The following is a 119496-nucleotide window of genomic DNA, read 5'->3' as shown; positions in this document are numbered from 1 at the left end:
GGGATGGATTGGCTTTATTCATGTTTTTCCAAACTTGATTGCCGAACTAGAACTGTTAGGTTCGAATTTCCAAATAAGCTAGTTATTGAGTGGAAGGGTGATGATGTAGTGCCAAAGGGTAGGTTTATTTATTACCTTAAGGCCACGAAAATGATCAACAATGGGTGTATTTACCATTTGGTCCGAGTTACGGACACCGATGTTGAGGCACCTACGCTTGAGTCCGTGCCCGTTGTGAATGAATTTCCGGGAGTCTTTCCGAAAGATCTCCCTGGGATCCCACCAGACAGGGAGATTGATTTTGGGATTGATGTGATGCCAGACACGCATCCTATATCTATTCCACCCTACAGAATGGCACTGGCAGAATTGAAGGAGCTAAAGGAACAATTGAGAGATTTGTTAGAAAAGGGTTTTATCTGGCCAAGTGTGTCGCCTTGGGGAGCACCTGTACTCTTTCTAAGAAAGAAAGATGGGTCACTACGTATGTGTATTGACTACCGGCAACTCAACAATGTCACAATCAAAAATAAATACCCACTACCAAGGATAGACGACTTGTTTGACCAATTTCAAGGTGCCAGATACTTATCCAAGATTGATTTAAGATCCGAGTATCACCAATTGAAGATCAGGAAGCGGGATATTTCGAAAATAGCTTTTAGGACCCGATATGGGCACTTTGAATTTTTGGTGATGTCTTTTGGGCTAACAAACACCCCAGCAGCTTTCGTGGATCTTATGAACTGAGTTTTTAAGTCGTTCCTCGATTCTTTTGTGATAGTATTCATTGACGATATTCTTGTATATTCAAAAAGTCGAGAAGAACATGCTGATCATCTCAGGGTAGTTCTACAAACCCTACATCAACACCAGTTATATGAAAAGTTTTCAAAGTGTGAATTTTGGCTTGTATCGGTCATATTCTTGGGTCATGTAGTCTCTAGTGAGGGAATTAAGGTTGATCCTCAGAAAATTTCAGTTGTGAAGAATTGGTCGGGGCCTACAACTCCAACAGAGATTTGCAGTTTCTTAGGATTAACTGGATATTATATAAAGTTTGTGGAGGGGTTTTCTACTCTTGCCTCTCCATTGACCAAATTAACGCAGATGGCAATTAAGTTCTAATGGTCAGATGCTTGTGAAAAGAGTTTCCAGGAATTGAAAGCAAGATTGACTACGACACCAGTGTTGACTCTAACAGAGGGTATAGATGGATTTGTGGTATATTATGATATTTCAAGAATCGGGCTTGGATGTGTATTAATGCAATATGGAAAGGTTATAGCTTATGCTTCTAGGCAACCCAACAATCATGAAAAGAACTATCCAACACATGATTTAGAACTTGCGGCAGTGGTATTTGCATTAAAACTTTGGCGTCATTATTTATATGGGGTCCATGTGGATATATTCACGGACCATAAGAGCCTTCAATATACTTTCAAGCAGAAGGAGTTGAATCTGAGGTAGAGAAGATGGCTTGAGTTACTCAAGGATTACGACATCGATATTCTTTATCACCCGGGGAAAGCCAATGTTGTGGCGGATGCTCTTAGCCGGAAATCTATGGGTAGTTTGGCCCACTTGGAGGCATGCCAAAGGCCGTTGGCCAGGGAAGTCCATCGATTGGCTAGTTTGGGAGTTCGTCTTACGGACTCTAGTGAAGGAAGGGTAATTGTGCCAAATAGGGCTGAATCATCGCTTGTTGTGGAAGTCAAAGAGAAGCAATACAACGATCCATTGTTGGTGCAATTGAAAAAGGGTATTCAAAAACATAGGACCATGGCCTTTTCTCTTGGCATGGATGATGGTACACTAAGGTACCAAGGACGACTATGTGTTCCAAACGTGGATGGTCTCCGTGAAAGAATTATGACTGAAGCTCACACTTCTAGTTATTCCATACACCTAGGTTCTACAAAAATGTATCATGATCTTAAGGAAGTCTATTGTTGGAATGATATGAATAGGAATGTGGCGGACTTTGTGGCAAGATGTCCGAATTATCAGCAAGTGAAGGCCGAACACCAAAGGCCCGGTGGGTTGGCACAGAACATAGAAATTCTAATGTGGAAGTGGGAAATGATTAATATGGTCTTTGTGGTAGGATTACCGCGCACTGCGCCCAAGTTTGACTCAATTTGGGTGATTGTGGATCGACGCACGAAATCAGCACACTTTTTTCCAGTTAAGGCTACTGATACGACTGAATAGTATGCTCAATTGTATATCAAAGAAATAGTCAGGTTGCATCGCACTCCAGTTTCTATCATTTCTGATCGGGGGCACAATTCACTGCTAATTTTTGAAAGAAATTTCAGCAAGGCTTGGGTACTCAGGTGAATCTTACTTCAGCCTTTCACCCGCAGACTGACGGGCAGGCAGAGCGGACTATTTAGACGCGTGAGGATATATTGCGCGCTTGTGTTCTAGACTTCAAAGGTAGCTGGGATGATCATTTACCACACATAGAATTTTCATACAACAATAGCTATCAGGCTAGCATTAAGATGGTACCGTTCGAGGCTTTATATGGTAGGAGATGTAGATTTCCCATTGGGTGGTTCGAAATTGGGAAGCAGAGTTGATAGGGCCAGATCTCGTGCAACAGGCTATGGAAAAAGTTAAAATCATTAAGGAGCGGTTGAAGATTGCCCAGAGTCATCAGAAATCCTATTCGAATATTCGTCGTAGGGATTTGGAGTTCAAAGAAGATGATTGGATATTCTTGAAAGTTTCCCACATGAAGGGTGTAATGAGATTTGGTAAGAAAGGGAAATTGAGTCCGAGGTATGTCGGACCGTACAAAATCATTCAGAGGATCTGTTAGGTGGCATACAAGCTTGAGCTACCACCTGAGATGTCATTAGTACACCCGGTGTTTCATATGTCTATGTTGAAGAAAGTAGTTGGAGATCTGGCACTCATTGTTCAGGTTGAGACTATTGAGGTTAATGAAGAATTGACTTATGAAGAGATTCCAGTTTCTATTATTGATCGGCAAGTCCGAAAGTTGAGAAATAAAGAAATTACATCTATAAAAGTGTTATGGCGAAACCAACAAGTTGAAGAGGCTACTTGGGAGGCCGAGGAAGAAATGAAGAAAAAGTATCCTTATTTGTTTGAATAACCATGTATTTATGAGTTGTGCCTTATGAAAATGCTAGAAAGATACTTTCTATGAATTATGTATGATTTGTACATTTGATGTTAAGGGTGTTCCGTTCTGGTAATATAACTGATTGTGAGGCCACAGTTGGTGTTGTTTTGTATTATGTTAGTTGTTGGATTATGTATATGTTATTAGGATGTGTTTCTGGGGCTCTCTGACAGGTGGATAGGCCCAGTTACAGGGGAAACTCTGGAAATATTTTTGAAAATTTAGGGAGTTAGTCAAATTTGGGGCTGCTGGTGCGTGGTATGAAAACTGAGTTGCATAAGATGCTAATAAAAGACTTTTACCCTCATTCGAGGACGAATGATCCTAAGTGGGGGAGAATATAAGGCCCCATAAAATTTTGCATAAGAAAAATAATGTTTCATGGTGTCGGACTAGGCTTACGTGTTTGCAAAAGAAAAACAAACACTTTTGCAAAAGAAAGATAATTTTGCAAAAGGGACGTTAGTACCGTCGAATAGTACTAGTATGAAAACCAAACACCAATTTAAGAATTTAGAAATACAATATAAATATGATGAGTCAGGGCGACAATAGAATGATATAGCTAACCGTTTAGGGTGTAGAATCTTACCTCTAGGATGAAAACCTGGTGAGTTTCCCTTCTTAATCTTCCAAAGAGCAAGAATTGAAGAACAATTATTGAAGAACACATTCTCACTATATGGCATTCTCTCTTACTCTAAAGTGTCAGATTATAGCTCAAAAATCGCCCAAAGAGTGTATTTAACAAAGTAGGGACGGGTTTTAAAAACCTAAAAATGGAGCTCTGGAACAAGGTCTGCGATCGCATAATTGATATGCGGACCGCATATCAGTCGCATAATCAGTGACCAAAACAGCCAAAAATTTGTCCGTGTCTACGGTCACTATGCAGCCCGTAGACTTGTTCTGCAGTCGTATAATAACTGCAGGACAGTTATGCGGTCGCATAGTCGACCGCAAAATTTCATCCAAACTGGCCCTCTCCTGCCTCACTTCAACGGCCATTATGCGGCCTACAGAGTGATTCTGCGGTTGCATAATGGACCGCAAAAATGCATTTTTCTGCCAAAAATTTTTCTTTACTTTTCGGTGCATTGTTCAACACAAAAAGTCTGAGCCGTGAAGAATTTCTACAATCCTCAAACACGTAAGCCTAGTCCGGCACCATGAAATATTATTTTTCTTTTGCAAAATTTTACGGGGCCTTTCTGTTGTAAATTTTATAGAGATTTCTATTTAAAAAATTGTTAGATATTATTTAATTATTGTTGTTATTCAGTAAATATTAGGCTTACCTAGTCCCTAAGACTAGGTGCCATCACGATACCCAATGGAGGAAAAATTGGGTCGTGACAAGTTGGTATCATAGCTCTAGGTTCCTAGGTGCTACAAGTCATAAGTGAGTTTAGTAGAGTCTTACGGATCGGTACGGAGACGTCTGTACTTATCTTCGAGAGGCTACGAAACTATTATGATAGTTTTACTTCATTCATATCATGCGAGTTCATTGATCTCGAAGTTTGAACTTTTATCATTCCATTCTCTCACAGATAGTGAGGACACGAGGTGCCGTTACTGATGATGTTACCCCTGGAGCAGATGTCACTAGGGGCAGAGGCCGACGAAGCAGAGGCTGATGAGGAGCACGTGTCATAGCTAGGTCACCTACCAGAGCAGCAGTTGAGGAGCCGCCAGTAGTTCCAGTTGGGGGGCAGGTACCAGAGGCGCCTGCTGTTACCCCCGGACTTTAAGAGACATTAGCACAGTTCCTGAGCATGTTTGGTACATTGGCTAAGGCGGGGTTCATTCCGGCTACACCAGCTACTTCATAGACCGGGGGAGGAGCTCATACTCCCTCCTCCTACACTCCAAAGCAGCGAGTTCATGTTGGTTAGGTTTCAGGTGTCATGGAGACACAACCTGTGGTTCTAGTTCAGCCTGTGGTTAGGGCAGCAACATCTGAGGAAGAACAGCTTAGACTTGAGAGGTGGAAGAAGTACCACCCTCCTACCTTCAGTGGATTGGCGACAGACAATGCCCAGGGTTTTCTGGAGGAGTGTCACTGCATTCTTCGTACTATGGGTATTGTGGAGACGAGCGGGGTTACTTTTGCTATGTTCCAGCTCAGGGGAGTGGCTTATCAGTGGTGGCGGGCGTATGAGTTGGGTTTCCCGGCCAAGGCAGCTTCACTTTCATGGGTTCAGTTTTCACAGATGTTCCTGAGAGAGTTTGTACCTTAGCCCCTTCGGGATGCATGGTGTACGGAGTTTGAGTAGCTGCGCCAGGGCACAATGTCAGTATCAGAGTATGTCGTTAGATTCAGTGATTTGGCCAGACATGCACCTCCTTTGGTCGCTAAACTTAGAGAGCGTGTCCGTAGATTCATTGAGGGGCTCTGGCATGATATTCGGTTCATCATGGCTGGGGAGTTGGAGTCGGATGTTTCATTTCAGCAGGTGGTAGGGATCGCTCACTGAGTGGAGGGCATGTGGGACCAGGAGAGAGAGGATAGGCGGGGCTAGGAGAGAGAGGGTAGGTGAGGTCAGGAGAGAGAGGACAGGGAGGCGATGAGGCCTCGTAGACCGGAGAGATCTACTGATCCTTATTTTGGGGGCAGGGTACAGCATGGTAGAGGTTTTGTGGTTCAGCTAGTTCAGTTTGCACTTCAGGCTTAGCGTAGTATTTCAGGTGCTCATGGGTCTCATAGTACCCGTACCGCACAGTTCCCACAGCCATGTCAGCAGAGAGGTTGCTTCGAATGTGGAGATACCAGCCACATGGTGAGAGATTGTCCTAGACTCTGGACAGATGTGTCAAAGCGGGGTATTCAGGATGGTAGAGGGTGCCCAAAAAGGGGAGGCCCGGCCCGTTGATGTGTTTCATATAGTAGGCTTGAGACCGCTGTGCCATATGATGTCATACAGGTATTCTTTTAATTTGTTACAGAGGGGCACCATTCGTATTTTGTTTCGGTTCTGCTTATCGGGGCGAGTTCCCCTATTTGTTGCTCTACCTATGGGTGAGTTCATGACTTAGTATTCTGTTTATGTGTTTACCCCTATTGGGAGATTCTATGAGTGGTAGCCGTGTCTATCATTATTTTTATTCATTATTGAGAGTTATGAGACTAGAAGTGGATTCTTGTCATACATTATGGTAGGTTTTGATGTGATTCCTAAGTGATTTGGTTACTATTTGTGATTTAGAAACTCTACCGGGGTGAGAGTTCAGTAAGTATTGTGATTTTATTGGCAGAATTGGGTTAGTGAAAGGTTTCAATTGGTATGATATGTATTCGACTTATGATTCAGAGTTGAAGGTGTGACCCTCGTGATTCCATGTGATTTGATATGTTTAAGTCGGGCTGCGTGCCGCAGTGGAAGCTATATCAGGATGAGATCCTTGTGATTTGTTCATGAACTTTGATTTTTCCTTGTAAATTGATTCGTAGAATGGTATTGATAGAGAGTTATGCATGTCGGGCTTGTTTGATACTTCCCTTATGTGTTTCTCTTTGCATATTCAGTCATTTTTGTCTTGTGCTTATTTAAGTTTTAGTTTACGGGGTGTGTGCCCAGTGGCATTAGATGTGACTTGTTGATACGGGTGTATAGTTATGAGTTCTTCGTGTTTCTTGCATCGTTGTTAGCTTTGTGGAGGTTTGAAACGGGTTTCTAACAGATATGAGGTTAATTGCCGGTGTTGGTTTTGATTACCGGCAGCTATTATGATCAGAAATGTTATTATGAGCCTATGGGTGGTGTGTCATGTTGGGTGGTCGTACCTTGTGGGTGTAGGCATGAGTTGTTACAGCTGGTTGAGACTGATACCGGGTGCGGATTTAGAATCGGGTCTTTTGGAGATGAACGGAAGGTGAGAATTTTGCCTCTAAGGCTTATTGGTGTTGGTATAAGGGATAGATTATAGTTGATATGGTGTCGTCGGGCTTATGTGGATTGGGGTGACATGGGGTCACCCACGGGTGAATGTTGGATATTTGCATTCAGTGATTTGAAGACTTCGAGACGATTCTTGGCACGTTCGAGGATGAACGTTTGTTTAAGAAGCGGAGGATGTAACGACCCGGCCGGCCGTTTTGAGAATTTAAGTCTCGTTCAGTGGCATAAGGTCTTGAGTAGCTTCGTATTATGTGTATTAACTTACGTGCGTGGTCGAGTTCAGTTACTAGATGATTCGGAGTCAAATAGGAAGAAGGATTCTAGTTTTGGAAGATTAAGCGGTAAGAGTTGACCGGAATTTGATTTTTGTGTAAATAGCTCTGGAATAGGTTTTGGATGATTTCAACAACTTTGTATGGTTATTTCGGACTTTAGAGTGCGTCCGGATTTGGATTTGGAGGTCCGTAGGGTGATTTGAAGCATTTCGGCGAAAGTTGGAAAAGTTGAAGTTTGGAAGGTGGAGAGGCTTGACCAATATTTGACTTTGGTGATATCAGGATCAGAATGTGATTCCGAGAGTTGGAATAGCTCCGTTATGTCATTTGGGACTTGCCTGCAAAATTTGACGTCATTCCGGGCTAATTTGATAGGTTTCGGTGCGAGTTTTAGAAGTTGGAAGATTTGAAAGTTCATAAGCTCGATTCATGGTGCGATTTGAAGTTTCGATATTGTTTAATATGATTAGAGACCTCGAGAGAGTCCGTGTTAGGTTATGGAACTTGTTGGTGTGTTTAAACGGGGTCCCGGGGGCCTCGGGAGTGTTTCGAATGGGCTACGGGCCATTTTCTTATATTATTTAACTGCTGAATTTGTAATCTAGTTTTCTCCTTTGCGTTAGCGTCTGTTCCTCCGCGTTCGCGAAGAGTAATTTTGGAGGAAGGAATATTTGTTCTTCACGTTCGCATACCTCCTTTCGCGATCGTGGAAGCCAACCCTTCCCTTCTTCGTGTTCGCGTTCATCCTCTCGCATTCGCGTAGTTATGCAGTTCCACTCTTCCGTTCGCGAACTATTTCACGTGTTCGCGAAGAGCAGTCATTGGGCCATCAGACTTTTTCTTCTCCGCGTTCGCGAGCATGTTATCGCATTCGCGAGCGTGTTGTCGCGTTTGCGAAGCACAAACTGGACAGCACTCATTTTTCTTCTACGCGAACGCAACTGTTCTTCCGCGTTCGCGATGCATAAACACCTGGGCTGCAGAATATATCTTCCAAATCGAGGGTTAGGCTATTCTTATCATATCGTGACTTGTAGAGCTCGGTTTTGAGCGATTCTTTGTGGGTTTTTCGAACAAATCGATTGGGTAAGTGTTCTTCACCTAGAATTTGTTATATTTCATGATTTTATCTTTATTTTTATTATTTAATTTGTGTGTTTGAGTTGAGAAAAATGGGGATTTATGAAGAAAACTTTCAAAATGAAAAATCATGATTTGAGGGACGAATTGGTATCGGAATTTGATAATTTTAGTATGGTTGAACTCGTATGGGAATGAGTCTTTGGGTTTTGTGAAATTTATTAGGTTTCTAGGTGCGGGTCCGAGGGTCGACTTTTGGGTCAATTTTTTAAATTTTGATAAAGATTGAAGCTTTATGATCTGGAATAGTTTCTTATGAGTTTTATTTGTGCTTTGAAGTTATTTTGGTTAGATTTGAGCCGTACGGATGTCATTTAACCCGAGAAGTTCATTTTTGAGTATCGGTCGGTCTTTTTTGAGGTAAGTATCTTGCCTAACTTCGTGTGGGGGAACTACCCCTTAGGATTTGGGTCTTCTATGCTAATTGTAGTCCGTGTACGCGAGGTGACGAGTACGTGTTCGGACTTATTTGTGCAAAATTGTCCTTTTAGGGTTCTTAGGCCCTTGTATTCACTGAATATGCAGTTGTTCTTATTATGATTACGCTTCTTAATTACTAGTTTCACCTCTACCTGCTTAATTAGAATTAATTGCTTCATTATTCACTCTTATTGCTTATTTGATTCATATGTGCCTTAACTGAAATTGTTACCTTTCTATTGCCATGTTATTTCCCTAACTCCTTATCTTTATTTGAAATTATTACTATCTCTTCTGTAATTATTTAGCCTTAATTGAGGTTATGGTTATCTTTTCGCTGCTTCTTCTTAGCTGAATTTGTTGTATCTCTTTCCTAATTGCCAAACCTTAAAAGAAGTTAGATATCCTATATTTTAGTTGACTTGTCCTTACTTGGAATTATTCGACTTGTGTTAGCTCCCTCATTGTCGAACTGTATATTGTGGACCGTTGTTACATAGTATTTCCTTTTTTGTTGAGTTGTTCTTATTATGACTAGCATTCTCGATTGTGGATACTCCTTGTGAATTAGTTCCTTTGTTTCTTTGAGTTCTGGAATCTCTGAGTTGACTTATTTGTCTTACCCTTGTATTATTGTCATTGTTGTTGTTGTACTTATTGTTGTGATGCACGAGGTTTCTGCCATGCGGTTGTTGTTATTGTGATGCATGAGGTTTCTGCCGTGCGGTTGTTGTTATTGTGATGTACGAGGTTTCTGTCATGCGGTTGTTGTTATTGTGATGCACGAGGTTTCTACCGTGCGAGTGTTATTGGGTTGCACGAGGTTTCTACCGTGCTATTATTAATATTGATATTTGCACATGCGGCGTGACAAGGGGGCTATATATATATGGGTTGCGCATGTGGAGAGACAAGGTGGGAATATTATTATGCACGTGTGGCAAGACAAGGCGGGCATTTACTTTATTATTTCACATGTAGCGAGACAAGGTGGGTTGTGTCAGGGATTGATTTGTAATGACTTGTGATGGCCTGGGGGCATTCTTGTTGTTAATATTTATGTAGCGGTACACTTACCTGTGTGAGCTTTATCTTGTGGAAAGTTGTGGGAAAACATTCTACGTGATGTCCATTTCTTTTTTCTATACTTACTAGCTGGCATGAACTATGTTAGAACACTTGCACAAGCATAAACGTAGTTAAGCACTCTTATCGGTTAAGAGGTTTCTTGATATTGTTTGAGTATAGATGCACACCCTTGTTTATTTGACTTCTATGTGAAAATGGCTCTATTTGGCACGTGAGTCGTCAGTACGGTTATAAATTATAATGAGAGCACAGGATGCTAAGTGTTAGTGTTTAGGAATTTGGGACCCATAAGTTGTGAATATTCTGAGGTTCGGTACCTCGTGGAAGTTATTGGCTAAAACCTGGTGTGAAAGCAATCGTTTTGTTAAATTGTTATTTGCCTTTCATTTATTTGTGATCACCGAATTTAGATTGTGTTTCTGTACGTCTACTGTGTCATTATTATGGTGTTTCGCTGTTAGTCGTTGTTTTCCCTTCTTACTACAATTACCGTGTTATTTGTCAGTATGCGCAGTCATTTCATAGATATCGTACTCTGTTGTCTCTACCCTTATACTTGTTCAGGTTATTTAGTCCAGTAGGTGTCTTCACTGTTCCTCGTCACTACTCCACTGAGGTTAGTCTTGATACATACTGGGTACTACCGTGGTGTACTCATACTGAACTTCTGCACATTTTTGTGCAGAACCAGGTATTTCAAAGTCAGTTGATCATTAGCTAACTGTGCGGATTGTTGCTGTGGAGACTCAAAGGTAAACATGTTGTTGCGTTCGTGGGCTTCGGAGTCACCTTCTGATTTGTATTCACACTGTTTACTTTATTTCAAACAGTTGCATTTAGAAAATTGTAGCAAACTCTGTAGATCTTATGACTTGTATTACCGATTTTGGGAATTGTAAATTTTATAGAGACTTCTATTTCAAAAATTGTTAGATGTTATTTAATTATTATTGTTATTCAGTAAATGTTAGGCTTACCTAGTCCCTAAGACTAGGTTTCATCACTATACCCAACGGAGGAAAAATTGGTTCGTGACACGAGGAGACTTAATGCTCCGATAGTTGCAGAACGATACACAACCCGGCTAACAATCGAGTCAAATTCAAGTGTCCCGTCATCTCAATCCCAAATAACGGCTAGTCGGCATCTAGACATCATCATTTATGCCTCATTTACATCACATCTTAACATATTCTGCATATCAATATATGGGTATATGTGTATTTTGTTTTTGTAGGAACAAACATCGCAACATCGAACTATTTCTAAGCAGCAAACCAAGCTACAACGCTATGAGGGACAACAAACTCATAAGCGGGCCAAGGATCCAAGCTCAAACTCAAAACGATTAGTGAAACTTTAATTCTTCAAATCTCTCAAATCAAGCCGCAATTCAAAAACTATCATGGGTACCAAATCTTTCGTCTCGCAGTATCGTCATAATACGATACTGGGGAAATTCCTACGAGCATCACCCTCCCCAAATTTTCACTCCAGAACTACATGAGGCATGATCCCCGTTAAGCCAGAGGTATGTAAGCAATTCAAAGCCAGAATTCGGTCCCAACTCCCAAAAAATTCCTCCCACCATCTTCCTAAACTCCTAATTCTACAACTCATAATCTTCCTTAATCCACATGTCATTCCTGCAATGAATGCCTAAAGTCGGGACAAAATTGGCCTTGGTTCAATTTCTTTTCCCGAAACTCTTTTATCGTCTCCGGTCAAAGAGAGGCAGCTGTTGACGGCCAATTTTGACCCTCCCTTTTAAAACTAATTTATTTATACTTAATAATTTGCAGAATATTTTGAAAATATTTTAATCAATAATACCTATATTACAAAATGAATTAAGTATTAATAGTGTTCAAATTAGTGATTAAGTATTATAATTACAAAATATATCATACTTACTATTTTAAGATTATTAAAATAACCTTTCTATACGTTACAACAATTTTATAATGAATTATTCCTTGATTTCTAGTTAATTAGATTACTATGTTAAATATTCAAAATTAGTGTTATAATTTAGAAGACAAAGTATTTTAAAAATAATTAATTCAATAATTAGTAGTGTATTTGATAATTATAATTTTTATTACATTTTATTGAAAATAATTAAGTTTATTTAAATTAATTTAAAAAAGATTAAAAGCTAAAGGGCTACAATTGCAATTCCTTATTTAAACATAAAGTGGTTGTTATCTAAATCAATATTAGCCCAATAACCAAGCCCAATCCAGAATTGACCCAGTCCAAACACCTTATTCCCTTCCAACTTGGCAATCCATCACTTCCTCTCCGAACCAATTAGATCATGTCACGTCACTCATCTCTAGCACACACTAAACAAACACAAATCATCTCAGCTGTTGATCCAAACCATCAATGGTCTACGTTTATTCCCGTTTTTTTTTAATTTTAAACCTCCTACCAAACATTATCATAGCCGTTGGATCACACATATCCAACGGTTCTCGTTTTTCTCACTAAAACTCTTTAATGCCCAATTTATAACCTTATCCCTAGAGACGGCCACCCAAACCCCTAACCCTAAAATCATTTCCCCCTTGACTCTGCCGCCCCTCTTTCCCTAAACCTCTCTTTTCTCTCATCCGTCTATAGCCCATCAATCCCAAATCCTTGCACAAATTGGTGCAAGGTCACACAAATCAAACCCCAAACACTCAATATGCCTCCCTATCCATGAATCCCGCTGCTCTCTTTCCTCTTTCATCTTTAGATTTAAAATGCCTAAATTTGAAACCCTAAGCTAAAAATGCCATTGATCTAATTTCTTCCTTGTTCTTTCAAATCGAACATGTACAACCACTCATATTGCCCCTAGACTGTGAATTCTATCGTTTTCTTTCTATTTCACTGATGAAAATTCAAAAGCCCTAATCATGGAGTCACGGACCGAAATATGAAACTTGAACTCATCTGATTCTCTCTATGACCATTCAAATCGGGGCATGCATGGAGCTTTGCAGAGATTTTATCATGAGAATTCATTACCTAGAGGTCAAACGCAGTGACCTCTAGGTTATAGAGTTTTCCCGATGGGTCTTCATCTTCAGCAGCCAACCTTTCATCACTCAGGTAAAATTCATTTATGTTTTCACCTCTGTTTCTTTGATTTTTACTTGATTTGCTTGCATCATCAATCTTACGTCAATTTCCATTCACCGGTTTAAATTTTCCGGAACCCTAGACCTTGAGGTACTATAAATACGAGCCTTAATGGCTCTCACCTAATTAATAGTGTTAATAGTGTTCAAATTAGTGCTAAACTAAGTATTTGTTTAGTTTGTTGCCCTAAAGGAGGTTAGTAAAATCTCAACTCTACTCCTTTTTTTGATCATTTGAATTTGTAAGCATCATTTGTTCGGTTATCTTTTATTAAATGATATTGTTGATAATGTGTTATTGCTAACTTTTTTGAATGTGTTTGTAATTGATATATGGCTGATTAATGGAATCATAAGTTCCTTAAGGTGTTAAAACTAGAACCATGTATCGATTAGTTAATCCTAATGAACATATGATAACTTATATCCACTATTAAGCTTTTGAGAACAACCAAAGAACTCTCAAACAATCCTAATAGTTGGCTTCAGACCTCCTGATGTTCTATTAGAACTTCATAATTTCTATACTATCCTGCCTTGACTAATTAAATTAAAGGTTGTTGAGAAGGTGTAGCCATGATGAGGTACTTCTATAAGTTTGAACTATATGATTTCTCTACTCTTAAGACCTGTGATTTAGATGTCTAGGTTTCTAAAGCCATTTGTTGATGTTATTTTCCTGTGTGTGCTTGAAGCTGACTTCTTTGAGAATGCCTAACATGTTATAATATTCACAGTGAATCATATACTTATGTTTGAATTGTGGTTACAACAATGTGAATTGGCTGTCTTATGATCCTGGTAGTATCTTGTATAGAAATTATGATAAATGTATATATTCATGTGGTTTGGTATCACTGTGGTATTGGAATTTATATTGAGTGCCTCATTATCACTTAAACCTATAGAGAAGAGTAAGTGTGAGTAGTTAGGGGTATTTGGGAGTGGATTTTAGTTCTTACTTGAGCTACTCTCCCTGACACAAGCATTGCCCAGGGCATTGAGACCCTTGGGAACTTTGAAGTGTTAGGGATCCAAAGGGTACCTTGGCCATGAATATAATTCTGCCCTTAGCTTCTAATCCATTGACACTTATTTATCCCTTAAGGTTTAGTGTTCAATGAAAACAAAGGCTTTCATTGTAAATTACTTCACCATTTGTGATTCCTCATTAATTTTCATATTCCGGAATACTATTGATTGTTATAATTTGACTTGGGCCCCCGTTAGTTTTATTCATGCGTAATTATGTATATTGAGTAGTATATCTAATGACCTTCTTTTTCTTTCTTGGACATGTGTTAAAATTGGGCCTGCCAAGTTCTCAAAGAACTCATATAACGACCCGACCGGTCGTTTTGAGCTCTAGTGCATCGTTCGGCAGTTTGAGGCCTTGAGTAGCTTCACTTCATGTATTATTACATGTACGCGTAGTCGGAATTGAATTTCGGGAAGTTCAGACTTGGGCGTATATTCGGGTCGAGTATTGGGTGGGCCGAGAGCGTTTCGGCGCCTATTGTGGAACGTTGGCATTTTGAATGTTTAAGAATTTCTTAAGTTTGACTTGAAGTGAATTTTGGTGCTACCGATGTCTGTTCGGGGTTCCGAGCCTTTGGGATAGGTTCGTATTGTGATTTATGACTTGTGCGCAAAGTTTGACGTCATTTCAGAATGATTTGCTATGATTCGGATGCATTTGTCGAAGTTTAAAAGTTTAAAGAAGAGTTTCGATCGTCAATTTTCACTTTTGATAGTGTTTGGTGAGATTTGAGACCCCGAGTAGGTTCGCATTATGTTTTGGGACTGATTGGTACGTTTGGATGGGGTCCCGGGGGCCTCGGGTTTGAAACGGATTGAAAATGGATTGAAACTTGGAATTTAGGACATGCTGGTTTTGGCCAAGTTCTGGTGAAACTACACCTGCGGAAATTTGGGCGCAAGCGCGGAGACGCTGAAGCAGTAGATGAAGCGCAGGAGCGCAACAGGAGCTAGGAGCAGAGGATCACAGGCACGGAGTTTTTGGTCGCATCTACGCAAGCGCAGAAGCGGCACCTTGGTCGCAGGGGAGAAATTGGACTGGAAGGAGGGGGATCCGCATGAGCGGAATGTTGGTCGCATCTGAGCGTCCATAGAAGAGGAATCCTCGATCGTAGAAGCAAAATGCGGCACAGAAGCAAAATATATGGATCGCACCTATGTTTGTGCGGAAGCGGGATTTTTCCGCAGGTGCGGGAGATGGCCTCCAGTGCTTCTCCACAGAAGTGAGGTTTTTGTCGCAAAAATGCGACGCTGCAGGTGCGGCTGGATGTCCGCTTGGGCGAAAGTCGCTGGGCATAAAGTTTCTTTTAAATCGAAACTTAGCTCTCATTTCTCACTTGGATGGCTGAATTTGGGAAGCTATTTTGAGGGGGGGTTCAAGTAACTCGAGGTAAGTGATTTCCCCTATTACAAGCTAAATACTTGGAGTTTATAAAGATTTTTAACACGGAAATTAGGGGAAATTTAAGGAGAAAACTAGAATTGATAATTTTGGATTTTTAGCAAGATTTTGGATATAGAATTGGTAATGAATTATATATTTGAGTTTGTAATGTTATGGGTGAAGTTTATCTTCAAAACAATTTCAGATCCGGGCACGTGGGCCAGAGAGTTGACTTTATTGCCTTTTCAAGCGAAGTTGGGAATTATTATAAATTGATTAATCATGAGCTTTGGAGTATATTTTGATTGAATTGCACCTTGTTTGACTAGTTTCGGATCGTTTGGTCTTGAGTCGATAAGTTAAAGAGGCATTGGAGCCGGTTATGGAACTTCAGAGCGAGGTAAGTCTCCTATCTAACCTTGTGAGGGAGAAACTATCCCCTAGGTGATATAATTTTTATTTTCTACTAGTTTTGGGTGCTACGTATGGACGAGGTGACGAGAGTCCGTACGTAGTTAAAGCATGTTTATGTCCGGATAGACTTAGGACTTTATCATTTAATATGTGAATTACTTGAACTCACTCTGCTGGCTTAATTAATTGAAGTTATAATTCAAATTGATTTGGAGATATATATATATATGTGTGTGTGTGTGTGTGTGTGTGTGTGTGTTAGGTCGAGCCTTATCACCTTGAGTTGTTGGCAAGTTATTTGAAAAACGGCAAAGGTTATATTCACTTTGTGCTCATGTAGTGTATTGTAAGCATGTGTCTCGTAATTCGATAAGTTCCTTCCTTTCTTGTGGAGCAGGCTGAACGCCTCAACAGTATAATATATGCATTTATTGTTCATGCCGCTCGACCCTCGGTAGTGTACACATTATTGTGGATCGGGCCAAACGATATCAGCATAATCGTGTGTTATATCGCTGGCAACCCGAACGAGATTATCCTTCCACTGATGCCTCGCATTTTATATGGTATATTCCTTATCCGTTGGATTCTGGAACTTGATATATCTGAGTCGTTGAGGTAGAAAACAAGATTGAGAAATTCATACCCTTTAAAGAAATTCCTGAAATATTATGTAACTTACAGATTTACCCCATTATTGTTGTGTTCTTCATATCATCTTATAATTTATTATATTACTTTATTGGATTTCTAGTAAGTGTCGATGTCGACCCCTCGTCACTACTTCTCCGGAGTTAGGCTAGATACTTATTGGGTATGCATTGATTTACGTACTCATGCTACACTTCTGCACTAAATGTGCAGTATCTGACAGGTTCAATTGGTGGTTATCTTGGCGCGAAGGCGCAGCTGCTGAGGAGACTTTATGGTGAGCTGTATTCCAGGCTATGTATCGCAACCCACAGAGTATCCATCGTACTATTTACTTTATCATGTCTTAGTTACATTCCGGACAGATGTTGTATTATTATTGTACTCCTTAATAAATACTCATGCACTTGGGACACCGGGTTTTGGGATGTTCTAGATGTTGGATGTGATTCTGCTTAGCATTTACCCACTTTTATTTTCTATTCTACTTAAATAGTAAGTTTCCATGGTTTTTATGTGTTGATTTCTTTATCTAATAAAATTCACAATTTCAAAAATAATAAAAATGCACAATTAAGTTGGTAGTTCACCGTTGGCTTGCCTAACGGCGACATTGGGTGCTATCACAGCCCATAGTAAATTTTGGATCGTGACAATTTAGGCCCAAGTTCTGTACCTGCACATATTGGCATCTGAAGTTGCTGGTCTCCGTCCCCGTTACTTGCTGGGCCTACTTTCCTTTAGGCCCAAACCAGAGTCCATTCCTCTCCTCTACTACTTTATTTAAATTCACTATTATTTTCTAGATATATATAACGCTTACAATATTTGACTGAATACTTTACTTTATATCTTTGAATTATGTGAAAAATATAGGCAAGCCCTAAAAACATAGGAGTAAAAGAAGTATTAAACTTAGTAGTAGATAATTCTAATTCACTAATCATTTATACTATTCATCTCTTAACCTTTACTAATAATTTTTTATGAAGTCTTTTGAAACCAAAATAGCCTTAGTAAAGGATGACAGTCCTCTCCTTACAAAAACCAGAAGAAACGGAATCTGAAATTGGTCTTCTAAAATAGAGCTATTCTACAAAAATCAAACAAATGTTGTTGCCCATTCAAAAGGCTTCTAACGATTTCTACAAGCTAAAACATGAGATTTGAAAACCAAGGTATATCTAAGCCCCACTTCTTTACAACACCCTTTACTTTACTAGGATCATATAAATGGCCACATTATTTTAAAGACAAAGTATTTTATTACTTAGCCACATCTCACAAGGTTTTTCTTGCAAATACAAACATTATATACATACTTCAAAACTCTTTCAATCATATGGGTGCAAGCATTTCCTTAAAGGATTTTATAAACCTATATCTCTTTTAAAATTACATATCCTATTTTCAAGTGACAATCTTTGAATCCATATATACGATAAGCCATGTCTTTTAGCACTAATTAAGCAGAGTATGGACAACTAATCTTTTAAACCTAGTCTAAATCCTATGGAGCTACCTCAGATAGATTTTAAGGGGTGTCTAACACCTTCCCCTTAGAAGAACAAGAACCCTTACCCAAATATCACAAGTTAGCAGACTAATAAAAAAATAATCTTAGTAATTAAATAGGTACCCTAGTATACCTTTAAATATTAGGTGGCGACTCTCTTTTATCATCAACAGGGAAACCACTAGTTGAATCTTGCTTTGACTCGTGCAAAATAGGGTGCAACAAGGATGATGAAGACTTTGACTATGATTAATACTACAACTAACCAACTAAAATTAAAGCAAACAACTAACAATTGATCGCGAAAAACTAGAGAGTAGCAGAATTGAGTTGTTATCAGTGTGAGAAATAAGGGTCATGACATGATATTTGCAAGAATGTTATCCTGGAATTGAAATTGTTAAATTTCACCTTTAATGTTCTATTGATTCTCACAAATTTAACAGGTTATTATCCTATTATTTTGATTCAAGTTCCTCTCTCGATTAAACCTAAACCGTTCAAATAAGCTAATATGAAGTGCAGTGAAACTTGCAAGAATCTATTGGTAGGAGTGATCTAAGAGAAACTTCTCGTGAATTTTTCTCAATCTTAGTTCAAACGGTAGATCACAAAGCTCTTTCTATTACTTTAAAGAAGTGCAAAAATAAATTAAGGCATGTGTTGCAACAATATTCAATATTATGCTCCTCTTATGGTTAAACACGATAATGAATAAAATCAAAACTAGAGTTAAATCTCCTCTAATAAATTCAAGAAATCAAACAATAATCAAATCCATAGATAACAATCAAGTCACCAAACCATGTCAAACCCAAGGTAAACTACTCCATAATCATGAAGAAAGTCATCACTAATAAGTTTAAGAATATAGAAAACATTAATCAGATGTTACAATCCAAACATGCGTATTGAATTGATGGAGGAATGATGCATTCTTGTGTCTTGAAGCCTAAAATTCTCTCCAATAACTCCCTAAGTCAAAAATCCTCTCAAAATCGCATTTTCGGTGTATTTATACCATATAAAAGCGGGTACGGACGGAACTACCCTTTTCAAGCCGAAGTGAAAAACTGGTCAGCGACATTGCATAGGCGTGGCGTGCCCTGCGGCGAACCATGCACCGTGCCAATGGAGAAGTTCAGAGAGGTGATTCTTGTCAGACAGGCTCCATTGCACTACCGCGTCGTGCCCCATGCGGCGCGGTAGTGCAAATTTCTCATAGTGGAACTTTTTCTCACTTTTTGATATTCAGACTTGGTCCTCGACTCCCAAATGTGATTTTGGGTTAATTCCTTGTGCTTTCATTCACACATCAAAGCTCCAAAATTTTCAATTGAACTCCAGAATATCTTCTTAACCAGAAATCATCTCCTGCAAGGCATAAAACACGTAATAGGTGCAAATCATCATCATTTAAGCTCAAACACAAATAAAGTGTGGTGATTAGGGTACAAAATACAACTACAATATGGGTTCCTAACCTACTATCAACAACGGGTACCGGAGAGGCAGCAACATCGGCCATAGCAGGGAAAAGTTGGCGTGGGGTAGGGTCAAGGCTCCCGCTAGGGGCCGCATTGTCACAGCTAGAGGTGGAGCATCCACTGGAGCCCATGGACATGACAGGTTAGTTATAGTAGACCCACCTACAGATTAGGTGGAAGATAAGATTATAGATAAGTATGTTGAGGCTCTAGTACACACCTACATCCAGAAGGTTTTATCGTTGCACCAGTATTTTAGGAGGCCATGGCTAAGATGGTCAACTTTATTGATGTATTAACGTAGGCTAGATTGATTCCAGTGGCCCCATCCGCATATCAGGCTAGAAGGGGAGATCAAACCCCTATCGCTCATACTCCAGAGCAGCCTATTATAGCAGTTAGGCTTGAAGTTATGCCTACTATGTCTACTGAGGAGCAGAAGATGCTAGAGAGGTTTCAGAGGTTACATCCTCCTCACATTGATGGAGATGCTTCACAAGATGCCCAGAATTTTGTAGATCGATGCCACCAGATGCTTCACAACTTTAGCCTAGTAGAGTCTAATGGAGTGGATTTCACTACATTTCAGCTAAGGGGAGCTGCCAAGAGATGGTGGTAGACCTATGAGCTGGGCAGGCTAGCTAGTTCATCTCCTCTTACATGGACTCGGTTTTCGCATTTATTTCTTGAGAGGTACATCCCACTCACCAAGAGGGATTAGTCAAAAGTCTAATTCTTGCACATTCAGTAGGATCGTATAGTTTTGACTGAGTATGAGACGAGATTCACAGAGTTGTCTCACCATGCAGCTTTCTTGATCCCCAATGAAGCAGAGAAGGTAAGGCAATTTATTAATTGTTTGACATATAGAATCAGGGTTTTTATGGCTTGAGTGTCAGATATTAGGACTACTTTCCATTAGGACGTAGATATAGCTCAAAGGATTGAGCGTATCCGCAGCCAGGGAAGAGAGGCCATGATGAGAGACAAGAGGCCTCATCACTCTGGTGGTTTCAGTGGTACTTCATCTGGAGGTAGAGCCTAGTTTGGTAGAGGCCATCATGGTAGATAGCTCATTTCACATAGCATGGAGCCCGTGGTGCAGTGGCTCGGCCTTCTTTCAGCACTCTAGTTCCATTATCTTTTAGTGTACTCCTAGTGAGCTCGTACCATGCTCTGGTCATTCATGGTTCCTCCAGTAAGTATTCGGGTCTTCAGGGGCATTATCAGTCTCAACAACCTTATAGCTAGGGATTGCTATGAATGGGGAGAGTTCATCTATGTGAGGAAGTATTGCCCCAGGCTTGGTAGAGGCGCATCTCATCAGAGTTCCTAGCCAGTGGTTCTCGTGCCGGTTGCATCACCCCCTGCCTAGTCAACTAGAGGGGGGGTCAAGTTAGGGATAGACCAACAGCAGTCAGGCCCGTTGCTTTTCTTTTTTGGGTAGACCGGAGGTAATTGCTTCAGATGATATGATCACAACTATGGTTTTGATCTGTCATAGAGATGTTTCTATGTTGTTTGATCTGGGGTCTACTTACTCATATGTGTTATCGCATTTTGCTCCTTATTTGCATATGCCTCATAGTTCTCTTCATATTCTTGTTCATGTATCCACACCTGTTGGTAATTCTATTGCGGTGGATCGTGTACATTAGTCTTCTGTGATTTTACTATTGGGGGTTATGAGACTAGGGTTGATCTTATGTTGCTTAATATGGTTGATTTTGAGGTGATTTTTGTCTGGATTGGTTATCTGCGTACCATGTTATTCTTGATTTTCACGCTAAGACCGTGACATTGGGTATGTTAGGTTGTGAAGGTTGGAATGGAGTGGTTCTTTGAGTCACGCTCCCAGAAGAGTAATTTCATTTATAAAGGCTAAACAGATGGTTGAGAAGGGGTGTTTGGCATATCTGGCTGTTAGAGATGTTAGTATTGTTACTTCTACTGTTGATTCAGGCCTAGTAGTGAGGTAATTTCTAGATGTATTTACTGTGGACCTACTAGGCATGCCACCTAATAGGAATATTGATTTTGGTATTAATTTAGTGCCAGGAACCCAGCCCATATTTATTCTACTGTATCGCATGGATCCAACTGAGTTGAAGGAGCAGTAGCAGGTGTAGTTAGTTAAGGGGTTCATTAGGCAAGTATTTCACCTTGGGGTGCGCCGATGTTGTTTGTGAAGAAGAAGGATAGTTCCATGAGGATATGTATTGACTATAGGCAGTTGAACAAGGTCACTATCAAGAACAAGTATCCCTTGCCTCGCATTGATGATTTGTTTGATCAACTTCAGGGCGATATGCTGTTTTTGAAGCTTGACTTGAGATTGGGTTATCACCAGTTTAAGATTAGGGCTTCGGACATCCCTAAGATGGCTTTCAGTTTTCATTGTGGGCATTTTGAGTTTTTGGTTATGTCTTTTGATTTGACCAATGCTCCAACATCTTTTATGCATTTGATGAACAGTGTGTTCCATCCTTATTTGAATCGTATGTCATTATATAAATTTATTATATATTGGTGTATTCTCGTAGTACTTAGGACCATGAGCAACATTTAAGGATTGTGCTTCAGATTTTGAGGGAGAAGAAGTTGTATGCTAAGTTCTCCAAGTGTGAGTTTTGGTTGGATTTAGTGGCATTCTTGGGTCGCGTAGTGTCTAGTGATGGGATCAAGGTGGATCTAAAGAAGATTAAGGTAGTTCAAGGTTGACCCAGACCTTCTACCACTATAGATATTAGGAGCTTCTTGGGTTTAGCTAGTTACTATTGTCATTTTTGGAAGGTTTTCATCTATTGCTGCTCCATGGACCAAGTTGACTCAGAAGGATGCTCCCTTCAGATGGTCTGAAGAGAATGAGGAGAGTTTTCAGAAACTCGAGACTGCTATACATGATGGTAGGGTAATTATCTACGAGTTGCACCAATTAAAGCCCCATAAGAAGAACTATTTGGTGCATGATTTGTAGTTGGTAGTTATTGTGTCACATTCAAGATTTGGAGGCATTACTTGTATAACATGTCTTTTGAGATTTACACTGATCATCGGAGTCCTCAGCATCTATTCAACTAAAAGGATTTGAATTTGAGGCAGAAGAGCGGTTGGAGTTGTTGAAGGATTTTGATATCACTATTTTGTATTATCTGAGGAAGGCTAATATGGTAGCTAATTCCTTGAGTAGAAAGGCGAAAAGCATGGGTAGTTTGGCATTTATTCCAACAGTAGAGAGGCTTTTGTCTATGAATGTTCAGGCTTTGGCCAAAATGACTTGTGAGATTAGATAAACCCGAGCCTAGCAGAGTTATTTCAGATGTTGTTGTGAAATTGTGTCTATTTGAGAGCATTAAGGCTTGCCAGTATGATAATCCCCATTTTTTTTATCCTTAAGGACGCGCTGTTGCAAGGTGGTGCTAAGGAGTGTTTATTAGTGATGATGGAGTATTGCAACTTCAGGGTCGGGTTTGTGTCCTTAATGTGGATGGTTTGAGGGAGTTGATTCTTGAGAAGGCTCATAGTTCACGGTATTCAATTCATCCAAGTGTTACAAAGATGTATTGTGATTTGAAGTAGCATTACTGGTGGCAAAGGATGAAGAAGGACATTGTTGGGCATGTTTCGTGGTATTTGAATTGTCAGCAGGTCAAGTATGAGAATTAGAAACCAAGTGGTTTGACTTAGAGATTGGTTATACTGGAGTAGAAATGGGAGTACATTATTGGTTATACTGGAGTAGAATTGGGAGCACATTACTATGGACTTTGTGGTAGGATTGTCATGGATTTTGAGGAGATTTAACACTATTTAGGTTATTCTAAACAGATTGACTAATTCTGCACATTTCATTCCGGTGATGACTTCTTACACATCAGAGAAGTTGGCTCAGATCTACATAAGAGGAATTTTCCATTTACATGGTGTGTCCATTTCTATCATATCGGATAGGGGCATTCAGTTTACATCGCACTTTTGGAGAGCTGTTAAGCGTGAGTTAGGCACGTACGTAGAGCTGAGTACTGCATTTCACCATCACATAGATGGACAGTCCGAGCGGACTATTGAGATCATTAACGATATGTTGAGGGAATGTATTATTGATTTTGGAGGCCATTAGGATCAGTTTCTATAATTAGCAGAGTTTGCTTACAACAACAGCTACCAGGCTAGTATCCAGATGGCTCCGTAAGAGGCATTATATGGGAGACAGTGTCATTCTCTGGTTGGTTGGTTTGAGCCTGGTGAGGCTCGGGCACATATTTGGTTCGTGATGATTTGGAGAAGGTGAAGTTGATTCAGGAGAGGTTTTGTACAACACAGTCTAGGCAGAAAAGTTATGTTGATAGGAAGACTCGTGATGTAGTTTCCATGGAGGGTGAGAAGGTTTTTCTTAGAGTTTTGCCTATGAAGGGAATGATGAGATTTGGAAAGAAGGGCAATTGAGACCTCGGTATATTGTCCATTCGAGGTCTTAAAAAGCGTTGGTGAGGTGGTTTAGAGGCTTGCTTTGCCACCCAGCTTGTCGGATGTTCATCTGGTGTTTCATGTTTCCATGATTCGGAAGCATTGTGAAGAAAAGTTGTATGTGTTGGATTTCAGTTTAATGTAGTTGGATGGGAATTTGGCTTATCAAGAAGAGTCAGTTGCCATTTTGGATAGGTAGGTTCGGAAGTTGAGATCGAAAGAGATTACATCAGTGAAGGTTCAGTGGAGAGGTCAATCGATCGAAGAAGCAACTTGGGAGACCGATCATGATATGTGGAGCAGATATACTCGTCTTTTTGGCATTCCATGTATTATTCTAAATCAGTTCGAGGACGAACATTTGTCTAAGAAGGGAAAAATATAATGACTCGGCCAATTATTTTGTGTATTTAAGTCTCGTTTCCCCATTTGATACTTTCCATATGCTTGTTTGTTATTTTTGGACTTGTGAGAATGGTTTGTTTGGTTTCGAGAAGGTTTAGGTGTGATTTGGGATATTTAGTCCAATTTTGGAAGCTTAAGTTACTAGAGTTAATTGAGGTTTGACTTTTGAGTAAATGACCTCATATTGGTGATTTTATAGTTTCAATAGGCTCGTATGTTGATTTTGGACTTAGGAGTATATTCGAATTTAAATTTGAAGGTCCCTAGAAGGTTTTGTCTTTATTTGTCGAAAGTTAGAAATTTTAAAGTTTGGAGGATTTATAAGTTTGATTGAGAGTTTACTTTGATGATATCGGGTTCCGATTAGTGTTCTGGGATTTTGGGCAGGTTAATTTAGTGGATTGGAACTTGTGTGAAAAGTTTGGTTGTGATCTGAAATGTCTAAGTGTGACTCGGACACGTTTGGTGAAGTTGGAATATTTGAAACTTAAGAGAAGGATTTTGATCTTTGATAATTGATTTTGATTATATTTATAGTGTTTTGATCCCTTGGATAAGTTTGAATTGAGTATATGGACTTGTTGGTAGGATTGGATGGGGGATCTAGGGGAACGAGTGTATTTCGAAATAGTCTCAGACCGTTTTGGTGAGGATTGGCAGTTCTGGTTCTAGAGCATCGCACCTGTGGAGGTTGAGCTCAGGTGTGAAGCCGCACCTGCGAAATGGAGGTTGCTTTTGCAATGTTTATTTGATCCTATGGATGGTCGCTTCTATGGAGATGGGGCATAGAAGTCAAGGCGCAGCTGCAGAGACTATGTGTGCACCTGTGAGATGGGGCAGGCCTAAGGATTTGCTCACCTGCGATAGTGTGGTTGCGCCTGCAGAGTCGTAGATGCGGCAGGTGCACCGTAGATGCGAAGGATGACTGTATAAGTGGAAGCTCGCAGATGTAAGCCTTGGACCGCAAAAGCGTTATTGCAAATGTGACGATTTGGACCGCAGATGCGAAATCTTTAGCAGCAATATTATAATCGAGGGTTTTGCTCATATTTCACTATTTGTATTTTGGAGCTCGGTAAGAGGTGATTTTGGAATAGATTTTTACTATAATTTTGAAGGTAAGTAATTTCTACTTGATTTTGATTATATATCTTATTTTCCCATGGATTTATACACCTAGATTATAGAATTTGAAAGAAAATTTTATGGTTCTTATCTACAATTTAAGAGAGTGTTAATTGGGGATTTGATGGTCGATTTAGTTTTGGAATCTAAATACATATTTGGACTCGGGGGTTATGGGTAGTCGGGATCTACCTCTTGACTCGAGTTTTGACTTTTGGAAATTTAATTAAAGATTGAAGCTTGAATGTTTGGAATTGATTTCTGTGGCTTTTGTTTTTACGTTATTAAGTTGTATTTGACTAGATTCTAGTCGTTTGAAGGTTGGTTTGAGAGGGAAGGATATTTTGAAGGTTGAAGCTTATCGGATAGAAGTAAATCTCTTGTCTATCCTTGTAAGAGGGAATACTCCCCATATGTGATCCAGCTGCTACTTGTTACTCGAATTAGGAGCTACGTATTTTCTAGGTGACGAGCGTACTAGCTTATGACTGTATCCGGCAGTGTTGACTTGAGTTATGCCTTGTTTGGTTTATGTGAAGTTATTATCCACGTTTTAATTGATACTATGACTACGTGATAATTCATAATTATGATTTAGGAGCATGCTTAAGGTTATGACTTGTGGAATTGGGCATAAAGGATTATTTTCCATGTTGAGATTTATTATAAATCCGTAATTATATACTTGTATTAATTGCTCCGTGATTTGATGATTATATGTCTTAAATGACTCATGTTAAATAATATGATTAAACTTGTGCATGCTTAAATAGCTTATTGAGCCGTTATGATAAATTAATTTATATCATTAGTCATAGCCATCTTTTACTCATATGAGATTTTATCTGCATTCTTATCGGTATGTCGGGTGCTTATTTATTATATTATTTCATACACATATGCATGAGCGGAGAGTTGGTTATTGTGGAAAGTTGAGGATGTTGGTACTACGAAAACTATGAGCGGATATTGATTATTGGTTATTAATCATTAATTATAAGACGATCAATGCTTGGATATGGATCTGTCCCTCCGGATTGAGCATAGGCACCCGGGATTTCTAGTGCTTGGTTGGTGTCAGGCACATGGATTTGTGCTATGAGATTTTGTACTCATTTGATGATACCATGCTTTATTACATATATTATTTATGCTTTTAACTTATTATTGGAATGTTAGAAAGTGTTGATGTCGATCCATTACTACAACTTCTTCGAGGCTATACTTGATACTTACTGAGTTTCATGGTTCTGTACTTATACTACACTTCTGCACATTTTTGTGCAGGTTTTGAGGCTGGTATTAGTAGTGTTCATCCAGCATAATAGGAGATCTAGTGGAGACTTCATGATGAGCTGCTTTACTTGTCCGATTCGCACCTCATGGAGTTCCCCTCCCTACTTATCTATTCTGTCTATTTATTTTCTATTTCGAACAGATATTTGGTTCAGTTGACTCCCTTTACTCTTCTTAGATGTTTGTGATAGTTGTGACACTGGGTTTGGGCTTTGTAGACAGTTGTGATCGTATTTAGACCCTGTCTTAGATATTTATATTTATGATATTGGTTTTGAGACTATTTCTGTTTTCATATTATATCAAGATTTTGTTAAAGATTTATCTTATCTGCTTAAACTATGATTGATTGAGTGTTGGCTTGCTTAGGGAGTGGGTTAGGCGCCATCACAGCCTTTGGTGGGATTTTGGGTCATGATAGTAAATTTTAATCAACCTACTTCACTTTCATTTTAATACTATTCATAAGCTCCCAATCCTCTTTCGATGTGCAACCGATGTTTTCTTAGATATTGTACACCTTTAGCTTTTTGTAATAGCTCCAAATTAAATGTCACGACCCAAAATTATCACCTTCGGGACCGTGATGGCACCTAACATTTCACTTGCTAGGCAAGCTAACGTTAGAATATAATTAGCCATTTTTAAAAAAAAAATTAAATTAATTAATAACAAGAAAACAAATGCGGAAATAAAATTTGAAATAAAGTGAGTATTCCATAATAATAGTGATATCTAAATACCATCCCATAACTGGAGTCACAAGTGCACAAGTTTCTAGAATAATACAAATAAAGTTCTGAATAAAGTTCAAGCTGTTTGAAATATAATACACAGCTGAGATAAGATAGAAGGGGACTTCAGAACTGCGAACATTGTGCAGATATACCTCAAGTCTCCACTGGTAGTTGTATCCGGGTAAATCTATAGTACGCTGCTGGGACCAACTCCGAAATCTTTACAAGAAGTGCATAGTGTAGTATCAGTACAACCGACCCCATGTACTGGTAAGCGTTGAGCCTAACCTCGACGAAGTAGTGACAAGGCTAAGGCATGTCACTTACATTAACCTGTACATAATAACAATAATAACAACAATAATAGAAATAAAATAGGTATCTCTTTTCAACAATTGAATCCAACTCGGCAATCATAAACAATTATTATTTCAATCAGTTTTCGTTGCGGCGTGCAACCCGATCCCACAATATATTCACATTTAATTCTGTTGCGGCGTGCAACTCGTTCCTCCAATAAATTCATTCCAATCAATTCCGTTGCGGCGTGCAAGCCGTTCCTCCAATATATTCATTTCAATCAATTTTGTTGCGGCGTGCAACCCATTCCTCCAATATATTCATTTTAATCAATTCTGTTGCGGCGTGCAACCCGTTCCTCAAATATATTCATTTAAATCAATTATGTTGCGACGTGCAACCCGTTCCTCCAATATATTCATTTCAATCAATTATGTAGCGGCGTGCAACCCGTTCCTCCAATATATTCATTTCAATCAATTATGTTGCGGCGTACAACCCGTTCCTTTAATATATTCATTTCAATAATTGTGTTGCGGCGTGCAACCCATTCCTCCAATATATTCATTTCGATCAATTCTGTAGCGGCGTGGAAGCCGTTCCTACAATATATTCATTTCAATCAATTATCTTGCGGCGTGCAACTCGTTCCTCCAATATATTCATTTCAATCAATTCTGTTGCGGCGTGCAACCCCTTCCTCCAATATATTCATTTCAATCAATTCTGTTGCGGCGTGCAACCCGTTCCTCTAATATATTCATTTCAATCAATTTTGTCGCGGCGTGCAACCCGTTCCTCCAATATATTTATTTCAATCAATTCTGTTGCGGCATGCAACCCGTTCCTCCAATATCTTCATTTCAATCAATTATGTTGCGGCGTGCAACCAGTTCCTCCAATATATTCATTTCAATCAATTGTGTTGCGGCGTGTAACTCGTTCCTCCAGTATATTCATTTCAATCAATTGTGTTGCGGCGTGCAACCCGTTCCTCCAGTATATTCATACAACTCTTAAATGTAATAAAAATACTCCAATAATTACCACGTTTAATGAGAAACTATTAAGCATCAAGTCATACAGTGATTATATTTTATTTGTGAAATAAATAATGACAAGTAGCAATTAATTGTGGAAATCAGGGAGAAAATAGATAGTTTAATATTTAATATGCTAAATGTCAAGTAGCAATTAAGATACATAAATCAAATAATCATGTAACAATTATTGTAGGAATTCAAGAATTAATATATGACAGGGAATATGAGAGAAACAATTATTATAACAATTAATTTGTGTCTTAAAATAATTTAAGATGTTTAAACAATTAAGCAAATAATTAATTTGACGATGTACAGACACTCGTCACCTCGCCTATACGTCGTTCACATGAATTTCACATAACAAATAATTCAAGAGTTCTATTCCCTCAAGTCAAGGTTAACCACGACACTTACCTTGCTTTGCAACCAAATTCAAGAATCCAATAAACCTTTGCCTCGCGAATTCGTGTCTGAAATCCTCAAATCTAGTCATAAACAATTCAATATACTCAATACATATTGCAGGAATTAATTCCATATAAATTTACTAATTTTTCGGATTAAAATCCGAAATTCATCTCAAAAATAACAGTGGGGCTCACATCTCGAATCTCAGAAAAACTTACGAAATCCGAACACACGTTCCGATACGAGTTCAACCATAAAAAAATTATCAAATTCCGATGTCAAATGAACCTTTAAATTTTCGTTTTTGGAAAGTTTTACAAAAAAACCAATTTCTTCCATCTAATCCTAAATAAACGATGAATATAATCATAGATTCATGAAATATAAACACTTTAGGATATAGAATATTTACCCCAATCCATATGGTGTAAATCGCCTCAAAAATCAATTCAATCCGAGCTTCATAGCTCCAAATATGTTAAAAATGGTTGAAACCTCGAAATATAGCTACTGCCCAGGTATTTACTCTTCGCGATCGCGGAAAATGCTTCGCGATTGTGAAGCACAACTTTTCTCAGCCCAAAATTTGCCTTTCGCGATCACGGAAAATGCTTTGCGATCGCGAAGAACAAGTGCTCAGCTCTTCCAGACAGCCTCTAGTATAATGGTTATAACGTTTTGTATAAAACTCCAAATTATAAATGATTTAACTTTCTGAATACTAGACACCAAGGTCTATAATTTTCATTTGTTGTTCATCTCCCAATTCCTTATAGATTACGAGATATAAACTTCCAAAGTCAGCCATGTGCAACAGAGATTTCCAAACTCTTCTCAGACAGCCTATAGTGTATCCACCATTGATTTTTGTACACAACGCCAAATGACAAATGGTTTACCTTTATGAAAACTAGACACCAAGGGATACAACTTTTATTTTTGAATCATCTCCAAATTCTTTATAGATTGCGATATATAAGCTTCCAAAGTCGGGTCAGTGCAGCAGGACTTTCCTCTACGTGATCGCGAAAAGGCGTTCGCGATCGCGATGCATACCTCTGTGGCCAAAAACCAGCAACTAAAAATGGCCTAGAAATGGTCTGAAACTCACCCGAGCCACTCGGGACCCCATTCAAGCATACCAACAAGTCTCAAAATATATTACGGACTTAGTCAAAACCTCAAATCACATCAAACAACGCTAAAATCACGAATCATACCCCAATTTAAATTCTGGGCGTACGCCCAAGTCCCAAATTATGATACAGGCCTACCGGAACTGTCAAAATACTGATCCGGGTTCGTTTGCTCAAAATGTTTACCAAAGTCAACTCAGTTGAGTTTTAAGGCTGTATTTTACATTTTAATCAATTTTTCATATAAAAACTTTTCGTAAAATTATACAGATTGCGTACGCAAGTCGAGGAATGATAAATAGTGTTTTCTGAATTCTTAGATTACAGAAATAATTATTAAATTTAAAGATGACCTTTAGGGTCATCACATTCTCCACCTCTAAAACAAACGTTCGTCCTCGAACGGAATTAGAAAAAGTACCTTAGCTGGTGAAAAGGTGTGGATATTTACTCCTCATGTACGACTCGGACTCCCAGGTAGATGCTTCTACCGGCTGATCTCTCCATTGTACCCGAACTGAAGGATAACTCTTAGACCTCAACTGTCGTACATGACGGGCTAGAATAGCTACCGGCTCCTCTTCATAAGTCAAATCCTTGTCCAATTGGACTGAGCTGAAATCTAACACATGGGACGGATCACCATGATATTTTCGGAGCATAGACATATGGAACACCGGATGAACCACTGATAAACTAGGTGGTAATGCAAGCGTGTAGGTTACTTTGCCCACCCTTTCAAGAATTTCGAAGGGTCCTATATACCTAGGGCTCAACTTGCCCTTCTTTCTGAACCTCATTACACCTTTCATAGGTGAAACCCGGAGCAATACTCTTTCTCCAACCATGAATGCAAAATCACGAATCTTACGGTCGGCATAACTCTTTTTCGTAGACTGAGTTGTGCGACGTCGATCCTGAATAATTTTGACCTTATCCAAGGTATCCTGTACCAAATGGGTACCCAACAACAGTGCCTCTCCCGGTTCAAACCAGCCAACTGGCGATCGGCATCGCCTTCCATACAATGCCTCATATGGAGCCATTTGAATGCTCGACTGGTAGCTATTATTATAAGCAAACTCCGCAAGTGGCAAGAATTGATCCCAAGAACCGCGAAGCATATCTTCCAATATCTGAATAGTGTGCTCTGACTGTCCGTCTGTCTCTGGATGAAATGTTGTAGTTAACTTAACCCGCGTGCCTAACTCACGTTGTACGGCCCTCCAAAAGTGTGAGGTAAACTGTGTACCTCGATCTAAAATAATAGACACAGGCACACCGTGAAGGCGGGCAATCTCACGAATATAAATTTCAGCTAACCGCTCTACTTGTATGGGTAACTGCCACTGGAATGAAATGTGCTGACTTGGTCAATATGTCCACAATGACCCAAACTGCGTCGAATTTTCTCTGAGTCCATGGAAGACCAACAACAAAATCCATAGTGATACGCTCCTACTTCCACTCAGGAATTTCTAACTTCTGAAGCAAACCACCAGGTCTCTGATGCTCATACTTAACTTGCTAACAATTCAGACACCGAGCTACATATGCAACTATATCCTTCTTCATTCTCCTCCACCAATAATGTTGCCGCAAATCTTGATACATTTTGGTGGTACCTGAATGAATAGAATACCTGGAACTGTGTGCCTCTTCAAGAATTAATTCACGAAGCTCCTCCACATTAGGAACACATATACGACCTTGCATCCGCAAAACACCATCATCTCCCACAGAAACCTTCTTGGCACCATCGTGCCGCACCGTGTTCTTGAGGACAAGCAAATGAGGATCATTATATTGTCGCTCTCTGACGCACTCATATAAAGAAGACCGAGCGACTGTACAAGCTAGAACCCGACTGGGCTTAGAAACATCTAACCTCACAAACTGATTAGCCAAAGTCCGAACATCTGCAGCTAACGGCCTCTCACCAACCGAAATATACGCAAGACTGCCCAAACTCACAGCCTTTCTACTCAAAGCATCGGCCACCACATTGGCCTTTCCGGGGTGATACAAAATAGTGATAGCATAGTCCTTCAATAGCTCCAACATCTTCTCTGCCTCAAATTGAGATCCTTTTGTTTGAAAAAATATTGTAAGCTACGATGATCAGTAAATACCTCACACGAGACACCGTAAAGGTAGTGCCTCCAAATCTTCAGCGTATGAATAATGACTGCCAATTCTAAGTCATGAACAGGATAATTCTTCTCGTGAACTTTCAACTGTCGTGATGCATATGCAATCACCCTTCCATCTTGCATCAATATTGCACCAGGCCCAACACGAGATGCATCACAATACACCGTATAAGATCTTGAACATGTGGGTAATACCAACACTGTCGTTGTAGTCAAAGCGGTCTTGAGCTTATGAAAGCTCAACTCACACTCGTCTGGCTATCTAAATTCGTCAATTAACTTCATGTAAACGAAAATCTCGTTTCAAACCTTCACAATACTGATAACGAGATGCGAGGCATGAAGACCTCATAATTATTTACCCAAATTAACGAGTCACATTTAATGCCACTTGGGCGGGCACCTACCTCGTAGGTTAAAACTCAATAATTACAACACGAATTTGTCAAGTATGCACAGAGAATTTCATACAAGAATTGTCAAATAAGCCTAACATGCATGACTCCCTATTATTACTGTAGTACAAATTTAATTTCACAAGGGAGAACTTAAACAAAAGAATTTTCCTCACAAGGATCTCGTCCTTATATAACTTTCACCGCAACTCATAGCCCGATTTAAACATATCAATTTATATTAAAGTGTGATGATCTTGTCCTCGGTTCTGAATCACAAGTAATATGCACATCGTGCCAATCAAAAAAAATTATTTTCTCCTTTTAAATAATTTCGGTTACACAAAATCACAACACATAATGAACCGCACACCGGTAGGGCATATAATTCACAATTTGTAATTAATTATCCGAAAATTACATCAAAACTTATCGAAATGAGTAACAGAAAGCCACTTTTAGCCTCGCAGCTCTTATTAGTGACCAACATGGAATGATAGGCATAGTTATCTTCATAGAATCTCCCAACAGGAGTAAACACATAAGTAGATTATAGAATTATGAAGCTCTCTCATAAGTGGAGCTCAATAGGAGGACTCGTCTCGATACTTCGAACTGAATCAAGTTAAGGAAATTATTCCTTTATTTTAAATCGCGGTCGTACCTGTAATGACACTATCTGATGTAGCGACCTCAGCCATACCATAAAAAAAATATATCAACGGGTTGGGCCTCCACCTCTAGGACGCCTTCTACTCATCTGTCCTCCACCCCTAACTGGTCATGTGGGTGGTGTAGTAACTGCAATGGGGCACGTAGCCTGAGTGCTTTGATGAAATATGTCTCTCCCAAGTCTGGGACAATTTTCTCATGATGTTCCTAGTATTACCGTATTCATAACAACCCCTTTGCGGGTTTGGCTGTCTGTGCCAGAGAGCTGGAATAACCATTGTAGGAAACTCATGTCAATGGTGCATTAAAAGAACTTACTGGAGCACCCCGAATAATCTGATGTGTGGACTGGGCTGGCCGACTACCCGAGCCCCCGCCATAATGATTTATACGCGTAGAGTAGAATCCACTGAATCCCCCAAAACCTAGAGACATTTTGGTCTCCTTAGTTTCCTTTTCCCTCACCCTGAACACGTTCTAATATCTTGGCAATTTCTACCACTAGTGGAAATGAAGTATCAGCCTGTAACTCCCAAGTCGTACAAACTTTTACGATCATAATTGAGTCATTTAATGAGTCTGTGGACTCGCTCCCTAGCTATAGAAAGCAAAGTAAGAATATGACAGGCTAACTTATTGAACCTAATGGCATATTTTGACACCGTCATGGTGACCTGACGCAACCGTTCAAACCCTATGCGCCATGCATTACGGAGATTCTGGGAAACAAACTCTTTCAAAAGCATTTCTAAGAACTGAGCCAAGTGGGCGGTATTGCATTGGCTGGTCTGCCCTCTTCATAGGGTTTCCAAGAACACCTATGGAGAATTATCTCTCCCAAGGCCAATTTCTTCTTTTGTTATGCTGACTCAACACTGCTGAGTTGACCCATTTCTTAACATACTCTTCGATTCTTCTTTGGGGTAACCTTTACCACTATTTATGTACAACGATCACAAAAGTAGAGCTCCATACAGAAAATTCTTAGAACGAACCACATAGTCCAGAATCTCGTCAACCACTGTACTTCCTCCGAAGCACCCCAAAATTCGCAACCATGACGTCCACGCTGAGTAGACCTTCTGTAAATTTAAAGTTGTTTCTCTAACTCCTTTGGTACTGAAGTATAGGATTATTAAGTAGGCAGACATACCGCAAGTCCCAACCTTATCCTCTATAAAATCTCAGGCCTTAAACATGTGTAAATTTTTGGGGAACCTTTTAGTACCACATATATACATTTCAGGCCAAAACTAATATAACACATGACCCCACAATCCATTCATTGATATTGGACTCCCCCCACTCGGCACGAAGTCATAGTTTACCATGTCCGATGATCCATAATATTGAGCTTCACAGCTTGTATAAATCAACCAGATGCCGAGGTCTGTTGCCCCCCCCCCCCCACACACACACACATGATTCACTAGGTGGTCTCTCAATGCGTCAGGATCTTCAGTTGGAACCACACATTTAGGCAATGTTTGAGCATCTCTGGCTCCCTCGTAGTCCATCTGCGGCATCACAAACCGTCGACGCACAATTGATACCGAGTGCATAATGTCATACACGAGTGGATACAAAGTAATACGAGATATATGTTTCAAGCTAAATCAATGCCGCACAATAAGGAATGAAAGAAGTGATATTGTTCCTAAACTTCATAGCCTCTGAAAGATAAGTACAGACGTCTCCGTACCGATCCTTCACACTCTACTAAGTTAGTTCGTGACTCATGAGACCTATGTAACATAGTGCTCTGATACCAACTGTCACGACCCAAACTTTCCACCTGCGGGACCGTGATGGCGCCTAACATTTTATTTGCTAGGCAAGCCAACGTTATAATATAATTAGCCATTTTTAACAAAACTTTAAATTAATTAATAACAAGAAAATAAATGCGGAAATAAAGTTTGAAATAAAGTGAGTATTCCATAATAATTGTGATATCTAAATACCATCCCATAACTGGAGTCACAAGTGCATAAGCTTCTAGAATAATACAAATAAAGGTCTGAATAAAATTCAAGTTGTTTGAAATATAATACACAATTGAGATAAGATAGAAGGGGACTTCAGAACTACGAACGATGTGCAGTTATACCTCAAGTCTCCACTGGTAACTGTATCCGGGAAAATCTACAGTACACTGCTGGGACCAACTCTGAAATCTGCACAAGAAGTACAGAGTGTAGTATCAGTACAACCGACCCCATGTACTGGTAAGTGCCGAGCCCAACCTCGACGAAGTAGTGAGGAGGCTAAGGAAGGTTACTTACATTAACATGTATGCAATAACAATAATAATAACAATAATAGAAATAAAACAGGTATCTCTTTTTAACAATTGAAACCAACTCGGCAGTCATAACCAATTATTATTTCAATCATTTTCCGTTGCGGCGTGCAGCCCGATCTCACAATATATTCATACTCAATTCTGTTGCGGCGTGCAACCCGTTCCTCCAATATATTCATTTCAATCAATTTTGTTGCGGAGTGCAACCTGTTCCTCCAATATATTCATTTCAATCAATTATGTTGCGGCGTGCAAGTCGTTCCTCCAATATATTCATTTCAATCAATTTTGTTGCGACGTGCAACCCGTTCCTCCAATATATTCATTTCAATCAATTCTATTGCTGCGTGCAACTCGTTCCTCTAATATATTCATTTCAATCAATTATGACCCGTTCCTCCAATATATTCATTTGAATCAATTTTGTTGCAGCGTGCAACCTGTTCCTCTAATATATTCATTTCAATCAATTCTGTTGCGGCGTGCAAGTCGTTCCTCCAATATATTCATTTCAATCAATTCTGTTGCGGCATGCAACCCATTCCTCCAATATATTCATTTCAATCAATTCTGTTGTGGCGTGCAACCCGTTCCTCTAATATATTCATTTCAATCAATTCTGTTGCGGCGTGCAACCCGTTCCTCCAATATATTCATTTCAATCAATTCTATTGGGGCGTGCAACCCGTTCCTCCAATATATTTATTTCAATCAATTTTGTTGCGGTGTGCAACCCGTTCCTCCAATATATTTATTTCAATCAATTCTGTTGCGGCGTGCAACCCGTTCCTCCAATATATTCATTTCAATCAATTACGTTGCGGCGTGCAACTCGTTCCTCCAATATATTCATACAACGCTTAAATGTAATAAAAATACTCCAATAATTGCCACGCTCAATGAGAAACTATTAAGCATCAAGTCATACAGTAATTATAATTTATTTATGAAACAAATAATGACAAGTAGCAATTAATTGTGGAAATTAGGGAGAAAATAGACAGTTTAATATTTAATATGCTAAATGTCAAGTAGCAATTAAGACACATAAATCAAATAATCATGTAACAATTATTGCAGGAATTCAAGAATTAATATTTGACAGGAAATATGAGAGAAACAATTATTATAACAATTAATTTGTGTCTTAAAATAATTTAAGTTGTTTAAACAATTAAGCAAACAATTAATTTGACGATGTATAGACACTCGTCACCTCGCCTATACGTCGTTCACGTGAATTTCACATAACAAATAATTCAAGGGTTCTATTCCCTCAAGTCAAGGTTAACCACGACACTTACCTCGCTTTGCAACCAAATTCAAGAATCCAATAAATATTTGCCTCGCGAATTCATGTCTGAAGTCCTCAAATCTAGTCATAAACAATTCAATATACTCAATACATATCGCATGAATTAATTCCAAATGAATTTACTAATTTTCCGGATTAAAATCCGAAATTAATCTCAAAAATTAAAAGTGGAGCCCACGTCTTGAATCTCGAAAAAACTTACGAAATCCGAACACATGTTCCGATACGAGTTCAACCATACAAAAATTATCAAATTCCGATGTCAAATGGACCTTCAAATCTTTAATTTTCGTTTTTGAAAAGTTTTACAAAAACTCCAATTTCTTTCATCTAAATCTGAAATAAACGATGAATATAATCATAGATTCATGAAATATAAAAACTTTAGGATATAGAACACTTACCCTAATCCATATGGTAAAAATCGCTTCAATCCGAGCTCCATAGCTCCAAATATGTTAAAAATGGCTGAAACCTCGGAATATAGCTACTGCCCAGGTATTTACTCTTCACGATCGCGGAAAATGCTTCGTGATCACTAAGCACAACTTTTCTCAGCCCAAAATTTGCCTTTCGCGATCGCGAAGAACAAGTGTCCAGCTCTTCCAGACAACCTCTAGTATAATGGTCATAACATTTTGTACAAAACTCCAAATTGCAAATGGTTTAACTTTGTGAAACCTAGACACCAAGGGCTATAACTTTTATTTGTTGTTCATCTCCCAATTCCTTATAGATTGCGAGATATAATCTTCCAAACTCAGCCTTGTACAACAGAGATTTCCAAACTCTTCCCAGACAGCCTATAGTATATCTACCATAACTTTTTGTACACAACTTCAAATGATAAATGGTTTACCTTTCTGAAAACTAGACACAAAGGGATACAACTTTTATTTTTTGATCATCTCCAAATTCTGTATAGGTTGCGAGATATAAGCTTCCAAAATTGGGTCAGTGCAGCAGGATTTTCCTCTACGCGATCGCGAAAAGGCGTTCGCGATCGCGATGCATACCTCTGTGGCCAAAAACCAATAACTAAAAATGGCCTTGAAATGGTCCGAAACTCACCCGAGCTACTCGGGACCCCGTCCGAACATAACAACAAGTCTCAAAACATATTACGGACTTAGTCGAAACCTCAAATCACATCAAACAATGCTAAAACCACGAATCATACCCCAATTTAAATTTCGAGCATACGCCCAAGTCCCAAATTACGATACGGACCTACCGGAACTGTCAAAACATTGATCCGGGTTCGTTTGCTTAAAATGTTGACCGAAGTCAACTCAGTTGAGTTTTAAGGCTCTATTTCACATTTTAATCAATTTTTCATATAAAAACTTTCCAAAAACTTATACGGACTATGCACGCAAGTCGAGGAATGATAAATAGTACTTTCGAGTTTTTAGATCACAGAAATAATTATTAAATTTAAAGATGACCTTTTGGGTCATCACATAAATATTATATCAACGTAATGTCTCTTCATTTGCTCTAACATTTAGGCTATTTGAACTTTATTTGTAACTGTTCATTGTATGTATTTTTAGAAGAATATGATAATAGCAAGAAGTGAAAGATATGCAACTTTCTTTCTATAAACCTTTCAGTTTTAGTTCATCCAAAGCTCTTTTTAAATCAATATTGGGAATACTGCTTCATTTAGAAATAGCATATTAATTTTGAAAGTTTGGATTCATTAATACAGCTTTTAAGAAACATGGGTGCTCCCTAGTAGATTAGTACTCATGACATAGAGGGAGGATCTTCAATGAAAATTTATTAAGTTTATAACTGAAACAAAGATTGAAAGGATAAAATCAAAGAACTATGTCATGTCCTTAGTCTTTGACTAAGTACACGTGCGGCACTTAACAACTCGCTCACATTTTTGCACAACTTGCTCATGTTCTTGCTATGCCAAGTCAGTCTTACTACACTAAAGATCACTAAGGGAATGTTAGAATACATAAGAATTGCCAAAAGAAGCTTTTGTATTAGAGAGAACTTGATTGTTTTTCTTGTTAAGTTACAAATGAATGTCCCCTATTTATACTAATCACCTAGGGGCTAGTGTGTAAATAATAATTGTTCCACAAGTCCTTCCATATTTACAAATAAGTACACCCTATAGAATTTTCTACATGACTAGAACATTCTAAAGCTTTCCAAAAGAGTCTTCCAACTAAGTCCATAAATATCTAGAGCTTTCCCAAGAAAATTCTCCATAGTTCTAGAATATTCCACCAAGAGCTAGTCCCCAACTTATGTAACCCTTTCATATGTCAAAAATATATTCCAAGTGGAACGTACGTGACATGATGATGTGGAAGGCCATGACACTCTCCCCCACCCAATTTTGTGTCGCCCTCGGCACAAAGCATCGACACGTACGCGCGTGTCTCACCTTGGCGTCACTGGAGATCTTTGTCTATTAGCCATGATGCCTTATGGAACGGTTCGCCTTCCCATGTCACAAGGTACTGGTCACCTTTCTTCTTGCCCCGTTTGTACTTTGGACGGATAGAAATGATGGCCTCGATCCTTCGCTCATCGGATGCCTCTCCTTTCTCTTGGCCTGAATCTCCCCATGACTCGACCAAGTCTAGCAGCTTCTCAAGCATCAGGTTCATGCTTTCACTTCCTATTTGGCTACCCTCCGTGGTCCCATCCTTACTGGAAAATTTGACCCCTCTACTTAGTGCATTGTCTAAATCTGTTAACGTGCCATCACTTTGTAACTCGCCACCCATTTCAACTATGTCTGCGCAACGTTTCTTGTTGCCACCATGCTCCATTTGCATGGCGCCAAGATAGGCTTTGTAATCCCCTTCTTTCGGCTTAGATTCCAAGTGCATTACCTCAATGCAGGCGGTTTCTCCTGTATAACCCTTATGTGCCTGAGCAAAGTTCCCGATCATTGCTGCAAGCTTTCCCAACTCTGGGCATTCACTTGTCCGATATAATTCTTTACAGAAGTAGCACCCTCCTTTAGGCACGTACTCGCTACTGCTTTTCGGCTCCTTGCTATTTCTCTTAGACCCGTGTCCATTATGGAATGGCCCCTTGCCATTGCCCTTGTATACTTCGGCTAAGCCTTTCCCATTGTCTTTGTCATGATTTCCCCCACCCCTCTCGGCGTTGCCTTCTTTGGACTTGGCAGGCTCCATCTTGAAGTCAACGAGCGACTCGTCTACCACTATGGCCTCGTCCACGTTGGCTACTTGATATCTTCTTAACTCCTGATTTGCCCAATTTTGCAACCCATCCATGAAGTAGAAGTGGGAATCTTCCTCGGACAACGACGAGATTTGCAACATTAAGGAAGTGAACTCTCGCATATACTCCCGAATTGTGGTCATCTGTCAAAGCTCCCTTAGCTTCCGCCTAGCCTCGTACACCACATTTATCGAGTAGAATTGCTTCTTCAACTCCTTCTTGAACTGCTCCCACGTCTCAATCTTGCATAGCCCCTTCTCCATGCCAGCACACTTTCGACGCCACCATAGGCAACCTCGGTCAAGTACATTGAGGCGTTGCATACCTTAACAACTTCGTCATCCTCCTTGACTACCTCAAAGTACTTGTCCACCCAAAGTAAGTCACCCACCTCGCGTGCGCCCCGTGCACCTCCATACTCTTTTTGCTTAGGGACCTTCACATTTGTCCCTTTTGCAAGTACCACGCCTTTGGTAATCCCGACCATGGTTCCCTACAAAGCTTCCTTCTAGCAATCTGATGTATTCTTTCTAACATTCCTTTAGTTATAACCTTTGCTATGATACCACGTTGTCATGTCCTTAGTCTTTGACTAAGTACACGTGCGGCACTTGACAACTCGCTCACGTTTTTGCACAACTTGCTCATGTTCTTACTATGCCAAGTCAGCCTTACTACACTAAAGATCGCTAAGGGAACGTTAGAACACAGGAGAATTACCAAAAGAACCTTTTGTATTAGAGAGAACTTGATTGTTTTTCTTGTTAAGTTACAAATGAATGTCCCCTATTTATACTAATCACCTAGGGGCTAGTGTCTAAATAATAATTGTTCTACAAGTCCTTCCATATTTACAAATAAGTATACCCTCTAGAATTTTCTACATGACTAGAACATTCCAAGGCTTTCCAAAAGAGTCTTCCTACCAAGTCCATAAATATCTAGAGCTTTCCTAAGGAAATTCTTCATAGTTCTAGAATATTCCACCAAGAGCTAGTCCCTAACTTATGTAACCCTTTCATATGTCAAAAATATATGCCAAGTGGCACGTACGTAGCATGATGATGTGGCGGACCATCGACACGTATGCGCGCACCTCACCTTGGCGTCACTGAAGATCTTTGTCCATCAGCCATGATGTCTTATGAAGCGGTTCGCCTTCCCATGTCACAAGGTACTAGTCACCTTTCAGTTTTAGTTCATCCAAAGCTTTCTTTTTAAATCAATATTGGGAATACTGCTTCATTTAGAAATAGCATATTAATTTTGAAAGTTTGGATTCATTAATACAGCGTTTAAGCAACATGGGTGCTCCCTAGTAGATTTGTACTCCTGGCATAGAGGGAGGATCTTCGATGAAAATTTATTAAGTTTATAACTGAAACAAAGATTGAAAGGATAAAATCAAAGAACTGTCTAAAATAAGAAGCAAATAAAACTATTAACTCTCACCATGAATTCACGTAAGAAAAATGTAAAATATTTTAGCAGTGATAATTGTACAACAAATCTACCATGAGAAACACCTACCAACCCTAAAATTGACAAACGTAGTTATAGATATTAGACATAAACTACAACCCAATGGTATGATATAATACAAATGTTGAGTGTTATCCACATGAATATAAAACACATACCAAATGATGCAAGATGTAGCGAATCTTACTTCTTCCAAAACAAATAGATAGGCAAAGAAGGAATAATCTTAAGGTTTTCATCTGTATGAAAATGATGCAACTATAACATACCTAAAGAATAGAAAGACAAGCTACAAAGAGACATTGCCTAACATTAAATCGCTCGCTTCCCTCAACATAACCCCTATTTTGAGATATTTATATTTTTATGTACTATTGAATAACAATTAAGAGTGTGACCATACATATAAACTTTTTCAGTTTGTAAATGGATCTGGCCTATACTCTATATTAGATTCGTTGCATCGCTCCAAATCCTTTTCTTCAAGTTTTATGAGTAACAAATAGAAATTCTTTTTTTCTAATTTAGCTTTTTATCTTCATTTGAATGTATAATTACATCTTTGTACAAAAATATCACAGGAATAGTTTTTTGCTGACGGGCATAGATGTCGTTCACTTTTATTTAGACATTTTGATCTTTTAACTTCACGCCGAATGCTTTACCCTTATAATATAGTATGATATATGATAAACATCCAAATAAAGTATTCATATTAAATTGCGTTAATTGTTTCTCATTCTCGTCGCAATCAACCAAATAAAGTATTCACGCAAGTAATGAAACCATTATCAACGAAATGAAACAAAGACATAAATAAGACCAATGAAATTAATAATAGTAAAATCATGTCTGAGTAGAAAGTATTCTATCAGTGATGTAGTAATTAGTATTGAGCATGTGAGAGGTGATGTTTAATGTGTAGGGTATTGGACTTATTAGTATTGAGCATATGAATAATAGACTATTGAGGTATAAAATTTCAGATTTTCGGATATCCAAAAATCTGAAGTAGCAAATTCAATATTCAATCAGGGGCAGCTCGACATAATATGGGGCCTAAGGCGAAAATAAAAAATGAAGCTTTAATTATCCCGAGATTACTTATCCTGGGATTAGTTATTCCATCTTTCCATAGGGATAAAAAAATATTATAATCCCGGGATAATTAATCACGGGATTAATTATACTGTAATTTTATCCCAACCAAACATGGAATAAACTCTTCTTAAATTTAATTTCGGGATTAATTATCCCTATCCCTCTTACCAAACGAGCCCTTATAATTTATCGAAATCTAAAGAAGTTATAATAAGTTTTAATTATTGCCAATATCTAACCAATTTGTTTAATCTCTCTTGTGTTATCATGTTGAACTTTATTGATTTAGTTTTGAAAAACTTTTCAGCTGAGGCAACTGATATAGAAATTATTAACGGTAATTGAATTAATATTTTTTATCTGATTGAGTTTGCGAATAAGAGTATTCTTCTACATATATATAGTTTCTCTTAGCACACTTAATTCTAAATATAAGTTGAAACAAATAATACTGTAGTTATAACTACTATATTTCAAGAGTCATTCAATGTTAAGGACGAATTTTAATAGTTATTTAATAAAATAGCTTGAAAAATATCCACAAAGACACTCAAAGAATAAAGAAAATTTGTTCCAAACTAATACGGTAAGAAGATGGATTTAAGTTGGGACGAATTAAAGAAACGAAATAACTAGTAACTACTTTTAGCTATAACTATTTTAACCAAATAATTTAAAAATTCTATCAATAGTGCATAATTATTAAATATATTATTTACAGATTTTGGGGCCCTAAGTATTTTGGGGGCCTAAGGCCATTGCCTTAGAGGCCTTAGGCTCTAGCCGACCCTATATGCAATTCGTATTTTAAAAATTAAATTCGAAATCTAATCCATAATCCAAATTTTCAAAACAAAAAAAGGATTTCTATTTGGATTTCAAATTCGTTCAAACTATGCCCACCCCTAATGCCAAGCTCTATGGAACAGGACTAATGTGATTAATTTGCGGTCTCATTTGGGACAAGCACTCATCTGATGCTGGAGTTCGTCATTCCAGTGTTAGTTTTCTGTCACGGGTACGATCGAAGAGGAAGTACACGGTTAACCACTAATTTGAATTGTATTTACTCTTAAGTCACTGTTTAAAATGTATTTATTCTTAAGTCAGTGTTTTAATAAATTTTTACCCTTCTAAACGAAAATACTCATGTGCTAGACATGGGTCCTTAACTTTATAAGTACTGTATAAATATTAAGGATAAAGTGTCCTCAATTAGCACCTTCTGTTTTAAACTTTAGGACATCTTGTCCTTAACTTCATATTTGCAATGTAAATGTTAAGGACATGATGTCCTTAACTTCATGAGTGTTGTCTAAATACTAAGGACATGGTGTCCTTAATTTCATGAGTGTTGTATAAATATTAAGGACAATGTGTCATGTATTTGCACCTTGCGTTGTTAAACTTTTGGACACCATGTCCTTAACATCAAATATGCAGTGTAAATATTAAGGTTATTATGTCCTTAACTTCATGTGTGCAGTATAAATGTTAAGGACATAGTGTCTTTAACTTCATGAGTATTGTGTAAATATTAAGGACATGGTGTTCTTAATTTCATGAGTGATGTGTAAATATTAAGGACAAAGTGTCATGTATTTGCACTTGTGTTGTTAAACTTTAGGATATCATGTCCTTAACTTCATGAATGTTATATAAATATTAAGAACACCATGCCCTTAATATTTACACGGCACTCATGAAGAAAAGGTAAAAATATTTTTTCGTATTAATTTTAATAAAGTAGTGATTATTTTTGCTCAATATTAAAAATACTGGATAAAAACTAAATATCATATTAAAAATATTTGAAGCAAAAATTTTTGAAAGTAAGAATTCTATTCAGTTCGCTTTCGGAAACCTTGTTGGTCGCGGATTAGTTCGTTCTGCGTCGCCAGCGGCCTCAACTCAAAGGCGCGTTCTGATTCTGATAGGTGCGTCTGACATGGCATTTCCACGATTAAATAATATTTCATTCACCCTTTTTTTTATTTGGAAGACGATCATTGCGTTCGGTTCGAAAGGCATGGTTTTCAGTATGTCTCCAGATAGGCCCCCACTAGTCCGGCTTCTTCTTGGCATCAAGCCAGCCCTTATTCCTTGCATCAACAGGCAATTCCGCATAAAAAAAAGGCTACTGACTTGGCTGATTCAACAAGAAAAAAAGGCATCCATTCAAACTGCTCCCATTCCTATGTTGACACTAAGAGAAACAAACCCTGGAGCCTTCCTCTCTATCCATTCCTTTTTCATAATTATAAAGGATGGAAATGCTTAGCTTACTAAACCAGCAACAGCGGAGTAAGCTCCCATATCCGTGAAGGACTGCTTTCCAGCAGAGGAAAACTTCTCTTTAACAGCAAGGGGGCGAAGGATATTAATGATATTCGGAAAGATTTATATTCATTCGCTCTGCTAGCAGAGCGGTTCCTTTTAGGATGGCTCTGTCCTAGCTAGACCGAGTCACAACTACTTATTATAGAAGACTCAGGCACACTTCCCTATACTTCTCCTAAGTGACATCAAAATACTCTTTCAGCCGATTCGAAAGCAGCAATAAATGAGATTGAATCAGATAGAAGGTTCACCCCTTACCCGGGGGATTGGGGAGTTGAGACTTCCTTGCTCTTAGGCCCGCTGTAAGGCCAATAAGATCAGAAAGAAGAAGATTGGATTCTTCCTTTTATCCGGACCGACTATAATCGTGGTTACCACGCCATTTCCACTGCTGTCGAATTGTCACAACTCGATTATCTACCATTTCGCTATTGGACATCTTGCAGGCCCATGTACTAATATATTTTTTTCCTTGTAACTTCATTTCTTTTGAAAAGTACACGAGCAAAGCCAATTTTCCTCGTGCGTTGTACGTGTCATTCCACGTAAATCATATAAAAATTATATGTCAAAAGAATGAATTTATATGTATCTAACGTTAACAAAAATAGAAAATATGAGATATAATTAATTTAAGTTATATCAAACTTATGTAACTAATGTCATGAAGGTGTATTTTTTATAATTTTTACGGATGTGCTCTTTTAACTATATTAATATTGGCAAATTTTATAATTAACTTCAAAGAGTTCAATCAAAGTTTAAGTGGAAGTTTAAATTTTATCTTCATCGAATATTAATATTGCTAATCAACAGTTCACTTAGGTTTCATACTTTATAATAGTATACATGTGCTTTAATAATTCATTATATGCGACCAACATAATAAGCTACTATATAACAACTGAACTAAAAAATAGTAAAACATTTTGCTTTGTAGCTTGGAGTATTAATTTTAAGATGCAAAATTCATATGAGCTTTACTATGGTAACTGGAGACACATATGAAAACAAAATGTGATTGATCAAAATTTGAATTATTGTGTAATTGCAGCAGATTTTTCATAAGAAGAAGGTGATCAACTTATAAAATATTGGTGAATTCGGTTTCAGAAATATACTTTTCCACCATTATATCAAACCGTTAGTTGAGCGAGTGTAATTGAGATTTGAAAAGTTTTTGGTGTAATATGTTTATTAAAAAATGTCTATCAACATCTCATTTCGGGGCTTCATAATTTTAAAATAAAATGCAAAAAAAGATTTAAAGGTTTAGAAAAGCAAGAAAATGTGTATTTTGTAATATTTCTTGTTTTCATTATGAACATAAAAATTGAGAGTAAAACTTAGAAATTCCGAAAAAAGGCTTACTACTTTTCTGATGTCACCATACAAGAAAACAATTAAGTTATTCGTTAACTAAAATCTATTGCAAGGAAAATAATAAAGTTCTTTAATTAATTAAAAGGTCAAATGATGAGTAAGGAATTAATGAGTTTATAGAAAAATATATTCTACTATGAATGTTTGCTCCTTTGTTTCCTGACATTCTTTTTTGAGACAAAGATGTGATTATTAAAAAATGTGCCATGCATACCAATTGTAGCTATATTGCACGGGTGAACAAGGTACTCCCTCTCAGTGAGAATAATACTGATGATAAAAATCAAATTAAGCATAAAAACTGTTAAAACACATGATGATCCTTAAGAAAAGCTCATATGCTAAGTAGGAAACTTGAAAAATAAACACAAACAACTCAACATCAGTGAAAGAGATATGAATGGGTAGCATACCTCATAGGCCATTTAAATTAGCGTCAATGTCATCCAAAGTACTGAAAATTACAAATGAAAGGAGGAATTAGCATATCCCAAAGTAATACTCTCACAGTCTCAATTTTTGTGATGGTGTTTAATTGAGCAGGAATTTTAAAAAAAAATTAAAATTGTGTTCCTAAATAGTAATATTGTCGGAGGACTCTAGTTTTCTAGAGGCAATCGATTGATATAAAAATTTACAAAACCTAAGTAGATTGGTGCATATCCAAAGTTACTTTCCTTCCAAAACTCGAAGGCAGACCTTGGCCCTATATGTATGTCACTAATGGCTACTATCTCCATGCATCGCAATCCCTGAGCTTGCGTAATCTAAGAAAATAGTGGAGCACATAACGTCAATTTCACAAAGCCATGAAACAAAAACGACACATAATATACCATGGGAGGTATCAAGAAAATAGAAACAAAATCTAAGAATGATATATTTGCCAAAACGATATATGAGATAATACCAACATATAACATATAAATCATAGTGTAGGCATATAAATTTTATTAAGATTAAATTCATAAAATAATTTAGATTATATTTTAAATTCAAGATATATTAGTCCAAATAAATACTACGGGCTAATATAATTGAGTTAATTATATAAGTTCAATATATATGGATTAAATAAATAAGTCTTAATCCATTGGGCTACAGTGATGAGCCCACTTCATTAAGCCCAAGATGTCATCTTCCTAGAAGCCTAGTTTGGTGCCACGTGTCAAATGATGTGGCACGCCACGTCAAATGGAAGAGCCAATAGGACCATGCCACGTGTCAAAATGACAAGACATGCCAAGTCAAATTACAGGGCCAATGAAATCGCGTCACGTGTGCGAGTGACATGTTCTGGCCAATCGAATGCGGTCGTGTCACATTTCAATTTGATTGGTCGGAAAGAGTTTGTTCTTATCACAACTCCTCCATCTACAACTATAAATAGGGGTCTTCATAACTCAGAAGAGATACCAGAAGTTATAACAAGAAGCAAGAGAGAGCTCGTGGATCAAACGCCGCAAATTTCTCTACAAGTTTTAAGCTTCAAGCAATCAAGTTCAAGCTCAAGAACGATGAATAAATCAAGGTCAAGTTCAAGCAATCAAGCTCAAGCTCAAGAACAAGATCATCATTCGTGGAAACAAATATAGATTCAAGATCAAGCTCAAAGGCCCTTGAATTTATTTACTATTAAAAAGAAGAATCAGAGGATTCCTAGAGATTGTACATTCAAATATTTGAAATCAAATACTACGATTGTTGCGATATTTTTCGGTCTTAATTTTATTTTCTCGACGCAATTTATTGTCTACAAATTCTGGCACGCCCAGTGGGACAATATCTACCTATCATCTCAACTTTTCAATCACCAAATTTCAAGAACAACGAAATGGCTTCCAAGAAAATCAACTCCAGTTCAACTTCCGCCAAGGCTGCTAATTCCAAGTTCTATGCTGATGTGGAAAGCATCCTCGATGTTACTTTTGGAAGCTTTGGACCAGTATCAAGGAGCAAAGTAAGCTAGTTAGGACAATAAAAACCCCAAGTGTCGTCCGCATCAACCCCTGTTTTCGGATCTTCATCCTCAAAAGGAGCGAGACCTCCCACAAACACACCCGAAAGAGGGAGCGATGTTGCTGAAAAGATCAAGAAAACTCTTTCTCTGCTTGACCTCTCCGGATCCAAGAACTCTGTTGTGAAGGAATATGATGATGCTTCAAGTGACGGATCCTCCCTACTTACACTGCATAGCGTGAGCCATTCGAGAATCAATCTATGTGACAATCCATGCTACTCCCCAGCATCTACAAAAATCATACAAGCCATGGTGACAAACACTTTATCTATGGAGGAGCAGTTAGCAAACTTGACGAAAGCAATCGCTGACTTGACCAAGTGCATGCAAAATCAAGATGCTAGAATTTACAAGCTAACAGATAGGGTGGGAATCTTGATGGAAGAAGAATCCACCCATGCACCTGGCAAGCTCCCAGAGGTTCCAGAGAGTAATTCTCCCCCAAGACAAGTTGCATCCGATAAGGCTATCCCTATCTCATCTGAAGGGATGATTCCAATTGATCAACATAAGGAGTTCATTGAAGGAACTATTAAAAGCAAGTACGAAGTTGCTACCAAGTCTTCCCTTACATACGCAAAGTCATACACTGCAAGGATCGATATGTTGAAGATGCCTGCTGGCTATCAACCTTCAAAGTTTCAACAGTTTGATGGTAAAGGTAATCCAAAGCAACATGTGGCGCACTTTGTTGAGACATGCAACAATGCTGGGACTTATGGAGATTACCTCGTCAAACATTTTGTCCGCTCACTAAAAGGAAATGCTTTTGATTGGTATACAGACCTCGAGGCGGGATCTATTGATAGTTGGGATCAACTAGAGCAAACGTTCCTCAATTGCTTTTATAGCATAAGGCGCACTGTGAGCATGGTGTAACTCACAAATACTCATCAACGGAAGGGTGAACCAGTTATCGACTTTATCAATCGTTGAAGGAATGCAAGCCTCAACTGTAAAGACAGGCTTAGCGAAGCTTCTGGCATAGAGATGTGCATCCAAGGTATGCATTGGGTATTGCGCTACATCTTTCAAGGTATCAAGCCTAGCACATTTGAAGGACTTGCAACTCGTTCCCATGACATGGAATTGAGCATGGCCTCCGTTGAAAATGAAAGGCTGCCCATCTATGAACCTCGCAAAGGGAACGACAAGCAAGAAGTCAGAAAATGGAGCAAGTTTGTACCAAGACCTGAAAATAAAGAAGCTATGAATGTCAACACATCACCTATGAAGTTCACGACGAAGGTGAGCAAGAAGCAGAGTATGAAATCCACTTCGTTTCAAGATAAGCCAAGTGGAAAGCTGACTCTAAAAGAAATGCAAAAGAAAGAGTGCCCATTTTTGGATTCTGATATGCCAGCTATTTTTGAAGAACTCCTCGAGTTAAATCTCATGGAGCTTCTATATATGAAGTGACCAAATGAAGCTGGGAAAACAAACGACCCAAATTACTACAAATACCATCGACTTGTGAGCCACCCTCTGGAGAAGTGCTTTGTCTTCAAGGACAAAGTTATGGACTTGGATCGCGAAAATAATATCGTGCTTGAAGATGAGAAATCAAGCGCAAACCAAGTCTCTATCACCTTTGGCTCGTTTAGTCCGGATGAATTATGTGGTTTTAAAGAAAGTAAAGATGAAGAATTACTGGAGAACGACAAAGCTGAAGTCAATCAACCTGAGGATGATGAAGGTTGGACGTTGGTGACTCGTCGTACGCCTAGGTCTTTTCACCGGCGCTCAACCGAGTGAATCCGACCGAGCAAGCCTGTTAGATTTTATCTACCCAAACTCATTCATGAATGAAGAGAATATATGTTTTCCTTAATTAAACAATAAAATGATCGTTTCTGCAGTTACTAATTTCTTACCATAAGTTTCACCATTTTTAAAGTCTCAAATGGACAAGTAATACAACCACAACATAGCATAGTTTGTCTTTCCCAGTACCAATACACAACCCACACTATCGACGGAGCCTCTATAGATAAAGAAGATTACAATGATAATGTCGGTAACAAGGCCCCGGCTATACCTCAACCATAATACATAAAGATCACACCTCGGGATGAAGTGGGGCTCACATAGTCAGTTGGGATGAAAGTGCACTGCTATCACTGATCAATGTCTCCTGCTATGGAACCACCTGAATCCATTTAAAGATATCGCGCCCCCGACAAAAGGGATGTTAGTACCGTCAAATAGTACTAGTATGAAAACTAAACACCAATTTAAGAATTTAGAAATACAAGATAATTATAATGAACCAATGCGGCAATAGAATAATATAGATAACTGTTTCAACCATATCAAGCTTATTAAAACTATCAACAACATTTATAGGATTTAAGATGAGATCCTATATAACTATCTTCACACAAAGCGGCCTCGTCGCCTCACCCGATGTATGCAGGTGGAGGTGTACGTACAATACCACAACTTTAATCAAGCGGCCCTGCCGCCTCACCTCAATGTATGCGAGTGAATGTATAACCACAGTACCAAGAACCTACACAAGGCGGCTATGCCGCCTCCCCCCAACATATGCGGGTGAAAATGCATCAACGATACCAATACCAACACAAAGCGGCTATGCTGCCTCACCCCAATATATGTGGGTGATGGTGCCACAATAATACCAAAACCATACACAAAGCGGTCGTACCGCCTCACCCCAATGTAAGCGGGTGGAGGTGCAATCCCACAATATCATAATACTTACACAAAGACGTCATGCCGCCTCACCCCAATATATATACGGGTGGAGGTGTATCACAATCACAATCTCTATACCATAATCCCCAAACAAAGCGGTCATGTTGCCTCACCCCATTGTATGCGGGTGGAGGTGTATCACAATCACAATCTCTACACAACTTGGCATAATACCTTTCACATAAATCACGACTAGAAATTATAACATGTGGATACGTAATCCATAGTTTGGGACACATCCTTAATATATAATGCAATATGATAAGAGCATTTGAAATATGAATTGAACATATATCTTCATCACAAAACTTATCGGAATACTCGATTTATAATCAACATCTCAGACCTTACAAGGATAATGCGAATTCCAACTCTTAAAGAAGAGTTTAGCCAACATACCTCAATTGAGCTTCCTTAAACTCTAAAACATTCCGTAATTCTTAGCAACTTCAATCTATTTTAGAAATATAACAAATTGAACCACAATTAAGTACATCCTCCCACACTTAGGGCATGGAAGCCTCCGCTGCTGAAACCTTCTGTCGGGCCGACCCTGCTGGTGGGGTCCCCTGTTGACCTGACTGGGTCCAGATGACTCTGCACCCATCGAAGACTGGGCGAATGATTGGGATGGTCCTGATGACCCTCCCCTAAATGCCGACCTACCACCACCACTACCAGAAGAACCACCTAAGTTGCTTGCGGACCGGGCCATGCTGCTACTCTGACGCTCCATTCTGTTCTTCAATTTGCGGGTCTCTGTGGCTTGAGCAAATGCCACCATCTTACCATAGTTTATATCGGAATTTAAGGCAGCTGTAGAGGCCTCATTTATAACAAAGGGGATAAGGCCCTGTACAAACCGGTGCACTCTATCTTCCATAGTGGGCAACATGTGAATAACATACTTGGACAGGCGCGCAAACTCCATATGGTACTCCCACACATTCATACTACCCTGCTTCAGACTTTCAAACTCAGCGGCACGAGTTGCCTTAGTTTCGGCATGCAAGAAATGATCCATAAAGGTATCTGTGAACTCACCCAACCTTGCCGGAGGGCTTCCCTCCTCACGGGATTCCTCCCATAACTCAAACCAAGAATAGGCCACCCTTTTTAGGTGGTAAGAGACCAACTCTACTCCCTCTGTCTCTGTAGCATGCATAACCCGGAGAGTTTTGTGCATCTTATCAATGAAGTCCTGGGGGTCCTCCTCGGGATCAATACCCGTAAACACTGGAGGATCTAACTGAAGAAACTTGTTCACCCTGGAACTAGCGGATTCTCCTGGAAGAAGTAGGCCCAACACTTGATCTTTGGGCCTGAGAAGCCACTAACTGTGTCAACATTTGTATGGATCCCCTAATATCACTATCAAACATACCAGAATCAGAAGCTGGAGCTGGAGGTGGAACTAGAATATCAGTTGAAGGAACCGTTGCACCTTCTGTAGGGGTAGGGACAGGTGCGGCCTGATCAGTTGTAGTAGAGCCATGCAGTGTAGTAGCTGGAGGAGTATTCTCACTCCTCGGGTGCTCACCCGCATCATCAATTATAGGATTAACTGTCACTCCTAGGGTGACATTAGCTCTTTGGCCAATTCTTGCCTTCTTCTTAGGTGCCATGTACTGAAAATTAGAGCAACGTAGGAATTAAAGGAGGAACAATCTTACAACCAGCTTTATCGCACTATCAAGAACATGAAAGAAGGGTATTATTCCTAAATGCCCAAGTAGCATCCTAATTATAGATATGGTCGACAACACACCAATAATAAGGACTCTACTAGACACGGCTCCGAGACATCCTACGACACTTTAAAACCTTAGGCTCTGATGCCAAGTTTGTCACGCCCCAAAAACGTGGAGCGCGCCCGGCGCTCAACCGAGTGAACCCGACCGAGCAAGCCTGTTGGATTTATTCTACCAAAACTCATTCATGAATGAAGAGAATATATGTTTTCCTTAATTAAAAAATAAAGTGATCGTGTCTGCAGTTACCAATTTCTTACCATAAGTTTCACCATTTTTAAAGTCTCAAATGGACAAGTAATACAACTACAACATAGCATAGTCTGTCTTTCTCAGTACTAATACACAACCCACACTATGTCTACGGAGCCTCTATAGATAAAGAAGAGTACAATGATAATGCCGGCAATAAGGCCCCAGCTATACCTCAACCATAATACATAAATATCAAAAGCTACTTGACCCCGAGATGAAGTGGGGCTCACCAAGTTAGCTAGGAAGAAGGTATACTTCTATCGCTGATCAATGTCTCCTATTGTGGAATCACCTGCATCCATTTAAAGATGTCGCGCCCCCCAACAAAAGGGACGTTAGTACCGTCGAATAGTACTAGCATGAAAACTAAACACCAATTTAAGAATTTAGAAATACAAGATAATTATGATGAACCAGTGCGGCAATAGAATAATATAGATAACTGTTTCAACCATATCAAGCTTACTAAAACTATCAACAACATTTATAGGATTTAAGATGAGATCCTATATAACTATATTCACACAAAGCGGCCCCACCGCCTCACCCGATGTATACGGGTAGAGGTGTATGTACAATACCACAACTCTAATCAAGCGGCCCTGCCGCCTCACCTCAATGTAAGCGGGTAGATGTATAACCACAGTACCAAGAACCTACACAAGGCGGCTATGCCGCCTCACCCTAATGTATGCGGGTGGAAATGCATCGACGATACCAATACCTACACAAAGCGGCTATGCCGCCTCACCCCAATGTATGCGGGTGGTGGTGCCACAACAATACCAAAACCATACATAAAGCGGTCGTACCGCCTCACCCCAATGTAAGCGGGTGGAGGTGTAGTCCCACAATATCATAATCCTTACACAAAGCGGTTATACCGCCTCATCCCAATATATATGTGGGTGGAGGTGTATCACAATCATAATCTCTATACCATAATCCCCACACAATGCGGTCATGCTGCCTCACCCCAATGTATGCGGGTGGACGTGTATCACAATCACAATCTCTACACAACTTGGCATAATACCTTTCATATAAATCACGACTAGAAATTATAACATGTGGATACGTAATCCATAGTTTGGGACACATCCTCAATTTATAAGGCAATATGATAAGAGCATTTGAAATATGAATTGAACATATATCTTTATCACAAAACTTATTGGAATACTCGATTTATAATCAACATCTCAGAACTTACAAGGATAATGAGAATTCCACCTCTTAAAGAAGAGTTTAGCCAACATACCTCAATTGAGCTTCCTTAAACTCTAAAATGTTCCGTAATTCTTAGCAACTTCAATATATTTTAGAAATATAACAAATTGAACCACAATTAGGAAGATGATTATGTTTCTAGCTCATTTGAGCATTTTATCAAACACAATGTGAGCATAAGGTTTCAAGGTCCCTTTTATGGAGGATTCCATCATCCCACAATCCAATATTTACCATGCTTAGTTCAACAATCTTCCTACACCCCTTGATATCACATGCATGTAAAATAATCAACTCTCATGCCCAAACATTATCTTGCTAATTACCCATGTTAAGATGATTTCAAAATTGGGGTTTAGGGTATAGAATCTTACCTCTAGGATGAAGACCTAGTGAGCTTGCCTTCTTAATCTTCCAAAACTTGAGCAAGAATTGAAGAATAAATATTGGAGAACACCTTCTCACTCTAGGGCACCCTCTCTCACTCTAAAATGTCAGATAATAGCTCAAAAATGACCCAAAGAGTGTATCTAACGAAATAGGGTCGGGTTTTAAAAACCCAAAAATGGAGCTCCAAAACAAGGTATGCGATCGCATATGCGATCTCATAACCGATATGCGGACCGCATATCAGTCGCATAGTTGCTTACAAAATAGACAAAAGAACTGTCTGAGTATGCGGTCACTATGCGGTCGCATAGTCGACCGCATAATTGCTTCCAATTGGCCCAATTAACTGCCTCACTCTGCGGCCATTATGCGGTCCGCAGAGTGATTCTGCGGTCGCATAATGGACCACAGAAATGCACTTTTCCGCCAAAAAAATTTCTTTACTTTTCAGTGCATTGTTCAACCCAAAAGGTCCGAGCCGCGAAGAATTTATACAATCCTCAAACACGTAAACCTAGTCCGACACCATGAAACATTATTTTTTTTTGCAAAATTTACCGGGCTTACCACTTAAGTACTTCGAAATTTTTCGTGATGTTACATTCTCCCCCGCTTAGGATCATTCGTCCTCGAATGAGGGTAAAAATCCATCATTAGCCTCTTATGTAACTTAGTTTGTTTTATACCACAAACTAGCAGCCCCAAATTTGACTAACTCCCTAAATTTCCAAAAAGTTCGCTAGAGTTTCCCTTATAATTAGACCTATCCACCTATCAGAGAGCCCCAGAAACACATCCTAACATCATATACATAATCCAACAACGTAACATAATTCAAAACAACACCAACGGTGGCCTCACAAGCAATTATATTACCAGAACGGAACACCCTTAACACCAAATGTACAAGTCATACATATTTCATAGGAATATCCCTTAGCATTTTCATAAGGCACAACTCATAATTACATGGTTATTCAAATAAATAATGACATTTTTTCTTCATTTCTTCTTCGGCCTCCCAAGTAGCCTCTTCAACCTGTTGGTTTTGCCATAGCACTTTCACGGATGCAATTTCTTTGTTTCTCAACTTTCAGACTTACCGATCAATAATAGAAACTGGAATCTCTTCATAAGTCAATTCTTCATTTACCTTAATAGTCTCAACCGGAACAATGACTATCGGGTCTCCAACTACTTTCTTCAACATAGACACATGAAACACTGAGTGTACTAATGTCATCTCAAGTGGTAGCTCAAGCTTGTATGCTACCTCACCGATCCTTTAAATGATTTTGTACGATCCGACATACCTCAGACTCAATTTCCCTTTCTTACCAATCGCATTACACCCTTTATGGGGGGAACTTTCAAAAATACCCAATAATCTTCTTTGAATTCCAAATTTCTACGACGAACATCCGAATAGGATTTCTGATGACTCTGAGCAGTATTCAATCGCACCTTAATGATTTTAACTTTTTCCATAGCCTGATGCACGAGGTCTGGCCCTATCAACTCTGCTTCCCAAATTTCAAACCATCCAATGGGAGATCTACATCTCCTACCATATAAAGCCTCGAACGGTGCCATTTGAATGCTAGCATGATAACTATTGTTATATGTAAATTCTATGAGTGGTAAATGATCATCCCAGCTACCTTTCAAGTCTATAACACAAGCGCGCAACATATCCTCAAGCGTCTGAATAGTCCGCACTGCCTGCCCGTCAGTCTGCGGGTGAAAGGTTGTACTAAGATTCACTTGAGTACCCAAACCTTGCTAAAATTTCTTCCAAAAATTAGCAGTGAATTGTGCCCCCTGACTGGGGTGCCATGCAACCTGACTATTTCTTTGATATACAATTGAGCATACTGCTCCACTGTTTCGGTAGACTTCACCGGCAAAAAGTGTTTTGATTTCGTGAATCGATCCACAATCACCCAAATTGAGTCAAACTTGCGTGGAGTTCTCGGTAATCCTACCAAAAAGTCCATATTAATCATTTCCCACTTTCACATTGGAATTTCTATGTTCTATGCCAACTCACCGGGCCTTTGGTGTTCAGCCTTCGCTTGCTGACAGTTCGGACATCTTGCTACAAAGTCCGCCACATTCCTCTTCATATCATTCCACCAATAGACTTCCTTAAGATCATGATACATTTTTGTAGAACCTAGGTGCACAGAATACCTAGAAGTGTGAGCTTCAGTCAAAATTCTTTCACGGAGACCATCCACATTTGGAACACAGAGTCGCCCTTGGTACCTTAGTGTACCATCATCCATGCCAAGAAAAAAGGCCATGGTCTTATGTTTATGAACCCCTTCTTTCAACTGCACCAACAATGGATCATTGTATTGCTTCTCTTTGACTTCCACAACAAGCGATGATTCAGCCTTATCTTGCACAATTACCCCTTCTTCACTAGAGTCCGCAAGACAAACTCCCAAACTAGCCAATCGGTGAACTTCCTTGGCTAATGGCCTCTGATATGCCTCCAAGTGAGCCAAACTACCTATATATTTCCGGCTAAGAGCATCCGCCACAACATTAGCCTTCCCCGGATGGTATAAAATATCAATGTCATAATCCTTGAGTAATTCAAGTTCATCTTCTCTTCCTCAGATTCAATTCCTTCTGTTTGAAAATATATTGAAGGCTCTTATGGTCCGTGAATATATCCACATGGACCCCATATAAATAATGACGCCAAATTTTCAATGCAAATACCACCACCGCAAGTTCTAAATCATGTGTTGGATAGTTCTTTTCATGATTCTTTAGTTGCCTAGAAGCATAAGGGATCACCTTCCTATGTTGCATTAATAAACATCCAAGCCCGATTCTTGAAGCATCACAATATACCACAAATTCATCTATACCCTCTGGTAGAGTCAACACCGGCGCCGTAGTCAGTCTTGCTTTCAATTCCTAGAAATTCTTTTCACAAGCATCTGACCATTGGAACTTAATTGCCTTCTGCGTCAATTTAGTAAATGGAGAGGCAAGAGTAGAAAATCCCTCCACAAATTTTCTGTAATATACAGCTAAGCCTAAGAAACTGTGAATCTCTATTGGAGTTGTAGGCCTCAGCCAATTCTTCACCGCTGAAATTTTCCGAGGATCAACCTTAATTCCCTCACTAGAAACTACATGACACAAGAATATGACTGATTCAAGCCAAAATTCCTACTGTGAAAACTTTGCATATAATCGGTGCTGATGCAGGGTTTGTAGAATTACCCTGAGATGATCGGCATGGTCTTCTCGACTTCGTGAATATACAAGAATATCGTCAATAAACACTATCACAAAAGAGTCGAGGAATGGCTTGAAAATGCTATTCATAAGATCCATAAAGCTGCTAGGGCATTTGCTAGCCCAAAAGACATCACCAGAAATTCAAAATGCCCATACCGGGTTCTAAAAGCTATTTTTGTAATATCCCGCTCCCTGATCTTCAATTGGTGATACCAGGATCTTAAATCAATCTTGGAGAAGTACCCGGCACCTTGCAATTGATCAAACAAGCCATCTATCCTTGGCAGTGGGTACTTATTCTTGATTGTGACCTTATTAAGTTGCCAATAGTCAATACACATTCTCAGTGACCCATCTTTCTTTCTTACAAAAAGGACTGGTGCACCCCAAGGCGACACACTCGGCCAGATAAAATCCTTTTCTAACAAATCTCTCAATTATTCCTTTAGCTCCTTCAATTCTGTCAGTGCCATTCTGTATGGTGGAATAGATATAGGATGTGTGTCTGGCAACACATCAATCCCAAAATCAATCTCCCTGTCTGGTGGGATCCCAGGGAGTTCATTCGGAAAGACTCCTGGAAATTCATTCACAACAGGCACGGACTCAAGTGTAGGTGCCTCAGCATCGGTGTCCGTAACCCGGACCAAATGGTAAATACATCCCTTGTTTATCATCTTTGTGTTCTTAAGGTAGGAAATAAACCTACCCTTTGGCACTACATCATCACCCTTTCACTCAATAACTGGCTCATTTGGAAATTTGAACCTAACAGTCCTGATTCGGCAATCAAGCTTGGCAAAACAAGAATAAAGCCAATCCATCCCCATTATCACATCAAAATCGACCATTCTCAATTCAATAAGATCGGCCACGGTGTCTCGACCACGCAATATGACAACACAATCCCTATAAACCCGCACGGCCAAAATAGACTCACCAACCGGAGTAGATACAGAGAACGACTCATAAAGTTGTTCTGGTTCTATCCCAAATTCCATAGCAACATAAGGAGTGACATATGACAAAGTGGAATCGGGATCAATAAGAGCATATACATCATGAGATTGGACAGTCAATATACCTATGACAACATCTGGAGAAGCCTCTGATTCCCGACGTCTCCGCATAGCATAAAATATGTCGGGTCCTCCCGAATTTTGTGCACCACCTCTAGCTGCACTACGCCCTGCGGGTGCTGGGGTGCCTCGAACTGGAGGTGTTGTAGATGTAGTAGCTTTAGCATTAGCTAGTTGTGCCGCACCTCTGCCCATATTTCGGCGGGATAAGTGGCAATATCTCTGAATGTGACCCCGCAAACCACACCCATAGCATACTTGTAGGTCCATGAAACAGGACCTAAAGTGCATCCTCCCACACTTAGGGCATGGAAGCCTCCGCTGCTGAAACCTTATGTCGGGCCGACCCTGCTGGTGGGGTCCCATGTTGCCTTGACTGGGTCCAGATGACTGTGCACCCATCGAAGACTGGGCGAATGATTGGGATAGTCCTGATGACCATCCTCTAAATGCCGACCTACCACCACCACTACCGGAAGAACCACCAAAGTTGCCTGCAGACCGGGCCTTGCTGCTACTCTGACGCTTCATTTTGTTCTTCAATTTGCGGGTCTATGTGGCTTGAGCAAATGCCACCATCTTACCATAGTTCATATCGGAATTTAAGGCAGTTGTAGAGGCCTCATTTATAACCAAGGGGATAAGGCCCTGTACAAACCGGTGCACTCTATCTTCCATAGTGGGCAACATGTGAATAACATACTTGGACAGGCGCGCAAACTCCATATGGTACTCCCACACATTCATACTACCCTGCTTCAGACTTTCAAACTCAGCGGCACGAGTTGCCTTAGTTTCGGCATGCAAGAAATGATCCATAAAGGTATCTGTGAACTCACCCCACCTTGCCGGAGGGCTTCCCTCCTCATGGGATTCCTCCCATAACTCAAACCAAGAATAGGCCACCCCTTTTAGGTGGTAAGAGACCAACTCTACTCCCTCTGTCTCTGTAGCATGCATAACCCGGAGAGTTTTGTGCATCTTATCAATGAAGTCCTGGGGGTCCTCCTCGGGATCAATACCCGTAAACACTGGAGGATCTAACTGAAGAAACTTGTTCACCCTGGAACTAGCGGATTCTCCTGGAAGAAGTAGGCCCAACACTTGATCTTTGGGCCTGAGAAGCCACTAACTGTGTCAACATTTGTATGGATCCCCTAATATCACTATCAAACATACCAGAATCAGAAGCTGGAGCTGGAGGTAGAACTAGAATATCAGTTGAAGGAACCGTTGCACCTTCTGTAGGGGTAGGGACAGGTGCGGCCTGATCAGTTGTAGTAGAGCCATGCAGTGTAGTAGCTGGAGGAGTATTCTCACTCCTCGGGTGCTCACCCGCATCATCAATTATAGGATTAACTGTCACTCCTAGGGTGACATTAGCTCTTTGGCCAATTCTTGCCTTCTTCTTAGGTGCCATGTACTGAAAATTAGAGCAACGTAGGAATTAAAGGAGGAACAATCTTACAACCAGCTTTATCGCACGATCAAGAACATGAAAGAAGGGTATTATTCCTAAATGCCCAAGTAGCATCCTAATTATAGATATGGTCGACAACACACCAATAATAAGGACTCTACTAGACACGGCTCCGAGACATCCTACGACACTTTAAAACCTTAGGCTCTGATGCCAAGTTTGTCACGCCCCAAAAACGTGGAGCGCGCCCGGCGCTCAACCGAGTGAACCCGACCGAGCAAGCCTGTTGGATTTATTCTACCAAAACTCATTCATGAATGAAGAGAATATATGTTTTCCTTAATTAAAAAATAAAGTGATCGTGTCTGCAGTTACCAATTTCTTACCATAAGTTTCACCATTTTTAAAGTCTCAAATGGACAAGTAATACAACTACAACATAGCATAGTCTGTCTTTCTCAGTACTAATACACAACCCACACTATGTCTACGGAGCCTCTATAGATAAAGAAGAGTACAATGATAATGCCGGCAATAAGGCCCCAGCTATACCTCAACCATAATACATAAATATCAAAAGCTACTTGACCCCGAGATGAAGTGGGGCTCACCAAGTTAGCTAGGAAGAAGGTATACTTCTATCGCTGATCAATGTCTCCTATTGTGGAATCACCTGCATCCATTTAAAGATGTCGCGCCCCCCAACAAAAGGGACGTTAGTACCGTCGAATAGTACTAGCATGAAAACTAAACACCAATTTAAGAATTTAGAAATACAAGATAATTATGATGAACCAGTGCGGCAATAGAATAATATAGATAACTGTTTCAACCATATCAAGCTTACTAAAACTATCAACAACATTTATAGGATTTAAGATGAGATCCTATATAACTATATTCACACAAAGCGGCCCCACCGCCTCACCCGATGTATACGGGTGGAGGTGTACGTACAATACCACAACTCTAATCAAGCGGCCCTGTCGCCTCACCTCAATGTATGCGGGTGTATGTATAACCACAATACCAAGAACCTACACAAGGTGGCTATGCCGCCTCACCCTAATGTATGCGGGTGGAAATGCATCAATGATACCAATACCTACACAAAGCGGCTATGCCGCCTCACCCCAATGTATGCGGGTGGTGGTGCCACAACAATACCAAAACCATACACAAAGCGGTCATTCCGCCTCACCCCAATATAAGCGGGTGGAGGTGCAGTCCCACAATATCATAATCCTTACACAAAGCGGTCATGCCGCCTCACCCCAATATATATGTGGGTGGAGGTATATCACAATCACAATCTTTATACCTAATCCCCACATAAAGCAGTCATGCTGCCTCACCCTAATGTATGCGGGTGGAGGTGTATCACAATCACAATCTCTACACAACTTGGCATAATACCTTTCACATAAATCACGACTAGAAATTATAACATGTGGATACGTAATCCATAGTTTGGGACACATCCTCAATTTCTAATGCAATATGATAAGAGCATTTGAAATATGAATTGAACATATATCTTCATCACAAAACTTATCGGAATACTCGATTTATAATCAACATCTCAGAACTTACAAGGATAATGAGAATTCCAACTCTTAAAGAAGAGTTTAGCCAACATACCTCAATTGAGCTTCCTTAAACTCTAAAACGTTCCGTAATTCTTAGCAACTTCAATCTATTTTATAAATATAACAGATTGAACCACAATTAGGAAGATGATCATGTTTCTAGCTCATTTGAGCATTTTATCAAACACAAGGTGAGCATAAGGTTTCAAGGTCCTTTTTATGGAGGATTCCATCATCCCACAACCCAATATTTACCATGCTTAGTTCAACAATCTTCCTACACCCCTTGATATCACATGCATGTAAAATAATCAACTCTCATGCCCAAATATTATCTTGCTAATTACCCATGTTTAGATGATTTCGAAATTAGGGTTTAGGGTATAGAATCTTACCTCTAGGATGAAGACCTAGTGAGCTTGCCTTCTTAATCTTCCAAAACTTGAGCAAGAATTGAAGAACAAATATTGGAGAACACCTTCTCACTCTAGGGCACCCTCTCTCACTCTAAAATGTCAGATAATAACTCAAAATGACCCAAAGAGTGTATTAAACGAAATAAGGTCGGGTTTTAAAAATCCAAAAATAGAGCTCCGTAACAAGGTATGTGATCGAATAACCGATACGCGGACCGCATATCGGTCGCATAGTTGGTTACAAAATAGCCAAAAGAACTGTCTGAGAATGCGGTCCGCATAACCGTTATGCGGTCGCATAATGCACCGCATAACTATTATGCGGTCGCATAGTCAACCGCATAATTACTTCCAATTAGCCTAATTAATTGCCTCACTCTGCGGCCATTATGCGGTCCGTAGAGTGATTCTGCGGTCGCATAATGGACCGCAGAAATGCACTTTTCCGCCAAAAAACTTTCTTTACTTTCTGGTGCATTGTTCAACCCAAAAAGTCCGTGCCGCGGTGAGCAATCTCGCCGCGAAGAATTTCTACAATCCTCAAACACGTAAACCGAGTCCGACACCATGAAATATTATTTTCTTTGCAAAATTTACCGGGCTTACCACTTAAGTACTTCGAAATTTTTCGGGGTGTTACAAAAACTCTCTTTACTACTTGAGCAGGATGATGACACCAAATGAGCTGAATTATTCGCCAATTGAAAAATTGCAATTCAAAAGTTGAAGCACCACTTTCAAGCTCATGTTGTCCGTCTTGTTTCAAAAACAAATCCCATCAAGTTCGTTATGTCAAAACCTATCTTTAGTGATCGACTAGCAAGGTGGTACCTCCAGTTTCAACAATTTGAAATCGTATACATCCCTCAAAAGGCTATAAAAGGACAAGCGCTAGCGGACTTCTTGGCAGATCACCATATACCTGATGATTAGGAGCTAACTGACGAACTACCTAATAAGGACACAATGGTCATTGAAGTTCAGCCTCCATGGAAGATGTACTTTGATGGTGCTGCACATCGCTGAGGAGCTGGTGCTGGTGCTGGTGTAGTATTTTTCACTTCTTAAGGTGAAGTTCTGCCCTACTCTTTTACGTTGACGCAACTCTGCTCTAACAACGTTGCTGAGTATCAAGCACTAATACTTGGGCTTGAAATGGTTGTCGAAATAAAGCGGTTGCACTTGCAAGTCTTTGGTGACTCTCAGTTAGTGGTCAATCAGCTTCTAGGTAGTTACGATGTTTAGAAGCCTGAACTATGCCCATATCATGACTACGCTAAAAAGTTAATGAGGTGGCTTGTTGATGTGACTATTCAGCATGTGCCAAGGAAAGAAAATAAGAAGGTTGATGCTTTAGTTGCCCTAGCTTCATCATTAGCCCTGCCTAATCAAGCGCAAGTTACTGTCTGCCAAAAATGGGTAGTACTGCTACCAAATGAGGCTGAAGGTGAAGAAAATGAAATCAAACATCTTGTCACTATTTCTGAAGTTGAGAAAGAAGAATGGCGACAACCCATTTTCGACTACTTATGCTATGGGATACTTCTAGAAAATCCGAGGAGAAGGACTGAAATCCGTCATCGTGCACCTCGCTTCCTTTACTACAAAGATACTCTATACAGAAGGTCGTTCGGGGGAGTACTCTTGCGATGCTTAGGGAAAGAAGAAGCACTCCAAGATTGCAAGAGGCACATTCTGGGGTATGTGGGTTGTACCAGTCTGGACCAAAGCTCCACTTCCATATAAAAAGGATGGGATATTATTGGCTGACGATGGTAAAAGATTGCTTGGACTACGCTCGAAGATGCAAGGCTTGTCAATTCCATGCTAATTTTATTCATCAACCTCTTGAAGTGTTGCACCCGACTGTTGCATCCTGGTTGTTTGACGTTTGGGGATTGGATGTTGTTGGACCACTGCCAAAGTCCTCTGGTGGAACCTATACATCTTGGCTGCAACTGACTACTTCTCAAAATGGGCTGAAGTTGTTGCTCTTAAGGAGGTAAAGAAGGAAAATGTTGCAAGTTTTATCCGAGTAAACACTATCTATCGCTTTGGCATTCCTCGTTACATAATAACGGATAATGGCAAGTCGTTCGACAATAGGTTGATGAACAATATTTGTGAACTCTTTGGCTTCAAGCAACGTAACTCTTCTATGTACAATGCTGTCGCTAATGGTCTAGCTGAGGCATTCAACAAGACTGTATGCAACTTGTTAAAGAAAGTCGTCTCCAAATCCAAACGGGATTAGCATGACCGTATGGAGGAAGCTCTGTGGGCATATAGGACAACTCACCGCACGCCAACACAAGCGACCCCTTATGCACTCGTTTGTGGAGTTGAAGTCGTCTTGCCACTCGAGCGTCAAATACCTTCATTACGATTAGCTATTCAAGAAGGAATCACTGATGAAGAAAATGCCCGACTTCGATTAGCTGAGTTGGAGGCTCTTGATTAGAAGAGGTTGGAAGTTCAACAGAGTCTTGAATGTTATCAAGCTCGATTGCCTCGTGCCTTCAATAAAAGAGTTCGCCTGAGATCCTTTCAAGTAGGAGATCAAGTCCTGGCCATACGAAGACCCATTATTACTTCCCATAAACCTGTAGGGAAGTTCACTTCAAAATGGGATGGGCCATATGTCGTATAAGAAGCTTACTCAAGTGGGGCTTACAAGCTGGTTGATGCAGATGGCATGAGAATCGGCCCGATCAATGGCAAGCTTTTGAAGAAGTATTATCCTTGAAGTTGCAACGCTCCTTGACGTATGAGCCTAAACTGCATGTTCCTACACTCCGGGTACGCATGAGTCTAAACTGTGTACGGCCCACAAAAAAAAAACAAAGTCCGCTAGGTTGAAAACCTCAAAAGGGGCGGCCTAGGCAAAAATTAGGACATAAAAAAAAAGTCCGCTAGGTTGAAAACCTCGAAAGGGGCGGCCTAGGCAAAAGTTAGGACATAAAAAAAAAAGTCCGCTAGGTTGAAAACCTAGAAAGGGGCGGCCTAAGCAAAAGTTAGGACATAAAAAAGAAAAATAAATAAATTACCCATTCTGAACTACGGTATGACTTGATCCTCTTCACCAAGGTATGTAGGCAGCTTAGAGTTTCATTCTGAGTTCAGTCGCATAAGTTCAAAAGATACATAACCCCCCAATTGTTGTCCGAATGAAGTACGATGGAATGTAATTCATTCAATCAACATTTGAAAATCGAGCTGATATACCATTCTTCTGTTAAACATTGGATCCCATTTGATTTAAAGGGGGCAAGCCGATATGGTAAATTGGTGTCTGCAATGAAATGATTAATATCTTTTAGGGGGGCTGCCAAGCATTTGCATTGAAGTCCGAGGATCTGTTATGCCTTCACGTTCGCCAAACCTTCAAGTTATTTTGGTCTGTCTTCACGACATTTCAAATTCAGTGAGACTTGGACCCAAGATATTTGGTGAGAATGAAGCTCTTGAATTTTAATTTTTGACAATTAAAAAGTTCTTACAATCTCAAGGCTTCCACATCAAGATACAAATGTTTTGGTGAAGTTGTGCAAGTCTGAAATCGTCGCCTTGTCAGAATTTAGTATTGACTTCAAAATATTATATGAAACAATCCTTAAGGCATTAAATTTTGCATTTTGGATATGTTATATATTTTAAAGGTAAGTTTCCAATAGATCAAACGGTTCATGATTTCGATATTCCTACATCAAGATACAAAAGTTTTGGTGAAGTTGTGCAAATCTGAAATCGTCGCCGCGTCAGAATTTAATATTGATTTCGAACTGTTATCTGATTCTATCCTTAAGACATTAGATATTTCATTTTGGATATGTCATAGATTTGCAATTTAAGGCTTCAAAAATCAAACGGTTCATGATTTTGACTTTTCTACACCAAGATATGATTTTTTTGGTGAGACTGCGCAAATATAAAATTTTCAACGTGGTAAAATCTGGTTTCAAAATATTATCTGGGTCCATTCGGAAGGTGTTTGATTTTATGTTTTGGATATATTTTAGATATTGAAGTCTAATTTTCGAGAAATCAAATGGTTCGTTATTTGGACTCTCCTACTACAAGATATGAATCTTTCGTTACAAGTGCGTAAAGTTGAAAACTATGCGACCAAGATAAATGTCGGGCAATGTAAAGCAAAAGAGAAGCAATCTTATTTAAGACGAAATAAATATCCACTAGCTCAATCTAACATAAAGATAGAAGGGGAGATAATGCTAATAGCCTAATCTAAACAAAACTTGTAGTTGATCAATTCCTGACAGCTAGTCTCTAGGTTCTTCTTCTTCTCCTCCAAATTGGTTGAATCATCAACATTCAGTAAATTTACGTTGTCATATGAAGAGACCTCAGTCTCGACAGCTGAAAGTTTTGCCTAAATCTCTTAAACCTCCTTTTGAGTTGCTTTTATAACACCTTCAGGGTTCTCCCTCTCTTGTTGTAATATCTGCAACTTCTTCACAACTCTCTTCAGTTTGTTTTCACTAGAGGAAACTTTCTTGACTTTCTCACTTGCTTCAAGTTTGAACGACTCGAGACGCTCTTTAGCTTTAGAAATCAGCTCTAGCTTCTCATCTTCACTCGTCTTATCAACCATATTGGATTGCTCTTGGTCATATGACGCGGCAAGCTCAAAACGAGAATCCAGTAAACTCTCTAATGGAGAAAGATCCAAAATATTCGTCTTCTTCATATCTTCGAAAATCTCAATAATTTGCTCCCTATAAGATGAGAGCAATTATGCATGTGTTTTGGAGAGTCTATTACAAATTTCCTCCCAAAGTCCCAAGATGAATTCCTTTTTGCGATTAAAGACAATGCTCTTTCCTTCAAAAATAGATACCACTGTATTTGTCATTGGTGGAATGCGAGTTATCTCATTTGGAGTTTGTCTTTTTAGGGCTTCGTCATGAGGAAGAGATGATGCCTTTGAAGACGACTTCACTTTAGATGTAGGCCCTCCAATAGATTCATTACTCACTTATGGCTTATCATGCGGGGATACCACCGGATGCCCAATGGCATTTAACTGCATAAGGAAATGGCAAAGAAAGTGAATATTTTTTTAGTAGAGCTATTCGGTCGATTAAAAAATAAAAAGAAAGGGCAAGGTGATTGTATTTTTACCTACTTGTTACAAGCTGTATGCGTTCTTGAGGGACTATCAACACTTGGAACCTTTACGATCTCTACTGGGTTAGGCCGTTTCCTTTTCCAATTTTGATCTTCATTGGTACTCTGGCTTGTATCTTGAGGAACTTGCGTGCTAAATGGAAGAACTGGAGGGTGCTTCTCTATATCCGTTGAAGTGCACACTACCTCTTTCAAAGCTGCCTTTGAGGATTTAAGCTTCATTTTCTTATGTTGTGTAACTACTTTTGGGATTGGAGTAGGTAGCTCTTTAACTTTTTGGAGCGTCTTTCCAACACCTTGATCTTCACCTCCTAAAGGAGTAGTAGACTTTAGCCCAATATTGTCTACCAAAGCTTGTAAATTATTCTCGAGAAACTTCCCATGTGCTTTCTCCCACCAAGACATAATTGGTGGAGAAAGGCTTCTCCACAGGATCTCCCGTTGGGGGGAAGGGGGGAATCGCACGTGACATAGACCGATACAGTGTACAAATCCTCAAAAATCTAAGTCCTTCATCTAGAGAGGCGTTACGGATATCATTCTCCAAAAAACCGGGGACGTTCTGGTAAAACCCAAATTGACGACCAAACTGATGCGGGCTATATGACTTGATGATGAATGAGTTACCATACCTCAAAGGGAGGTAACTAAAACGTAACCTCATGAAGTAATTTGACTCCAACTCTAGAGGGGCATCGTTATCCACATAATAATAAGGATGAGAATTGGTTAACATTGTTGGTGTCCAAACTATATCCTCCCTAGTGTGGATGCGTTTTCTCGCATCCTTCTCGTCAAAGTACCTCACAGCTCCCTCTTCTGAGTATGCCACCATCAAAGGGACAGACGGACCCTTAGCAAGTGGATAATGGGTTTTGAAGTAATGTGCAAGCCAACCGTAAACATAATGAATGGGAAAACAAACTTTGACCTGATCAAGTTGGAAAGAACACAAAATCTTATTCAAACCATGATAAATACTCACCAAAACTGGGACCGCAAGGCTAATCTTTCACCCGCATGCCATCGTGCTTGCCATCTTAAAAGTCTCGGGACGAATGAAGTTTTCTGCCTTGGAAAACACAAAGGCACATAACCAAATTGATAAGAATGTTGCTATATATGTTTCATCTTTCGTGTCAGACCTCATCCTAAGCTTGGAGAATATAACTTCTTGATCACTCGACCACCTCGTTGTCTCGGGAATAACTCCGTTAGGATTATGTGTCGACTGTAGGTGCGCAGATTTCTTTTCCTTTCGCAGTGGGGCATGTTTATATATTAAAGTTTTCTTATACCAAAAATTTGTCCACTTGCTGAAGGAGACCTTTTGGTTAGCACCCGTACCTTCCTTAAGGTGATGGAAGGCAGCAAATAAATACTCGCAAGATCGAGGGATAAATCTTATCTGTTTTTCGTCCAAACCGATAAGTTCTCTTATCTCAGGTACCACTTCTTCATATAGAGAACCCGCAATGGGCAGACCTTCAAGGATATGTAAGTCCCAAAGAGAGATAGATAGTTCCCCAGCTGATGTAAGAAGCGTGTTCGTCTTGGGGCACCAAGCCTCACAAAATGCTTGCAAAATGTTCGAGTTTCGATCATAAGTAAAAAGTGAGGTATAAACAACATCATAAATCTTTGTTGTACTCAGGGTTTGTTGGCTTCCACCAAGTACATCTTCAGCCCATTCCCACTATCCTAGAATATGACGATACTCGCCCTCGATTATTGTTGTGTTTCCCCCAATGTACTTCGCCTTGAATTGTGCAACGTTCTAAGTTCGGAAGGGTGCTAGCAATGTTTACGTGGCGATGGATTGGCGCTTGGAGAGACCACATCTTGGACAATGGATTAGAATTTGATTTGTGCTCCAAGGTCCAGTTTTCTACATGAAGAGAGTTCCTCAAAGAAGGCCATAAGGCTGTATACCGGCCAGCTTGTGAGGTGTGAACCAAAAGCTTGATTTGTTTTATGCCATCTTCAGTCTCGATTATGAGATATCTAAGTTTGGAAGAATGTGAGGTATAGTCTCTCAAATTTTCCATCTCTTCGGGCTGCAAAAAGAAAATGAAAAAAAAAAAAAGATCATCAAAATCCAAATCAAGAATATTAGAATGGGCAGAAAGGTCTAAATGGATTAAATGACCTCCAATAGCCGGGCCACATCGAGAGTAATATCTCCGATAGTCGGGCCACATTGAGAGTAATCTCTCCGATAGTCGGGCCACATCGAGAGTAATCTCTCCGATAATCGGGCCACATTGAGAGTAATCTCTCCGGTAGTCGGGCCACATTGAGAGTAATCTCTCCGGTAGTCGAGCCACATTGAGAGTAATCTCTCCAGTAGTCGGGTCGTTTGAGAGTAATCTCTCCGGTAGTAGGGCCACATTGAGAGTAATCTCTCCGCTAGTCGGGCCACATTGAGAGCAATCTCTCCGGTAGTCGAGCCACATTGAGAGCAATCTCTCCGGTAGTCGGACCACATTGAGAGTAATCTCTCCGGTAGTCAGACCACATTGAGAATAATCTTTTCGGTAGTCGGGCTATGAGAGTAATCTCTCCGATATTTGGACAAGGATGAATACCCATCCCCTCACACCCTAAGATCACCATCTTCATGCAAGAACTTGTACTTGCCTTCTCGGCCTACAAAAAAAAAAGACAAAGAAAATGCAGAGGAATTAAAAAAAAATTACCTTTGTGCAGGCTTCCTAAACGTCAAAGGTCGAAGTAAAAGTGACTTTGCGGGTGACGCTTGTTTTAATCAATTACCAAGAGAATGCAGGTTTATATAGCTAATGAAACATGGCATTAAAAAGTAGTTATGCAATGTGGGATCAGGTGTAAGCCGGTCAAACGTTTCCTACTCCAAATAGAATTCAAATCGTAAGATACACACCGTGAAAAGTTACCTTACTTTGAAGTCTTTTCCCTTAAAAGTCCTAATGTGGTGTATTATTTGTTTGAGTCACGTGTGCCCATTCCCGAAAGATCAAGTGCTTTGATAGTGTATCTCTTTACGGTAGTGGCAATTTTGTACTTCAAGCCTTGTTTTGAAGTTCAATACGTATACATCCCAACAAGTCACGAAGTAGGGGTATTTGTAGGCATATAAATTTTATTAAAATTAAATTTATAAAATAATTTGAATTATATTTTAAATTCAAGATATATTAGTCCAAATAAATACTACGGGCTAATATAATTGAATTAATTATATAAGTCCAATATATATGAATTAAATAAATAAGTCTTAATCCATTGGGCTAACCCATTTAATTGGGCTAAAGTAACGAGCCTACTTCATTAAGCCCAAGATGTCATCTTCCTAGAAGCCTAGTTTGGTGCCACGTGTCAAATGATGTGGCACGCCACGTCAAATGGAAGAGCCAATAGGACCATGCCACGTGTCAAAATGACAAGACATGCCAAGTCAAATTACAGGGACAATGAAACCGCGCCACATGTGCGAATGACATATTCTGGCCAATCGAATGCGGCTGTGTCACACTTCAATTTGATTGGTCGGAAAGAGTTTGTTCTTATCACAACTCCTCCCTTCTACAACTATAAATATGGGTCTTCATAACTCAGAAGAGACACCAGAAGTTGTAACAAGAAGCAAGAGAGAGCTCGTGGATCAAACGCCGCAAAATTCTCTACAAGTTTCAAGCAATCAAGTTCAAGTTCAAGAAATCAAGTTCAAGCTCAAGAACGAAGAACAAATCAAGGTCAAGTTCAAGCTCAAGAACGAAGAACAAATCAAGGTCAAATTCAAGCAATCAAGCTCAAGCTCAAGAACAAGATCATCGTTCATGGAAACAAATATAGATTCAAGATCAAATTCTTGAATATATTCTATTGAAAAGAAGAATCAGAGGATTCATAGAAATTGTACACTCAAATATTTGAAATCAAATACTATGATTGTTGCGATATTTTTCGGTCTTGATTTTATTTTCTCGACGCAATTTATTGTCTACGCATAGAAAGCAGTAAAACAAGACTATACAACCGAAGTTATTAGCTAAAGCTTCAAATCATATGGTATCAAGTCAATAATGAGACCAGTGTAATATCGACAAAGCAAAACGGTTGAGAAAGTAATATAATTGTAGCTAAATGTATTCTTTTCATTGTTAAGATTCTTTCATATATGTGCTTTTCTATTTTAAGTAGGTTTTTATTTGTTTACTTGAATACGAATAGGAGTCTTACAATACACATCGTAATAAATAAAAATCCTAAAGAATCCTACAACTAAAGGAATCAAAAACCAAAGGAAAAAAAACCGTAAGGAAAGAATCCCAAACAATATAAATTCTAAAGATTCCTAAACCTAAAAGCAAGTGCACGACCTTTTTTTATTTTGCCCACAAGAAAAAAATAATGATTACAATTACAAGTATATACAATCGCTATTTCGTGATTTTAATATAGTATATATAATATAATATAATATTTATATAGATTATTACCATTGTTTCAATAAAAAATGAGAAATTTATTACTTTAGTAGTCCATAACTCCATATATATATATATATATATATATATATATATATGGTCTCTTTCTGCTCCATCCCTAGCAGGCCACTCGCTATACGGAATTTCTCTCTCTTCCATTTGCTTCTTATTATCTCCGACCCTGTGGTTTCTCTCTTCGTCGCTGCTCTCAAACTTTTATTCTCTCAAGTAAGTCTATATTTCTCATGGCGCTATTTTTGTTAATCAATTCTATAGTTGATTAAGTCTTATCATCTGATTATGTATTCTATTTTAGCCGTTCTAATTTCCAAATTTTATTCGCTTTCTCTTGTTCTGTTGACGTGTCAATTTTCTCATATTAATATATTTGTGTATGGTTTTTCCGACCTGCTCCTTGAACATCTTTTGATATTTGTCGAGGTTGTCGGATTCTTTTTATTTTGATATAATATGTCAAGAGCTACTACTATGCCTCAATCCGGAAACTACTTTGGTCACTGTTAGATTGAGTTTTCCATAGCTTTTGTTTGATCTTTATACATATATTTTTAGGTTCATTATCAAAACATAGTGGCCCACATGACTGAGCAAATAGTCAGTAGGTTATCTGTTTTGTCTATCCATTATTTGGAAGTTATAATGTACTGGACCATATTGTACATGGCTGAGGACCAAAAATAGTTGTGGTTATCTGTTTTGAAAGACAGAAATGGATTTTCAGAGTAACCCACAGGGGGGTGAACATGGAAGATTTGAGCAAATACTTGCTCAATTTCTTCTTAAAAGCTTGCATATTATTTTGGACTCAAGGATTCCTTCGATACGACCTTATGGTGGTAGTGGGGAAGTGAAAAAGAGTGACAGGTGGTTCAATTTGGTGTTGGGAGATCGTCCTGCTGTTCTTGATAACTTGAATCTGTTGCACCGGAATTTGGTGGAACCGATGATAATAGATATAATACTTGTTCAGGATAAATCTAGTACTTCATTGGAGCACGATTCGAGTACAGGATTTGCAGGAGGATATACAGAAACTGTTGTGGAGAGGTGGGTTGTACAATGTGAGAATCGGAGGTCAATGGTTCTGCACATGGGTGATTCCTCTTTCAAAAAAACATACAAGAAATGCATTATACTACTCCGCTCGCTTTATTCAATGATGAGGCTCCTGCCTGCATTCAAGGCCTTCAGGAAACTATCATTGTCAAGTCAGAGTTGTTATTTTGATATCAATTATAAAGTGTCTTCATTTAGTGAGCTATTCTCAAGGGCAGAGGAGGCGTTGATGAAGCAATATACTTTTATTCCAGTTGATTCCCAGCAAGGCCGACTTGCTTTATCTGTGACATATCGAGAAAATCTGGCGGACTTCAACCTGGAGACTTCTGCATCCTTTCCGCCTGAGATCATTACAGATTATGTTGGCAGTCCACTCACTGACCCTATGAGGTCATTCCCTTCTACCTCAATGGATAAGGGTCGTTCATTGAGAAGGACACAGTCATCTTCTTCAGCACCAGTTCAGCGTCCACAAAGTTGGACCAGTGGTCTCCTCAGGGCACCATCTTTACCTCAGCCATATGTTGGATCTCCACCTTTGTACCGTGCACCATATGAGCTTTCAACTTCGCCCAGTGATGTGTATGGACAGAGGGTTCCACCTAACTACAGATTGCCCACTCTCCAGAAAGCAACTAATTATGATGACGACCAGATTTCCCCTCCATTTTCACCATCTCCATCTCCTTCTCCACCCACATATTTCTCAGGTGCAAATCCTGTGCAGACTCGTTTGCGTTCAGAAACTGTTCCTGTCAGTATCCCTCATCCATTGATGGGCAGAAGTTCCAAACACATATCTCCTAATTTGTCTGATCCAAACAGGCATTCTCTCCCACCTATGTCACCTAGAAGCACAAAGCATGATTCTTCATCCCATGAATCCCCTTCTGGAATCAGGTCATCGAGAAAAGTGGATTTGCTAAGGGCTCCAGAGTCAGATACTGGGACTACTAATCCTGGACAAAAGGTGGGCAGTTTCTACTTTTTACTAAATGTGTGCATTTTCTAGTTAATATTTTTATTTAAAAATAGGATCTGGTTGAGCTCTTTTTCAGCCAGCTGCTAACTTTCGTTTGTGTGCTTCTTTTTCAGGTGTCTACAGATGCTAGAGACGATTCAGGACGGTTTTCAGGTTTACTATCTTCAAGTGGTTCACCACGTGCTGGGTTTTCTAGAAGTTCTAGCAGACTATCTTTTCAGGATGACTTGGATGACTGTGATTTTTCTTGTCCTTTTATAGTTGATGATGTTGATAATGCTGATTCTAGAGCCAGGTAATTTTTTCTACAGCATACCGTATCTGTAGAAATATTCTTCTTCATATGAACAGTACATCTCTGCATTCATTTTCTTCAAAGTTTATCTGTCATTATTTTTGGTAGTAACTGTGAAATATTACTATAACAAAGAAAATTAATACATATGAAGAGCATCTAGTGTCTTGGCCACCTTCTAGATACCAAAGACAGAAGACCTCACAGAAAAGCTAATTTCACAACTGATGTATAAAAGGCTCACATCTATGTGCTCTCTTAGAGCTCTTAAGCATATCTACTCTCTTTAATCCCTATTTGTATCTGTTGCACTACAAAATTGCTATGTATATTGCTGCCTCTGTCATTATATAATTGGTTTTATAGCCAATTATGTGGCATATAGTTTGTCCAACAGGTTGGACATCATAAGAAACTGGGCTTCAGATAGTATTGGGAATTGAGCTTTTGATGTAACTGTGAGGACAAAGTTAGCATTTCCACAGTGAATGGGCCATGAAGCTATCATTCTCAGCGGAGACATGAGTTTTCAACTTGAAGTTATTTTTCAACTAAAAAATCCAATATGTAAACTATTGGGAAGAATGTCAACAATCATTCCCTTTTCACTTAATGAAAGGATATAGCAATAATATGAATCATATGATATAGATTCCAAGGTTGTAAGCTCCTCACTTTTTGCTTAGATATCAGCTAATTTAGATCTATCCAATATTTGCTTTACATTACTGTCGTTGTTCTCCTTGAGATGAGGAGCAGATGTGTAGCTAGCTATATTTTATCCCGCTTTCCTTTTTACTCTGTCCTCAAAGGTTCTCCACTTTCTTCTGGCCTTTTGATCTTTGATCTGCCTTTTATATATCACCTATTTTCTAGATTATTTATTACTTTGTGACTGCTATGCTACTTTAAAATTTAATAGAGTCTATTTATGCATGTAAACTTCGAATTAGTGGGAAAAAACACCTACTATTGTTTTACCTGCATATTTTTAAGTTTGTGCTTTTAAGTTTTGTCTCTTGTGTGAAATAAGTGAATTTGATTCAAAAAGTTGGATGAAGTGGTAAAATCTACTGAAAGAGTGGTTCCTTGCCAAACAAAACCAGGCAATTGTGGTTAGCATACTCACATTATACACATGCACACCAATATGGATATATTATAGTTACTAGTTTTTCAGAGCTCCTTAGAGAATTCTCTTTAGGACATGCTAGAACTTCAAAACTCCTAGATGTTATCTTGTTAAGTATCCGAAAAGTAGATACAATCTTATAAAACTAGACTCATGAGGATGTTTTTATTAGAAGCTTAAATAAGATTCAATGAGAACAGAAAATGAATCTTTTTCCATGCAAAGTTCTTCAGATATCTGCAAATCTTTTTGCGGATGCCTCTCGTATACCGTAACCACATTTCTTCAGTTGTTGGCCTGCAGTTTAGTAACCTTGCAACTGCTGAAGCTTTAGTTTAGGGTTGTTTGGTAGTGTAGAAATTTTTTCCTCTATTTTTGGAATCAAGAACAACATTTGTGAGTGTTGCTTCCCTTCTCTCAAAACCTTTTGGAAACAAGAAACTTATCACTTGTTTGGAAGCCTCACACCCTTGACAACTTTCAAGTGCAAAAATCCCATTCTTCTATCAACTAAATCTGTTGCTCAAAGGGTTATTTTACGAACTCTACCCAAAGTTCCTTCTCTCTCTCACTAGCAGCAGCACTAATCTACTGCTTGCAATTTTCATGTTAGCATTTGCATTCTCTTCCACCGCCTCCCAGTAATTCGGCTGGCCAAAAGCAACTAGAACAACTGCCATTTGGCTTTATACTTTTTAGCTAGGTTCTTCCTCTCCTTTCTGTCTTTATAGCATATGATGGTATAGCAATTCTCAAGTTATACTTCATTTTCCATCATTGGGATTCTTGACAGGCCATTCTAAGGATGGCAAAATGGTATGCAATTGCATAATAGTAAAGGTTGCTTATGAACTAGTTCACAAATTCTTTTGTATTTTTCTCCTCTTTCCTCTGATTTGATTGAGAAATTTCTCAAACGTATTTGGTTGATCATTATGGGATAAAAGGTTCAATTTGTCATGATACTTTGTGCTGAAATAGCAATGATAGTAGAGACTGGTGAAATAGCAAAGATACTGTGCCCAATTTTTCATTTTTAGTTCTATGAAAAGAGGAGATTTTTGGTTACCATCCTAATTTAGCGCTTTCAAGTGTTAGACAAAATGTTTGTTAGTTCTCTGATGCTATATATTATCTGGAATTGCGAATATGCATATAGTGCTTAATGATACATTCTACAACAAAAATAATATCTTAGCTGTATTGGTGATATATCATTTGAACTTGAGGGCACATCGGATATGTAGAAGCCTAAGATTTGTTCGGAGAAGAACTTCATTTAGCTAATATATTGGGGAATCCCATTTACCCTCTTGGACACTATTATTTCTTATTTTCTTTTTCTCAATAAGTGTCCTAGAGGACACATTTGATTTTCGGTAACTTAGAATCACATCAGTTTTCCTTTATCGACTGTAGGGGTGGCAATTTGAGCCCAAGCCTATTTGACCCGCTCAACCCGCTCATTTGTTGAACTCAACCCATCTTGACCTAGCCCAGCCCATCTAAAGTTGGGCTGATTTTTAGCGCAAATTGATCCATTAGTAACTTTGCTAAAAGATCTTAAAAATAATTCTTTTTTTTTATTTTTTTTTATTTTTATGGCAATCAGTTTTTTTTTTTTTTTTTTTGACAAAAGAGAAGGGGGGGCATGTACATGACCTTCCATATACACAAGACTGTAGCTGCAACAGCCTTACAAAAACTCATGAAAGAGCTAATCTTATACAGCTTCTCTTCCATGAGGAAAGAAAATACATTAACTTACAAAAAAATTAGCTTTGTCAAATCTACTTCTTATGCTAGGCAACTGCCATTTATCTGAGCAAAAAGGACCCTTAGCTTCTCGAGGCAACTGCTGGAATGTGTAGTAATATGAGCTATTGCCACTGTTTGCAGCTTTTTTGGCAAGATGATCAACCACCTGGTTGGCTTCTCTATAACAATGGGTAATTTGAACTTCTGCATGGTCTAGAATCTGTGTGATGGCACTGATTGTATGCTTCATCTTCCCGTTGTTGGTGTTCCTCTCTTTTAACATATTGGTCACTATAAGAGAGTCAAGCTCTAAGCAGAATTTGGTATATCCCAGTTGAATGCACTGCTCTCCACCAAACTTGGCTGCTATTGCCTCTGCTTTGTATGGAGAAGGCCATAATGAGATCACCATGTGAATCTCTTATTACCCCTCCTATACTTGCCCTACTAGTGTCAACCAAAAAGCTCCCATCTGTATTTGCCTTGATCATATCCCATGATGATTTCATCCATGTTATTTGCCAATATCTCACAATAGGCTTCATTCTTTCCACCTCTTCACAAAGTCTCACCCATGGCCAATTCAGTTTGCAGTTAGGATATGCTACAGTAACAACAACTTGAATGGTCCAGGTGATTTGTTGCTCCATGTAAATATAGACAAACCTTTTTTGGTCTCCAAACTTGCAAGAACTCCAACTTTTTCAGATTTCCCAGAAGATAATTAATGGTACAATCTGCAGCAATAATTTATGAATGTTATTTTTATGCTCGACTTCCCACCACTTCTTGAGAATCATCCTAACAAGCCAATTTTGATGTCTGATGCCTAGAGGCATACCATATCTATTCCAAAGGTATCTAGCAGCATCACCTTTACTGAATGTATGATGAATGGAATCACATTTTGATCTTTGACAACAATTACATCTAGAAACTGGCTGGTTACCAAACTTGGCGATTATCTCATCAAAAGGTAATTTACTATGGCATAATTTCCAGGACAGGATGGAAATTTTGAAGGGAACGCACTTGTGCCATAGCCTGTAAAGTGCTTCATTTCTCTGCCTTTTGCATCTAGTGATCTGCCATAAAGATTTATTTGTGTATTTGCCATAAGCCATCCTCTGTTGGGCTCTCGATGACATAGTCTTGTTCATTCTGCTCCCCAATCCTAATGTTAGCTATATGTTGCACAGTTTCTTTATCTAGGATCATACCAAGTTTTTCCAGGTTCCATTGACCTTGTGTAATGTATTCCTGCACCTTAGCCTTTCTGCTGGCCCTTGAATCGGGAAACATAGTATCCAGAGTACCCTTCTCTGTCCAATTATCGAGCAGAAGTTGCAAGTACCTGGGACCCAAACTTTAGTGGTTGGGTGAGCTCTAGCATAGTATTTTGCCTCAAGGAAAGAAGCCCACAAAGATGGTTGAGTTATGAACCTCCACCATATTTTCATAGCAAGAGTATTGCTGATATCCTCCATGGTTCTAATACTAATAATGGTTCTAATACTAATACCTCCCTCATCCTTAGGAGTACATAAATTCTTCCGAGAACTCCAGTGATATTTAGTTTTATCACTTTTGGAGCCCCAAAAGAAATTAGCAAAATGCTTCTCCAATAGGTTCAAAGTACCCTTAGGTGGGCTCATAGCTGACAAAGTATACACATGCGGCGACTGTAATACACTTTTAATCAACACTACTCTTCCTCCATAGGACATCTTTCCCTGCCAACCATTTAATCTTTATACCACTTTAGTAACCATGACATCAAATAATTCTAACTTCTTCCTTCCAATGTACAAGGGACAACCAAGGTAATTGAAGGGGAAAGTTTTTTCCAGAAAGCCAGTACACTCCCTCATTCTATTAATTCTGTGCGCACCAGTCTTAGGATCTGTGAGGAAGAAGCTCTTGTCAGTGTTTACCTTTTGTCCAGAGGAGGCTTCATAGTTACTTATCTGCTTCATTATGAGCTTTGCTGACTTATTATTACCGCTGGTGAAGATGACTATATCATCTGCATAGGCTAGATGGTTAATGAGAGGGCCTCTGTGACTCATGGTGAAAGGAATGAAATCAACATTGTCATGAAGAGCATTAAGAGATCTAGACAAGACCTCGGCTACCAAAATAAAGAGAGAAGGTGACAGTGGGTCTCCTTGCTTAAGACCCTGTGAAGAGGTAAATAAACCTCTTCTAGAACCATTGATAATGATAGAATACCAAACATCAGCAATCACCCTCCGAATAATATCAATCCAAAATTCTTCAAAGCCAAACCTTTTTAAGACCTCTACTAGAAACGACTATGACATCCTATCGTATGCCTTAGCCATGTCTAGCTTAATAAACATATTTCCTCCCATGTTGGTCTTGGTGATATTTTGAATAATTTCTTGTGCTAATAAAATATTATCAATTCCTTTTTGTTTGATATGTTATATATGACTATAACAAAAGAAAGTCTTATTTGATAATTAAACAATTGATAAAAAACAACACATTAATTAAAGCTTGATAAGAGTTGGGCGGGTTGGGCTATGACTCAAATTTTAGCCCATCTTGACCCAGCCCGTAACTTTTGGGCGGGTCATTGACCATCCATTTATTGACTCAACCCATTTTGATCCGCCTAAAATCAGCTCAACCCGCCCATTTGACACCCCTAATCAACTGATATAACTTACTTTGTTTCTTTCCTTATTAGAAGAAAAGAGAAAAATAACCCTCCTTGTTTCTTCTCAAGTCCTTTATTGTTCTTTAAACTGATTGTTTGGATCTTTCTTGTCCTGCGGTTTTTTCTGTTTTTCATTGGTTTCACTTGTTTAACTGGTTTGAGGTTGCATTTGGACTCAGAGATTGGGTTCTCAACTAGGGACTCGAAAAGTGCAGGTTTAGAACTCTAATACTATGGGAGGAGAATTATGAGCAAGTTGCTTTCGTCGGTATTTGATAGGTTCCATAGGGATTGGAATTTGGGACGAATTTTCTCAGATAAGGATTTCCGTCAAACTAATTAAGTAATATGCTCCTTTGACCCTAGCATAATTTACGTTATTGAATATTTGTTTAGTACTTATCACAACTCTTACACATCAAATCACTGAAGGAGAAAATATAAGCTGTTTTTGCGTTGTTGAGGGCCTCCTTTTCTACTTGTTACACCTTAAAGTTTATTTTGGTGTCTGGCCCCTAAATGATGGCTCAAAAGGAAGCCTTTGTCTTTTGACTTCAAAAGAGCACACTGCATGTGCTGACTTCATTTGGAGCTCCTGGAAATTTTCAGGGGTCCCAAGTTGTGGGTGTTGCAGCTTCCAGTTCATTGGAAAGAATAGTTTTTTGTGGCTGGGTTGGTTAGTGGCTTGGTAAGATTTAGGTGAATCCAGGCAGTACTTCCAGGAGTTGAAGAAGCAGAAAAATAGCACAGTTAACAGGCAAGGTTCAGAAAGTTGAAAATGGAAACTATTGGCATATATGTGTCCAAGTGTTGGAGGGAGTAATAGTGAGCTAAAAAACTTGAGCATGGAAGATTTGACTTGAGGTAAGGAACACGGGATAGATTGGAGACGAATCTGATCGCGAATTACTTTAAAATCAGTTCAAGTTGGGCTTTCAACTTCCCTTTTCAGTAGTTTGATATGACTTGAGATCCATTTTTATCATGATTGCCTTAAGTGGAGTAATTATGTTAGGTTAGAGATCTTACATCCAACCAAATTTTGCTGACAGACAACAAGCTAAGAGTTTGTCATAGTTTTTCACATCTTCAGTTTTGTCTTTCTTACTTTTTCAACTCAACAGGTGTTTATTGTTCTTGTTATGCAGAGAGACCCTTGATTCAAAAAAAGGTTCAGACACATCTTCTCAAGCATCTGCAACCACCAGAAAATCTCAAGACGCTGCTGTAGGTGCCCTTGTTCACATGCTGAGGACTGCTCCCCCTTTGCGTCAAGATTCAAGCTGTTATACCCCGCGTTCTGTAAAGACAGAAGTAGAGGGAGAAACTGGCACTGCATCAGGGTTCTATGTTCCTAGAAAGGCATTGGACGCATTGGAGGAGCTCAAAACTTACACACAATTGAAAGATATGTTACTTTCCAAAAGCACAACCCGCTCGGGCAGTGAGGGTGGAACTTAGTGTGATGTACATATATACTTGTTGCTAAGGGGTTCGTTAACAAGCATTTACTGTGGGGAGGACTAACAGATTCTGTACATAAGTGATGGGAAATGGCAAGTATTATAGTCAATATATTACCTGATTTTGACACTTCTCGAAACTATTAAAAGAACATGCTCTATTAAGGTCCTGGTAAATGATTATAATATTACCCTCCAGTATAGCAAATACAAGTACTTTGAAAATAAAACCAACGAAAAGGAGAGAGGATCATTGGTATTTTATTTTATGCTGCTTAAACAAGATTGAAATTTCATTCGTTTTAAAGAGTGAAGCAAACGAAGCTGCTGTTTTGGACGTGTTATTTTTCCTGTTCGGGCAGGTATCGCAAATCTTTTCTACTTGGAAGTTGCTACTGTTTCGGAGAAAAATTTAGGTTTGTGTTATAAAATATAAAAAATAAATAATAATCTAGATATAATATAATTCAAAATTCCACTTGTGCGAATTCAATGGGTTTTTTGTTGTAATAATCTAGATATAATATAAACTCAAGGTGTCGGCACATACGTGGTACAAGATTGGGGCATCGATTCAATTTTGAAACCCATTTTAGAATGTAGTTAAATCAGTTTTCGAGGGTGTCAAAATTATTTTTTAATTGTACTTGCAATTCATCACGGTAATTGCTTGCTCATTTAATGCTTAATATTTTTTTTTGTGAGTTAGAAGTTTGATGGGAGTGTTGTAATCAAGATAGCAAGGCGTGATGTAGAAGCTAACAATGCAAGCTTTTGGCGAAGATAAATCACGACAAAAAGATTACACTAAAATAGGCATAATATACTAAACCATTTTGGTCAATTGACTTACATTAATCTACTAATATAAAAGGAAAAAAACTATCGAGAGATAAATTCTCACTCTAAATAAGACTCTTTAATAACTACATTGTGGATATTATGGTTATTGTTGTTGTGAGAAGTAGAGATCTTCACTTTATAGAACACCTGTAACGACCCGATCGGTCGTTTTGAGAATTAGATCCCCGATCCCCTAATATCTGCTTTTCCCATATTTGTTTCTGCTTTTGAGATTTTTGCCGGAGTGATTGGTTATGGAATTCAGGGAGTTTTGGGACACTTAGTCTCTAGTTGTGAAGTTAAGCCTTAGAGATTGGACCGTAGTCGGAACTGTGTGAAGACGGATCTGGAATGGAATTCCGTTGACTCCGTTAGCTCCGTTGAGTGATTTTGAGCTTAGGAGTGTGTCTGGAATGTGTTTCGGAGGTCTGTAGTAGATTTAGGCTTGAATTGGCGAAAGTTAGATTTTTCGACGATTTCGGCCAATAGTGGAATTTTTGATATCGAACTCGGAATGGATTTCCAGAAGTGAATGTAGGTTCGTAGTGTCATTTGTGACATGTGTGTAAAATTTGAGGTCATTCGGACTAGATTTGACGTGTTTTAGCGTCGTTTGTAGAATTTGGAAAATTCTAAATTCTTAGGCTTGAATCCGTGCTTAATTCATGATTTTGGTATTGTTCGATGTGGTTTGAAGGCTCGACTAAGTTCGTATGGTGTTATAGGATTGGTTGGTAGGTTTGGTTGAGGTCCCGGGGGCCTCGGGTGTGTTTCGGGTGCTTAACGGGTGAAAGCTTGGACTTAGAGGAATTTTTGAGTTGCTGGTTCTGGTGTTTTCGCACCTGCGGTGAGGAGTCCGCAGGTGCGGCCTCGCAGAAGTGAGGTTGGGATCGCAGGTGCGCTTTTAGGTCAGGGGGTCAGTGGTCGCAGATGCGACGAGTGAGCCGCAGGAGCGGAGCCGCATCTGCGGAAGGGCAGTCGCAGATGCGGAGGTGAGAAGAACCCAAGGTTCCGCAGAAGCGGACGATTGAGCGCTGAAGTGCATCCGCAGGTGCGGACTCAAGCGCGCAGGTGCGTACCCAACCCAAGTAAGTGGACTTCGCACCTGCGATGGATTGTCCGCAGGTGCGTGATCGCAGGTGCGAAAATCGCTGGACAGAAAAGAGGATTTCGAGGGTTTGAAATTTCATAACACAAAATTCGATTTAGAGCTCGGTGGGAGACGATAGTTCAAGGGATTTTGAAGGAGAACTATTGGGTAACTAATTCTAACTCTATTTTGATCATAATACATTAATCTATTGTTGTTTTCCTCGTCTAATTAAGGAAATTGAGGGTAGAAGTTTGGAAATGGGGAAAAAGGTTCACCAATTGAAAATCTGAGTTTTGAATGGGAATTTGACGTCGGATTTAGATGATTTTTTTTGAGTGGACTCGTGAGTGAATGGGTATTCATAATTTATAATTTTTACCCGATTCCGAGACGGGACCGGGGAGACGTTTTGGGCGTTTTTCCTAATTTCACGCTTTAGCTTCAAATTAATTAGTTAAATTAGTTACTTGTAGTTATATTTACATTATGCAATTAATTTGAATAGATTCGGGCAATTTGGAGTCGGATACTAGTGGCAAGAACCTGATATCAAGTTGGTTTGAGCGATCGAGGTATGTGGCTTGCCTAACCTTGTGTTGGGGACTTTCCCCTTAAGATGTTTGATATTAATTGATGTGTGGGCGCCGTGTACATGAGGTGACAAGTACGTACACAGGCTGTTGTTGCAAAAAATCCCGTTTTTCCTTTCTAAATCATAAACTGTTTTTTCTTATTAAATTGCACTAATACGTTTAATTGTTTAGCCTAGATTAGAGGAGCATGCTTACGTGTTTTAACTGCCTATTTGACATTCTGTGCACCATGCTTAGTTAAGTCCCTATTTTCCTTACATGTGTTCAGTGTAAACTGTATAACTCGATGCCATACCTGTCATTTCATCTTGCGATGCATATTTAAATTGGGACTATGGACGTATTCCAGGAGATCCCCCAACACTGCATATTTACTTTGGGACTACGGACGTATTCTAGGAGATCCCCCATCACTGCATATTTACTTTGAGACTACAGACGTATTTCGGGAGATCCCCTTGTACTGCATATTTATTCGGAACTACGGGACGGTATCCCGGAAGATTCCCCATTGTGTCTACCTTGTTCTGAGCCTAGAGCTCCCTTAACTGTTAAATTTTCGAGAATTTTTTAACTGTGTTACCGTAAACTTTACTTATATCTTTTACTGTTTAATTTATTATATTTATTTTGGTATGGCCTTGACCTGACCTCGTCACTACTAGACCGAGGTTAGGCTCGGTACTTACTGGGTACCATTGTGGTGTACTCATACCCTTTCCTGCACATGTTTTCGTGTGCAGATCCAGGTGCGAGCTATCAACCTCGGGGTTATTGCGTGCTGCTGATTCTAGGAGACTTCAAGGTACTTCTGCTTGCGTCCGCAGATCCTCGGAGTCCCCTTCTACTTCCTCACCTAGAGACTTTCTTTGTTATCTTCAGACTTTTGTATAGAGCTACATAGATTATAGCAGCTTGTGACTTAGTGATATTTCGGGTCTTGAAAAATTATTTTGTATATGCCGAGTGGTACTACTTTTGGTTATTCACAATATGCTGTTTATCTTTAAAATGTTATGCTTTCTTTATATTTTTCGTAATATTAGGCTTACCTAGTCGTAAAGACTAGGTGCCGTCACGACACCTTACAGAGGGTTAATTTGGATCGTGACACCACCAAACGTAAAAAGAGAAAAATAAAATAAAATAAAAAGAAAAATTCCTAAATTATCACTACAAACTATTTCAAACATTGTTGATTGCCAATCCCCAGCAACAGCGCCAAAATTTGACGAGCTCGAAACACACACCTAAATTATGCTCGCTAATCAAATATAGTATAGTATAATATCGTATCCACAGGGATTGGATTTAAACAGTATTTTCGTAGTTTCTAGGTTAGTTTCTATCCAAGATGATCAACAATTAAGATTTATATGATTTCTAACTAAAATTAACTAAGAATCTAAAGTTATTGACTAATGACAATCGCAACAAGGAACAAGCAAAGAAGGTTATCAATGGGAGAAGATAGGGTTTTGATGGAATAGGTGCAAGATAATTGTTTGGGATCTAACTCTAGGTAATTCACTTCTAATGTTTAAGTGAGTCTCTCGAATTCATTCAATTATTAGTTCAAACGTTCAGCAAAAACTCCTCTCTCGATTAAGTCTTAACCTCACAAGATGAACCAATTTAAGCACGTGAAGATATGCAAGAATGCGTAGTGGATTGGTCTTTAGGAGAACCTCTCTCGATTATCCTCCTAACTAGGTTTAATCAATGATTCAACCAGCCTCTCTCGATTACTAATAAGAATTAAAGAACTCAACCAATAATATAATGCAAGGATATCACAAGTTATGCCTCTCTCGATTACATGAACTAGTGAATATAGATGCAACAATTAAATCATCCAAATACGCTTCAATACATAAAACTAGAGTTATAATCCACAAACAATCATCAATACACCAAATCCATCAAACCCTAAAGAGAACTACTTCATAGATATGGAGAAATTCATCACAAATAAAGTTAAAGTATAGAAAAACATAATTTCGATCCAAACTCGGGTATTGAGTGAGGAAGAAATGATGAAATCTTTGTGCTCGTGTTCTTCCAACTCCTCCTTAGCCTCCTTAGGTTGAATATGTGTCAAAAGTCCAGAAAATAATATTTTTCCATGTATTTATACTGAGTAGGGTCGGGACCAGACGAAATCACATTCTACTAGCCGAAATAGGAAAATAACTCTCTAAAACTTGCACAGGAGCGCCGCATGGGGCGACTCTCCATGCGGGTCATTAGTGGGGAAATCCAGAGAGATAATTTCTGACAGACAACAGAGGATTGCACAAGCGCGGTGCCCCACGCGCCACGATAGTGGGGAATTCTCAGAGTACGGACCAAACTTCGATTTTTGACATCCAGACTTGGTCCTCGACCCCCGAACACGATTCCGGCTTAATCCCTTAGGCTTTTACTCAGACTTCAAAGTATCAAATCACTCAAATTCATTCCATAATGTCTACATAGCTCGGAATCACTCCTACAAGGCATAAAATACACAATAAGTGCAAAACACTACCGATTAAAGCTTAACACGAATAAAGTGCAGTGAATTAGAGTGCAATAAGCGACTAAAATACGCAATTATAGCCTACCATCAATACCCCACACTTAAACCATTGCTCGTCCTCGAGAAATCAAACTCTCCTAACTCATTACACCAAGAATAATTAAAACAGATTAAGTACAATATCGTAACATCCTAACCTCAAGATTTGACTCAAAAGCGCCACACATTATTTATAACCCGCTCACTTACTCTAACACAGAGGTAAACAACATTACCTTTTCTTCATGAATCAAGTGCCCTCACACAACAATAGAGATTAGTTCGACACACAATAAAATTTATGAACAATCAGGAACTCAAGATAGAAAGAATTCAATCACTCTCAGAAACAACATTCATATGCCACAAAGGACGTACCATAGGCTTGTCTGTAGTGTACTACTTTACTAATTAAGCTCATTCAGTCAAGGATCAAGTAAGACTTTAACTGGTTGTAATGTAGGCTGCGGGATGGGTATGATACATTTAGATATAAGAGTGACTACACCTCCCTAAGCACTTTAATACATACAATTTACCATTCAAAACCCCACACTTATGTCAAACCATAACTCCACCTTCACATCAATATACATTAACTCCCTCCTTCTTTAAGCACAATTACACCAAGTTACCACTATTAAGGAGAATTATTGCACAACAATACAACTATTTTTTTTTTCTTCAAGTGGCTCTTACTTTTTCAAAACAGTGCACCTTTCTCCTTAGTTCAATAGTTCCACTCAAAAGCCAAACCAACCACCCCACACTTCAACTTTTACAAAGTTCATAACAAATTAAAGTGCTCACGAGAGGTACAAGGTTCAAATAGATGATTAATTCACATCAAATGGTTAGGGCTTATAATGTGGTTGCCAAATAAATAAGATTGTAGGCTCAAAAGGGGTTAACTACGATACATAATAATTTGGTGGGTAAAATCACATAACCGGCTCAACAAAGAAACACCTAAATCACTTCTAAGACTGAATAAAACTACTATTTCGCTTTGCAAACACACGGGGAAAGTTCTAGACATCAAATGCAATGCACAGAATAACACAAAACCTCACACACACATGGCACATAACTCACTTAAGATTGGACTATCAAGACACTCTAGTCAAAGTAGTTAAGTAAAGTTAAGATCATACACTTTAAGGTACTTATACAAGAGTCAAAAACTGAGCCTAAGCGTCATAACTAAAGAACTCACTATTCTCAAGGTATAATAAAGTTAAGAGATATTGCTTTCAATTCAATTCACCGCACAAGATTTCCTACTCCTAAAAAATAAAAATTAACTACACCCGGTTCAAACAAAATCCTTGGAAAAGAACCGTGGCACAAAGCAAAACCAAGGGGAAATTATTACACTACCTAACAAAAGAAAATCTTTTAAATTTTTTCTTTCAACTTTAATCCCTCAAAAACCCAGTCGATGATATCCATCGTCGGGAAAAATAGAAAATTTTAAAATTTTTATGTTTTTATTTCAACTACTACAACTAACAAAAAGAAAACTAATATACATACATACATGCAAATATCTCCCACCCCACACTTTAAGTTGTGGCATATCTCCGTGACACACAATTAAAAAGCATAAGGTAAAGGAAACTTCCTTGAACATCTAGTCGGGGTCTGAGTCGAAGTCGGGCTCCATTCCTCGCATTCGAACTAATGCGCACATCCATGCAGACAACTTCTTCTCAGCCTTCTTGGGTTACATCCCACACTTATATTTATCGCTCACTACAGCCTTCTCTTTCTAGCTCTTCACTTTCCACTCAACACTCGCAACTGGTTTTCCTTTTGGCACCCCCTTTTCTATATTCATCTCAAAAGTCACAGTCTATTCACCCACTCTAAGCATGAGTTTTCTCTCATGTATATCTAATATTGCTCCACCCGTTGCTAAGAATGGTCTTCCGAGGATAAGGGGGACCTCCTTGTTCTCCTCCATATTCACCACTGTAAAATCCACAGGAAATACAAACTTATCCATCCGAACTAACACATCTTCCACTATCCCCTAGGGTATTAAAGTCGTTTGGTCTGCCAGCTGCAACGATATTGGTGCAGACCTTATCTCTCCAATCTCCTTCTCCAGTTTCCTGTAAATAGATAGAGGCATTAGATTAATTGAGGCACCAGAATCACATAATAATTTATCAAAATGAATAGTTCGTACAGAGCAAGGTATAGTAAAACTCCCCGGATCTCCATACTTTTGTGGGAATTTATTTTGCAATATTGCACTGCAATGCTTTGTCATCTTGACCATTGAGGTCTCCTCGATCTTCCTCTTCTTTGTAAGGATCTCCTTCAATAATTTGGCGTAAGCAGGCATTTGTGAGAGCACTTCTGTGAATGGTAAGTTTACATGAACCTGTTTCAGCATATCCAGAAATCTCCCAAACTGCTTATCTAGCTTTTCTCTACATAACTTTTGAGGGAAAGGTAGCACTTCTGTGAATGGTAAGTTTACATGAATCTGTTTCAGCATATCCAGAAATCTCCCAAACTGCTTATCTAGCTTTTCTCTACATAACTTTTGAGGGAAAGGTAGCGCAAGAATATGCTTGCTCTCTTCAGGGTCCCCCCTTCTCGAGTTTTCTTCTTTCTTCTTCTTCTTCTTCTTTTTCTTCTTCTTTTTCTTCTTCTTCTTCTTCTTCTTCTTCTTCTTCTCAGCTTTCATCTGGCCTTTCTTCTTCTTATCAACTTCACTTTCCAGTTGCTCCCCACTTTCTTTTTCAAGTCTCACATCATTTTGGATTGGGGTGTGATCTTTCAACAATTGCCCACTTCTCAGAGTTACAGTATTCACTGTTTCTTTGGGGTTTCTCTTAGTATCAACGGGGAAAATTCCTGGAATCCTCTCAGACAATAGAGTCGCTAGCTTCCCAACCTGTCTTTCCAGGTTTCAAAATCCGTGCCCAATTCTTTGATAGCTGCTCCATGTTCCCGTATAGATGAGCTATGAACTTCAAGTCTCTTATCAGTTTTCAGAATGAAGGCCTTCTTGAGATCTTCTATACCAGACTGAATGGGATGTTGAGGATGAAATTGTTGCCTCTGTTGATTCATAAAACCAGGAGCTCCTTGTCCTTGAGGTATGGGGTTTTTTTGTTGCCATGCATTTGTAGTATCCCAAGGTGAACTCCATGAAAAATCGGGGTGCCTCTGACCCATTATATTATAATTTCCCACTGCATTCACTTCCTCAGTTGAGGCTTGATACTCATGAGTAGGGTGTCCTCTTCCACATATATCACAAGCTACGTGAGGCTCATTAGCATCTTTAGATAACTCATCAAGAATTGTAACTATCTCCTCTGGAGTCTTCTTCATAACCGGGCCTCCAACTGCATTGCTCAATGTTCTATACGAGGCCGGTGTCAATCCTTCCCAAAAATCCTAGAGTTGTATCTAGAGTTCAATTCCGCTATGTTGACACTTTCTAACTATCTCCTTAAACCTCTCCCATGCTTCAAAAACAGTTTCAGTCTCTTTCTGGCAGAAGTTATAGATTTCTCTTCTAATCTTGCCCGTCTTAGCCGAGGAGAAATATTTATCAAGGAATTTTCTGGTCATCTCCTCCCAAGTTCTAATCGAGCCACTGGGCAAGCTTCGAAGCCACTCCTTAGCATCATCTTTAAGTGAAAAGGGGAATGCCCTTAAGTACACCGCATCTTGTGACACCCCATTATATTGAAAGGCATTCATAATCTCCTCGATGTCCATTAGATGAGTGTTTGGATTTTCGTTTGGCTTCTCTATGAAGACAACAATTATAAAGGGTTTGAAGCAATACTTGCTTCAACTCGAAATTGTTCACTGCAATTGGAGGTGGTCTAACACTTGATAAACCTTGATTGTAGACCGGTCTAGCATAATCGCCAAGTGGTCTCCCAGGCATGAGAGCTATATTTCCGAACTGGTCTGCACCAAAGGGTTGATTTTGAGCAATTCTTCAACCTCTCTCTTCTTCGTAGATAATCTGTGCATCTTTGATAGCTGCTTCCTTAGCATCCCGTGTAGCTTGTTCTCTTCGTTGGGCTGCTTCTCTTGCAACCAAATCTACATTATCATCACCGTTTCCAGCTATAGTTTCTTTGGTTGAGGATTGCCCAACCTTTTTTGATGTCTCGGTGAGATTTCTTTCCTTCCTCGACTGTCGCATTTGTTTTTCTATCTCTGGATCGTATGGTAGCACTTCCTTCGCAAAAGTTCAAGTCATGCACCAACCTCAACCTGTAACCTGCGCATAGTCAAAGAACACCAAACGTAAAAAGAGAAAAATAAAATAAAATAAAATATAAAGAAAAATTCCTGAATTAGCACTACAAACTATTTCAAACACTGTTGATTGCCAATCCCCGGCAACGACGCCAAAATTTGACGAGCTCGAAACACACACCTAAATTATGCTCGCTAATCAAATATAGTATAGTATAATATCATATCCATATGGATTGGATTTAAATAATATTCTCGTAGTTTCTAGCTAGGTTGCTATCCAAGATGATCAACAATTGAGATTTATATGATTTCTAACTAAAATTAACTAAGAAATAGTGTCTTGAGTGAGGAAGGAATGATGAAATGCTTGTGCTCGTGTTCTTCCAGCTCCTCAGGTCGAATATGTGTCAAAAGTCCAGAAAATAATATTTTCCCATATATTTATAACAAGTAGGATCGGGCACAGACGAAATCACCTTCTCCTAACCGAAATAGGAAAATAACTTTGTAAACATTGCACAGGTGCGCCGCATGGGGCGACGCGCCATGCGGGGCATTAGTGGAGAAATCCAGAGAGCTAATTTATGACAGACAATAGAGGATTGCACAAGTGCGGCGCCCCACGCGCCACCCCACGCGTCGCGACAGTGGGGAATTCTCAGAGTACGGACCAAACTTCGATTTTTGACATCCAGACTTGGTCCTCGACCCCCGAACATGATCTCGGCTTAATCTCTTGGGCTTTTACTCAGATTTCAAAACTCCAAATCACTCGAATTCATTCCATAACATCTACATAGCTCGGAATCACTCCTACAAGGCATAAAATACATAATAAGTGCAAAACACTACCGATTAAAGCTCAACACGAATAAAGTGCAGAGAATTAGAGTGCAATAAATGACTAAAATACGCAATTATAGCCTACCATCAGATACCACTTGTTGGAATCGAAATAACAAGGCGTCATACAGAATCTAACAATGCAAACAGGCGACGATAAATCAGACGACAAAGAGATTATACTAAAAGAAGCAAAATATACTGTAATATGATTTTGGTTAATTGACCTACATCAATCTACTAATATTTAAAAAAAAAAAAACTTACCGAGAGATAAGTTCTCCCTCTAAATAAGACTCGTTTAATGACAACATTATGGATGTTGTTGTTGTTCTTGTTGTTATGAGAAGCAGAGATCCTCAATTTACAGATGTTCAGGACTTTTCCTCCAAGAAAAGAATAAGGCATATGAAGGAGATTTATTTCTTTTATGATTCTTTTTCCCTTCTTTCAAGAAAGAAAGTCCTAGTAGATTAGAAATTAAGGGCAAAACCCTAACAAGGAGTTGTGCATGCTCTTAATGCAATATTCAATAAGCTACAATTTTGATGTTAATGTTCTCCCGGTTCAATGCAAAGTTCTGAAAACAGTTGGTGCACATTCAATTCATTAATGCAACATTTAGTGAGCTCAGACTTTGCATGCTAATATTGTTGCTTTGTGTGAATGTTTTAAGTTATTTTATTGTAAATTGTGTTACTTTAAATGCATTCTTATTCTGTAGACTTACTCTATCTTTTCATCTACCTTTCTTTCCGTTATTTAATCCTCAGATCATTGACAACCCACACAAATTTTCTAATGATCCATTCTCAAGGAATTATCTATGCTCATCTTGCTGTCCTTTTTGTACGTTTCCCTTCTATTGTCGTTATTTATTATTATTATTATTATTATTATTATTATTATTGTTGTTGTTGTTGTTGTTGTTTAATTTCTGTTTTTACTTTTGTGATTATAGTGCAAAAATAGTGCCAGATCCGTGTATTGCAATGTCTTCTTTTTTAAAACAAATTATGGTGAAAATGATTTCTTCCCGTTATTTGAGGTAATTACTGGAATTTTAATGACACGAATTTACTATAAACTTGACTTGTTCCGAAGTGATGCCCTATTTAGCTCTAGAAAATGTTGCTCTCTTGACTACCAAATATTACATATTATCTTCCTTACTGTTCTTATTGCATTAGCATCGATTTTTGTAATAAATAGATGCATGGCGTGCTCTATCCGCCTTTCTTTGCATCTTTAACTTGAATCTGAAGTAGATGATTCAATTTGAATCTTTAATCTTTATTTTTATTTAATAATTTTTTTGTCAAATCCTTAAATCTCATTAACCAATTGAATTAATTTTTATAGTGATATTGACTTTTTCATCAGGACAATTTGATAAGTATTTAGTTTTCTTATTGGAGAACCGAGATTTTAGAGCATTCGGAGCCAATGAAGACCAATTTATGAATTTCTCAAAGTAACAATAATGTTCTTTTGTCTCGGGCTTAATTTACGAATTGCTTGAACTGATCCTCTTTTTTAGTATTTATGTATTGTCTATATCCTGCTAATTTGCTCTATTTTCCTCAATTTCTCATAAATTTCCCAATTCAAGTTCTTCGTTCAATATATTGGCTTTCAAAATCTATATTAGAATGAAGCTGAAGAAATATGATTTAAGATTTTGTGTTTTCTATTTGTGCTTTTAATTATGTTTTCTTCTTAATGAATATAGTGCAGGAAAAAGTTATTGATTCTTATAAAATTGAGGATTCTCATTACTATCATGTAAGAACTTCTCCTTTTTATTTATTTATCTTTATATTTTTACTCATGATGATTGTAACGACTCGACCGATTATTTTGAGCTTTAGCACTTCGTTCGATAATTTGAGACCTTGAGTAGCTTTACATTATGCATTATGACTCGCGTATGTGGTTGATTTCGATTTACGAGATGTTCTGTTACGACCCAACTCCCACTGGAACCGTGACAACGCCTAACACTACTTGCTAGGCAAGCTAGCAGTTTTACAATAACAACGACTTCAATAAATCAGAATTTAATAAACTCAACAGCGGAAATATCATGAAATAACTGGAAAAACAACAGTAATGCTACTACAACCATCCCAATGATCCGGTGTCGACGAGTACATGAGCACTACTGAATATCAAAATACAAGGTCAATCCTCAATACAACTGTCTGTATTATAAAACAGTAATAATAGAAATAAATAAAAGAGAACTTCAAGGTCTGCGGACGACAGTAGCAGCTACATCATAGTCTCCCAAACGCTGGTACCAACACAACTCTAGCAATCACCACGCCCGAAAGTACCTGAATCTGTACACGAAGTGTAGAGTGTAGTATGAGTATAATCGACTCCATGACTCACTAAGTAATAAACTTAACCTTGGGCTGAAAACAGTGACGAGCTCATAAAAAAATACTCAAAAACCAATATCAATAACTAGTAACAACTCATGATATAAAGGAAACAATATAAATAAATAACTCTATGATATCATGTTCAGCTCGTTCACATTTTAGGAATTTAGACATGCTTTCCAAGTATAACAGTTAAACACCAATACATATAAAATATTTCATTTATCAGATAGCATGAGGAAAGTACATCTCTGTACCTACATGTCAAATATACATTTTAAGTCAATATCGTCACCGTGAAACTATCAAGTATGACCACACTCAGTACACTCACGGTGCCTGGCATAAAAACCCCTAAATATCACAGACACAACACCACTCAACACTGTACGGGTGCCTGGCATAAGTGCCCCTCACCAAAGAACGCGCGCGCGCGCGCGCGTGTGTGTGTGTGTATATATATATATATATATATATATATATATATATATATATATATATATATATATATATACACTATGCCCGTGCTAACTGTAAATATCAGACTCCGGTGGGGCGGATCCTGGCCCAAGCGCTAATCAAAAGCCAATATGACTTGTTGCGGCATGCAACCCGATCCTAATAATAATCCGTTACAGCGTGCAACCCAATCTGAATAACAACCCGTTGCGGCATGTAACCCGATCCAAATATCAATCTGTTGCGGCATGCAACTCGATCCAATATAACTCACCACACGACTCTATGGCCCACATCAGTCATAAACCTCTCAAGTCTCAGGTCTCACAATATCATAGAACTCATCCCAAACAATATAACATATTAAAAATAACAACAATATATGATGTAACAAACAAATAATGTACAAAGACTGAGATATGACATGCAAATGAAGAATTATGACTAAGTATATAACTACATAAACAACTCAAAGCAGCAGGAATAACCCTATTATGTCTCAATCAAATAAACACATAGTCTAGACATGATTTCTAACATAAATAATAGCTCAAATAATCCTACTAAAGAAAACATGGATATAACAAGGCATGACAACAAAACAAGTCTCACAATAGTCTAAAATCCACCCCGATCATGAATACCCCGTTGCACGCATATGCGTTCGTCACTTAGCAAGTGCGTCACCCCAAAAACATCTCCATTATGCAGTTCTCAGGGATAATTACCCTTAAATCTAAGTTTAGATAGGTTACTTACCTCAAAACGTGCGAATCAATACTCCAAAAAGACCTTCCTACACGAATCGGCCTCCGACCGACTCGAATCTAGTCACAAACAACTTAATATCATCAAATAATGCCGTAGGAAATAACTCCAAACAATAATATTTCAATCTTTATCAAAATCAAAACGTCAACCCAAAAAGTCAACCCCGGGCTCGCACCCCAGAACCCGACAAAATTTACGAATTTCAAACACCCATTCAAATACGAGTCCAAACATACCAATTTCATCTAATTCCGACCTCAAATCGACCTTCAAATTACCAAATTTCATTTAGAATTTTTTTTACTAAAATCTCCAAATTTTTCACTTAATTTCATCAATTAAATGCTAAAAGCAAGGATGGAATCATGGAATATAAACAAATCCGAGTCAAAAAATACTTACCCTAATCCAAATCGTGAAAATCCTCTCCAAAATCGCCCAAAACCTAGCTCTCTAACTCAAAGTGTCATATAGTAACCAAAACCCTCGAAATGATATGTTAAATAGTCTGCACAGGTGTATTCATCGCGATCGCGGGACCTACATCACGATCGCGAAGCACAATCACACACGGCTCAGAAAATGGCCTACACGAACGCGAGACTAAGGTCGCGAACACGGTGTACCACACTCCTTACACTATGTGAACGTGGTTTACTCCTTGCGACCGCGAAGGCATAAGGCCTGATGCCCCCATCAGGCCTCCCTTCTACGCGAACTCATCGCCACACACGCGGTCGCGAAGGCTACTACCTTCCAAAGCATCGCGAATGCGATCACCAACTCGCGAACGCGATCACCAACTCGCGAACGCGAAGAACAATTTGCCTGCCATAATAAATACTCTACGCGATCGCGACTGCCTTCTCGCAATTACGAAGGAGAAAAAGAGACATCAGAAATTAGCTATGCCAAAACATGGAAAAATAGTACGAAACCCATTCGAAACATACTCGAGGCCCTCGGGACCTCGTCCAATTACACCAACCAATCCCAAAACATAATAATGAATTACTCGAGGCCTCTAATCACCGAAAACAATATCAAAACCACAAATCGCACCTCAATTCAAGCATAAGGAACCAATCCAACTTTTTAAATTCAAAACTTACGCCGAATATGCCTAAACACCTCAGAATGACCTCAAATTTTACATGCAAGTCCCAAATGACACAAAGGACTTACTCCAACTCCCGGAACTAAAATTTGAATACTATATCAACAAATACTCCAAGAACCAAAATCCGAACCCAATATTAACAAGGTCAATTTTCGGTCAAACCTATCAACCTTCTAAACCTTCAACTCTCAAACTTTCGCCAAAAAGTACCAAATCAACCTACAAACCTCCAATGTAATGACCCGACTAGTCGTTTTGAGCTCAAGCACATCATCCAGTAGTTTGAGGCCTTGAGTAGCTTCACTTCAGGTATTATGACTTGTGCGTGTGGTCAGAATTGAATTTCGGAAAGTTCAGAGTCGATTTGGAAAGAAAATTTTAAATTTGGAAGCTTTAAGTTGGAAGAATTATCTAAGGTTTGAATTTTGAGTAATCGATCTCGAAATCAGGATTTGAAGGTTTCAATAAGTTCGTATGATGATTTCGGACTTGGGCGTATGTTCGGGTTGAGTATCGGACCACCCGGGAGCATTTCAGCGCTCATTGTGTAAAGTGGGCATTTTGAAGGTTTTAGAATTTATTAAGTTTGGTTTGAAGTGGATTTTGATGTTATCGACATCCGTTTGAGGTTCCGAGCCTTGGAATAGGTTTGTATCGTGATTTTTGACTTGCATGCAAAATTTGACATCATTCCGAGATGTTTAAGTATAATTTGGACGCGTTCAACGAAGTTTGAAAGTTTAAAGAAAGGTTTTGATCATCAATTCATATTTTTGATGTTGTTTGACGTGATTTAAGGCTTCGAATAAGTCTGTATCGTATTTTGGGGCGCGTTGGTATATGTGATTGAGGTCCCGGGGGCCTTAGGTGGATTCCGGGTGATCAACAGATCAAATTTTGGACTTGAGAAAAAGCTAGAAACTCTGTTTTGCTGGTGTTTTCGCACCTGCGCATGAAGGACCACATGTACGGTATCGCAAAAGCGGGGCAGTGGCTCGCAAAAGCGACCAGGGCAGGGCTGGACTGAGGTCACAAGTGCGAAGATGTTTTCTGCACCTGCGTGATTGCGGAAGAGGAAATTAAAGTGCAAAAGCAGATTTGCTGGGGGAAAGGATGGGACCGTTGATGCGGCCGAGTTTTCGCAGAAACGGAACCGCACCTGTGGATAAGGCATCACAGAAGCGTGGGCGCAGAAGTGCTGGAGGGACCGCAGATGCGGTTGGTGACCTTGGCTGGATTCTCGCAGGTGCGAGCTTCATGCCGCAGAAGCGACCATGGGACCGCAGATGCAAGGCAACGCTGGGCAGACTTTATTTTTATACGGGATTTGGCCCATTTTATTTCATTCTCTCTTGGCTTGGGCGAGTTTTGAAGAGTTTCAAGGGGAGATTTTCATCAACTATTGCAAGGTAAGCAATTCCCATATAATGTTAGTGAAATACATGGATTATATGTGGATTTAAACATGGAAAATTGTGGGATTTTAAGAGAAAACCTAGAAATTTGGTATTTTTGAATTTTTACCACGAAATTGGATATGGAATTGGGAATAAATCATATATTTGGGTTCGTAATATTATGGGTAAAGTTTATCTTCGAAAAACTTTAGAATCCGAGCACGTGAGCTTGAGGGTTGATTTTATTGACTTTTCGAGCGGAGTTGGGGATTGTTATAAATTATTAAATTGTAAGCATTGGAGTATATTTTGATTGATTTTCACGTTTGACTAGTTTTGGAACGTTTGGCTTGGAGTTGAGTGTTAGAGTGACGTTGGAGCCGGTTATGAAACTTCAGAGTGAGGTAAGTCTCTTGTCTAACCTTGTAAGGAGGAAACTACCCTCTAGGTGATCTTTATTGTTATATGCAACTAGTTGTGGGTGTTACGTACGCACGAGATGACGAGAGTCCGTACGTAGCTAAACCATGTTTATGTCCGGGTAGACTTAGGACTTTATCATGTAATATATGAATTGTTTGGACTCATTTTGCTAGCTTAATTAATTGAAAATTTTAACTGAAATTGATTTAGAAACATATAAATATATTAGGCCGAGCTTTATCACCTTGAGTTGTTGCCAAGATATTTGATAAATATAAAGGGGTATATTTATTACTGTGCCCATGTACTGTATTGTAAGCACGTGCCTCGTAATTTGATAATTTCCTTTCTTTCTTGTGGAGTGGGCCGACTGCCTTGACTGTATAATAGATGCATCTCTAGTTCGTACCGCTCAACCCTCGGCAGTGTACACATTATTCTGGATTGGGCCGAATAACCTCAGCATAATCATGCGTTATATCGCTAGCAGACCGAATATTCACGAGATTGTCCTCCCACTGATGCCCGGCAAGGTATATGGTATTTCTTTATCCGTTCGATACTGGCACTTGATACATCTGAGTTGTTGAGATAGAATACGAGACCCAGAAATCTATATCTTTAAAAGAAACATTTTTGGAAGATTATGTAACTTACAATTTTACCCCATTATTATTGTTGTGCTTTATATCTGCTTATGATTTATCATATTGCTTTATTGGACCTCTAGTAAGTGTCGATGTCGACCCCTCGTCACTACTTATCTAAGGTTAGGCTAGATAATTACTAGGTACGCGTTGATTTACGTACTCATGCTACACTTCTGCACTAAATGTGTAGGATATGACAGGTTCATTTGGTGATTATCTTGGCGCGTAGGCGCAACTATTGAGGAGACTTTATGTAAGCTGTATTCCAGGCTACGCATCGCAGTCTACTGAGTCACCATCGTACTATTTATTTTATCCTGTCTCATTTACATTCTAGACAGATGTTGTATTATTATCATACTCCTTAGAAAAGGCTCATGCACTTGTGACACCGAATTTTGGGATGTTCTAGGAGTTATTGAGATTCTGCTTAGCATTTACACATTTATATTATCTATTCCATTAAAAAAATTGTAAATTACCATGATTTTTATGCGTTGATTTATTCGTCTAATAAAGAGTTACGATTTCGGAAATAATAAAATTTATAATTAAATCGATAGTTCAGAGTTGGCTTGCCTAACAGAGGCGTTGGGCGTCATCACGGCCTATAGTGAGTTTTGGGTCGTGACATTCAAATCCGCATCCGGACATACACCTAAGTCCAAAATCACCATACATAGCTATTGTAACCATCAAAACTTTATTCCAGAGTCGTCTACACAAAATTCAAACTCCGGACAATCCTTTCAACTTAAGCTTCCAACCTTGGGACTAAGTGTCCCAACTTACTCTAAAATTTCCCCAATACCAAACCAACTACCCTGGCAAGTCATGTAACCACAAAAACACATATGTAAAGAATTAAATAGGGGAAACGAGACTGAAATACTCAAAATAATCGGCCGGGTCGTTACATTCTCCCCCTCTTAAACAAACGTTCGTCGTCGAACAGGTCTAGAATCATACCTAGAGTCTTAAAAAGATGAGGATATCTGCTCTGCATCTCCTGTTCAGTCTCCCAAATAGCCTCCTCGACTGGCTGACCTCTCCAATGAACCTTCACTGATGCTATATTTTTCGACCTCAACTTTCGAACCTACAGATCCAAAATGGCCACCAGCTCCACATCATAAGTCAAATTCCCATCTAACTACACCGTTCTAAAGTCCAAAATATGTGACGGATCACCATAATACTTTCGGAGCATTGAAACATTAAGCACTTTGTTACACCCGGTACTTCAGATGTAATTATCATTATAAGATTATATAATGTTAGCTCAAAAAATACGAAATTCTTCTACAAGGATAAGGAAGGTTTATCGAAGTCTTAAGTAAATTAAGATGAATGAGACATGGAAAAAAACAAATGAGATAATTATTACATTATGTGCATCCCTAAGTGACGTATAATGAATATAAGACTTGTTAATCATGATTTAAATGAGTGTAAAGTCATAATATGACTATATATGATGTTTGGATATAAAATATAAAGTTTGGGAAAAATCGAATTTAACTTACGAAAAACTCGAGTAAAGATTTGCCTTGTAATGAGCCGTTTTGAGAAATTAAATTCGTAAGCTTTATGATGTCATTTTGGGACATATCTCATAAAAAAATGAAGGTCTTAGAACCTAGTTTCTAATGGTCTAAACCATTTATTCATACAACATCAGGGGTAGAGAAATATAAATTTTTAAAGTAGAATCGCCAAGTCACATTGCCGCACTTCGGAGAAACTGGCAGGTTTATAGGCCAGGTTGCGAGGATGTTTTCTCTTAATATATAGAGAGTTACAGGGAGATCTTTATTTTTAATTAAAGCCCCATGTATCTAGTTTCCAATGCTGTAAACCTTTTGTCAATACGATGTCGGAGTATAGATATACAAGCGTTTGAAGTTGTACCGCTCAAGCTGCCAAGCAGGCAGCTTACCCACCTGCTTGGAGAATTGAGGCAGTGGGATTATAAATGATCTTTTCCCGTATATATCTCGTCAATATTCAGAGAAAACTTACCACAAAACAATCTCAATCTCTCCAAGGCTGTTCCAAGAAATTCCAAGCAAGATTAACATCCCGGGTACAAAATCAAAAAGCGATAACATTACAACGATCCCTACGATGTAAGTATCATTATACCGCCTCTCTTTTTCTTTGTAGTTTGAGTTTTGGAAGGTACTTAATAGTTAATAAACTGCCTACTTTCTGTATTTAACCTTTTAAATTATCAAGGAAGGTTGATTAATCCGTTTCCTAATAGTTAGAACTCACGGGACGGTGATCAGAAGCTGTGACTTCGATTTATTCCACTTTTAGCGGACTGTTTTGTAGTACACTCGTGTTGGACTCTTGTGCTGCTGATTTATGGAGTCTGGAAGGATAAATGATGTGGAGAAACGCTACATGTGGTAGGGTAGTGGGCTGGTCGCTCATCGTTGCAATTTCAGGCTAATTGATAACTTGTTGATTGGGTGTATTATGGTATATTTGGGGGTTTTGTTGTATTGAAGGTCCCGAATTGTAGTTGGGTTGTTTTTGAGTTGATGATTGTATTGTGTTCATATATCACCTATAGTAGGCTTGAGGGAGCAGTAAAATCAGGGGAAATATTGCCCGTTTTATTTAGAATCGAGTTATCATTTGAGATACGTGATATTCTAGCGCCATCTAAGTTGTACATGTATTTCTTTGTTATAGGGATGGCGCACTAGTTGTCATAAGCTTGTTGTTGAGTTGAATTGACGACTTGAGGTATGTTAAGGCTATCTCTTCTTCCCTTTTGGCATGATCCATATGATACAAACGAAACGAGTAAACGCACAACTTTTATAAATGACTCTATTCATAGAAGTACTACGATTGCCTATGTTCTTTTATTATATTATCTGTTCATGGGTCTTAAAAAAATACATAAGTTGATAAAGTTTATCCGAGAGATCTTATTAACTTACTTTATTATGCATTGCATTCATTTATACATTTACATTGACCCATGACCAGATGATATTATATACGCATATATTATATGTATATGGGATATGGGGATAGGTTATGGTGTTATATACACACCACCACCTGATCAACTGGTATACGTTAAAGAATTTGCCCACAGAGGCCGAGATGATATGATGAGATGCCCTCAAAGGCTTGATTATGTTAGGTACATATATATCTATGCATGATGTGACATTTATATGCATATGCATGACATTATAAATGTTTCATGATACATAGAGTTATTCAGACTTACAAGTTGAGTTATTTACTCCATGTTTATTTAATGTCTTTTATATACTATTTTCATGCCTTACATACTCGGTATATTATTTGTATTGACGTCCCTTTTTCCTGGGGATGCTGTGTTTCATGCCCGTAGGTCCCGATAGACAGGTTGAGAGTCCTCCTAGTAGGCTATCAGCTCAGCAGAAAGTGTTGGTGCACTCCAGTTGCTCCGGAGTTGTCTATTTGGTCAGTATGATTTGGTCATGTATTGATTGGTATGGCAGGGCCCTGTCCCAAATTTTATGTTGTTTATGTACTCTTAGAGATTTGTAGACAGATGTCATGTATATTGATACTTGTATGGCCTTGTCGGCATATGTTTTAAGTGTACAAATGATCATATCGGGCTTATAGGCCCGTATGTCACATGTATAAGTTTGTATTCCATGTTGGGTCGTCCTATGTCGAGTATCCCCTTATGTTTTATTCTGGTTCTATCATGACGACCCTTCTGGCTCATTTACCCATGATGATATGATAAGAAAAATATGTTACGTTGGTGCTCGGTTGGGTAAGGACCATCGGTTTGGGTCGTGACAAAAGTGGTATCAGAGCAAAGTTTCGATCCTGGGACCTGTGGGTTATGGGTCCACCACACTTCCGTTGTGCGTGGGTTCTAAGATAAGCCAAGTATCCATGCACTAAGTGGCAGGACGACCAGGAAAAGTAATTGCTTACATTTAAAGACAACCGAGAAGGCACGAAAGGAAATCTATGGTGCTAGCAAGTTAAAGGAAGGTTGCGAGTAGTATAAATAGATATGTGTAGATCACAAGCTAAAGTATGTTAGAGCGACAAGGTTTTAGGTATATAGGAGTAAGGATAAGAAAATGTGAGTGACAAAGTAACAAGAATAGGTAAGGCCTCGGAATTAAGCCCATCAAAACAAGAGAGTTGATGGTTTCCGTAAGTTATAAAAAGCTCAATATAACTTGAATGAACTCGGATGAGTTTAAGAGTAGGAGAATTTAGAAAAGAGGGAATGCTACCCTGGTAGTAGAATAAGGGTGTAATTGTGATAAATGATAAGGGGATGAAATTTAGGCCTTCGATTGAATAATGATTCAAATAGAAGTCATTTCATGAATTGCATGGGATCAGACTACCCCCATTAGACGAATCACGTTGGGATGCAATGAAATATGGTTATTGAAGTTTAGTATCATCCCTAGGTGGATCAGGCAAATAACTGTAGATGTTCCCAATGAGACATGAGCCCTAGTGAAAATCTATTACATAAGAGGTTTCAAGTTATCAGTGGAAGATTATAGATCAACATTAAGGTGAATCAACAATAGATGGATAAAAGTTACAAAGTATGGGATGAGATTAGGTTGTCATTCATAAGATAACAGTAATGAGGAAGCATTAAAGGACTTAGATTTATACATATAGGATAAGCAGCGAGAGAGTAACTTGGAGTTGGGTAGCACACCTCGGTAATAATAAATCGAAGTAAGTGTCATGGTATAGTCTGAACTACCTAGATGCAGTAAAGCCATAAGCATAGATAACAGAGGATATAAAACAAGATATAGCAATAGTCGTAAGTTCGACAAAGTAACGAGCGAAGAACGGCAGTACACCTATAGGTGCCTAGAGGGACATCTTGTCATAGTGTTGTATATGTTCACAAAGTGAGGCCTAGAGATTAGCTAAAAGCTTAAGGAAAAAGGAGATAAGAGTCGCATAGGAATACATACAAGGCCAGAGTCGTACATGCTGCATCACAGAAGGTAGCAACAGTTACGAGATTGGAAAAAATTCCGATCACAAGTCATAGTGTAAGAAAGATGCCTAAAGGGGGGAATGCCATCGCCTTTAGATTTACTCCCAGAACAATTGCCTAGATGGAAAATGACAATATTAAGTATTCATAAGAGCCATAGGTTATGTGAACGATAAGCGCATCAGTCAACATTCGAGGACGGATGTTCCAAAGGGGAGAATGATGTTACACAGCATTTTCGAAAGCCTTTAAGAGTTAACATTCGAGACATAAGTCATACAAAAATGAAGGTCTTGGAACCTAGTTTCTGACAGTCCAAACCATTTATTCATACGATATCAGGGGTAGAGAAATATGAATTTTTAAAGTAGGGTCACCAAGTCACATCGCCGCACTTCGGAGAAATTGGCAGGTTTATAGGCCAGGTTGCGAGGATGTTTTATCTTTATATATAGAGAGTTATAGGGAGATATTTATTTGTAATTAAATCCCCATGTATCTAGTTTCCAACGCTGTAAACCGTTTTTCAATACGATATCGGAGTAGAGAGATGCAAGCGTCCGAAGTTGTACCGCTCAAGTTGCCAAGCAGGCAGCTTACCCACCTGCTTGGAGAATTGAGGCAGTGGGCTTATAAGTGATCTTTTCCCGTATATATCTCGTCAATATTCAGAGAAAACTTACCCCAACACAATATCAAGCTCTCCAAGGCTGTTCCAAGAAATTCCAAGCAAGATTAAGATCCCGGGTACAAAATCAAGAAGCGATAACATTAGAACAATCCCTACGATGTAAGTATCATTATACTGCCTCTCTTTTTCTTTGTAGTTTGAGTTTTGGAAGGTACTTAATAGTTGATAAAATGCTTACTTTCTGTATTTAATCTTTTAAATTATCAAGGAAGGTTGATAAATTCATTTCCTAATAGTTAGAACTCACGGGACGGTGAGCAGAAGCTGTGACTTCGATTTATTCCACTTTTAGCAGACTGTTTTGTAGTCCACTCGTGTTGGACTCTTGTGCTGCTAATTTATGGAGTTTTTTTAGGATAAATGGCATGGAGAAATGCTACATGTGGTAGGGTATTGGTCTGGTCGCTCGTTGTTGCAATTTTAGGCTAATTGATAACTTGTTGATTGGGTGTGTTATGGTATATTTGGGGGTTTTTTTGTATTGAAGGTCCCAAATTGTAGTTGGGTTGTTTTTGAGTTGCTGATTGTATGGTGTTCATATATCACCTATAGTAGGCTTGAGGGAGCAGTAAAATCAAGGGAAATATTCCCCGTTTTATTTAGAATCGAGTTATCATTTGAGATCCGTGATATACTAGCGCCATCTAAGTTATACATGTATTTCTTTGTTATAGGGATGGCGCACTAGTTGTCATAAGCTTGTTGTTGAGTTGAATTGATGACTTGAGGTATGTTAAGGCTATCCCTTCTTCCCTTTTGGCATGATCCATATGATACAGACGAAACGGGTAAACGTACAACTTTCACTAATGGCTCTATTCATAGAAGTACTAGGAGTGCCTATGTTCTTAGTTCCCCATGTGTTCTTTTATTATATTATCTGTTCATGAGTCTTAAAAAAATACATAAGTTGATAAAGTTTATCCGAGAGATCTTATTAACTTACTTTATTATGCATTGCATTCATTTATATATTTACATTGACCCATGATCTGATGGCGTTATATACGCGTATATTATATGTATATGGGATGTGGGGATAGGTTATGGCGTTATATACGCACCACCACCTGATCAACTGGTATACGTTGATGATTTTTCCCACAAAGGCCGAGATGATATAATGGGATGCCCTCAAAGGCTTGATGATGTTCGGTACACATATACCTATGCATGATGTGACATTTATACATATATGCATGACATTATAAATGTTTCATGATTCATAGAGTTATTCAGACTTACAAGTTGAGTTATTTACTCCATGTTTATTTTATGTCTTTTATATACTATTTTCATGCCTTACATACTCGGTACTTTATTTGTACTGACGTCCCTTTTTCCTGGGGATGCTGTGTTTCATGCCCGCAGGTCCTGATAGACAGGTTGAGAGTCCTCCTAGTAGGCTATCAGCTCAGCAGAAGGTGTTGGTGCACTCTAGTTGCTCCGTAGTTGTCTATTTGGTCAGTATAATTTGGTTATGTATTGATTGGTATGACGGGGCTCTATCCCAACCTTTATGACATTTATGTACTCTTAGAGACTTGTAGACAGATGTCATGTATATGGATACTTGTATGGCCTTGTCTTCCTATGTTTTAAGTGTACAAATGATCATATCGGCTTTATAGGCCCGTATGTCACATGTATAAGTTTGTATTCCATGTTGGGTCGTCCTATGTCAAGTATCCCCTAATATTTTATTCTGGTTATATCATGACAGCCTTTCTGGCCAATTTACCCATGATGGTATGATAAGAAAGATATGTTACATTGGTGCTCGGTTGAGTAAGGCACGGGGTGCCCGTCGCAACCCATCGGTTTGGGTCATGACACACTTGGTGAACTCCCGATAGACTAGGTGGCAAGGCAAGTTTGTAGGCCTCCTCTCCAACTCTCTCAAGCACCTCAAAAGGGCCAATATACCTAGGGCTCAACTTGCCCCTCTTTCCGAACCTCATCACACCTTTCATGGGCAAAACTTTAAGTAGAACCTTCTCACCCACTATATATGCTTTCATGAGCCTTCTTATCTTTTCAGCATAATTCTTCTGCCTGGATTGTGCTATACGGAGCCGCTCCTGAATCAACTTCACCTTCTCCAAAGCATCACAGACTAAATCAGTGCCCAACAACCTAGCCTCCCTAAGCTCAAACCATCCAACCAGAGAACGACATCGCCTTTCATATAAGGCCTCGTAAGGAGCCATCTGGATACTCAATTGATAGCTTTTGTTGTAGGCGAATTCTAATAATGGAAGAAACTGATCCCATGAACCTCTAAAACCAATAACATAGGCACGTAACATATCCTCCAAGATTTGAATAGTGCGTTTGGAATGCTCGTCCGTCTGTGGATCAAATGCCGTACTCAGCTCGACATGTGTGCCCAACTCATGTTGCACTGCTCTCTAAAATTATGATGTAAACTGAGTGCCTCGATCCGAGATAATAAACATGGGCACACTATGAAGGCAAAAAATCTCACGAATGTAAATCTGAGCTAGAAGTTCTGAAGAGTAGGTAGTTATGACTGGAATAAAGTGTGCAGACTCGGTCAGTCTGTCTATAATAACCCACACTGCATCAAATCTTCTCAAGGTCCGAGGAAGTCCAACTACAAAATTCATCGTGATACGCTCCCACTTCCACTCAGAAATATCAAGCCTCTAAGGAAAACCACCGGGTCTCTGATGCTTGTACTTTACTTGCTGACAGTTCAAACACCGAGCAACATACTCAACAATATCCGTATTCATCCTATACCACCAATAGTGCTGCCTCAAATCCTGATACATCTTTGCGGCACCTAAATGAATGGAATACCGTGAACTATGAGCCTCCTCAAGTATTAACTCTAGCAACGCATCCACATATAATCCGACCCTGCATACTCAATATCCCATCATTACCGATAGTAACCTCCTTAGAATCATCGTGCTGCACTATGTCCTTTAAGACAAGCAAGTGAGGAGCATCATACTGATGTGCCTTGATGCGCTCAAGAAAAGAAGACCGCAAAATCACGAAAGCAAGAATCCGATGCTAATGGTCTCTCCCTAATTGGAATATAATTAGAAACTGATTGGACAAAGCCTGAACATCTGATGCTAATGGTCTCTCCCTAATTGGAATATAAGCAAGACTCCCCATGCTCTGAACCTTCCTACTCAAAGCATCGGCCACCACATTGGACTTCCTCGGGTGATAAAGAATGGTAATATCATAGTACTTTAGTAGCTTTAACCACTTCTGTTGCCTCAAGTTCGGATCCTGTTTCTTGAATTAGTGCTGGAGACTCCTGTGATCTGGAACACCTCACAAGACACACCGTAAAGATAATGCCTCCAATTCTTCAGCGCGTTAACAATGGATGCCAACTCTAAATCATGTACTCGGTAGTTCTTCTCAATGGGTTTCAACTGAAGTGAAGTATATGCAATAACTCTACCTTTCTGCATCAACACACATCCAATTCCAATCCGTGAAAAATCACAATAAACTGTGTAAGAACCCGATCCCGAAGGCAAAACAAGAATTGGAGATGTAATCAAGGCAGTCTTGAGCTTCCGAAAGCTCTTCTCACCCTCATCAGACCACCTTAATTGGGCACCTTTCTACATCAATCAAGTCAATGGGACTGCTACGAATGAAAATCCCTCCACAAAACGACGATAATACCTGGCCAACCCAAGGAAACTCCGGATCTCAGTAGTGGAAGACGGTCTGGGCCAACACTGAACTACCTCAATCTTGTTCAGATCTACCCTAATCCCTTTAGTGGACACCACATTCCCCAAAAAGCCACCGAATCATGCCAAAACTCATATTTGGAGAATTTAGCATATAACTTCTTCTTCCTCAAAGTTTGGAGCACGATCCTCAGATGCTTCTCATGATCCTCCTGGCTGCGTGAATACACCAATATGTCATCAATAAATACTATGACGAAGGAATCAATATAGGGTTGAAATACACTATTCATCAAGTACATAAGGGCTACTGAGGCATTGGTCAGCCCAAACGACATCACTAGAAACTCATAGTGACCATAACGGGTCCTGAAAGCCGTCTTCAAAATATCTGAAGGCTGGATCTTCAAATGAAGATACCCCGATCTCAAATCAATCTTTGAGAACGCCCTAGCACCCTAAAGCTGATAAAATAAGTCATTAATACGCGGTAGTGGGTACTTATTCTTGAATGTAACTTTGTTCAACTGCTTGTACTCAATACACATCCTCATAGAGCCGTCTTTTTTATTCACAAATAGGACTGGAGCACCCCAAGGTGAGACACTCGGTCTAATGTAACCCTTATCAGGCAACTCCTGAAGCTGTTCCTTTAACTCTTTCAAATCTGCTGGTACCATGCGATATGGTGGAATAGAGATGGGCTGAGTGCCCGATACTAGGTCAATACCAAAATCAATGTCACTATCGGGTGGCATGCCTGACAGGTCTGCTGGAAATGTATATGGGAACTCCCTCACTAGAGAAACTGACTCAACGATAGAAGTATCAACACTAACATCCTTTACGAAGGCCAAATATGCTAGACATCCCTTCCAAACTATCTGTTGAGCCTTCAAATATGAATCACCCTACTAGGAACATGATCCAGGGAGCCTCTCCACTCCAACCGCGGTAACCCCGGCATTGCTAACATCACGATCTTAGCGTGACAATGAAGTATAACGTGATATGGTGAAACCAATTCATGCCCAAAATCACATCAAAATCAACCATGTTAAGTAGTAAAAGATTAACTCTCGTCTCATAACCCCTAATGGTCACTACACACGATCGATATACACAGTCCACCATAATAGAATCACCTACTAGTGTAGATACATGAGCATGCACAACTAAAGAATCATGAAGCATATCCAAATAACGAGCAAATCATGATGACACATATGAATAAGTGAAACCAGGGTCAAATAATACTGAGGCATCCCTATGGCCCACTGAAATAGTTGTGATCATGGCGTTGGAAGAAACTGCCTCTGACCTGGTGGGAAAAGCGTTGCATTGGGCCTGGCCACCGCCTCTAGGGCTACCTCAACCCGTACGACCTCCACCCCGACCCGTACGACCTCCACCCCGAGCTGGCTGAGTGGGTGGTGTAGCAACTGGTACGGAAGTCATAGTCTTACCTCCCGGCTGCACATGACCTCTGATAAGACGGGGGAAATACCTCCTCACATGTCCCAACTCCCCACACTCATAGCAACCCCAACCTAGGGATGACTGCGAGGCCTGAACCGGACCTCGTGGACTACAATATCCACTAGAAGAACCCGGTACTGACGAACCCTGAACTGATGGAGTACGGTACGAGCTCTGAGCTGGGAGTGCACTGAAGGATGACTGAATTGGATGAGTTATGTATGAACCATGGCTAGATGAAGAACCACGAAGAACCTGATGAGCCGTCTGAGTGGGCCTAAAAGGACGACCTCTACTGTGTTGTGACTCGCCAGTGCTTTCCCAGGCTGAGCCAAAATTTTTTATTATAAAGGGAAAGCAAATCCCTAAGGCAGCTATCCCAATAGGAAGGGCGCTCAGCCCAAGCAATGCCCAAAAGTCCCATGCCTTTCTTGGTCGGACCAACCTAACCGATAATTTCCGACAAGTCTTTCTGAATTGAAAGAGAAAGAAGTGGAACTAGAAGAAAATTTTCTTTCTCTCTGGCCTCTAGATGAAGCACTACTAAAACCACCTAAACCACGGGGCCTCTTGGCCTCCCGCTCGAGCCTACGAACTTGCTCCAAGCGCCTAGCAATCTTAACCACCTGGTCAAACCTAGCATCCTTCTTGGCCTCTCAAGCCAAACTGTAATGTACACCATAGTTGAGGCCATCAATGAACCTCCTGATCATCTCTCTCTCAGTGGGAACCAACCCTACTTCATAACAAGCCAAATATGAGAATCTCATCTCATACTGAGTCATAGTCATATCTCCCTGGCTTAGCTACTCAAATTCCCTATGCAGCTCCTCTCTATGAGTCTGTGGAACAAACTTCTCTAAGAAGAGAACTGAGAAGTCATGCCATGCGAGTGGTGCGACATCAACTGGCCCACCTGACTCATAGGTCTGACACCATCTGTAGGCTACCCCACCAGTGTCCATAATACCCATTGTGTGAAGAATCTGATGACACCGATCCAAAAAACCATGAGCATCCTCTGACTCTCTCCACTGAACTCGGGAGGGTCAAGTCTTTTAAACTGCTCCAACCTCTTCTTCTCCTCGTTGGACATAGGCAGACCAATCTCGACCCGAGTAACAATATCTGGTTGAATTGGTAATACCCCAAGTGTCTGATAACCCTGAGCTAGCTGCTCCAATATACGGGCGGCGGGAGTCTGGGCTCCTCACCCAGCCTGTGAGGTATCTGGTGTAACTGGTATCATGTCCGCCTGAGCCAAGACCTTGCACATACTCAAGATCTGAGCCAATGCCTCCTGAAGACCTACTCCTCCACTGGAGCAACTGGAGGCTCCATAGGTGCTTCTTTACCTGCAGTGCGAGCCCCAACTCAACCTCTACCTTGGCCCTAACCTCTTGCGGCCCTAACTGGTGGTACTAGTGCTTGATCAGCTGAATGTGTCCTTACCATCTGTGGAGGAATAGAAGAATAGAGGTTCGAACTTCGAAATTAACAAATCCGCATGACAAGAATGCAATAAAGTGAAATTTCCTAATAGAGACGTCTCCATACCAATCCGCAAGTCTCTACTAAACTTGCTCATGACTCGTGAGACCTAGGTAACCTAGTGCTCTGATACCAAATTGTCACGACCCAACTCCCACCAGAACGCGACGATGCCTAACATTACTTGCTAGGTAAGCCAACAATTTCAAAATAACAATGACTTCAATAAATCAGAACTTATAAACTCAACAACGGAAATATCATGAAATAACTGTGAAAACAACAGTAATGCTACTATAACTATCTCAATGATCTGGTGTCGACGAGTACATGAGCACTACTGATTATCAAAATACAAGTCCAAACCTTAATACAACTATCCGAGCAATAGAATTGTAATAACATAATTAAATGGAAGAGAACTTCAAGGTCTGCCGATGACATAGCAGCTACATCGTAGTCTCCCAAAAGGTGGTACCAACACAACTCTAGCAATCACCATGTCCGAAAGTACTTGGATCTGCACACGAAGTGCAGAGTGTAGTATGAGTACAACTGACCCCATGACTCAATAAGTAACAAACCTAACCTTGGGCTGAAAACAGTGACGAGCTCAGAAGAAACAGTGAGAAACCAATATCAATAACTAGTAACAACTAAGGATATAAAAGAAACAATATAAATAAATAACTAAATGATATCATGTTCAACTCGTTCACATTTCAAGAATTTAGACATGCTTTTCAAGTATAATAGTTAAAGCCCAACGCGGATAAAATATTTCATTTACCAGATAGAATGAGGAAAGTATATCTCTGTGCCTACATGTCAAGTCAATATTGTCACCGTGAAATTATCAACTATGACCAAACTCAGTACACTTACAGTGCCTGGCATAAAAACCCCTCAATATCACACACACAACAACACCCAGCACTATACGGGTGCTTGGCATAATTCCCCTAACCCAAGCACGTGTATATATATATATATATATCACTGTGCCTGTGCTCACTGCAAATATCAGACTCCGGAGGGGTAGATCCTAGCCCAAGCGCTAATCAAAATCCAATACGGCCTATTGCGACGTGCAACCCGATCGTAATAATAATCCGTTGCGGCGTGCAACCCGATCCAAATAACAACCCTTTGCAGGGTGAAACCTGATCCAAATATCAACGACGTATAACCCGATCCAACATAACTCACCAAACGACTCTATAGCCCACATTAGTCATAAACCTCTCATGTATCAAGGTTCACAATCTTATAGAATTCAAGCCAAACAGTATCACATATGTAAAACAACAATAGTATGTGATATAACAAACAAATAATGTACAAAGACTAAGATATGACATGCAAAAAAAAATTATGACTGAGTATATAACTACAGTTAAGGCAAATAGCTCTAAATAGTAGGAATAGCCCCATTATGTCTCAACCAAATAAGCCCATAACTTAGACATGATTTCTAATATGAATCATAGCTCAAATAATCATAAACCTAAAGAAAATACAGATATAACAAGGCATGATAGCAAAACAAGTCTCACAATAGTCTAAAATCCACCTGGATCATGAATACCACGGTGCATGCACACGCGCCCGTCACCTAGCATATGTGTCACCCCCAAAACATCTCAATTATATATTTCTTAAGGATAATTAACCTTAATTCCAAATTTACTTACCTCAAAACGCGTGAATCAATACAATAAAAAGCCCTTCCCACGCGAATTGGCCTCCGAACGACTCAAATCTAGTCACAAACAACTTAATATCATTAAATAATACCATAGGAAACAACCCCAAATAATAAAGCTTCGATCTTTATCAAAATCAAAAAGTCAACCTTGGGCTCGCACCCCAGAACCTAACAAAACTTACAAATTTCGAACACCCATTCAATTACGAGTCCAACCATACCAATTTCATCCAATTCCGACCTCAAATCTACCTTTATATCATCAAATTTCATTTAGATTTTTTAAAAACTAAAATCCCCAATTTCTTCACTTAATTTCACCAATTAAATGCTAAAAACACAAATGAAATATAAACAAATCCGAGTCAAAACTACTTACCCCAATTCAAATAGTAAAAGTCCCCTCCAAAATCGAGCTCTCTAACTCAAAATGTGATATAATAATTAAAACCCTCGAAATGATATGTTAAATAGTCTGCCATGTGTATTCATCGCGATCACGGAACCTACGTCGCGATCGCGGAGCACAATCACACACGACCCAGAAAATGGCCTACGCGAACGCGAGACTAAGGTCGCAAATGAGGTGCACCACACTTCGGACACTACACGAATGTGGTCGACCCCTCGCGACCGCGAAGGCTTAAGGACTGATGCCCCCAGCCAGCCTCCCTTTTACGTGGACGCATCGCCGCACATGCGATCGCGAAGGCCACTACCTTCCAAAGCATTACGAACGCGATCACCAACTCACGAACGAGAAGAATAATTTTCTTGCCATCATAAATACTCTACGCGATCGCGACTGCCTTCTCGTGATCGCGACTTCTTTCTAGCGATCGCGAAGGAGATACCAGACATCAGAAATCAGCTATCCCAAAACATTGAGAAATGGTATGGAACCCATCCGAAACACATCTGAGGCTCCAGGGACCGCATCCATTCACACAAACCCATCCCAAAACATAAGAAAGACTTACTCGAGGCCTCAAATCACCCAAAACAACATGAAAATCATGAATCACACCTCAATTCGAGCCTAAAGAAATAATCCATTTCCAAATTTAAAACTTGCGTCAAACATGCCTAAACATTTTGGAATTGCCTCAACTTTTGCATGCAAATCCCAAATGACACAACGGACCTACTCTAACTCCTGGAAAAAAAAATCCAAACCCGATATTAACAAAGTCAACTCTTGGTTAAACCTATCAACCTTCCAAACTTTCAACTCTACAACTTTCGCCAAAAAAGCACCAAATCAACCTACAGACCTCCAAATCCTCATCCGGACATACGTCTAAGTCCAAAATTACCATATGAATATATTGGAACCATCAAAACTCTATTTCGATGTCGTCTATACAAAACTCAAACTCTGGTTAACTTAAGCTTCTAACCTTGGGACTTAATATCCCAACTCACTCCGAAATTTTTCCGAAACCAAACCAACCACCCCGGCAAGTCATGTAGCCACAAATACACATATGTAAAGTATTAAATAGATTAAACATGGCAAAAATACTCAAAGCGACCGGCCGGGTCGTTAAAATTTGGAATTGATTTGGGAGAGTAATTCTCTATTCAGAAGCTTAAAGTTGGAAGACTTGGCCAATGTAACTTTTTAATAAATGACCTCGTAATCAGGATTTGAAAGTTTCTATTGGTTCGTAAGGTGATTTTGGACTTTAGAGTATGTTCAGATTGATTATCGGTTGGTCCAGGAGCGATTCAGTGCTTATTGTCGGAAGTTTACATTTTGAAGGTTTTTGAATTTTTGATGTTTGACTTGGAGCGAACTTTGGTGTTATCAGACTCTGGGTGGTGTTTCGGGACCTTGGATAGGTTCATTTAGTTGATCGAAACTTGTGTATAAAGTTTGATAGTAATCCGTAGTGTTTAAGTATTATTCGGACGCATTCAGCTAAGCATGAAGATTTGAAAGTTAAGACAATTTAAGAAATTGATTTTGATATTTAATTCTTGGTTTCGATATTGTATGTCATGTTATGAGACTTTGGACAAGTTTTCATAGGGTATATAACCTTGTTAGATAGATTGGACGGGGTTCTTCAGACCTCAGGTGAGTTTTGTGGTGATTTCAGACCACTTTTAGGCCTTTTTGAGTTGTTGACAACTGATTACAAGATTGTGAATTGTGATCGCGGAGGTCTGGGACGTGTTCACAAAGAGAAAAGTATATTTTAGAGCTTGTGAATTGCGATCATGATAGGAGGGGTCGCGATCGTGTAGAAGGAAGTTTCTGCTGTCAGTGGCCTAACTTCGAGAGCTTATATCTTGCAATCTATAAGAAATTTGAAGATGATTTAAAAATAAAAGTTGTAGCACTCTAAGTATAGTTTGCATAAAATTAAAGCGTTTGACATTTAGAATTTTTTACAAAAAGTTATGACCATTATACTTAAGGGTGTCTGTGTAGAAGAAAACAAAACTTTTGCATCGCGATTGCGAGGCTTCTTGGTCGCGATCGTGATGAAGAAAATGATGCTAGAGCATTTGTTAACCATGGTGGCTAGTGACCGCGATCGCGAAGAAGGAGGCCTAGCTGGGGTATTAAACATCCAATTTTCGGAGTTTGAGTTTATTTCTTCATTTTTAAGTTCTTGGAGCACAAGTAGCGCGATTTGGGATGATTCTTGAAGACCATTGCCGCTATCTATCATAAGGTAAGTTATTCCAACTTGTTATGCCTAAATACATGGATTATATATGAAATTTAACATTAAAATTAGTAGAAATTGAGTTTTGACCACGAAATTGGGCATGGAATTTGGAATAGATTATATATTTGAATTCGTGATGCTATGGGTAATATTTATCTTCGAGAATTTTTGAAATCCGAGCGCGTAAGCGAGGGAGTTGACTTTTATTGACTTTTTGTGTGGTGAGAATTGTTTCAAATTGTTAAATTATGAGTTTTTGAGTATGTTTTGATTGGTTTGCACGTTCTTTGGCTAGTTTCAGATCGTTTGGCATTGGTTTGAGGGGTTAGAGAGGCATTGGCACCGATTATCGGATTTTGGAACAAGATAAGTCCCGCCTAACCTTGTAAGAGGAAATTCACCCTGTAAGTGCTATACTTGCTACGTGCTATATTTTATGGGAGCTACGCATGTATAAGGTGACGAGCGTCCGTGCATATGCTAGATTCTTGATTATGTCGAGGTAGACTTAGGCTCACACCATGCTTTAATTGTACTGCTTGAATTGTTCTTACCTATTAAAATACTTTAATTTATGTTTTAGCTTGAGACTAAACTTGCGCAGAGTATCTGGCATTGATATTTTAGAAACTTGGCGCGCTATGTGATTAGCCGCGAAAATTATACTTTCTCTTACAGATTACTCCCGTGGTGTACTTATCTGTCCGAAAGTTTCTTGATTTCTTAACTCGCAAATATATTCACGAGTTGGGCTGATGACCCCTCAAAAGTTTCTCTATTCTTATGGGATCAGAGCGTTCTCCTCGGCAATATTATGAAATATCACTATGGATCTTGTCGTACGACCTTGGCAGTATTATAAGATACATCTATAGATCATGCCGTACGACCTCGATGGTATTATGCAACACTACTCTTATGGGAGCGGGTCGTTCACCTCGGCAGGATGATGATATACATCTATGGATCGGGCCGTACGACCACGGCGGGACATTGTACAAACACTCTTATGGGATCGGGCCGTTTGCCTCGGCAGAATCATGCGTAATATTTTGATATGTAGTCAGCGCATATATGAATATCATGACTCAGATTTTGACGTTTACACCCTGTCATGTATATTCTATTCGAGGTAGTATTCGGTATTTGAGGATTTCGTATTTATTCTTCTGTTGAGGATCATGTTATACACATATATCTATTTTCGTTGCTTTTATTTGCTATGCTTCATACCTGTCTACTTTTATTGTACTTTGATGATTGGATCACTAGTAAGTGTCGATGCCGACCTCTCGCCACTACTTTTGCGAGGTTAAACTAGATACTTACTAGGTACACATTGATTCACGTAATCATACTGCACTTCTGCATTCATTATTGTATTTCTTTTATAATATTCGATTTTATATTTGATCATATTCTAACCTTGAAGACAACGTCAGTAGTTTACTATTAAAACAGAACGATTTCGCTTATTTATTTTATCACTTGTTTCAAAATATGTTATGAACTATTGATCGGTCTGTGAATTTATTATTGGCTTGCCTAACGGAAGCTTTGGACGCCATCACGGCCTACGGTGGGAATTGGGTCGTGACAATGGTAATAGTGAGGGAGCAAAGGCCAAAGCAACAGTCAGTACAAGGCGAGTACTGCCACCATTGTGTCCTTTTTATGTATATATGAGTAACTCATTTAACCTATAGGTTATCAGTTTAAAGAAATTAAATAATTGACTTTTCTTTCCTTTTTTTTGAAAACTGTTAAGAATAATGCTTGAGTATTTCTTCACAATTGCTCTTCACATATGCATTTACTCAAAGCTTTTAAAATTCTTGGAGGGTAAAAAAGAGATCTTTCAATCAATTCTTTCTTAACGTTAATGTATATGCAGAGAAAAACGAAAAAAAGAATGTTAGAAATATGAGGGCCTTTTTATTATTTTCTCTTTGAAGTTAAAAGTAAAAGAATTGTCTGGTGGTATTTAAAACTTTAATAATCTCTATCTCTTCTAAGTAAAAACTCATTTTAAATTGTAATCATAAATGATTAAGTCCGGAGTCAATTGTGAAGATACTTTATATATATGGTTTTATTTTCACCTATATTCTTTAAGACAACATAACTTCAAATTGTAGTATGATGCCTTTAAAGAATAAGAAAGATCAGATAGGCTGAAGCGAAAAGTCTTCAAACACGCTCGCTATTTATTTCAACCAATATCAACAAAATCCTAAAAGAATAAATTAGTCATTATATTTAAGTGGTTATAGGTTACATAAAATGAGCATATTCTAATTCAGAAATATTCATCATTCTATGTATAAAAATTATCCTGCCAAAGTTTTCAAAGTGGACCACCTAAAGGTTATGGTTATACTTGAAATCATTTAACATTAACCTTTAGCCTCTCCATTTTCAAAATTTTGGCAGGATAATTCCCATACATAGAATGATGAATATATTTTTTTTTAGAACATGCTCATTTTATTTTTATCAAACCTTGGTCAACTCTTATAACATAAGTTTTCAACCATGGAACTAAGTGTTTCACTTCACTTCAACATCTTTCCGAAACTAAATCAACCATCCCCATAAGTCACATAACAATAAATACACATATAGGAAGCATCAAACAGGGAAAACGAGGCTCCAATACATAAAACGACCGGCCGGGTCGTTACATTTTCTTCCTCTTAAACAAATGTTCGTCCTCAAACGAGTTTAGAATCATACCTGGGATATAAAAAAAGGTGGGGATATCTGCTCCACAAATCATGCCCGGTCTCCCAAGTCGCCTCCTCGACCACATGACCTCTCTACTGAACCCTCACGGATGCAATATTCTTCGACCTCAACTTCCGAACCTGCCTATGAAAAATGGCCACGGGCTCCTCATCATAAGTCAAATCCTTGTCCAACTGCACAAAGCTGAAATCCAACACATCTGACAGATCCTCATAGTACTTTCGAATCATGAAAATATGAAACACCGGATGAACTCCCGATAAGCGGGGTGGCAAATCAAGTCTGTAAGCTACCTCACCAACTCTCTCCAACACCTCGAAGGGACCAATATATCGAGGGCTTAACTTTCCCTTCTTCCCAAACCTCATCACACGCTTCATTGGTGATACTCTGAGTAGAACCTTCTCACCCACCATGAATGCCACACCACTTTCCTTCTTATTAGCATAACTATTTTTCCTGGAATTGCTGTATGAAGCTGCTCATGAATCAATTTTACCTTTTCCAAAGTATCACGAACCAAATCTAAACCCAATAGCCTAGCCTCACC

General features: G+C 39.1%; 1 protein-coding gene, 1 long non-coding RNA gene and 1 other non-coding gene across 4 annotated transcripts; all 3 read left to right on the top strand.

Annotated features, from left to right (window-relative positions):
* The first annotated feature begins 72753 nt into the window (after positions 1-72753).
* Positions 72754-82179, top strand: LOC104110269 (autophagy-related protein 13a-like). Of its 2 annotated transcripts, none has more exons than XM_009619725.4 (4): positions 72754-72881; positions 73227-74703; positions 74829-75010; positions 81735-82179. In XM_009619725.4, exons 2-4 carry the CDS (start codon positions 73384-73386, stop codon positions 82045-82047), a joined length of 1815 nt encoding a protein of 604 aa, XP_009618020.1. In that variant the 5' UTR covers positions 72754-72881; positions 73227-73383; the 3' UTR covers positions 82048-82179. The 2 variants fall into 2 exon arrangements, with proteins under 2 accessions (XP_009618020.1, XP_009618019.1); XM_009619724.4 differs by having other exon boundaries at positions 81711-82179.
* An 8401-nt stretch (positions 82180-90580) lies between these two features.
* LOC117280054 (small nucleolar RNA R71) lies at positions 90581-90687 on the top strand. The gene has a single exon (XR_004510516.1). It is a non-coding gene; the product is annotated as a small nucleolar RNA R71 (small nucleolar RNA).
* A 2240-nt stretch (positions 90688-92927) lies between these two features.
* LOC138894955 (uncharacterized) lies at positions 92928-99871 on the top strand. The gene is made up of 3 exons (XR_011409144.1): positions 92928-93075; positions 93959-94011; positions 99627-99871. It is a non-coding gene; the product is annotated as an uncharacterized lncRNA (long non-coding RNA).
* The last annotated feature ends 19625 nt before the right edge of the window (positions 99872-119496 follow it).

The sequence above is a fragment of the Nicotiana tomentosiformis genome, chromosome 6 (assembly GCF_000390325.3).
Source record: "Nicotiana tomentosiformis chromosome 6, ASM39032v3, whole genome shotgun sequence".
In the NCBI taxonomy this organism is placed as follows: domain Eukaryota; kingdom Viridiplantae; phylum Streptophyta; class Magnoliopsida; order Solanales; family Solanaceae; genus Nicotiana; species Nicotiana tomentosiformis.
The sequence above is the reverse complement of the archived record's forward strand: the minus strand, read 5'-3'. Positions and strand labels throughout refer to the sequence as shown.

Coding starts and splice junctions, on each gene's coding strand:
- LOC104110269 (XM_009619724.4), top strand. CDS start 73,384: ATGGATTTTCAGAGTAACCCACAGGGGGGTGAACATGGAAGATTTGAG. Junction 74,704..74,828: donor CTACTAATCCTGGACAAAAG/GTGGGCAGTTTC, acceptor CTTCTTTTTCAG/GTGTCTACAGATGCTAGAGA. Junction 75,011..81,710: donor AATGCTGATTCTAGAGCCAG/GTAATTTTTTCT, acceptor TCAACTCAACAG/GTGTTTATTGTTCTTGTTAT.